The sequence below is a fragment of the Urocampus carinirostris genome, chromosome 15 (genome assembly GCF_059441175.1).
Source record: "Urocampus carinirostris isolate Australia breed hairy pipefish chromosome 15, RoL_Ucar_1.0, whole genome shotgun sequence".
Classification (NCBI taxonomy): Eukaryota; Metazoa; Chordata; class Actinopteri; order Syngnathiformes; family Syngnathidae; genus Urocampus; species Urocampus carinirostris.
The window spans coordinates 26359531-26487692 of NC_142363.1; the positions used below are offsets into that span (position 1 = coordinate 26359531).

The 128162-nt window shown below is 40.0% G+C and overlaps 4 protein-coding genes, 1 non-coding gene and 1 pseudogene across 9 annotated transcripts; 3 read left to right on the top strand and 3 right to left on the bottom strand.

The window, feature by feature from the left end:
* Positions 1-21434: 21434 nt before the first annotated feature.
* Positions 21435-37494, top strand: cdc25b (cell division cycle 25B). Of its 2 annotated transcripts, none has more exons than XM_088354515.1 (15): positions 21435-21980; positions 22064-22149; positions 22322-22373; positions 24559-24597; positions 24710-24743; positions 24935-25075; positions 25163-25282; positions 28473-28607; positions 28684-28761; positions 29946-30137; positions 30203-30307; positions 30386-30448; positions 30964-31062; positions 35105-35350; positions 36893-37494. In XM_088354515.1, exons 1-15 carry the CDS (start codon positions 21772-21774, stop codon positions 37031-37033), a joined length of 1740 nt encoding a protein of 579 aa, XP_088210641.1. In that variant the 5' UTR covers positions 21435-21771; the 3' UTR covers positions 37034-37494. The 2 variants fall into 2 exon arrangements, with proteins under 2 accessions (XP_088210641.1, XP_088210642.1); XM_088354516.1 differs by having other exon boundaries at positions 22067-22149.
* On the top strand, positions 34420-34539 carry LOC148352002 (U2 spliceosomal RNA; annotated as a pseudogene).
* An 11952-nt stretch (positions 37495-49446) lies between the features above and the next one.
* Positions 49447-57389, bottom strand: LOC148352003 (uncharacterized). 3 transcript variants are annotated; one of them, XM_088354650.1, is made up of 2 exons: positions 57088-57389; positions 49447-51853 (listed from the first exon to the last, which is right to left on the bottom strand). In XM_088354650.1, exons 1-2 carry the CDS (start codon positions 57191-57193, stop codon positions 50646-50648), a joined length of 1314 nt encoding a protein of 437 aa, XP_088210776.1. In that variant the 5' UTR covers positions 57194-57389; the 3' UTR covers positions 49447-50645. The 3 variants fall into 3 exon arrangements, with proteins under 3 accessions (XP_088210776.1, XP_088210779.1, XP_088210778.1); XM_088354653.1 differs by lacking the exon at positions 57088-57389 and adding an exon at positions 56725-56806; XM_088354652.1 differs by lacking the exon at positions 57088-57389 and adding an exon at positions 53412-53508.
* Positions 57390-58564: 1175 nt separating this feature from the next.
* rcan3 (regulator of calcineurin 3) lies at positions 58565-104710 on the bottom strand. Of its 2 annotated transcripts, XM_088354537.1 has the most exons (5): positions 104557-104710; positions 101972-102213; positions 65833-66006; positions 63674-63845; positions 58565-61944 (listed from the first exon to the last, which is right to left on the bottom strand). In XM_088354537.1, the coding sequence occupies exons 2-5, from the start codon at positions 102176-102178 to the stop codon at positions 61790-61792; spliced, it is 708 nt and encodes a 235-aa protein (XP_088210663.1). In that variant the 5' UTR covers positions 102179-102213; positions 104557-104710; the 3' UTR covers positions 58565-61789. The 2 variants fall into 2 exon arrangements, with proteins under 2 accessions (XP_088210663.1, XP_088210664.1); XM_088354538.1 differs by lacking the exons at positions 101972-102213; positions 104557-104710 and adding an exon at positions 91131-91371.
* Positions 91545-91616, top strand: trnad-guc (transfer RNA aspartic acid (anticodon GUC)). Its single transcript has one exon. It is a non-coding gene; the product is annotated as a tRNA-Asp (tRNA).
* A 1427-nt stretch (positions 104711-106137) lies between the features above and the next one.
* nipal3 (NIPA like domain containing 3) lies at positions 106138-115825 on the bottom strand. The gene is made up of 11 exons (XM_088354173.1): positions 115638-115825; positions 115402-115470; positions 113581-113752; positions 113032-113091; positions 111719-111864; positions 111524-111620; positions 109997-110132; positions 108783-108871; positions 108599-108662; positions 107782-107876; positions 106138-107712 (listed from the first exon to the last, which is right to left on the bottom strand). Exons 1-11 carry the CDS (start codon positions 115668-115670, stop codon positions 107525-107527), a joined length of 1149 nt encoding a protein of 382 aa, XP_088210299.1. The 5' UTR covers positions 115671-115825; the 3' UTR covers positions 106138-107524.
* Positions 115826-128162: the final 12337 nt, after the last annotated feature.

Here is a 128162-nt window from a genome sequence, read left to right on the forward strand (position 1 = left end):
AAACTTAGGTGCCCTTTACACATGTCTGTTAATTCGGACTTTAAAAATATATATGAATAAAATCCATATGTACATAAAATCTCCCAAATTTCGAGTTTCAGGCCAAGTTACACTCCGTCTGAGCCGGAATACACTATTCAACCCGGACACAACATTCGGCACGGCAGCTCAATTTTCTTACGAAATAATCACGCTAACAGCCGTCATTTTGATTATTATTTCTAATTTGTTAATTGAAAAAAAACTACAGGAATTGTAATCAATGTGAAATATTCTCATGCAGAGTAGCAACTAAATGGTGCGTTTAAGTGCATCCGTTTCGTGTCAGCTATGCAGATTTTGTGCGCTTTACATTTGCACGCGTGGCGGCCGTTAGCCGATCGCTATTAGCATCGACGCCGGCTACTGTACAAGTGTTTCCGGGGGGATCCTCAGGGGCCACCTAAGTAGCCCTCATTATGCACTTAATGAGGGATTCAAGTTTTGTGGAAACGATGGAGGAAATCCTTGTGTGTATTCCGTACGTCTGAGGAAGTGTTTTTCATTTGAAACAAGTATTTAGCATGCTAGCTGCAAGTGATACTTGGCTTTTCACTGTGAGTGGTGATTACAACAAGTCAAGCGCATATTTTCTGTATGTTTTTTCCGTATTGAGGTTGTAAGATTATTTAAATGCGTCACGGAGTATGTTGTCATTATCGCATGAGTTTTCCAGCTATATTAGTTTTATTGTTTAATCATCATCTTTCAACATTAAAAATCCCATTTTCCATTTGTTATAAATGCACTTGTATTTTTCCACATATTTGAATAAAGTATTTACTCTTTGTCAGTACTCTCCCAGGGATTAAGTCTGTCTTTGTATCTGCCATACTCTTATCATAGTTAAGTGTAATTTTGTAAAGGTAACGCCCCTTTCCTATAAGACAGGGGAGAGCTATTTTTCGATCCCTTTTGGAGGAATGACTGTATCCCGTTTACTGGTCAAGAGAAAACTTTGTTTACTTCATTTTCTAACTCTGTAATAAAAGTCCTCAACTGAAATGCTCCCTTCAGCTTTTTCCTTTTCCAAATACTCGGTCCAAATCCCAGATGTTGCGAGACAGGGATTGTCTACACCAACAATGTGTATTTCTTATTTGAGCTTTGGATGGCATATCATTTATTTTATTTTGTATCTTCAACTCTCTTATTTCCCTTCAGCGACTTAACTTCATTCAATGAGAGTATACTTCTTGGATGGAGAGTAAACTCCATCCACGTGTGGCAACGGACCAATCACAGGCAAGAAATGACCCGGACATAATAAGTATTGCATTTTGTAAAGCATTTTTGTTATTTGTAACTAATAATAAACGTTTGAATCCTTTGAACATAACTTTATTAGTTTTGATTGTCAACGAGGCAAATAATTGGGGTACTGGTATACTGGTACATGTATTCTTCTATTCTTCTATTGTATTATTTTCTTATCAAACTCACCAATCTATTAATAATTGGCATTGTATTTAATTAAATATATGAGGCGTTCTTTTTGAAGTAATATTTTCAAAAGTGCATCAAAATGCTCGCTGGTATTGTTCAGGAGGTTGGACCACATGTGGAGGCAGGCCGTATCTAGCCCGCGAGCTGTAGTTTGCGGACCAACGGTCCAAAGCAACAACAAAGGGGATTTGCGATAAGTTGTTGAAGTTCTGTGCTTCTCTTTTGTTTCCTTTTAGCAACAAACAATTTACATGTTGACCACAAATGAGCACTCAAAGACCACTTTATATGTTTCTCAAAGGCAGAACAGTTACCGTACGTAGAATAATTGAGTTAGTACGATGCATTTTCAATTCGATCCACCGTATTTTCCGGAATGTACGGCGCACCGGATTATAAAGCGCATTTTGACGTTTCCGGCCATTTTGGGGGTTTTAGGTGCGCCTAACAGTCCGGAAAATCTGTTACTCTTTGATGAGCATCTTGATTTGTGAGCCTTGGGTTGCAGGTGGCATGTGCGGAGGTTTTGCGGAGGTTTTGCGGGTGTCCGCGAAGTGGCGGTGATAGCGGGGGTGCTGAAGCAGACACCCCCCTCTAATGGAGGTGAGAATTGGCGGGTTGGACTTTAACACTTGACCTGTGTTTACACTTCCTGTGAGTGTCATTGTCCCTCAAGTGCCCGTTCGCTCGCGTGAGGCATTCAGGGGCCTCTGACCGATTCGAGTCCCTGGCCTTGATATCGCCGCACACCGCCGCTTCGTCGTTTCCGCTCGTTTCTTTTTGCAAGACTTCCTCTTTGTAGGCGCTTAATGGAAATGTAATTACATAGTTATTACCGTATTTTCCAGACTACAAGTCTCTCTGGAGTGTAAGCCGCACCAGCCAAAGAACACATATTTAAGAAGGAAAAAACATGAATAAGTCGCACTTTTGGGGAAACTTTTTTAATAAAATCCAACACCAGAAACATACGCGCCATCTTGGACGGCAATTTAAAATAGAAATAAAACAGGGGAACTTGGTATACTACGGTTACATGTACGTGCATATCTAATACGTCAGTAATGACATAATATATTAAGAGTTATTCAACTCTAGCATTAAGATCATGTTTACCTAACTATCAGCCTCTCAATCGAAGGAAATATTCATCTTCGGTGTCACTTTTACCGGTTAACAACTCCCCCCCAAACTCGAGAAGTAGACGAAAAACTGTGCACTCCTTCCAATTCTACGCCAAGGTTGAAATAACCAACACGGTTCTAGAGCACCCTCTTGCCGTTTAGTGTGAAAATAACATTTAGGGGCACCATTTCCTGTGGTGTGTCTTGGGCAAGTACAGCCTGGTGGCCCCAGGAATCAAATTTAAAACTTGATGATAATACCATATAAGTCACACCAGAGCATTAGTCGCACTCCTGACCTAACTATGAAAAAACTGCGGAAAATACAGTACTCACATTTAGTTGTGGCAGCCTTTTTTTTAAATGGGCAATTTTCAATACTACAATATTAGATATTGATACTGGTGATGTCTTACAACGAGGAACTAAAAATAACTGCTATATGTTTGAAACTGAAATAACACTTAAAAACATTGCGTTTGGGAAATAACAATACCAGAAATCGATACTGGGGCTGATACCATTTGTGACTGTTTTGTATTTAGGAACTAAAAAATGCATATATGTAAAGTATTTTAAAATACTTTATTTAGATATCTTTCCATTTTGGGGGGCTAAGCTTATACGACTGAAATGAAATACTTTTTCTGCAAACACAAATACAAAAAATCGATACTGGGACTAATACCACTTGTGACTGTTTTTAAAAATGGGAACTAAAGTAAGCCATGTATTTAAAGTATGTATTTTAAAATACTTTATCTAGATATATTTTCCTGTTTGGGGGATAAGCTTATACAACTGACAAGAAATACATTTTCTGCAAATACTAATACCAAAAATCGATACTGGTGCCGATACCATCTTGGAACTGTTTTACAATTTGGAACTTAAAAAAAAGCCATATACTGTATTCAAGTATTTGTTCGTTTTACAGTTACAAATTCTAAACATGTCATATATTCAAAGTGTTTTTTTTAAATACTTTATTTGAATATTTTAAAAAGTGACCATGAAAAACATTATGTCTGGTGAAATACCAATAGATAGATAGATAGATAGATAGAAATCGATACTGGTGCTGATACCATCCTGTGACTGTTTTACAGTTACGAACTTTAAACATGCGATATATTTAAAGTATCTTTTAAAATACTTTATTGGAATATTTTAAAACGTGACCGTGAAAAACATTAAATTTGGAGAAATACCGATACCAGACATCGATACTGGTGCTCATAACTTTAGGTGACTGTTTTACAGTTACGAACTCTAAACATGCGATATGTTCAAAGTTTTTTTATTAAATACTTTATTTGAATATTTTAAAAAGTGACCCAGAAAAACATGAAGTTTGGGAAATACCCGCACCAGACATCGATACTGACGGTGATACCAACCTTTAACTGTTTTACAGTTAGGAAATATTAAAGGCCATATAAGTAAGATATGTGTTAAATACTTGACTTGGATATCTTTGTCTCTTTCTTATGAAGTAGTTGATTAATCAAAAATAGCACTGGTGTTTGTATCATCACTCATGAGGGAATGTATTACTTTTAAATACATTTTAAACTAATTACTAATAACGATTAAATTAGATTATATTTTGTTCCCTACAATTTTAGTTTTAAAAAGCTATATTTTCGTGTACTTACTTCTCTATTTTGTACCTATTATTATGTGTCAAATTAGTACTACAGTATTTTTTGTGTAATTTACTAGAAAAAAACACATTTTCTGAATTAACTGACTAACTTTTATCAATGTAATCCAATTCTCCTTTTTTCCGCACGAATGGAATACTAATGGCAACATAGAAAGCCATTTTATTGCACAACAGTCAAAATAGCGTCCAAGAGAAAAAAAAGGAACGACTTTTGTTTGGCATTGTCATCCCCTGGCAACAGTGGTTTACAGTGTCGCGCATTGTATGCATCCATGTCAATGTGAAGAGGACATCAAAGAGGCAAATCAAAGACTGAAGGACACTTTGCGCCTCATAATGGACTCCATCAGGAGAGCACACTCACAAATAGGCAATTTCCCCTCAAACAAACTGCACTTGATTGCATTGCAATAGAGTGAGAACTTCAAACAAAGACCACACACGGACAAGAGGGACGGGCTGCAGCTTGGTGGCGTTTGCTGACATCTACCGGACAAAATGAGAACCGCGACCATGAGATTTGGCGTCGTAGCTAAAAAAAATTGTGTCGGATTCACTAGTCGCACAGACAAAGCATGGTAAACCAGACATGAGTTTTCTCTCTCACTCTCGCTCTCTCTCGCTCTCTCTATCCCTCTCTCTCTCTCGCTCTCTTTCTCGCTCTCTCTCTGTTTACTGTATGTATGTACTGTATGTATATATCTACATGATGTATGCACATTATGTATGTATGTATGTATGTATGTATGTATGTATGTATGTATGTATGTATGTATGTATGTATGTATGTATGTATGTATGTACATTATGCATGTATGTACAGTATGTATGTGTGTATGTATGTACAGTATGTATGTACATTATGCATGTACGTACAGTATGCATGTACAGTATGTATGTATGTACAGTATGCATGAACTGCATGTATGTAGGTATGTATGTATGTATGTATGTACTGTATGCACTGTATGTATGTATGTTTGTATGTATGTATGTCTGTACGCATGTACAGTATGCATGTACATTATGTATGTGTGTGTGTGTATGTACAGTATGTATGTACATTGTGCATGGATGTACAGAATGTATGTACAGTATGCATGTACAGTATGCATGTATGTATGTATGTATGTATGTATGTACAGTATGCATGTACATCATGTATGTGTGTATGTATGTACAGTATGTATGTACATTATGCATGTATGTACAGTATGCATGTACAGTATGTATGTATGTACAGTATGCATGTACATTATGTATGTGTGTATGTATGTACAGTATGTATGTACATTATGCATGTATGTACAGTATGCATGTACAGTATGTATGTATGTATGTATGTACAGTGTGTATGTATGTATGTATGTATGTATGTATGTATGTATGTATGTATGCACTGTATGTATGTATGTATGTACATTGTTCATGTATGTACAGTATGTATGTATAGTATGCATGTACAGTATGCATGTATGTATTTATGTATGTACAGTATGCATGTACATTATGTATGTGTGTATGTATGTACAGTATGTCTGTACATTATGTATGTATGTACAGTATGCATGTACATTATGTATGTGTGTATGTATGTACAGTATGTACGTACATTATGCATGCATGTAAAGTATGCATGTACAGTATGTATGTATGTACAGTATGCATGTACATTATGTATGTGTGTATGTATGTACAGTATGTATGTACATTATGTATGTATGTATGTACAGTATGCATGTACTGTATGTATGTATGTATGTATGTACGTACTGTATGCACTGTAAGTATGTATGTATGTGTGTATGTATGTATGTATGCATGTACAGTATGCATGTACATTATGTATGCATGTATGTATGTATGTATGTACCCTCACATATAAGCTTACATCGTAAATAAAAAATCGAATTATCAATTAAACATGTGTCCAAACATCGATAATGATTTACTTATGGCGTTAATAAAGTTTAATATACTGGTAAAAACGCTACATTGGCAGACACTCGTACACCAGTTTTGAATTTCGCAATAGTTGCTTTCTTCGATTCTGATTGTTTTGTCACTGTTTTCCACTTTTCCTTCCCCTTTTCACTAACTTTCTTAGGAGTCATTATTATGGGCAGAAAAAGGAAATAAAACCAACAAAATCACAATAAAATGAGATGTGGTCCATCTCAAACGAGCCGATCGACTATACGGGTAGAAGATTTCTAGCAGGGCAAAATCGCGATTTACTGTTAAGGAGTGTAATTGACCTTCCGTGTTTTTCTTCTTTTTAGCATTATTTTGCCAATTGAAAGGCCCGCGACCCACTATACACTCCAGACTATTATTTTAGTCTACGGCTGCTTTATTTTGAAGGGGGACCAAGTCTTTTTGTGTGAATAAACCGCTCCAATGATCGCATTAGATTTTGGTTTTACCAAAAGTTTGTAATTTCCGGTTTTAAATGAGTACAGTTTTTTTTCATATTCTGGAGATGGTTTGAGTTTCTCGCGAAAAAACGTAGTACCCCTTTTTAATGCCAAGAGGTTGGCATGTATGATCATTTCAAATTGAGAGTATAACAAATAAGCTTAATTGTACTTTTTATTGGCAAATTATGTCGCTGATTAATAAACATACACGTTTATATGTGTGTATTTTTAAAACTGAAACAAACAAACATTGGTGGAAAATTTTGTAAGACATAAAGTAAATAAAAAAGCAATACTCAGAATTAGAAACAATTATCTCCCAATAAAACAAGAAAAAAGGGTTTAGAAATGCATTAGGCTTTATTTTACTGTATTATTCCAGGCACAAGAGGAAGCCCAAAAACCTTTATTTCAAACCAGCGCAATCGTTAGAGTCCCATGTTTCCACCATCTTTGTAGTTCTTGACCAACAGCTCAATGAATGACCGTATTAAGTACCGGTAGTTAGCTTACATACTAACGCTACTGCTTTTCTCGTTATAACTGATTGAGATAAACACATATTTATCTGTATATTTTTTAAACTAGGCTATTTGAAGCTACAAGTGTTAGCGAGGAATGTTGTGAAACAAGAACAACAACATGTTAATGAAATAATACTTTGAATTAGAAACTTATCTCCAGATACAACAAGAAAAAAGTACTTTGAAACATGGTATGCTTTTTTTTATTTCACTCTATTTTTCCGTACACCAGAGAGCGCCCAAGCACCAGCATTTCAACCCAAAGCAACCAAAGAGACCGGTGTTTCCACCATTTTTGTAGTTCTTGTCCAATAAAAGGCGCAAAGTGTAGTTCGGGATCTTACCTGCAGATAACGATAAAGTATTCTTCAGTTGGTTTGAACAATTTTATTTACACTATTAACAGCAAATAAAAAATGTGAGGTTTGAACAATTTTTCTCGATAATTTTAGCAGCAATTAAGCATATTCACAATTTCGTTACCCGCGACCCTAATGAGGATAAGCGGTACGGCTGATGAGATGAGATGAGACAATTTCGTTATATCTGACAATATGACATTTTAACAATTTTTTCAACATTTTTAACAGCAATTAATGGTTTGAACAAATTCATTGACACTAATAACAGAAAACAATCTTGTCAATCTCAACAGCAATCAAGCACATTCACAATATTATATTTCAATATGACGTTTAACTGCAAACACAATGTGAGGTTTGAACAACCCTTCTCTAAAATCTTAATAGCAATCAAGCGTATTCACAATTTCATTATATAACATCTTTGTTAGTGTCGATAGATCCGTCCAGGCCAAAGTCGATTGTTTTTGTTCTGAACAAATCCACCGAACGCTTGCGCCATTGTTGTAGTTTTTCTCGTGACTGGGCTGTTTCCTCAAGTAGAGCTGGCAACTGGCCGTCAGATGACGTCATATTCAAAAAGTATCTTAATAAAACTATGTTACGTTCCAATTATATAAAATCATCAATAAATAGATGGCATGGTAGCAATCATGCTAGGAATAATTCCTGATATTTTTTGGTAAGTAACAATTATTAGTAACAAGTAACTAGTATTTTGGTAGAATTCTGAGTGTCACCAAGCTGTACTTGCCCAGGACACACCACAGAAAATGGTGCCCCTACAATCCTAGTGGTTAAGGGATCCAATCTAGCTAATGTATAAGTATAAGTGAGCTAGCACTGCCAAATTTGTAGTTATGGTCACATCGTAAATGGTCTGCATTTATATAGCTCTTTTTAAGTCACTTAAAACCTCCCAAAACGCTGTACAATGTGCTTCACACCCATTCACACACACACACACTCACACGCCGATAGTTCTATTTTTTCCCCTAAAAACAAAGAATTGCATGCAAGTGGCATGACTCGTCACTTTTCTGATTTCAGCTTTGTGTTTTTTATTAAAGCCCGAGGGTGTAATATTTGACCACTAGATGGCACTGCTGTCTAATGCAAATGAAACCCAGTGTCACAGCAAGAAACAAGACGGCAGAAAAACATGGCGCAACCCTGGGTATGGATTCCACAATGTAAAATAAATGCGAATTTCTCTACCTATGATTTTCAAATACAATTAACATTGGTATTGTAATTCATGTATTTTTGCCTAGTATGTTGGCCACCAGGCTGTACTTGCCCAAAACACACAACAGGAAATAGTGCCCCTACGACTCTAGTGCTTAAGGGAACCTTCAAATGTCACAACCAGCACACAGGGTAGACCCAATCGCGTAACGTTTGTTTTCACAATTTTATTGAAAGAAAGAGGAGGGGCAGCGCCCGCGATCCGATGCTCGTTGGACGCGATCGCAATTGGATTGTGATCCAGATACGGAAGTGAATCTTTCGTAGCGGGCGATGGCACTGTCAGGGACAGAAAAACTGGTCGGTAGCCGGGACTGGAAGAGCAAAGCGTGGTCCGTGTCGGAAACGAGTCGTAAGCCAGGATGGTAGAGTAGACGTAGTCGGGATCAAAAATAGGTCGTAACCCGGGACGGGAGAGCAGACGTGGTTTAGATCAAAACTGTGTCGTAAGCCGGGACGGGAGAGCAGACGTGGTCGGGATCAAAACAGGTCGTAGCCGGAGACAAAGGGAGCAAAAACGGGAAAGGCGGGAGTCAGGGTCGAAAAAGGCTTGCCTTGAATAAACAGGGGTTTGTAGACGGACTGACAACAGGGGACTGACATGACTGGGTTTACATATGTACAGGGAGCCAATCAGAGCCCGCAGCGGTTGGCGCCAAATGAGTGGGCACAGGTGATTCCAATCGGTAATAATGACAACAAATCAATATTTTGTATTGTTTTTTTGACTGAATGAAAGTTTTTTGTACCACTAGGAGACGCCAAATATCACACACTGTCCTTTCAAAGTAGCAAATTCCAAGAAAAACTCACTGTAGCTGTTAGAGACAACAAATGCCATTTTTGTAGTTGTCTTTGTAGTTTTTGATGAACACTTACTAGCCTAGTAAGAGGCAGTGACTATTTTAATCATTTTTTTTTTATTATTGCTATAGAAAGTCCTGCAAACCTAAAGACAAAGTATCTATTATTGTTGTAGAACAAAATGGAGGTTGATATATTATTCTGATGGTTTTTACATGATATGGTAACACTTTTGAGAATTGGTAAGCTGAAAATCTTTGAGGGCTGACTATACAGCATGTCATTCTTAAAACAGTTTTTAATAAATTCACCCTTCGTGTAAGGCTTTCAGTGCTCGGTGATCAGCGTCGCGACCTCGTAGCTCGCTTTTGTAGCATTTTCATTTGACTCGCTGGGTTTCGTGAAAAGCACTGTTGTGCCGTTAAAACAGCTTCCTGTTGCTACACCTTTTCACAGCGGTCGTTTCCAGTTAACTTTTTGTAATCAGCATGTTTCATCTGGCAGTGCCTCTTGATAATAAATTCTATGAAAACCGCTACGGTCTCTTGGCAAATTAGGCAGTCACAATGGTGAAAAAAATGCTCCAGTTTACACTTGTCTTGGAAGCAGTGGCCCTCACAGTCAACTTTCCTTTTTCTAGTTACAGTCGCCATCTGGTAAAGGGGGTGGGCTAAAATGATCAAAGAAAGCCAAGGGCAATTTGTGTACAAATTTAGTTCATACTGCGGTCAACCACCTAGAATTTATTAAATGACAGAAGCCGCGGGCCAAGAAAATTCAATCCCGGGCCGGAACTGCTCCCCGGACCGGATTTTGGACATGGGTATTTTAACATGTATGACATCCTTTTGACATTAAAAAGCGTTAGATTTGATCATGCTATGCTATTTTTACGCTCAACATACTACCTGTCTTTAGAAAGTTAAAAAAAAACCACGTGCTTGTTTAGAACCTTAAGTGGCAAACTTTTACCAATCGAATGTGATCAAGTTTTATGCTGCATTCAAGAAAAGTGAGGATGTTCGAGTTTTTCAACCTCCGACCAGGAGAAAAGATGTGTACCCCGACTTCACGATAGGATCTCCGACCTGGAGTGTCATTCCAAAGACATTTTCCTGGTCGAGGTTGGAAAACTCCGATTTACCACCATCCTTGAAACGCTTCGAGGTTGTATCTGGTACAATGTGAGTAGGATAGTCTGACTTTTCAATTTTATTGAATGCAGCATTAGTCCCACTTCACAATAAGAAAGCCATGGACTAAAATATTAGTCTCGAATCACGCTTTTTTAATGTTTGTAATTAGCTAAAAATGGATTAACTAAATATGTAAATTATTCTATTTTAATTGGTATGCGTTCTTAAGGGGAGAAACACGGTAGTCTAATGCATAAAAGTTGTTGTGTATGTGGGTATACAAATGACTCAGCCGAATGTGACTACACTTGCAAATCAGTCCACCATTTTTGTAGTTCTTTCAGCAGTTCCTCTTTATGCTATCGTTAGGTAGCAAAATAAGCTCTAAACGTTCCACCATTCTGGTTGTTTCACTCCAGTCTCACTTTTGGGATTTGAAAGGTCGACCTGACGCCCAATTAATCATCGTAAATTAAAAAAGAATCCATCAAGGTGTTTGTGATCTGCTGGAGTTCATTTTAATAAGGTTACTTTTTAATAACTGTTGAATATATTAAGGTTTAATCCCTGACCTCATTTATGATTGATAACTCTGTGGAAATCCCCGCAGGCAAGGCCGACAGATGGTTGGCCAACCGCTTCTCATGGCATATTCAACGTACACATCCACGCGCACCTATAGATAAACGTTAACAGTCAATTTGCAAATATAGTGAGCGAAGCCGTTTTGGAGAGGTTGGGCGAAAGGTGGCCAAATTCTCCCATAATGAACCTAAAAGAAAGAATTTAGTCTATAAATTTAAAAGGCGAGGTTACTTGTGACGTCACGTTGGTCGGTTGGAGCTTAATGTCATGCATGCATGCTTGGAGTGAGCAGGGTTGTGGTGCAGTTACAAACAGATAGAGATCTCCCATTCACACACAAAATACGACTCCACCTCATGTTTGTTAATGTGCTGCACGTTTGCTAAATCAGCGTTTTCGCAGCTTGGAGAAGGCAATGGTTTGGGGTGAATTGCTCAAGAGGAGAAATGGCGCAAGCTTCAAATTTAACTTGTTTTCGTAATATTATTTGATATTTTTCTTAAAGTTAGCGTGCACATGTTTACCTCTCCCTGGGGTAAATTGAATGTATTCGTGCCATTCATTGAATTGGCTTTGTATGAAAAAAAACGAAAATATTCATCTTAAACAACAACTTTTTTCCGATTGTAGTACAGTATCCGTTATTTATCACAGTTAATGGGGACCACAACCCCCCACTAAATGTGAAAATCCACAAAATAGCCCCCAGCTCTTTCCTCCCCCCATTTTAAAGGGCAATCTACAGGCCCCCTGCTCTCAGCGAGAGTCGATTGGGGATAATGGATCACGCTCGCACTTGTGTCAAGTCATGTTTATTTATGTTTATATGTACAGCCCTTAGTCACAAAAAAAGTCTCAAAGGGCTGCATAGACTACATACTATTACATACTACAGGCTATTAAAACCATCCCCTGATCTAAAACCTACATGAGAGCAAGGAAAAACTCATCAAAAGTGGAACTACTTTCAAACGTTTTAACTAAAGCTTTGGTAAAGCCATCAAGTATAGTTTGTGCTTTTAGTTTAGACCAGAGGGGTGTACAAACTTTTCAGACAGCGGGCCAGAGTTGCTAAAATGAAAATGTGTGGGGGCCAGCTATTCAGCCTGGCATTCTTTAAACAGTCAGTCCTGAGCCTTTGCTCTGAAAATACTGGTCTACTAGTTATTCCAAGAGCCAAGAAGAGATCCGCAGGTTCAAGAGCGTTCTCCATTCAGGCAACGGTGCTGTGGAATGCTCTTCCCCATGTTGAGGTGTTTAGTTTTTCCTTGCCCTCATGTAGGTTTTAGATCAGGAGATGGTGTAATAATAGTCTTAAGTCTGTGCAGCCGTTTGAGACTCCTTGTGATTAAGGGCTATGCAAATAAACATGACTTGACTTGACTTAAATTCACTCTCAGTGAAAGGTTTGAGATCAACGTCGCGAACTTATAGATCGCCTTTTTAGTCTTTTCATTTGACTCGCAGGCTCTTGTGAAAAAGCACTTCATGTTTAATTCGGCAGTGCCTCTGGATATTATTTTCTTTGAAAACAGCCACAGTTTATTGGCAAATTAAGCAGACACTGTTGTTATGGATTTCAGTGAAAAAAACCTCCAAGTTTCACTTGTCCTGGAAGCGGCGAGCTTCACAGTTAACTTCCCTATTGTTATTTACAGTCGCCATGTCGGAAAAGGGGGTGGGCTAAAATTCTCACGGAAAACCAAGGGCAAGCTGACCAAAGGTCTATTGCCATCATATGGTAAAATAGGGATTTTTTTTCGGTGCAAATTTGCGTTTATATTACAGTCAACCTTTCGGGCAGGCCACATATTATTAATTTTATGATAGAGGCCGTGGGCCAGTAAAAATATGATCACGAGCTTAAGTGCCCCTCCGGGGCGGGACTTTGGATATGTCTGATTTAGCAAAAAACAACAAAAACAGCTGCCACGCATGACACAAATTTGCTCTCGGTCCCCGATTTCAGCAATAGTCGAGTGAGGATAATGAGTTGCGGCCAAAATAGTGACACACTCCAGCAACTCGAACCGGAAAAAAAAGCACTCTGCTAGCCCTTGCTCTCAGCATTAGTCGACCAGGGATAATGGATCGCGGCCACAACCATGTATTTCTATTTATGCGTCAAAACGGCATGTTTCCCAACAAAATTGCCTTCTACTGGTCCCCACTTGAAGCAATTTGGGACTGGGTATAATGGATCACAGCCGCCTGAGTGCAGTTCATTCCAGGTGGGAACAAACTAAAAAAGGAGCCGCCAGACCTGACAAAAGTGTACTGTGCCTGTCTCAGGTGGCAGCAATATGAGATCAGGGTTAAAGGATCGGGTCATTTGCGGCCCCTGGGATGACAGTTTGAGGCCCCTGCTCTAATATGAAAGATTGGTTTATTTTCAAATATATCCCTAATTATGTTTATGTTTTTTTTACTTTTGTGAAGAAAATTGATTTTTTGCTGGATTATTGTTGTATTTATTTATTAAAGTGGAATGTTTTTGATTTTTAGGACTTAGAAAACGATATCAAAGGAAACAATATATTTCATGTCCGGAGGTTTCACTTCCTTGATCTTTTGTATTCTCCCTCATGTCTTCATCCCGCCCAGGTTGCTGTCCCCCACATTTCACTCCTCTTGACCCCCCCACCCTCTACCCAGCCCGTGTCCATCTGCCGTCCTGCTCCCCCATCTCTCCTTGGAGCAGATGTTTGCGTCTTCCTCGCCCTCTGCCTGGAGGTTCATTGGTGGGGGGGATAATGGGTTGAATCTTGGGCCGGTTAGAAGTTTGACTGGAGAGTCCGCATTGACACTTTAGTGGCACTAGTTGGGGAAGGGGAACAAAGCCGAGTAACAATAGCCCGTGTGGACACCAGGGAGGAGGACCCTTGTGACCGACTGTCTCCATGCATGGGCTGCTGAGGAGGGGGTTTCACCACGCATTCCTCACCTCGGTGCATCGGGTGTTGTCATGGCAACATTTTTCCAAGGTGTCTTTGGTGGAATTTGGCATAAATAAACATCCGGTTGTCACCTGTAAGAATGTTGCAGACTAGTCGGGCTGCTTCTACCACTTTTTAAAATCTTCTATGTTGGTTTAAGATCAGGTAATTGTGTCATTGTAATCCTGTGCAGTCCTTTGAGACATTTTTGTGATTAAGGGCTATATAAATAAATTCGACTTGACTTGATTTTTGACTTCTAGTAATTATTGTAAATTCTGGACTACATGTCGCGACTTTTTTCTACATTTAAAACACTGCTGCTCAGAACTGGCATGTACCAGGGAATGCAACCGTTAAATTTAAACAAAGCATCACGGGATCATGCGCAAAATGATTTCTGCCAAGTGCTCTGAATGTCAAAGTAAAGAAATTCAACAAAGCACGGGTAAACACTGAGTAACTCTGACTCCTTTCGGTAGCCAAATGCCTTGTCATCAATTAGTGACGTGCATGAATGGATTATCAAGATTCCTACTGTCCCTGTAGAGCAAGATCGTGATCTTGGCAGAATCATCGGGGAAATGTATAGTACAGAAAAGTAACACTTTATGCCATGATTAAGATATTAGTCTGCAGACTCTGTCCGCAGCTGTCTATTTCAGTAGTCAATATAAATCAACATGGCATTAACATATACGCAGAAGTGTGACAAAAACATTCTCAAAACAAAACTCAATGTACTGTACTGACTAAAATTCTGAATCCTGTAGAATCACAGGAACCTTTAGATGTACAGAGCCATGCGACTGATCTTAAGCTCTCCCATCCCTTGCGCACATGACAAACCGATAGAGAGAAGACCAAGTATTGCTACTACTACATAAAAAAATCTTTATACAGGCTGACACTATTTACTAAGGAGGGCATCCTGATAATTATCGGAGTGATCACATCCTAATATGACCTCACAATTTCTGGCCCGATAGGAAAAATATTCCTGATAGACATCGCAAGCACAGTAAAATATTCAATCAGCTAACACTACTTGTTAGAAAGATCCCAAGCATTTATGTATAATTATTTCTGTCGCAGTCCTGCGAATATGTAAATGGAAATCTAATTAATATTGACTGCTGCACTAGTAGATCGAGATTGACAGCAGCGGACACAGTCCAAAAACAAGTGTCTTAATTGCTGCACCATGTGCTACTTTTCTGTACTAAACATTTCCCCGCAGATTTTTTTTTTAATCAAAAAAATGAATGAGTTATTTGTAATGGCTGTTTAAACCTGTGGCTTAAATCTGGTGCGGCTTTTACAAATATAAATTGAGTTTCTTCCTTAATTTTGCGCATCTGGCTTTAAAACGGGTGCGCTCTGTAGTCAGGATTATACAGCACTCTTTCACGTTTCATCAAATGATTTTTTTACCTGCTTTCTGTTCACCATTGATTTCGAACATTTGCGAATGTATGCGCATCTAAGCGGAAAGGAAAGGGTGATAAGTGACGGGCGTGTCGTTTAGTAGTAAAGCTCACACTCAGCCAGGCGCTTTGTATTCGCCTTATCTTATCTTACCACTCTGTACCCACAACTCACGTTACTAAAACTATATCATTTTAGTGCACTTTTACTAGCACAAGTATTACAAAACTACAGGTCGAGGTTCACGTCAAGGCTAACGCATTGTTAGCCTTAGCCTGGCGAACAAAGAGAAAACTCAGCTGGATAAAATTTGTTTGAAATAATTGTTTTAGTGCTGTTGGTACTTTACTCCTTTATTTGAACGATGAAATAAAAGCTTTACTCGTATAATTTAATAAGCACCTAATGTCACATAGAGTAAAAGTGAGTTTTAAGCTTAGATTTAAACATTTCCACTGAGGTTGCAAATCGGATCTCAGGGGGAAGGGCATTCCACAGCACCGGTGCCCGGATGGAGAACGCTCTCGAACCAGCGGAACACTTCTTGGCTCTTGGGATCACCAGAAGACCGGCACTCTCAGAACGAAGGCTTCGGACCGGAACATAGGAAGAAATCAGATCTGAAAGATATGAGGGGGCAAGTCCATGTATGATTTTGTATAATACTAAGAGAACCTTGAAATCACATCTTAGGCTAACAGGGAGCCAATGCAGGTTAGCCAAAATCGGGGTGAGCTGCCAAATGTTTGTCTTTTTGGAGTAAAAAAATGTAGTATTCTTGACATTTTACATTTTTAGCATTAGCCTAGCGAACAAAACAGGTGAGGGATGTTTCCAGCTGCATCAGATGGGTTTGTAAGAATTGATTTTCTGCTCCCAGCATTTTACACCTTTAGTTTAGGGGTACAATAAAGGATAAATTGAATAATTTTATGAGCACTTAATGGTATTAAAAGTGGCATTGGACAAAAGGTGCTTAATGCTAATTATATTAGCATTTAGCTCTAAAGATCTTCCACTTGTTTTTCTTTATGGAGTAAAAAACATATTCTTATTATGTTACATTTTAGCATTAGCTTAGAAAACAAAATAGGTGATGGATGTTATCAGCTGGGTAAAATGTGTTCCGAAGACTTCTTTTATTGTTTCAAGCACTGTATTTCTTCATTTATCCGGTAAAATAAATATTTAAATTGAATACTTTAATAAGCACTTAATGACAGAGTTACATTGGACATGAGGTGCGCAATGCTAATTATATTAGCATTTTGCTCTAAAATGTCGCTGCATGTTTGTCCTTGTGGAGTTAAAAATGTACTCTTGACGTGTTACATTTTAGAATCAGCAAAATAAGTAATGGATATATAGTGCTCAGAAGGGTTTGTAAGAATTTTTTCTGGGCTTTAAGCATTTACTCCTTTATTTCATAAGCACTTAATGATAGTAAAAGTGACATTGGACATAAGGTGCTTAATGCTAATTATATTAGCATTTATCTCTCAAGAGCTGTCCCATTTGTCCTTATGGAGTTAAAAATACCTACATGTATCACATTTTTAAGCTTGAATTCATTTAGAAAATCAAATGTAAACTTGTACTGAGTTGAATTTTTCAGAATGACAAGCTAGGCTAGCCAATTACACCATGTTTAAAATCAATATAACAGGAAAATAATTTGAGGTTCTGCTGTTTCCATGGAGATTATTAAGTTTCCCTGATAATGTAATCTGTTTTCCTGAATATTCACTCTTCACAGATAAGCTGTGTCAACAGAGCTAGTGCATGTTGTTGCCAAAACACGATCCTGCGTGCGTTGACTGAAATCAGACCAAGGGCCAGTTGCTTTTTTTGCAACGTTTGGTGACCGTCCCATGCTTAAATGTATTTATGTGGTAAAAGGGCGGTGGGAAATAGGACGCCTCAAGAGTGGCTTGCATTCGAAAGGGGGGTTGCTTTGCACGCCAGTCTCCTTTTGTCCCTTCCTTTTAAAGGTCGGGGTGTGGAGCTTTGGGACTTTGCACATGTCCTAAATGGAAGTTCACTGACGCTCACATGCAGAAAACTGGTTTCATTTTTGGATTTGGAATTGTGGCTTCTGTTAGCGTCTGGTATAGTTGAAAATCTGCTTATCTGCTGTGAGGTTTCACATCTTTTCTCAGTGGAGTTTTTTTCCCCAGATAAATAATCTCCAAGCTTCTTAAAAACGAGTATTTAGGTTTTAGTTTTAATGCAAATTAAGAGGTTAGTTTTTGTGTTGTTTGCTTGTGTGGCACTTGGATCTAAAATTATATCCTTGTGTTAGCGTGCAGCATGTTTGAAAATGTGCTTGCGTGTATCTTTCCTCAGTGTTGTTTTCTTTTTTAAATAAATGATTTCATAAAACCTTTCAGTTAGGGTATAGTTTTAATACTATTTAGCTTTTGTCTTGTTTTTGAGGCACTCTGATCTAAAATGACGGCACTGTGTTAGCATTTAGCATGTTTGAAAATCTGCTTGTGCGTCATGAAGTTTGGTATTTTCTTATCAGTGGTGTACTTAGGTTACAGTTTCAATGCTAATTAACAAGACAAGTTTTGTCTTTTTTGTTTGGGTGGCCCTTGGATTTAAAATGATGGCCTTGTATTAGCATCTAGCATGTTTAAAGATGTGCTCGTGTCTATCTTTTCTCAGTGGCGATTTTTTTTTCCAGATAAACAATTTCAAAGATTCCGAAAAACAAAACATAAGATTTATTTAGATTATAAAAGGTGAGCTTTTGTCTTGTTTGTTTGTGTGCCACTTGAATATAAAATAATAGCTTGTGTTAGCTTCTAGCATGTTTAACAATGTGATTGAGTGCATCTTTTCTCAGTGGTGTTTTTCTTTCTCAAATAAATGATGTCAAAGATTTCCTAAAAACATGTATTTAAATAATAGTTTTAAGCTTAATTAATAGGTTAGCTTTTGTCTTTTTCATTTGTGCGGCACGTGGATCTAAAATGATGGCCTTGTGTTAGCATCTAGCATGTTTGAAAATCTGCTAGGAAAGTGAAGTTTGCCATTTTTTCTTCAGTATTTTTTTATTAATAAATAATGTTGAAGCTTCTAAAAAAACATGTATTAAAGCCCCAGTGTGTCATATTTTACCACAAGATACAGTGTTGTCTCCTGCGAGCAAGGGCCAGTGCCACAGAGCACAGCGCAGCGACTGGATGCGAGACAAACATGGCCGCGAACTAAGTGTGGATTACACTGTGCAGAAGGAGTACAAATTTCTCGACCTATGGCCATTTACAAAAATTACCAATAGTATGATAGTATTTTGGCAGCACGGCGACGCAGTGGTTAGCACGTGTGCGTCACAGTTCTAAGGTCTTGGGAACCTCCTGTGTGGGTCCAAATCCAGCTACCGGACTTCCTGTGCGGAGTTTGTATGTTCTCCCCGTGCCTGCTTGAGTTTTCTCCAGGCACTCCGGTTTCCTCCCACATTTCCAAAGACATGCATTTCAGGTGGATTGGCCGGTCCAAATTGTCCCTAGGTGTGAATGAGCGAGCGAGTTGTCTGTCCCTGTGTGCCCTGCGATTGGCTGGCAACCAGTGCAGGGTGTCCACTGCTCACTGCCCGATGATTGCTGGGATGGGCTCCAGCACCCCCGTGACCCTACTGAGGATAAGCGGTGCAGCTAATGAGATGAGTTGAGATGATAGTATTTTTTTACTGAATGAACGTTTTTATGTACACACTGTCCCTTAAAAGTTATAGTTTTAATGCAAATTAAAAGATTGGTTTTGGCTTATTTGGGGATGGGATGACACTGCGATCGTGGGATGTATCAGAAACGGGCAGGAGGAGGAGTACAGGAAATTGATTCAGGACTTTGTCCGATGGAGCGACGCAAACCACCTGCACCTAAACACCACCAAGACCAGAGAGATGGTGGTGGACTTCAGGAGAACCAGAACTCATCCGGTTCCTGTAACCATCAAGGGAGAATGTGTAGAATTTGTCCAGACCTACAAATACCTGGGTGTGCAGCTGGACAACAAACTGGACTGGACTGCCAACACAGAAGCTCTATGTAGGAAAGGGCAAAGCCGACTTTACTTCCTCAGAAGGCTGGCCTCCTTCAACATCTGCAAAAAGCTCCTGAAAATATTCTATGAGACAGTAGTGGCAAGCGCCCTCTTCTATGCGGCAGCGTGTTGGGGAGGCAGCGTCAAGAAGAAGGATGCCTCTCGTCTCAATAAACTGGCTAGGAAAGCGAGCTCTGTTGTGGGCAAAGAGCTGGACAGCCTAACAACAGTAGCTGAGAGACAGGCACTGAAAAAGCTGAGGTCAATCATGGACAATCCATCGCATCCGCTTCACAGCATTATCTCCGGACAGAAGAGCAGTTTCAGTGACAGACTGCTGTCACTGTCTTGTACTACGGACAGACTGAAGAGATCTTTTCTTCCTCATGCCATGAGGCTCTTTAACTCCACCCGGCAGAGTAAAGGCCCACATTAAACCACACCACCTACATTGGATATTACTGAATCTTACTGCATTATGTGTTCTGTGTAGCACTATTTGGTTACTCTATATAACATGCTAAAGTGGGCATTTGCACGTCACACTGGGTATTTGTATATTGTATTCTTTTGGCTTTATTATTGTACTGTTCTCAGCTCAGGGATGCTGCTGGAAATGTGAATTTCCCTTAGGGGATGAATAAAGTATCTATCTATCTATCTATCTCTATCTATCTTATTTGTTTGCGTGGCACTTGGATCTAAAATGATGACCTTAGCATTTTTGAAAATCTGCTTACATATTGTGAAGTAACGCATCTTTTCTCATTGGTGTTTTTCCTACAAATAATGTCAAAGCTTTTTAAAAAACTATATATTTATAGTTTAAATGCTAATGGACAACTTAGATTTTGTCTTTTTTGTGTTGCACTTGGATCTAAAATAATGACCTTATGTTAGCATTGTAGCATGTTTGAAAATGTGCTTATGTGTGGTTCATTTTGGCATGTATAGAAAAACAAGCAATTATATTTTATTTCTCGTCTTATTTTGGAAATCTGTTCCTGCAAATGTCTTTGTACTTTTTGTCATCGCACTACTGTCCTGATACACTTTAACCGATCTACAAGCACAACCTTGTAAATATTTGCCCATTCATCCCAACATACTTCTTTATTTTATTTTTTTAAAGTCTTTTATTACGGTACATGTATTTCCTGGAGTGCCACGTCTAATCTCGTTGTGAACAATGGACACTACTTTTTTATCAATGACGAAAAAAAACAACATATAATAGATTTCTGTAATAGTTAGAACTTAAAGTTTAACATTTTAATGTAGTAGAGTAAATTATCTAAAAAAAAACTAATAGGCTTAATATGTTAAGGAAACATTTTGTTGTCACGGATTTTTCTCCATACACTGAATAAGAATTCGACAGCCTATTATAAATAAACAGATTTCCCTCCCTTTATAAGTCAAAAACTAGTTTTTTAATTGAATACATGAGTAACAACAAAAACTGCTTAAGAATTACAGTAAATTGAAAACAAAAGACAATAGCAGAGGAAAAAAAGGAAGTTAAAAAAAAAAGTTACCGTTTTAGAGACCTTCGTCACGGCGGCGTTTCCCGCTTCGATTGGTGGCACGGATGAAACAGCGACGCTGATTGGCTACAGGAATGCCGCGCCTCAGACGCTATTTTGAACGTAAATACGGATGATACGGCTTTCTTCCCGCAGAAAGCGGAGGCTGTCAGACGGGAGACACTCAGTCCCTCTGCACCCTGACACGCAATAAATATGCCTCTCTAGCACTGCAGAAGGGCTGAATTCATCATTTATTCGCCCACTAACCAACCAATGGACACTTTTACACATTTGGATATGTTTTCGTAACTTTTCGCAGGAGGCTAAATGATTAGCTTGAGGGTTAGCTTACTACCTGAGCTATGCTAATTGGCGAAAAAACAAAATTCCTCACGCCAAAAAACACCCCGACTAAAAAACAGAACGGGCATTTTGAAGATTCGACCTAATTGGAGAAAACAAAAAAACATGGAGAATTGTTTCGGCAGCGTTCGTCCTGTTGGCGGTAGTGCGAGGAGCAGGCCCGATAGCATCCTCGGCCTTTCCTCGTTGCCCCAGCCGGAGTTGAACCACAAGATGGCCCATTGCCGGACTCTTTTCTCCTCGCCACCGAACGCCGCTCATTCGCCTGTCACCAACCTAGCGCTGGATATGAATAAACTGGTGGGACTCGGGAGGTATTTGAGAGTTTTATTACGTTTGAAAATGGAGAGGGAGTTTTTTTTTTACCGTGTTGCTAAATGTGTTTCCTTATCTGCAGCAGCCAGTGTGATACGCCGAAAAGGAGTAAGCATGCGCGCATGGAGAAGGTGTGCTCCACCGCTTCGGATGCTTCCTCTGATGCTGGTGAGATAAAAAAAAACTGATCTATGTTTAACGCACATCTCATCTATTGATTCCATATTTTCTGTTTTGGAAGTATTATGTTAAATCAAAGCTTATAGTTACTTCCTTTTTCATGTGGACAAATGATGTAAAGGTTGCTCATAATAGGGTTTTTCTTTGCTCTGACCTGTAGGTCTCGGCATGGATTCCCCCAGTCCCATCGAGACTCTGGAAATGGAGGACTCGTACGTATAAAAACATCTTTTCCACTACATTCTTCGCTCCAGTATTTAACCCTGTGACCGCTCATCCAACCCTTTGGCCCCCCTACCCTAGAACTGCAAAAGCTGAACCCGAAAGCTTCTAGTACGCTAGATAAGCTTCTGCCGTTAGGATTTGGTGGAGTCTGTTCAAATCTTACAATACTGCGAAAATATTACTGTATATCAGAAGCTCCTACCCTTATGTTATCAATGAAAAGTGATCCCTGCAAAAAAAAAGATGAAATTAGCCAATACCATTATTTTTGGTTAGGTCTTGGGAAAAAATGGGTATTGAATACATTTGGTTTAAAATGGATAATCTACATTTCTTCGTTCTATTGGTCAAAATTAGTTTCCCTTTTGTAGGATTTTGGAAACTAACATTACAATTTTGTGGGTTTAAAATACTTTAAAAAACAAATGAAAAAGTATTTACACTTTGAAACGTAATAAAACCTTTCTACAGGGCTGTCTTAAGCACCTTGTAAGATGGGGTTCAAAACAATGATTTTTTTTTTTTAATGTGGAACAAAGTTACCACTTTCATTGAAGGTTTTTTCTTTTCGTTAGAAAATTACCCAATTATTTTACCAATTGACCCAAAAAGTGGATATGTCAACACTTGACAACAATTGGGTTATTTCATGACCCAATGGTTTTTATAATAGAATAGAATTGTCTTGGCATTGATGGCAACATGATGGACATTGTTTACAAAAAGATTAAGAAATGGATATCCTTTTTTATTATAAGTTTTACTTTATTTCGCTAAAATTATATTTATGATACTTTCCAATAACTGCTTGGGTCACTCACTTATCCCAGTGTCTCCCTTCTAGTCAAGTCATGTTTCTTTGTATAGCCCTTAATCACAAGGAGTCTCAAAGGGCTGCACAGACCAAAGATTTGCAATCTAAAGACTATTATTACACCATCCCCTGATCTAAAACTTACACGAGGGCAAGGAAAAACTCAAAAACCTTCTAGAAACATTAGTGTTGTTGTTTTTTTAAAGATGATAATAAGTCCATGCATTGTCTAAAATGGAACATTGCCCATCCACAGTGTGCTCAATTTAGGTTTTGGCTCCAAGAAAGTGGTGCAGAGGCCCGTTTAGATTGATTTTGTCAGACTATTCACTTTTTTGGGCATCTGTCCTAAAAGCTGGCAGTTCCTTTACTGGACAGTAGCATTTGGTCTTCAAAATACCTTACAGCTGTTGGGTTGCTAGGAGTTGGAAGGGGTTTAATGATACCCCACCACACACTTGCGTCAATGGCATACATGCTACTTCTTCAATGAGAGATTGTGGAGTAGCACAAACGGGAGTTTATAGAAATGAGGCCAGACACCCCCACCTTCACTCCACCCCCAAACCACCCAGTAGCTTGTGCAATGAATGGGCACGCTCCCCCATCCTTGTCAAACAAAAGGGGCCCTCGTTCCAGGGCCGTGGCAGGCATCTGGTGGATTATTCCACGTCTACTGAGGCCCTTCCGCCATCCTTGTTTTGCATACAGGTGCTGCCCGGACTTCCCCTCAACTCATTGCCCTTCTCCTGTTTCTCGATAGCCTATCCCCTCCCCCCAATCCCAAATGTGTTTTTATTATAATTATTCAGTTGGTCGAAATTGGTTGAAAAACGTTTTTTTCTATCAATCAACTGAAATAAATCATTTTCAAGAACTAATAAACATTTGCATTCTACTATTCCTGCCCTAACTGCCCACTAATTGCCAGGAAGTTCACTGGTGCATTATACATTTAGTGAGATTTTTTTAACATTTTGAATTGTTTTAAAACACAAATGGTTAAAAAAAAAACATAGATTACGGTTTCTAAACTTGATAATGGACTGTGGCACAGTTTGTTGTTGCAAATGTATGAAAATTAAATTTATATCAAATTTGTATTCAAAAATATTAAAGATCATTGTTTTCTCATTTTTGCAGTTTTCTAAAGTGATGACAGTCTAAGAACTACTTTCAGCCTAAAACTGCTCTTATGACATTAGGGGGAAAACATTCTAAATCTGGTGTGTGCTATCGCTTCTGAAATATGATTTTCGACATTATATTTGGAATTTCCGTAGAAGGAAACCAAATTGGCTGGAGTGAGGAAACTTTCATCATGGCAGTGTTTAATCCTTTTTTTTGTGTGTTCCCAGGTTTGAAAAAGCTATTCAACAATCCAGTAGAGTCCATGAGTAAGTTTATTACACATTTTTTTTACTCGTGAACCATTGTCATAAAATGTTTGCGCCTCTTAAATTGAAACTACGATCCTAATGTCTTCATCTGCTTCCTTTCTCTGCACAGAAAAATGCCCGTCAGGCGAAACAACTCCTTACCAGTAAGTAGTTGCATAGATTAAAAAAAAAAACAATTGAGGAGCAGCGAATACTACATAAGTTAGCAGTTCCATGGTTTTTCAGTACTTAATGAGTCCGGTAGATCACCTAGCTCACATTCTGTTTTCACATATCCTGCAAGAGTTTTAGTCAGTACTCATGACTGGTATCTCTATCAACCTGTATCTTTCAGCTTCAGCTCCTTTGCTTCAGTCCACCCTTAAGAGGATCCGAACCGGATGCCAATCGCTATGGTGTCTTTGGCCAGCATCCAAGCAGTGTTGAATCTTCCTCTTCCCCGTTTTCGTGGGACAATAAGGAAAATATCCCCAAGGTCCGTTATTACCCATCGATGTTGATTGTTTGAAAACAAGATGACATTGCCATGTTTAGGAGGGACTGATTTGATGTTTGTCCTCAGGAATGCTTTGAATTCAAGAAACCTTCCCAACCAGTGTCCAGGACCCGACTTCGCTCTGTCAATACGGCCCCCATGAAAGACGCTTTCGCCCACCGCCCTAACTCTGCGCCTGCCCTCATGGTGTGTACGCGCAAACCACAACTTGTTGTGCCTGACACTCTTTAAATGGCAATAAACGGGTAGGTTGACTTGTTAGCTCAAGAGCCTGAAGTCACCCGCATGGGTTTATGGTCCCATCTCGACAGAAAAGTAAAAAATTTTAAATAGCTGCCTGTAGCATGTTTTTTGGGTTTGTTGTAAGTCTTTCAGACAGGAATCTATTATTTGCTGTCTTCATCGGTACTTATGTACTTTACATTTATTAGGCAGCCCGTTAAATTAGGACGCTATTTACAGTAACACTTATATTTATTATGGCAGCTCGATGAGTCCTACAAAAATGACAGCTTGTTTGTTTATTTCATCACGTTTATTTTTTGTGACTGCTGTTTAGATCTGAATTCAATTTATTTGGCAGCCTCTTTCAACATAATTCATTTTACTGTAGGCCTCAACAGTTTACCTGACTCCCATTAAGGCAGAGAATGATTAGTTTCTGTAGAGCTCCGATTAGGCAGAAAATTACCATGCTCACTTTCATTACTGTGGCAGCACAAACCGGCCAAATCCTTCACACGGGTGTTTAAAATCCTTGAAAATGCCTAATTTTTAATGTTGTGTTTTCAAGGTTAGGATAAAGCCTAAAGTTTGAGTAAAGTGCTCGAAATATTAGCCATTGTTATGTTTCCATGCAGTTTGACTGGATAGACCACGCATTAAATAAGAACAAAAGAAAGGTGTGTGTGAAAATGGCACAGATGGTGACTCCTCATTATCAAGTTTTCTTGGAAAGTGTCGCTGCCCCTACAGGTTGCATGCAATAGGACAGGTGCATCAGACTAGTTGAAGGAATTCCAGCTCTGCTCAATGCTACCAAAGGGAACCTTTTTAAAATTGATATATAATCAATAATAAATCTATTTTTCTATATTATAATGGAAATCCACAGTGAACTTTTAGCCTACTTGATTCTAAATTACTTTAAAGTGATGCTACAGAGAATCTGGAAAACACAACACCACAAAATATAAAGTGAAAATATTTACCTTTCAGCTCAACCAAAAATAAAGTAGGCTATGGATCCTTGCTTTAACATTTTTGATTGAAAAACAAACTCCATGGCGACAGCGTTCTGTCCTTTGCTTTTGTGACATATTAAAAGCTCTTTATGTCCATGTAAAGGATTCTTGTATCTATAGTCAAATCATTTAAGTATTTATTTTGATTAATTTCAAAGTGAAAAACACCATCCGTAAAAAGCACATGAACTATAAATTCAAATATTTACAGATCTACAAAAAAGGTAAAATTCAAAACAATTTTAGCTTTTGACACTTTGAAAGTCAAACAGTCCATGGAAATGCAAAACATCCATCTATTATCTGCACCGCTTATCTTTAGTAAAGTCGCGGGGGTGCTGTAGCCCATCCCAGCTATCCTCGGGCAGTAGGCAGGGGACACCCTGAACTGGTTGCCAGCCAGTCACAGGGAACAGAGAGACAGACAACACACTCGCTCATTCACACCTAGGGACAATTTGGACCGGCTAATTCACCTGAAATGCATGTTTTTGGAATGTGGGAGGAAACCCACGCAAGCACGGGGAGAACATGCAAACTCCACACAGGAAGGTTCGATCTCATGAACTCAGAACTGTGCCACTGCGCCGCCATGCTGCCCGAAATGCAAAACAATAAAATATAAATTAAATGTGAACTCTTTAGTGCTATAAATGATAAAATAGGTACCATTCTATTTCAACCAATTTAGACACAGTTGCTCTGAAAATCACAAATATAAATTAAACCAAGCAAAGGATCCACAGTGTCTTAGATTGGGAGATCAAATGCACTCTGCTTCAGAGCCATCAATAGCATGGAAATGAGTCTAATTTTTTTCTGGTTTTTATACATGCAGCACTTTCTTTTTCTTCTTTCTATATTACTCTGATTACCCGACACCTACAGAGTTCTTTCCATGTTTGTAAACAAGTGTGACATAGCCACGCTGCGCTCGCATTGTCGAAGCAGAATAGCAGAATTCATGTCAGTTTAAACCCACCCATTGACACAAAAGGTTCATCGATCATAGATGGAATATCTGCAAATGGCTCGAAGAATGTGCTAGCAGCAAGAAAGCGACTTTATTTTAGTCAACAAAGTGGGGAAAAAAGTGTTAAAGCACATGGGATAATGCAAACTACGGAGATCTATCCGCACTTTTTTTTTTTTTTTTTCTTGTTCTCTGCTAAAACTTTCAACAGTTTATTTTTTCCAGGCACTCTGAAACAATATGGGTGAGAATTATGTTAGCTCACTTCAGGTGTAAAATAAATGCAAATTTGTCAAACCGTGCAAGTATTTTCAGAAATGCCAGTTTATATGATAGTTCATGTATTTTTCTTATTAAAGTTGGTATTGTTATTTATTTATTTTATTTTTTAAAAGAATTAATTTTTTACCATTAGGAGCGGCTTAATAATACACATTGTCCCTTTAAAAAGCGCACGATGTTCCTTTGTTATTCACCGTTCCCGTGGATCTGTGAAAAGAATGAAAGACATTGAATTCATCATTCTAAACATAAGGCCTTAATTTTCGCAAGTCTTAAACATGTGAACACAATAATAAGATTTCTATTTGCTTGAACTAAATATTAAGTACATTCATCAATTGTCTTTTTTTAAATAATTAACCTATTTACTTTGCTGTCAACATGGCGTGAACACAATAATGGAACTATCAAAACGGCGATTTGGTTTCAGTTGGGCCTTTTAGAGCAGACTCGTGTCTTAGGTCTACCCACAATACACATAGCAACTTCAGACAGAAACATTTACTTTGAAAGTGTACATTTAATGAAAAGTGGCTGTCTAAAGAACTTTTTTTACCATGGCTAGAAGTTGTGCCAGGTAATGTGTACGAAGCAATGTATTGTGTGCAAGAAATATTTGCGTGTTTTTGTTTTGGGGGTTTCAATTGTTGTCGACTTGGTCTTAAATTTGATTTCTAAAGGCATTTAAAAAGGCTTTAGTCTTGAATTGAACTTACCTTAAGATGTAGGAACCCTGTTTCTTAATTTTGATTTATGTAATGTCACAATTTACAGTAACATTTTTTTTGAATACAAAATTAGGGTTTCATTCTATTTCCTGTCTGAGGGCAGCAAACTACATAATTTGGTGCTAACTTTAGAACGATTCTTCTTGCAGGTATCACCTCCTTCTTTGCAACAGGGGCCATTCGGCGACGACAGTCCGTTGTTCCTTCGATGCCCCTCCCTAGCTTCACTCAATGACGACGACGACGACGATGGATTCCTAGAAGTGATGGACGACAACATGGAGGTAGAGCTACGTTTCAGTTTTAAAACTCGACGGCACCTGGCCACATTTGTGCGAATACTGACTTTTTTTCTTTCAGAACACAGATGACCTACCCCAGGGGATGGCCAGTTTGCTCACGGCGCCCCTAGTTGCTGACAGTTTGAGGGAAGACTCTGTAAGTTCCCTGCTGGAAGATTTTGGGTGCACTACTTGAAAAAAGTTATTGGTTACAGTTACAAGTTAGTTCGATTAAAAACAATAATTCAGTTTCCGTCCAGATTGACACCAAAAAGTAGCACATTCTTTTATAAATGACTTTACAAATTACCATTTAAAAATATATAACTACTCTCATAGAAGCCGATAACCTAAAACTGCTTTCAAATAACAACATAATAGAGATTCAAAATAACTGGTACAGAAAACTGGAAGCTCATATTCCTTGGCTTTTGCAATCTTGAGGCACTTCCTGTCCAATTTGTCTCTTGGCTTCAAACCACAGTCTCCATTTCTAGATCTCCATTTCTGGAGTACTGTCCAAGACATTTTCCTTTTTTTCAGAAATAATGTATTGCATAAATAACAAGTACAAAGACCAAAGTTCAGCACACTCTTACTGTCATTTTTGTTCGTTTACCCATTGATTTCCCATTGGTTTGTTCTTTTATAAGCCACGTCCTCCTCACGCGCTGCATACCATTTGCTACTTGTGACACAACCAAAAATGCACGTAGAAACTGAAGCCCTAATTTCATTATTGTATTTCATAATTGTAAATACGGTTTGGATGTTCATGTATATATGATAGGGAGAATATCTCCATGGGGGAAAATTCAGTGTACTCGCTCTAGACGGCACCACAGACGATTAAGGTTTGTATGTGACAAAGTTAACGAAGCGGGGGTATTCAGCAATCAGAGGACATTGTAATTCAGGATTTGCATTTGATAAGTATCGGAACAACACGGTAAATTTTATTAATTCGTTATGGGAAAAAAATGACTATTTTCCGAGACTATAAGGCACACCTCAAAATCTAAACTTAGTCAGGATACAATGAAAAAATGCACTTAGTTTGCCGTATTTGTGCATTGAAAAACATCACTGATAAAAAATTGTGTGCATTAGGAATAGAATCTGGGTCGCGTGGTGAGAGTGCCCTAACCACACCACCAGTGGTACAAATGACATATGAAAGTTCTTAATACTAGTGTGATTCATCAACACAATTATAGTTTTAATCCTTTGCACCTCACGAATCAGTTGCCTTTTATCGTGTGCAAGCTTGATCGAAACTTTTTTGGTGTTTGATTAAAAAATGGCGCACATCTCAAGGGACGCAACTTTTGTCATCCTCAGCCTGCGCTCCGCTGGCGTCCCCGAAGCCTTTTCCGCTCCCCGTCCATGCCAAGCCCCTCCGTGTCGCGCCCCTGCGCCAAGCGCCCCGACTACCCCAGAGACGATAACACGCCCGTACAAGTTAAGCGGCGCCGTAGCTTGGCGACGCCCGATGCTGCCAAAGAAGAACCCAACACCCACTCCCCCAATACAGTGAGTTATGATGGAAACGGCTCCACATCTTCTTTTATTCACTATTGTTTGGGTGCTGTTTTTAGGCTCATATGCAACTACACAGATCTAAGTCGTTTTGTCAGACTGAGATCGACAAAGTCCTGGATAGGCACGACGGCAACGCTGATCTTATTGGAGACTTTACAAAAGTGAGCTGCAGTCAACATAAAGAACCCCTCCACAAATCAATGGTTTGGGAAATTAAACTTTTTCTTCATGCTTTTTAGCCCTATGCCCTTCCAACAGTGGACGGAAAACATCAGGACCTCAAATATGTCACAGGAGAAACGGTAAGATATCATTTACTGTTTGGGTGCCTGATTTTAAAGGGGGTTAGCAAATTTGCAAACTCATACTGTCAAATTGCATTCCAATTGAGCTAATTCGTTGTATGTGTTGGCCTATTTAATAGTTAGTTACTTTTACATAAATGTTTTGAGCAGTTGGAGATTAAGTAGAAGAAAATGCGCAATATAACAAGGCTGTATTACAGGGGTCTCCAATATGGTGTCCCCGAAGGACAGCTGAGGTGCCCGAGGACCTGTTCTGGAGATAGCTCACCAGTGCTTGGTCATTAGGATTTTTTAGTAACATGTTTTTTTTTTTTAGGTGTTGACGTAGTCTATTTAATCTTACTTCCAATTATTAACGTGCTAATAACATGGTAATAACATGATATGTTATTTTAGAAAAGCATATCCAACTGGATGTCCTTTGTGCTAATTAGTAACAAAAAGTAGCTCTCTGCTTGAAAAAGGTTCGAGGCCCCTTCTCTCGTATTCAAGTTTTCTTGCACATTGGGCAGGTGGTGGCAGCATTGAAAGGCGATTTCAATGACCAAATCGATCGAGTCGTCATCATCGACTGCCGCTACCCATACGAGTATGACGGTGGACACATCAAGGTGAGCTCACAGCCTCTCGTACCGTGTTTTTATGGGTGTTGGGTGCACCGTGTAAAAAGGCGCCGTCTCTGTAGCTGGTTCTATTTCTTTAACACTACACAGGGCGCACCGCCCAATAGCACCTGGGAGCCCTCTCTTTGCGGCCGCGGTACAACAACACAGACGAGCATACAAGTGTGCGTGTTTAAAAATACAATGGAAGTAAAACTCAGGGATGTGATTTTTCCGCTAATTCGCAGAATTCCGCTTTTTTTATCTCCAAAAATAAAATTTTAAGATTTCCGATTTTTTATTTGGTAAAAAAAAAACGATTTCGTCTCTACAGCATTCCATTTTAGTGTTTCCGTAACTGAAATGAAACGTACTTGCGATTGGTTGAAGTCTCCGTGTTGACCAATAAACGCGCTTGTTATAAAGGCGTAGGAGTATGCCATTGTTCATTTCTCACACGTTTTTGCCGAGTGTTTAAAGAAAGATGTCCGAGATCGAACGCAAAGATGCTCCGCGAGGTAAAGAAATTGATAAGATCGTAAAAAACAAGTTTCGATCGGACTGGTTGGAGAAGGAATTATCTACAAATGTTGGAAAGAAGACTGTGACGAATTTGTTCAGTGACTTTATTCGGAAGATCGATCGTGCCGGGAAAGCGCTTTGCATTTGATGCCATGATACCATTGTCTATGGTGGGAGAGGTTTCAAAGCTCTTGAAAGTCACGCAAAGAGCGAAAAACACGTGAAAGAACTCCAGTCAAGAACAACAAATTATTCCATCGCTGGTAGTTTCGGTGCCCAAACGAAAACTCCAAAACTTTAAGGCCTCCATCCCTTATTGACACCACAAACGGAAGCGGTAATAGAGAGACGTGATCCACCCCAAAAACCTGTACCAGTTGCTGATAGAGTCGTGAATTTTGAGGTAGGTGGTAAACTTTTCAAATTTATTTGACAGTTTTCCCCTTTTTTTCGAAAATATTATAACGTAATAAAAATGGCCATAAATATTTAACAATTACAATAATAGATTTTCATGTGTACATTACACAAACACTTTACTGTAGGGCCTATACTTATTGTACTTTCATTTATAGATAACATCTTCTGCTATAACAAAGACATTTGTGGTATGTTCTAATATGAGTTACTTTTCATTTGGTCATGATACAATTATTTCTTCATGAAATTTGAACTCTTCAACATGATTTATGTGTTAACTTAGTAATCACATGAGTTAGATATGATGATATTCTCAGTGATAGTTTTTAAAAGCAAAGGCAGTCCAATGTTTTTTAATGTGACTGATTTTGAGTTGACTTAAACTGTAATTTTATATGGGATAGTTCAAAATACATTGAAAATTGATGCTGTTGTTTTGTCTATTTCTTTGTCATCTGAGTGCATTGAAAGTACTTAAAAAAACGTAAAACCCATGAGCTCCGGGGGGCTTCGCCCCACTTGTCCCCCCACCAGGGCACTGCCCTGGACCTAGCTGGGTGCCCGCGGCCCCCAGACCCCCGCCTAATTTTCAGATAATTTCACTTTGGTCAAATCACATCCCTGAAAACTGAGTTATGTTGTGGTTTATTATTTAAGTATTGATTGCAAAGTTAAAAACACAAAATTTTAAAAAAAGCTGGTGCAAAATGTTTGCTTACATTTTTTACTGGTAATCCATATAAAGCAAAGTTGTTGTTCTGTTTCTGACCAGAACAGCTTCACTTAAACTCCATTATATGGTTCACTTTCAGAGGCACTTTCCAAAAACTCGAATAACAGTCTCACACACACGTTAGCCCAAGCATAGTCAATCGATTATTTTCATTATAAATCGCTGGAAGTTTCTGCACCACCGTTGTTTTATTACACGAAAGCTCCAAGAACATAGCGATAACTTTTAAATTGCTAGATACGCAACAGCGTTAGCATCCACGAGTACTTCCGCCATCAATGCATTGCGTGTGACGTCACGTGTCCTCTTCTGCTTGTGGGAAACGTATAGCTTTCACAAGGGAGAAGACATAAAAGTCGCAGGGAATCGCATACAAGTCGCAACCATCAGATTTCACCTCAAAATTTTCTGCGTCTTGACTCGGCCAAAGCTTGAAACTGACCTCCCAGTTTCGGCGGCGGGCGCCTAACCCTAAGGCCACCGAGCTGGTCTCCGTCCACCGCTTTACAGGGCGCACCGCACTATAGGGCGTGCTGCACAATTTGAAGCAAATCTGAGTCTTATGGTCTGCACCTTATGGTTCTGATATTACATTACATAAGCTCTCCGATAATGAGAACATCGTGATAAATTTTTCCTTTTTGTAATGCTATTAAAACAACAAATGTCATCCATTCTGTATTCGTTACAAATAAAATAAAATATCGTGAGTCTTATATTGTTTTACTATGTTGATTAGGGTGACAACTCAAATATCCCTTTTCAAAATATTGGAGTATACGCGGAGACTGTAATCCATAATCGGCATTATTAAAATGATAAACGACTTGAAATATTTTAATAGATTTCTAATAAATCCAGATTGCATTCCATTTTTGCTTACATTTCATCACAGAATATATAGAACTCACAATATTCTAATTTTCTGAGACAGTCCTTTTTTAAAGATAGTAAATAAGTCAATATTTAAACATGTTTTTTCTTTGGTTAGGAATAATTTCTTTAAGAAAATATTCATAAAATGATCCAACTACTCTTATCATTTATCAAACTAACAATTAAATGCAAAATAGCTTTTACAAAAATATGTACATTTATATTTAATAATCAAATACAGCCAGCATTCTAAACATTTTTAACTTCTATACAATAAACCCTCGTTGATCATGTGTGTTACATATCAAAAAACCCTTTTTTGCAATTATACAATAAATACCCTAACAAATAATAACTCATTTTTACATGCTCAAACATTCGTTCAACAAATTAAAGTGCAGAATACTGTGCCAATAAACATGAATTCATTTTTTTATTTTACAAATACCTACATTCTTTAGGGACTGATTAGCCAATCAGAAGGCAGAGCACAATGCATGATGAAAATCAATTAAGAAAGACTGGGAATGGTGAACCATGTTCTAGTGAGGGATAACTATTTTTACTATATAGCGCACCTGCAAAAGATCCCCTAGGAGGTATTTTTTTCCTCCACACTTGAAGTGCCCTGGACTATAAGGCCCATGAAATTGAAACTAAGAAGAAAGGTAGCACTAACCCAAATGATTAAAAAAAGAATAATGACTTATACATGCCGGCTGTGATTCATGAACTGTGTTCATCAGTGAAGGGCTGACTGTAGTTTTAGGATTGTGTACTATCAGCCCGGTATTGCAGTACCGCAATTGCCAAATTTAGCTTCAATTAGCCATTGGCTATTGATTTTTGCAATTGGGAGATGGAATAAGAGCTTGCTCTGTCCACTCCACGCATCGGCCCGGTATTGCAGTACCTCCGGGAATGATGCATTCACACTGATCGCTGCTTGGCCCTGTGGCTAGGACCTTGACTCAGCCTCTTGGCTGGGAGCAAGTGTCTCGGCCTCTTGGCTTTGTAGTGCATTATGATTTGACCGATAACGGATAATTGATAAAGAATATAGAACAATAAACCTCTACAAAATCCCCCCAGTAACATCAAAATTAGGAAATGTGTTTTCACAAATTAAAGAAATCAGTCCATTAATAAATGGTTTGCTTATGTAGAAGCATTTCATTGTAATTATGCACTTCTGATTTTTACTGTAGTTTTGGTCTGTAAGGCGCACTCTTTGAGTTTCTGGCAAATTTGGGATTTTTCTATGTGTGCCTTTTTAGTCCGGAAAAATGCATTATAAATGATTGAAAATCATTTCAACTGATTTCTGGAACTTAAACCAATTCATTGCAACACATATGTAAATGGAAAATAGAAACATTGTACATATACTGTAGGAAATGGCAATATAAATGCAGTTTATTGAATATCCCCTTTTTCCCCCTATAATATTTATTTTATAAGAATGCATTGGTTTACACGTGAAATCCTTTTGATCCTCAGGGTGCCCTTAATCTCTACCTGGAAGACGAGGTCGAAGACTTCCTGCTGCAGAGGCCGTTGGTGGCATCGAGCCCGGAAAAACGCGTTATCATCATGTTCCACTGCGAGTTCTCGTCGGAACGCGGGCCGCGAATGTGCCGATACGTCCGCGAGCGCGACCGCTCCCTAAACGACTACCCCAAACTCCATTATCCTGAACTCTATGTGCTCAAGGGAGGCTACAAGGAGTTCTTCCCCCTCTTCCAGGTGAGTCCCGTTCAGCCTTTTCATTGGTTGATTTCACTAGATGACCCATCCTGCCATATATAGAAATGTACAAATTAATGCTTACAAATATGCATTATATAAATTATTGAAAACTTAAAACAAATCATGAAATATCCAGACATTTGACATGAATGCAGTCTATTCGTGTATGCATTTCGCCATTAATTTCTGTATTTTGTCACAACAAAATGTTATTCAAATGATGGGCGAGTCAAACTGGCTGAGCTATTACCTTTTGGTTAATCGCCGAGTGCACCGATCCCAGCTAGCAGGCAGCCATCATTGATCAACCAATAGGTGAAAAGCTCAGGAACCTGTCCACCTCATTTGAAATTTTTTTTGTGACAAAATACACAACAAAATAAATGCTGACTAATTAATACAGACATAAATAAATAACATAGATAAACATCAGTTGTTAAGGAGTAAATACACAACAATGTACTTGACAAGACTCACGCGGAAAAAAATTACAGCTACCGACAAACGATGAAATACAACAAGATAAATACATGACAAAACGTGTGCTGAAATAAATGATTAAATACACAACAGAAAAAATATCGACACAAATAAACGACGAAAAACACATCAAGGACACGAAACACCAGATGAAACATGCTGAAATAACGACATAATTACCGACAAACGATGAAATACACAACAAAATCAATACTCAATAAATACATGACAAAACGCATGCTGAAATAAATGACGAAATACATGACAGAATAAATATGGACATGAATAAGCGACGTAATACACATCGAAATACTCAACACCAGATGAAACATGCTGAAATAACAACGTAAACGATGAAATACACAACAAGATCAATACTCCACAAATGCATGGCAAACTCGTGCTGAAATAAATGACCAAGTATTGAGGCGGTAGTGGCTCAGGAGGTAGAGCGCTCGTCTTGGGATCAAGAGATCGCAGTTCGAATCCCGGCTCCTCTGTGTCACATGTCGAAGTGTCCTTGGGTAAGACACTGAACCCCTAATACCCCTCAATAAGCAGGTTAGCGCCTTACATGGCTGCACATATCACGGCCGCTATTGGGAAATGTGAAGCACAATGTAAAGCGCTTTGGGAAGTCTTGACCTGAAAAGCGCTATATAAATGCAGATCATTTCCTTTTCTTTTCTTTTCATTTCATATTGTCACCAATAAACAACAATGTACACATCAAATACTCGAATCACACGATGAATGACATCATTACCGACACAAACGATGAAATTCTCGACAAAACAAAACGATTCAATGCGCGAGAAAATAAAAACATAAAAAAATGACATGACAAAAAAATACCAAAATAAATGAATAACTTGTATTTATGTAAGAAAAGAAGTACTTCATTCATTTATATGGCATACATTTGTAGGTATTTATACATTTATTTTCTACGTACGATGGGATCAGTAATTCATTAATGTCTGCATCCGAAACGTGCAGGGTAGGAATTTGAAGAAACGAAGCGACTCCCTAAAAATGACCCGTTTCCCCCTTTCTCAGGTGCAATGCGAGCCGGAGTCCTACCGGACCATGATGGACGAAAATTTCCGCGACGACCTTCGGAGCTGTCGCCTGAAGAGTCGCTCGTGGGCGGGAGAGCGCAGCAAGCAGGGCATGTACAGTCGTCTCAAGAAGCTGTGAGCTCCCCCTACTGGCCATTTTTCCTTTTCATAAGGCGGCTATTTGTTTGAAGCAACCACTTTCGGTGCCTCCTTCCTGTCATGACTGCCGATGTTCACTTTAAAGATGTCTCAGTACTTAAATACCTTCTCATTGCGAGTAGGTGCGTCCTCCTCCTCCACACTGCCTATGCGTTTTTACACAATGACCCTCCTGGTTGACTGTGCAACTTTTGTCATTGTTCTTTTTTTAATTAGGAAAAATGTCCTGATCTCAAAGGTGCTGAAATCACCAAAGAACTCTTGCAGTGAGATTGTTGACGTCGTGCAGGACCGCAAAAACATTCGGGGTGTGATAGAAAGCGTGAACGGTTTGCATGCGTGTTGTCGCCCATACGTGCGGGGTTTTTTTTGCCCAGCGCTCCTCGCTTTCGCGCACAACTCTCAGGAGAGCCGGACAATAAAGATCAGTGTGAGTTTAAACTCTTGGGAGAAATGTTTTTCTTTTTCATTCGTGTCGCAACAATCCTTTAAAATCAACTGATAATGCAAACCTGACATATAAACATTTTCGTGTTTGTATGGGTGCTTGAAATCCTAAAATGCTTGTTTTTTTTTTTTAAGTGTTTTAAAGGTTTGGAAAGCATTTGAATCAAGGTTTGTCTGGTGCTTGAAGTCTTTGGAAAAGTTAGAATTTGAATGCGAATCCTTCATACAGGTGCTTGAAATTCTTAAATGCTTACATTTTAATGTTTTGGTTCTCAAGGTCAGGAAAAAGCTTACATTTTGGGTGAAATGCTTGAAATTATCGTGTGTATGACAAGCGTTCTCTGGTGGCTTGAAACTATGGCGTTGGCATGTAAAGCACCGTCCCAGCTAAGGGAACGGCTTTATTTAGAAAACTGGCTCTTTTGGCTCGACTCACTGAGAAGTGCCAGCTCTTCCGGCTCCCAGACGGCTTCTCAGATTTTGTTGTAGTATTAATGATATATTATCAATAATGAGACACGCACCTACATATTTAGTAAATAGTAATCACGTGTTTTTCAGGGGATCCCTAAAAAACACAAAAGATAAATTAAAATATTCACAGATCTACAATAAAAGATGAAATCATTTTAGATTTTCACACACTAAACGGATTTAAAGTCAAACAACACAAAATTCCTGACAATGCAAGTACAAATTTAAAGTATAACCTCTTCAGTGCTAAAAATTAATTAAAAAAAAAAAAAGAAACTATTTTTAACCTCTTTCGAAAGATGTCCTCTGAACACCACACAAAAATATAAATTAAAAGATGGCGGACATGTATGTCACCTACCTCTAGATCAGGTTCTCAAATAATTTACTTGGGGGCCAGGGCAAGGGTCTGTGAGATTGGGGACAAATCCTATTCTCAACAAGAAAGTGCTGATAAAAATATTCTACTGTTCTCTTTTTAAAACAAAGTACTTTTTTTGTGTTTTGTCTTCTCTATTGTTACCAAACACCTGTAGAGCCTCTCCGTGTTTGTAAACATGTATGACGTAGCCAAGCTGCGCGTGCATTGTTTAAGCAGAATGGCAGAATTCATATCAGTTTATAGCAGCCCATTGACACAAAAGGATCATTGATGGGAACAGCTCAAAATGGCGTAAAGCATGTGCTAGCAGCAAGCTGGCAACTTTATTTTAGTTATCTAAGTCAACAAGAAATGTTCTTTTGAGCGTGCTGGATTTCTTCCTCTGAGGGTACTGGGAACAAAAATCTAACTGGCCTTGAAAGTGCTTGAATATTTGATTAAGGGCTATACAAACAAAAATAACTTTACTTAATTGAATTTGGCCATGAAAAAGGTGTATAAACCGGTTGGGTGAAGTGTTTGTAAATGCTTGAAATTGTTGCCATGTTCTCGGCAGAGTGTTGATTAAATCTGGCATGAAAAATTTTCATTTTAAAGAAATTTGCCGTTTTGAAGTCAGGGTGATCTAGGTGAATTGTGTAGATTCAAGGATTTTTTTTAATTTTCCTTTTATGTACAAACTTGATTAATTTTTCACAAGACAAGTGCCAAATGTATCTCTGGGGACAAATGAAGAAAAAATCTGCTTTTATTATATTCTGGTGGCTTCACAATGACATTGCATTTCTTCTTCCTTCGTGAGTTACGGCAGCGGGCATAAGTTTGTATGGCATTGTCCTGTTAAGTGTCATTGCCCCCTTGCGTTGGGCCCAAGAGGACAGGTGAAAAGAGATGGCAGGAGGCTGCCATTTTAAATGAACGATGGCTCAAACGTGGAACAAAATGTGTATTTCTTTTAATGGTACTTGAGGACTTGGAAAGTCCTTAAAGTCCTTGAATTTGGCCATGAAAAAGCTAACAAACCCTGCATTTTGACCATTGTGACTTACTACAATTACTATTGACCCGATGCATGTCCTAACCATGTGACGACACCATGACGGATGGCGGTAAGTTATAGTGAACAGTACTCCCCTGGGTGAAGCCATTACACAGTAGACAAGAACAACAAAGAAAAAGCACAGTGACCGCTATTTAGAGAAACTGAGGAAACCATTTGCAGGGCTAGCTACTGACCCATACAGTCTTGCTCCCGACTATCCCACACCATCAGTGCCACTTTATTGTAAATGGAGTCTCCCCATACACCGGTGCTCATCTAAAAGCTTATAAAAGTGGATGCTTACTATTTCTTTGTAGCTGGTACTTGTTACTGTAACTGTTTTGCGGACAAATGCACGGCTTGAAATGTTCCCGTTTCGCCCAAACGTTACGAAGACAACCTTGTTGCTTATTTTTGGGGTAGTGTAATAGCACCGTAAAGTATGGGGCCTTTGCACCTTGAAAAAACTATTTTGAGCATCTTAAATATTCACTTACGTTTGTGTTCCCTATTCCCCACTATCCATTGATGATTTCACTGTTCATTTCAGCTTGTGTACGTAGTAAGAAATGGCATTAGTAAGCCACTAGCGTAAGCTAGTTAGCATTAGCTATCTTATAATAATGAGTATTCGACGTAACTTGTGCCTACTTGGTGTAATTACATTTCTCAGAAATACAGCAAACATACCTTGTAAAAATTGTACGCTGCAAATATATACTCATTTAAAGAGCTACAAATGGCTCGTGGGCCATGGGTTTCTGACCCAAGCATAAACATTCTTAGATGGGGGGCCTCAAACTGTTCTAACAGGCCACAAATGGCCCGAGGCTGTGATTTTGAGATCTTTGTTTTAGCGGTTGACTGAGCTAACCTACTTAAGTGTTACAACATGGTAATAACAAGTTATTTTAGAAATGCATATTAAATTGTTAGCACATTCACGCTAATCAGTCTCTAAATATAGCTCTTCAAAAACGTGGGTGACCCCTAGTGTAGAGTATTTCAATCATTTAGTTTGTAATAGTTAGCTACTTCTAACAGAATTTCAAAGTAACACTTTTTAAAGTTTATTTTGGCGGGAACTTGAACCTTACACACCCCTTTTCCTGTTGTGGTAGCGGCAACATTTCAAGCATTTTTCTCCCATGAGTGTTTGCAGTCCTTCCCCTTTGTTATTAGAGGCGGTTTGAGACGTGAATCATACTTGCTCTCACGTGTATCCTCATACTCTCACACATGCACAACTCTACTCTCGTACAGACAGTCATACCATCTACAAACACAGATATACTCTCTTAAACATGCTATTTAACTCTCATATGCACTTTTACATTCTCTCACACTATTCTCTATGCACTCTCACATATACCATTATGCTCTCATGCACACATTACTCACACTCACATTACTATACCCTCATTCAGACAGTTATGCACAAACTCCATTATATTCTCATACATACTACTACTCTCATTCTCACTACTACACTCTCACTTATTACTATACTCACATACAGACAGTCATACCCATGCACGAACTCTACTATACACTCATATAGTATACCCTCGCACACATATTACTATACTCTCACACAACTATTATACTCTCACACATACTGCTAAAATCTCATGCACACAGTACTATTTCACACATGATACTATACTCTCATACACACTACTATATTCTCTTACACCAACCACTATACTCTCATACAAACAGTATTATACCCTCGCACACGTTTTACTGTACTCTTAAACACACTAATATACTCTGTCACACATACTACTATAATCTCACGCACACACAAACTACCATCCCACACATTCCTTTCCTCTCAAACTCACACTACTATACGCTCACACATGCAACTTTACTGTCATGCAAACAGTACTATACCTTTGCACACATATTACTATACTACCTCACACACGCACTACTATCTCACATCTGTTACTCTTAAACTCACACTACTATACTCTTCATACAAACAGTACCGTACTGTCTCACACATCACTAACACACTATGCTCTCACACGCTATACTCTTAAAGTCACTATACTCTTAGTCACACTAAAGTCTCTCACAAATTCGACTATACGCTCTTCCACATACGACTATACTCTCATACAAACCGCACAAAACTCTCATACACATTACTATACTCCCTCACACATTACTATACTCTCAATCACACTACTATACTCTCTCACTCACACTCTCAGAAATGTTACTATACTCTCAAACTCACACTACTATACTCTCACACGTGCCACTGTACTCTCATGCAAACAGTATTATACATTCTCACACATATTACTATACTGCCTCACACATGCACTACTCTCATACACATCACTATACTCTCATACACACTACTATAATCTCATACATACCACTATACTCTCATATAAACAGTACTACACCCTCACACACATATTACTCTACTCTCAAACACACTATGCTCTCACACATTCTACTATATTCTTTGACACACTATCTCACACGTTACTATACTAAAGTCTCTCACAAATATGACTATACTCTCACACATATGACTATACTCTCATACATATTACTATACACACACATACCATCTCACAAACCCTGTCTAAGAGAGTACAGTATAGCAGTGTGTACATGAGTATATGTGAGTATAGTATAATACTCTTAATCATCTTACTATACTCTCGTACACCCACTACAATACTTTCACACACATACTACTATTCTCTCTATATGTGTGAGAAAATATAATAGTGTGTCTGACAGTACAGAAGCGTGTATAAAAAGGTATAGTAGTAGAGTTGTTCATGTTTGTGAGTAACGGGAGAGCAAGTACGATCTGCGCCACAAACGGCCTCTCCGAGTTTGTTGTCACGTTTTTGGCGCTCTGCAATCTGGTTCAAATTTTGGGAGCGGCCTCCGCCAAGGCACGTGCGCACAAACACATTCCACGCACGAGTGACCTCACTTCACTTGAACAGGAAGTCACGCGCGCGCCACATGTGGGAAAACATTCCGCCCGCCTTCGCTAACTCGGCTAACGGACTCTCTCACGCTCGGATTTCTGGCGGCAATTTCAAACTCTGGATCGTTGTTTTGCAAGCGTATACGCTTAGAGAGGGATGGGCGCCGCCAGTCTGTACTTGCCCAAGACACACCGCAGGAAACGGTGCCCATACGACTCTAGTGGTTGAGGGATCCATCCAGAGCCGTGGTTATGCCGGGAAATGCACCCCTGCCGAAATTTGCATCCCGGGACGTTGGATCATTTGTACTAGAAATAACCAGGGTTGGGTAGGGTTACTTTAACTAGATTACTTTCAATGACTTTTGGATTACTCCAATACCAAATATGGTAACAAAAGACAAAATAAACAAAATATGAATAAAATGACTACATTTTGTGCAGGCTTGGGGAGTAACGGAACACATGGAATGGCAAAAAATGATGTTGGCAAGCTGTTTGGATTTATTTTCATTTTGTTTCTGTCGCATTTGATGTTAGTTTTGCCGGAGATCAATTAAATCAAAGCCAGGAGAGAAAGCTTACCACGTGTTGTGACTCATAATTTTATTCATATTTAGTTTCTTTTGTCTTTTATTAGCATATTTGGTATTGGAGTAATCCAAAAGTCATTGAAAGTAATCCAGTTAAAGTAACCCTACCCAACCCAGGAAATAAATGACACCGTTGCTGTGACAATGTTAGGCACAGGATGATCTGTTTATTTTTTTTGCACTATGATGACTTTTGCACCAAATGCAATATTGCACAACCCTTACGATACCAACTGTATGTAACATTCTACATGCCGACATTTCTTGTGTAAATATCATGTAAATTATAACTATAGCCTTATCCTCCTTGTTTTATAACCTTATCTTCTCTGTTCCTTTATCTTCTTGGCTTTTTACCTCACTGTGAATGTGTGACACTGGAGTGTCATGCCCAATTTCGTTGTCACAATATGTTAACCCATTTTGTAACAATGACAATAAAGGTATATTCTATTCTATTATTCAAGTAAAATATAATTAATGACGATGAGAAGAAATCAAACACATTCGTCTCTTGTTTATCTGTTGATTTGACAGTTCATTTCAGCATAATAAGCTTTATTGTAGAGTGCATAACAGTTTCAATACGAGCAATTTGAGTAGAAAAGGGCAAAAAAAACACGTATTGCCTTTTAAACATTGGTTAGCTGCTGTTAAATGTGTCGATACAAATTGTTCAAACCTCATATTGTTAGAATTTATAATGAAATTGTAAATGTATTTAATTGCTGTTAAGTGTCGATAAAACCTCATATTGTTGTAATATGATACAGTGGAACCTCGGTTTTCTGAACGCCTCTCAGTTCGAACAAATCGGAGTCCGACCCAAAATTTCGAGAAATTCTTTCTTCGCTGTTTCTTCAAAACATCGGTGTTCGAATGCCGGTAATGCGTGAGTGCGTACGCTAGGGTGCGATGCTGAGCGGCGTACGGGTGTAGATCGCTCATTTCCTGACCAGACGTGCAGACGTGTTTCGTTTTGCTTTCGCTTTTAATATAGGTGTATGATGTGTTTTAGCCCCTTATTATGACTCCGAAGAAAGTCAGTGCAAGCAGCAAAGTTGCTAAAGGTGAAAAAAGAAAAGTAGTGCGTACAACTATTGCATTTAAGAAAGAAATAATAGCAAAATATGAAGGAGGTCGTCCACCTGCGCCTTCTGCTGACCACCACAAAGGTAAGAAATCCTATTCATAATTATTTTCTTTATCCTTTTTTTTTTTTACACGTTCATGTTAGCGTAATCTTTCGTACGAAAGATTACGATAACGCGACCGTACGATTAGCCTGGGTTAGCTTTGAGAGACTGGTTAAAGAGCACATCACCTCCAGTCTCCCCTCCTCATTCGACCCCTTTCAGTTTGCCTACAGGACAAACCGCTCCACCAGGGATGCCATCTCCTCTGCGCTTCACCTGAGCCTGACACATCTAGAGGAGAAGAACACCCATGTGCGGATGCTGTTCCTGGACTTCAGTTCAGCATTCAACACCATCATCCCACAACATCTGGTAGACAAAATGAGACTCCTGGGTTTCAACACCCCCCTGCGGAACTGGCTGCTGGACTTCCTCTGTGACAGACCCCAATCAGTGCGGATAGGTCAGAACAGTTCAGATGTCATCTACCTCAGCACGGGCTCCCCCCAAGGCTGCGTCCTAAGCCCCTTGCTGTTCACCTTGATGACACACGACTGCGTCCCTAGGTCCGCCACAAACCACATCGTGAAGTATGCTGACGACACAACAGTGGTGGGCCTCATCAGGGATGACAACGACCTGGCCTACAGAGAGGAGGTGGAGCAGTTGGTGGGCTGGTGCAGGGACAACAGCCTGGTCCTGAATGTCGACAAAACTAAAGAGATCATTGTCGACTTTAGGAAAAACCAGCCCAACCATGCCCCACTTTGCATCAACAACAAGGCTGTGGAGGTTGTCAGCAGTATCAAGTTCCTAGGGGTGCACATTACAAACAAACTCACCTGGTCCGTGAACACTGCATCACTGGTTAAGAGGGCACAGCAGCGCCTGTACTTCCTGCGGAGGATGAGGAGAGCCCACCTGCCCCCACCCTCCCTCATTACATTCTACAGGGGCACCATAGAGAGTATCCTGACCAGCTGTATCTCTGTGTGGTGTGGAGGCTGCAGCGCTACCGACTGGGGTAGTGTGAGGAGGATAACGAGGACAGCAGAGAAAATAATCGGGACTACACTTCCCTCCATTCAGGACATTGGCCAGAAGCACTGCCTATCCCATGCTAAAAACATTACCGGGGACCCCTCTCACCCCCATCATGGACTGTTCACTCTGCTAGCCTGGCCATCACCAGTTACAAGCCAACCACTGCCCCAGTGCAGAACACTAGCATGGACTTTCTGAATGACCTCAACAAATTCTTTGGAAGGTTCGAGGCACAAAACGGCACCCCTGCAGCGAAAGCGGTTCCAAATCAGGACGAAAGAGCACTCCACCTGGACTCATCTGACGTGAGGAAGACCCTGAGAAGGGTCAACACAAGGAAGGCTCCAGGCCCGGACAACATTCCGGGGCGGGTACTTAGGGAGTGCGCCGATCAGCTGGCTTGTGTACTAACAGACATTTTCAACACCTCGCTAGACCAAGCCAAAGTACCATCATGCTTCAAATTTGCCAACATCATCCCAGTGCCAAAGAAACCCCAGATCTTATCACTCAACGATTACCGGCCCGTTGCACTGACTCCTATCATAATGAAGTGCTTTGAGAGACTGGTTAAAGAGCACATCACCTCCAGTCTCCCCTCCTATAGCTTGCCACTCCTTGCACATTGCTCTCTGCACTATTGTAATTACAGCGTTATTGTTACAGTGTTAATGTTACTGTGTACCTGACTTGTTAACCTGACTGCCCATTTTGCACATCTGGTTAGCTACTCTTCTTGCACTATTGGCACTATGGTAAAATACTATACGTAGCCAAAATACAATACAACATTATTTATATCTGTACATTCAAGGAAACTGTGGGGGTCAGATGCATCGACATTTCGTTCTGTATACACGTGTACTAGAATGACAATAAAGTAGATCTGAATCTGAATGTTAAACATTCAAGGTAAACATTCAGAGTGTTGGAACGGAACGATTTGCATTATTTTTAATGGGAAAAATGATGTCGTGATCGAACAAATCGGTTTTCGAACAGGGTTCTGGAACGGATTATGGTCGAGAGCAGAGGTTCCACTGTATACAGTAATGAAATTGTGAATGTGTTTAACTGCTGTTAAAAATGTCGACAAAAATTGTTCGAACGTCATATTGTTAGAAAATGATAACGAAATTGTGAATATGCTTAATTGCTGTTAAGTGTCAATAAAATTGTTCAAACAAAAAAAAATACCTGCTCAAAAGTGATTTTTATACGGTGTGCATTACCGTTCGATTGCATTCGCAACAAATACAAAGACGAAGTGGTTTTGGTTATATGTTTGCCATTACATTCCCTAAAAAGTGAGATAAAACGAGGTAAAAGTGGTTATAGTAGCGGGAGTGACGTATGCGCGCTCCCGCGACAGGGGATGCAATTCTCGGCAGGGGTGCAAGTGGTTATAGTAGCGGGAGTGACGTGTGCGCGCTCCCGCGACAGGGGACGAAATTCTCGGCAGGGGTGCAAGTGGTTATGGTAGCGGGAGTGACGTGTGCGCACTCCCGCGACAGGGGACGCAATTCTCGGCAGGGGTGCATTTCTCGGCTTAACACCGGCCCGCACCTTCATTGGGCCCTAGGCAAAAGGAGATTTGGGGCCCCCTATTACTTGAACACTTCTATGCCTACTACTACTATTCGTGGGGTGGGCAACGATTTGGAGTCGGGGGTCGCATGCGACACGTTATAGGCTACTTCTTTTGTAATCGATTAGTTTCATCAAATTGCTTTTGAAACGACCACAATTACAGCAAAATATTATATTGTTGTTTACTTTTGAAGTATTACTATAGTTTTTTTTTAGTATTTAGTATTTTTAAGTCTGATTTTTATAGAAATTCAGATTTTTGTAGTGTTACTGTAGTTTTATTTTTGTAGTATGTATGAAGTCATTTTTACATGATCTTTCCATTGTAGTATTTTTTGGTAATAATGTATAATGTAGTACCTTTGTTGTATTACGAAAGTAGATTTTTGTTGTATATATGTAGTATTTACGTAGCATTTTTGTATTATTACAATAGTTTTATGATTATAGTATTTTTGGAGTGTTCTTATTTTAGTATTTTTGTACTATCTCTTGTGTATTGTAGTATGTCCATATAAGAATATTTTTTGTGTATCTGTAGTATTTTTGCAATACAGTGTTACTGTAGTTTTATTTTTGTAGTATTTTTGGGATATTTTCATCGGATAATTTTTGTAGTTTTGCTATAGGTGCAATTTGCAGTATTTCGGTTGTAAACCTCTTGTAGAATTTTTGCAGTACAGCGTTACTGTAGTTTTATTTTTGTAGTATTGCAAAAGGTGTAATTTTCAGTATTTCTGTTGTAAACATTTTGTAGTAGTATTTTTACAGAACAGTGTTACTGTAGTTTTATTTTTGTAGTATTTTTGTGATATTTCCATAGACGTTTTGTAGTATTGCTATTGGTGTAATTTGCAGTCTTTCTGTTGTAAACCTCTTTTAGTAGTATTTTTGCAGTAATATTCCTCTAGTAGTATTTTTGTATTATAGTATCATGTATTTATATTTTAGTATTTCAGTAGAAGTACAATTGGTGTATTTCCAAAGCAGTATTTCAGCATTTATTTGGTAGTATTTCCATAGTAGTATTTTTGTCAGTTCTTTAGTATTTTTGTAATATTACTGTAGCTGTCTTCTTGGTTGTATTTTTTTGGAGTGCATAATTATGTGGTAGTATTTTGTAAAATGGTATCACTGTAATAGTATTTTTGTAGTAATATTTCTCTAGTATTTTTTTATATTATAGTATTCTGTATTTATATGTTTTTACTATTTCATAAGAAGTATCATTGGTGTATTTTCAAAGTAGTATTTTAGTAGTATTTCCATAGTTTTATTTTTGTCAAAGTTCTTTAGTATTTTTGTAATATTACTGTAGCTGTCTTCTTGTAGTATTTTTTTAAAGTGCATAATTATGTAGTAGTTTGTAAAATAATATCACTGTAGTAGTAGTACTTTTGTCGGAATATTTCTCTAGTATTCTCTTTATATTATAGTATTACGTATTTTTTTTATTTTACCATTTCATAAGAAGTATAATTGGTGTATTTGTCATAGTTCTTTAGTATTTTTTGTAAGATTACTTTAAATTATTTTTGAGTAAATAATTCTGTCGAATTGTAATACTGTAGTAGTATTTTTTGTAGTAATTCATTACTATTTTTTGTAATACTTTCAGAAGGAGAGCAAAAAAAATAAGACCCCTGTTATTAAACATGATATTTAACTTTGTAGTTATTGTGTAGTATTTTTTTTTTGTATTTCTGTAAGTACTTTGAGTGGACACGCCAAATGACAATGGGGACCAAAAAAGTTAAGCACTCTTGGGGGCCCCCTAGTGGTTGCCAGGCCCTAAGCAACACAAATATCGTGGAGGTTTAAACCTCTCCAAAAAACAATTAAGGGATATTTATTTGGAAACAGTTTTTTTTTGTTTTAACTCTGTTGGATTAGGATCAAATTTAAAATATTTTAAAGGTGATATCCTTTATTCACAGCGTTTTAGTTGTTGACACCATCTTTTTGAAATCATCATTTATAGTTTAAAATCTTCTATTTAAACCATAAAATGACTGACTAAACCCGGTATGCGCGCTCAATTGTGGCCATTACTATAAATTACGTAGCAATTGAGTTGTTTAAATTTATACTGTAGTTTAGAATCAAGAATTCGCTCTCTAGTGGCCATAACTAACACAATGTAGCAAATGTTTTAAAATTTGGATTTACAGTTTACAATCTTCAATTCAAACCATAAAACGATTCCATCAATTAAACCTGATCTGCGCTCTCGCAAGTGGCCATTACAATTCAAAACGCAGCAAATTTCATTTTTTTAATTGTATACTGTAGTTTAAAGTCGATAATTTGATGGAATTGAAACCTTAAAAGGACAAAATCGAGTTAACTTGACTCGCAGACGGCATTTTTGTGACCACAACTACGTAACACAGCAAATTGAGTTTTTTTAAACAAAACATTTTATTTTAAAATCGATAATTTGGTTAAACTAAAAAGTCGATTTTACTCAATATGAGGGCACCCTCTAGGGGCAGTCACTAATAACGCAGAACATGCCGAGTTTAAAGACTATACTTTGATCACATTTGAACTATAAATGTTTACGTCGACTGAACGAAAAAAGTTCTGACCTAAGCATAGTGTCAAGATTACAAAATTCGTTGATTAAGGGGCAGTGAAGAAGGAATATTTTTTCCTCTCCTGCTGGCTCATTAAAAATCCCATTTGTGAAATCGATAAAAGAAACAATGGAGTTGAGCAGTTAAGAGTTTTTTTTAAATCTTGTCCAAAAAATATGTTCCAGGCATACAAGTCCAAAACAAGGCCATGTGGTTTCACAATGGCACAAACCAGGTGGCTGACAATCACTTTTATACCGAGAAGCTGGGCTATGACAAAAACGTAGACCCAAAAGTAGAGAAAAAATCCCAGCTTTCCAACAGTCTCAACTGGAAAAGCAAGTAGTAATAAAATTAAAAGACTTCAAACTCCGAAATAAAAACATAAGAAAGAGTGAATAATAACTGTAAGAACAAATATATAAATAAGTCAAGGGATTAGATAAAGTACAAAATTAATACACTCAAATACAATGGAACCTCGGTTCTCGACCATAATCCGTTCCAGAACCCTGTTCGAAAACCGATTTGTTTGATCACCGAAAATCGTTTTTCCCATTAAAAGTAAAGTAAAATCATTTTTATCCTTTCCCACACCCTGAATGCTTACCATGAACGTAAACATGAAGCTAACCCAGGCTAATCGTACGTTCGCGTTAGCGTAATCTTCCGTACGAAAGATTACGCTAACATGAATGTGTAAAAATAAAAAAAATCAGGTCGTTTACACGTCATTTAGCACCCGGGTCTTCACAAAAAGTGGTGAGCGGTTAAAGGATAAAGAAAAGAATTATGAATAGGATTTCTTACCTTTGTGAAGGTCTGCAGAAGCCATGCTCTATTCCCTCGAAAGAAGGGAAACTCGCACACCTTCATTCTGCTATAATTTCTTTCTTAAATGCAATAGTTGTACGCACTACACTTCTTTTTTTACTTGTAGCAACTTTGCTGCTTGCACCGACCTTCTTCGGAGGCATAATTAGGGGCTAAAACACTCCGTTCACCGATATTGAAAGCGAAAAGAAGTGCGCGCGCACGTCATAACAGTTCTTCACGAGGGGTGGGGGCAATCTACACCCGTACGCCGCTCAGCATCGCACCCTAGCGTACCGGCGTTCGAACTCCGATTTTTTTGAACGAAAAGCGAAGCAAGAATTTCTCAATTTTTGGTCGAGAACCGATTTGTTCGAACTGAGAGGCGTTCGAAAACCGAGGTTCCACTGTATATGAAAAATGCATTACTGAGTAAAAAAAAAAAAAAAAAAACTGCAAAAGGACTCAAACAATCATGACTACGAGTGACACATTTAAAGATTACATCAGTAAATGTCATCTTATGGAGCGGCGACATCGATACTATTCTCACCAGCACACGTGTGTCTTTGAGCTTTAGCGTGACTCGAGAATGTGTGGCTGCAAACTGAGCAAGCAAAAGGTTTTTTATCACTGTGGCTTCTTGAGTGACGATTTAAGATATTACGTTGGGCAAATTTCAGGCCACAGACAGAGCAGGCAAAAGGTTTCTCGCCGGTGTGGGTCTTTGTGTGTTGTTTTAGGTTTCCGCTCAGGGCAAATCTTTGACCGCAAACTGTGCAGGCAAAAGGCTTTTCACCGGTGTGAATTTTTGTGTGCGAGTTTAAGGTATCCATCCTTCTGAATCTTTGATCGCAGACTGGGCAGGAAAAAGGTTTCTCCCCGGTGTGGGTCCTTGCGTGTTGTTTTAGGTTACTGCTCACGGAAAATCTTTGACCGCAAATTGTGCAGGAAAAAGGTTTCTCGGCAGTGTGGTTGAGCATGTGTGTTTTTAAGGTATCCTTCCTTCTAAATTCTTTACCGCAAACTGCACAGGAAAAATGTTTCTCTCCAGTGTGGTTTTGCATGTGTGATTTAAAGTTCTCAGTCCGAGTGAATGTTTGACCACAATCTGTGCAGACAAAAGGCTTCTCACCGGTGTGAATTTTCATGTGCGATTTTAAGGAATCCTTCCTTCGGAATCGTTTACCGCAAAAGGCGCAGGGAAAAGGTTTCTCCCCGGTGTGGTTGCGTATGTGTGCTTCCAAGTTCCCAGGCCGAGTAAATATTTGACCGCAAACGGTGCAGGCGAAAGGCTTCTCTCCGGTGTGGATTCTCATGTGCAATTTGAAGATATTCTTCCACCTGAATCTCTGACCGCAAACTGCGCAGGCAAATGGTTTCTCGCCCGTGTGGCCAATCTCATGCAATTTTAAGTGACACTTGTACCGAAATGTTTTCCCGCAGTAGGAACATGCCATATCCCCTTCCGGGGTGGTAGGGTCCGACGTGTCACTAACATTGGCTCTCCCGTGGCGACGAGAGCTGCTTGGAGGTTTCTCCTCCTTGTTCTCTTGTCGATCTTGATCTTCGGTGGTTGTCACGGGCACATCTGTGAAACGTTCCTCTTCTTTAACACCAAAAGGCTCCGCATTATTTCCAATGTTATAAGGTTTCGAATCCTCCTCCTTTTTAACTTCGGGCAAGTCCGTTTCTTGCCGCCCAGAAGAAAGGTATTTTTCACTGACACCTGCGAGACACAAGACACACGCTTTATTAAAATCCGACTGTTTTGATGTTTTCTCCTGCTGTACCCGCGAGGTACAGTCAGTGCTGTTGCAGCAAAGCGTGCGCCAAATGACTGATTCACAACACCTGGTACCGCATGGTGGTCTCCCATCCAAGTACTAACCGGGCTGGAACTTGCTTAGCTTTCTGAGGTATATATCCAAAAACTTATTTTGTTTGAGGATGTTTTTTTAATTTTAATGTTTAATGAGAGCGAGATGAGTTTTCCGGCTATGTTTATTATTCAATCATCACATCATTTGAGTTGAGGTAAATGGACATATTTACTTGCTGAATGTATTCTTTCATATAGGCGTACTTTTTTTACATCGTAGGCACCGCCGCGAGCGGCAACCTTTCCAGCAGCTCCGTGTTATTTAGCTCTTTTTGTGATTTATTGTTTTTAAGTGTCTGCTTCTATCTTCTGTGTTTTTCGTCCCGTTTGACAACTAAACTTTGGATTATTTTCTATCCTATCGTTATGGGTTTTAACGCACAAAAATGCGTTTATTCAAGGAATCAACTCCTTGCCCTGAAAAATTCTCGTGCCGACGTGATGAGGGGGCCCTATCGTGGCTGAAGGTGAAGGCTAAGCGGCTAGCGGCGTTATAAGCCTTCGGTACCGTCCGTAGTCATGGTGAATGTGAACTCTCTACCGAATAAGACCGACCAACTGGCTGCGGTGGTGAAGAACATCAAAGCGTACAGGAAGTGCAGTTTGCAGTGTTTTACGGAAATGTGGCTCACGTCTAGCATCCCGGACGCTAACGTGGAGCTACCCGGCTTCAGCGCTGTTGGACACAAAAGCCTGCGGGAAGCGGAGAGGAGCTGTACTCGGTATCTACGAGAACACGAGGTGGTGTAACCCTGGGCAAAGATTTCCATCTGCTGCAGGGACGTCATCCACTCCACAACCATGTCTCAATAGGATGCTCAGATTCTGCTCTGATGAAGATGACGGCCCCGTCTTTCTGTCCTCACCTGTAGAGCAATGAGGAATCCTGGTAGGCTTGAGAACCGGTTGAGAAGAGGACCACAGGATGCAGGGTGTTGAAGCAGAGGTTAAGTGCTGGTGACTTGAGGCTTCTCCGAGTTCACTGACTTTGTCTCACCAGTTTGGCCGCTAGCTGGATCAAGCTTGGCTGCTGGCCTTACAAGGTTCTCTGGCTGCTTGTTTAGCCAAGACCTGGCCAGGACCGGCCAGGGTTTTGGTCCAATTCTTCTTGTTAGGATATGCCCTCTTGCCGGCCAAACTCAGACTGCCATTGCGAGATTCGAGGTGTACAAGATCTATGTTCCGGTCTCCTGGCAGGGGAGGACCCCTTGTGGTGGATGGCCACGGCAACCTTTGATACGTAATTGCAAGCTAATGCCCCCAACCTCACATTTCCACCAGTATCAGTCAGATGACTTCTATGTGGTTGACTTATAACACAGTATTCGCCTCTCATGTTTTGACATTCTTTGATCATTTTCTGACATTGTAAAACGGGATTCTGACCATATGTTGAATACTTTACTCCGCTCGGCAAATGCCGGTCTCCTTGTGACTCCAAGAGCCAAGAAGAAGTCTGCAGGCTCGAGAGCGTTCTCCATCTGGGCCCCGGTGCTGTGGAATGCTCTGCCGCCAAAGATAAAATCTAGACTTAAGACCCACTTCTATTCAGTAGCTTATGATTGATGCCCACCTTATACTTTTATTTTCCTGTCTTTTTCCGACTGCCTGGCTGGTGGTGATACGAGGGAGAAGGACAAAATTCTAAATTATTTACTGTAAACCAGGGGTGTCAAAGTCAAATGGACGGAGGGCCAAATAAAACATTTGGCTACAAGCCGAGGGCCGGACTGTCCAATCTTTACTGAAACCAAGATTTAACCTACTGAAAACACAACAAATATATTACAATATGATTGTATAAATAAAGCAATATTTTCTTATGACTCTGTCAGTCATTTTTAATTTCAGCAGGCACAAAATACAAATGTCCTTTATATAAAAAACTCATAACATATCTCATAACAACAACTCATAACCATTTTCTATCATTCAATCATCTGAAATTATTAAAAAGAAATATTGCCTCGAAATACAATAAAATAAAGTGCAAAAATCTCTTGTTACTTAAAACCAATAGCAATCAACACACTGGACCTCATCTGTCCTGCTCAAATGTACATTGACTTTCCTTTCTGGGCTTTCTCTGGGTTAGTGTGGAAAAAAAGGAATTACTGATTAACAAATAATAACAATCAAAAGTCATTTTCTCTGCTAAATAGGAGACAATTTTATCAAAAGACTGTTGTCCATATCAAGATCTATTTTCCATGAAAAGCCGAAAAACAAGAAACACTCCCAGGACAGAGTCGGCAAACAAAAACAACATAGTCAACATAGACAATAAAGCTTTAAAATTCCCGAGGGGAACAACAAAAAACAAGACCTTCTTTATGTGCATATTTAACTTTTAAACTTGAACGGAGTAAAAACTTCAAATGTGTAATTGCACAGGAAACATTACTGTATTATTACTGTATTTACATACATTTATATACAGTACTGTATTACTACAACTCTACATTACTTGTTTGAGGCTGACGCTGATACTTTTCCAGCTACCTCCGTGAACATGTACTCCAACTCCCACCTTGTTTGAAAGCCCCGGTTTTCAGTGTCCACCTTCCGTTTAGCCATTGTTGATGGGTATCTGTGGGCTAATTTTTGCTGTTATGCTAATGACTGCTGCTGATCGACTGCTGAATAAATCAAACCGCCTCCCGCTTTGCTCCCGCTCGGCGCGTCCCCGTTGCATTGTGGGAAATGTAGTATTCATGCGTACTGCGGGCTGCTGGCTTGCAGCGGCCTGCGGGCCGGATCTAATAATATATTGATATCGTCACGCGGGCCAGGTAAAACCCTCTCGCGGGCCTAATGTGGCCCGCGGGCCTTGACTCTGACATATGTGCTGTAAACGGTTAAGACAGTTATAAGGGTTCCATTTAAAATCACAGCAAATATTCTTTTTGCATTATTGAAAATTACGACAATTTTTAAAGCAAATGAATATCTGCTCCAAATATCAGTTATCAGCCACTATTAATCAGCATCAGCCCTACAGTCCTAATAGTAATAATACAGTATAGTTAACAATACACGTCAGGGTTTCCCACACCATACGAAGTATTTGTCAAGACGCTAGGTTATATTTTTCCCCCCACCACGCCATTCTTCATTTATTTTCCATTTTAGCACCGCTGTTCTGGGACTCACAACACATTAAGAATCTTAAAGGAGAGAAGGGGGAGGGATATCATGCTCATTCCTAGGTTATTTTTGTTAGTGTAGCCTGAAAAATCCCAAAGTAAATCAATTGCCGTTCATGACCCGTTTGGAGAATATAATAATAATAATAATAATTTCCTTTGTATTGTCATTCTTTGTAACAATGTACACAGATTCAGATTCAGATTCAGATTCAGATCTACTTTATTGTCATTCTAGTACACGTGTATACAGAACGAAATGTCGATGGATCTGACTCCCACAGTTTCCCTCAGTGTCCTATTTTTTTCAGTGTACAGATATAAATAAAGCTGTATTGTGTTATTTACCATAGTGCCGATAGTGCAAGAAGAGACGCTAACCAGATGTGCTAACGAAATGTGTGGACGGTTTTGGTCTCTTTTGAAAGGTAAGACACTTAAATTTTGTCCCAAACTGAAATAATAACTGATTAATCCAAGTTGGAACACTCAGAGATAGAAGAGTTTTATTCTCGCCGGAGTTTTTTTTTTTTACATATTTTTCAAGGGTATGTTTAAGAGTTTCCACAGGTGGCCATTTGGAGCTGATCAGTTTACAACACTAAAACCTTTGCAACTGTGTATTATACTTTGGCCATTTTTTTAAAAAAACATTTTGAAACGGGTTGTAAACATTTTACTTCTTTCCAGAAGAATGATTGTGCCCACTTGCGCCCAATAATTGTGCGTGAAAATGAATCACGAGTCGTGATACGCATGGTTATTTTAGGGTCTAATTTGAATACACAGTAAATATCTGTTCTGTTCAGAACTTCATTGGCTAACCAATGTGTCAATCATTTGAATCAGTAACTACTGGCTAAAGTTATCCAGAGCTAAAGAAGGCGGTCTTGGTTTTATCACAACAGGCCTTTGTAGACTAATGCAGGCTGTGGACTGTGAAATGAGGCCAAGAGTGGTGTCTATCAAAAGGTCAAAGCCTAACGGCCATATTGGGAATCGGCTCCCGAGTTTTACTTTTAAAAAGAAATTATGGGGCGAAAAAGACAGATTACAACAAGGAACGTCAAATGATGCAGAAATACTTGTAGGCGGATTTTTTTTAAATCTGTTGGCATTATCGTCAACCTTATAGTATTTAAAATAAAATTCACGATTAAAATATAGTTCATGTGTATTTGCTTATTATTAAGATATAATATATATATATTATATGTCTTTAAGAATGTTTTATTTACCACTAAGTGGAGCTAAATAATACACACTATCCCTTTAAAGCAAGGATGTCAAACTCATTGTAGCTCAGTGGGCACACAGTAGAAAAAACACTAGTAGATTAAAACAAAAAAGAGGGAGGAGAGAGAGAGAGGGACAGAAAGAAACAGAATTAAAAAGAAAAAAAGGAGAGAACAAGAGAGTAAAAAGAGCTCAATGAAGCAAGAGAAATAGCGAAGAGACACTGGGAAAGTGAGAAAATAAGATAAAGAGGGAGAAAAATACAGTAAGAGGGGGAGAAAATAGAGGGCGAAAGAAAAATGAGTGAAAGAGAAAAACAAATACAACTCCAGTTACTGGTGCTGTGCAAGTCGCGACATCCAGTGGACATATTTCAGAATGCAACTTAAAACCCTTGGCGAGCCTGACCCAGCCCGCAGGCCGCATGACTGACAACCCTACTTCAAAGGGACATTGTGTATCATTTACCACCTCCTAGTAATAAAGAAAAAACAACATTCATTCATAAATAATAATAAAAAATAAACGAACAATCATGCAAACCTGCATTTATACGAATATTTGTATTTTCTCTCGACGCCCAAGCGTCTGATTCCCCCACCTTCATTTGTAGCAACTGTATACAGAATTTAAAAAATATCGAACATCTATAGATATCAAAATAAAATGTCAAATATATACAACGACAAAATGACCAACCTTCTTTATTTAGCACAACTCGAAGCAGCCGTCGATGTTCTCGCTCGGGTTCTTCTTGCGTATCCCGATGTTCCTCTTTTAACTTTCCTTCCCCACTTGAGAACATTTTCTTCACGTTTGCTCGATCTTCAAGTTTTATGGAAATCCACGAGGTCTGGCCGACTCGAGTGGACAACAAAAGCCCAAGATCTGGTTTTCCTCCTGTCCAGTTTAAAGGGACGCTCTGTGGAACATGATCCCCAAATGTCGCTGTCTTGTATCGTGTAACCAAAAATGAGTTCGACGAGAAACAAGGGAGAATATATATAGATGACAAAGTAACCGGAAGTGATTCTTCTTCTTCTTTTTCAAGGGCGGTCAGCATCTATCTCTTTGGCGCGTTAGCGCCTCTTATCATTACGAATATTGCACTTACGTCATTGAAATCTCCCTGACTCTTCAAACGCTATTAAACAGTTAATCACGGGCGTAACCAACCTGTTTTGGGGGATGCCCAAGCCACCCCTCACCCATGTTTAACCTGAGCACCCCCCAAAATGATAGTGTTTTTAATACTCTCTTTTCCTTAATGAAAAGCGGGACAGGCTTGAATATTATGAAAAACCTAAACCAGTGAAACAAAAGAAAAATGTCAAAAATACTCCACCGCCTTCAAATGGTTCAGTCCATTTGATGCCTAGCACCGCTCCTCTCGTGTCGGAGTCTGTAGAGGCTCTGGTGTATTACAATGAGAGAACGTTATTATTAAAAAGCTGGCCTAGTATACACAGAGATTCGCAGACGGACTGACAACAGGGGATTGACAAAACTCGGTTTGAATAGAGACAGGGAGGCAATCACAGCCCGAGGCTGTTAGCGCCAAATGAGCGGGCACAGCTGAGTCGCATTGGTAATCATGACAGTTTATTATGTGTTATTTCAACATCCATTGCAGCCTGGTTATCCTGGAAGGGGGATTACTTCATGTGCGGTCCCTTCTCAAGGTTTCGTCATTTTCATCATGTTGTAGTTTTTGAGTTTTTCCTTGCCCTCATGTAGATTTTAGATCAGGGGACGGTATCAAAATAGTCTACAGTTTGCAATAATCTGTGGTCTGTGCAGCCCTTTGACACTCTTTGTGATCAAGAGCTATACAAATAAACATGACTTGACTAATTATGGTGAATCGCTGTCGCCCACTAGTGGCGAATTTTGCAACTGCTTTAACCAGAAAAAAATTCTAAACCTAAAAATCTAGAAATTAAAGCAAAATTCCTTACATCAATGCTGTCTACGTCAGGGTTTCCGCTATTTTTTTTTTAACTCGGAGCGAAAATCGGGTTTACGAGCTAAAAAAGGGAGTATTTTTTTCTCCAGTTTTTAACACAAATTTAATAACCAGACGAATAAAACTTTAATCAGTGATAGGACATCAACGAGCGGATTTATAGCCATAAACATGACTGGTCATAAACCTTATTATAAAGCACACCGAACATCGCTTTAAAGAAGAAGTATTTATGTATGTTCTCTATGTGAAACAATACAACACAAATCGAAGCAGATACCGTCAAGAGAGAAAGAACATGAAAACACACGTTATAACAACCGGAAATTATTGCTCATTTTGCTACGTTGTTTTCTGGATTCTCCTACCGGACGAGACATAATAATAGTCAAACCCAAATACTCACAGTGACAGACATTTTTTGTCGGAAACGATCGTCGCGCTTCGTCGTCGTTGGAGGAAAAAGCCGTGACAAAGCGCGCGATGCAAGGCCGGCGCCTCTGCAACATAAAAATTTGGCATATGTACAATAATATACACGTACACACACATCGGTGAGCACAGAGAGTACAAAAAAGTCAGCGCTGGCCCTTTAAGGACACCCCCCCATGTGAAGCTGCTTCCCATTTCTTGAATACAAATCTTGAGAAGATACTTTCTTTTTTTGGAAATGTGACCATAAAAAACACCCAAAAACATCAGCTGTGATGGAGCAAAAAAGAAAAAAAGGACACTCACAAAAAGCGGAGTTAAAGTGCTCACATGCGTTTTTTTGTTGCCTAAAAATCACTATGCCACCGTGTAAAACTTGCTTTTATGTTGGACTCATTAGTCGTTTTTAATGGAACAATTCCACCTGTCCTCCATAAAAATAAACACCATTTTATACAGCAATCCAATACGTTGCACTGCTCCTTTAAATCTACCTCATTTGTCCACCACGGGGCGGTATTAAACAACTCCTGCAGGTATAAGTGATAAAAACCATGCCAATTGGTGTCTAAAATATGGATACATTATCTTTTATATTTAGATTGTTTTTGCAAATATGTTAACTGTTTAAAATGAAAGATATTAAAACAATATATTAATAATATTTCGGTGAATTCAGATAAATGTTTTGTAATGAATGGTTATTTTATGAATTGATTGATGCTAAGCATAAGCATGTCAATACGTACATTTTTTTAGCATGAAGTTAAACTGACATTTTTAAAATGTAAAAATAATATAAATGAATCTGTTATAACAAAAGTTGGATATGTGTACTGTGAAGTGAACAAAAGGTAGCCAAAAATAAATTGAAAAGAGAAACTGAGAGTGAAGTCATGGTTCTTGTTACCCAAAGCTACGCTAATGCTAATGTCATAATGCCCTAAATAAATGAAAGCTCAATTAGGTTGTGGGTTACAGCTAGTTGGATTTCTTTTAATGTTTTTGAGCGGGTAAATGTTAAGAAAGTTAAGAGATTTAAAAAAAAAAAAGCTTCTTCGCCGTAAGCTGCTAGCTCTGTTAGCAAACTGCCTGATTAGCTTGTGTGTATGACCTTCACTTCAGCAACTTAGCTAGAGTCCCTTCCACCACCGCCCCAAGTAAATACAAGTATTTTGAATAATTACTCTGTGTTCATTTTCTTTTATATCTCTTGGCGTTAGCAAACACATTTAGCTCAGAAAAAAAACATGCGCTTTCTCTGTGAGCCAATTGCTTGATTAGCTTTGTGTAGGTAGCGTATTAGCCAGTACATTTCAATGATAACTGAGTACAGAAGTCAATTATTTATGTCTTCTAGTGTGAGCCGTCACCGAGCGCAGAAAAAAAGAGATGTGATTCAGCATAGCTGCGAGGTCGGGTTGCCAACTGCCTGATTAGCTGTGTGTGTAAGTACCCCACATTAGCATCTTAGCTAGTGTGCCAACTGGTACTGAGTAAGTAAATGTTTTGCAAATGATTAGAAAGCATTTCTATGTACTATGTTAGCCAACGCATATAGTGCATAAGAAAGAGATGTACTTTAAAATAGCTGCTAGCATTGTTAGCAAACTACTGAATTAGCTGTGTGTGTATACAGTATGTACCGTCTTTTAGCATAATAGCTAGTGTGCTTTCCGGCACTTCTCCAAGTAAATAAAATATTTCAAATGATTACGGTACAGTATACTTGTTTCTTTATGTATTATAGTGTTATCCAACATATAGAGCACACACAAAAAGAGATGTAATTCCGTACTTTTGCTAGCTCGGTTAGCAACTAACTGATTAGTTGATCGTGTACGTTGAGTGTTAGCATCTTAGCCGGTGTGTTTACTGGCACATTAAATAAAAATATTTCAAATTTTGTTATAGCTTTTAGCATCAGACAATACATAAAGCGCAGAACACATCCATTTGATCCAGTATAGCTGCTAGATTGGTTAGCAACAGACTGATAAGTGTGTGTATGCTGAGTGTTAGCATCTTAGCTGGTGTCATTCCTGCCACTTCTTTAAACAAATGATAATATTTCAAATGATAACTCTATATTAAATTCTGCTTTTAGCCAACACATGAAGCACAGAGAAGGAGTGATTTAGTATAGCTGCTAGCTGAGTTAGCAACTGCCTGATTAGTGAGTGCGTACATATATCTATGGTTAGAATCTTAGTGTATTTTCGACACTTCTTCAAATGAATAAAAACATTTCAATTGATAACTGAATCGTTGTTTTTAGCGTTAGCCAAAAGAAGAAGAAAGAGATACCAAAGATTGCGACTCAAATATGGACACTAAAGTCAGAAAACTGCACCTATTTACGGTCATTTTGCTCTTGCTGAAGGAAAAATGTGAGAATGCTTTTGTTGATATCTCATCAGGCAACTTTCCTCTTTTAGCCTGGGTTCAAATCTACAAAAAACTATAAAAAAATAAAATGTAGAAGAAGAAAATGAACATTACCCTTTGGAGAACTGCATGCAAAGAAAACCCCCAAACTTGCATATTGGGCATGCAAAAAATGTTTTAAGTACATCATTAAGACACAACTAGGATCGAAATGAAAAATACTAAATGGAAAAATGGTATTAGTCACGTATGGCCCTCCGTGCTTGGTTGAATATCTACTTATTTATATTGAAGTATTTTTTTCCAGCTGTTCAGTATTTACATGCATCCCGATATGAACATAAGTGAGGAAAATTGAGCTGGAAACAAATAAAAGTGCAATTCACCTCTAAACACACCCGTCATCGCTAAATGAAACAATGAAGTGTCCAGGGGAGCTAGCATGCTAACTGGACTAGCGACGATTCATCGTGTGTGTCCACGAGCCGTCTCGTTTCGAAAACCGGAAGGTTTTTTCTGTTTTTGAGTTGGAATGAAGACGGCGGCGAAGGCGATCTCCGTGAGTGCGAAGATGAAAAAAGAGAGGAGCTTTTCAAAGGTGGACCTCGAGGGGCCCTAGTTGTAGATCTTGGGGGCCCCGTCTGGACGCCTGGTTTGCACGATTTCCTGCTTGGGTCTTGCCGCGTCCTCGTCCTCCGTCTCGCTTTCGCATACGTGCACAACTACGCTCGGGGTGGACTCGGTGCCGGCGTGGAGCTCGTACTTCTCACCTGCGGGAGAAAAACAGGTGAGGCCAGGTTGCCAAGACGATGAGGATAATGAAAAACGACAACGTGTTGTCTCTGGTATGAGCCAATAGGGTGCGATAGTGAGCTGTAGGCGAGCTGTGGGCTAAAGGCCCACAACTTTTATCGAATTACTTTTTATTTTTGTCAGGTTGGTAGGTAGGTAAGTATGTACGGCATGTGACAAAAGTGAATACACCCCTCACATTTCTGCAGAGATTTTATCGTAATGTTTAATAGAATAACACTGAAGAAACATCGCTTTGACACAAAGGAAAGTAGTCTGTGGAAAGCTTATGTAGTGGTGTAAATGTATTTTTCCTGTCAAAAAACTCATTAGCCGTTGGTAGATAAACCCCTGGTAACAAAAGTGAGTATTCTCTGAAATAAAAGATCCTGAAGTTCAATATTTTGTGTGGTCAGTACGATTTTGCAAACCAACTCTAATCCTTTTGGCAATGGATTTCACCAAAGCTTGAAAGGTTGCTGTTGGAATGCCCTTCCATTCTTTCATGGTAACATGACAGAGCTAGGGGATATTCGAGATCTTGTGCTTCTCCACCTTGATGTTCTATTGGGTTTAGATTTTGAGACATGCTTGGCCAGTTCAACTCCCCTTACCCTTAGCCCCTTTAGAAAAGCCTTGGTCAACTTAGATGTGTATTTAGGGTCATTGTAAGGCTGGAACATTACCCTACAACCCAGTTCCAGAGGGAGGGGATCATTCCTTTCTCCAGTATTTCACAGTACACGCTTGAGTTCATGTTTTCCTTTAGGAAATGCAACTCCCCAATTCCAGCTGCACTCATGCAGCCCCAAACCATGACATACCCAACACCATGCTTAAATTTAGGCACGAGACAACTATGTTTGTACTCCTTACCTGGTTGCAGCCACACATGCTTCACACCGTCTGAGCCAAATAAACAAATCTTTGTCTCATAAGACCAGAAGATATCTTTCCAGTAAGCCATGGCCTTTGTTGACAGACTTCCTTTCATTGTGTAAAAGCATTTTTTCTTCAGTGATGTTCTATTAAACTTATACTTAAATTTATATAATGAAATTTCTCCAGAAATGTGACGGTTTACTCACTTTTGTGACATACTGAAGGTATGCTGGTAGGCAGATAAATACGCAGAAAAGTTGGTAGGTAGGTCGGTCAGATGTTCAGTTGGTAGTTTTTATTATTGATAGGTAGGTAGGGATAGAGATATAGAGAAAAATACAGGGGGTGGGAGAGTGGGAGAGAGTGAGGGAAGAAAATGGATAGATAAAGAGAAATGACAGAGAGAGAGAGAGAGGGAAACAGCAAAATAAATAGAAAGAGAGAGGAAGAGACCGACAAAAGAGAGAGAGGGACAAAGATAAAGACAGAGGAAGGCAGAGATAAAGAAAGATAGAAGGACACAGAGCATGGCCAGAGAGAGAGAGAGAGAGAAAGGGGAAGAGAAATGGAGAAAAAGAGAAAAGACAGAGACAGAGAGAAAAAGAGAGAAGGAGAATGCATTACAAGTGATTTTATATATATATATATATATATATATATATATATACAAAGAGAGAGATAGAGAGCAGACAGACCGACTCGCAAGAGAGAGAGAGAGAGAGAGAGAGAGAGAGAGAGAGAGAGAGAGAGAGAGAGAGAGAGAGAGAGAGAGAGAGAGAGAGAGAGAGAGATGAGATGACTGTTTAGCTTGCTATCAGTACAGACCTGGTCCGAGCTTCGCGACGGCGCAGAGCAGGTCATAGTTAATAACGGGCGTGGCGTCCTCGCTCTGACTCCAACCCACTGGCGGCGAGGCAGGAGGCGAGATCAGGAACTGCTTGACGGGCTGAGGAGGCGCCAAATAAGATTTGTCCATGTCCTCGTCCGCGTTTTGCACCTGACGAGAGACACCAAAAACAGCCTTTCCATTTGACGCCCTTAGTATTCCGCTCAGCGACCATTCCCACTCGAAGGGCTGCCTTGAAACAAACAGCTTTTGCTCCTTTGACCGAAAACAGGACATTCATTTTCCCAGATGTGCTGTCACCCTTTGCCGACGAGTGTTTGAGGTGATTTTATTTGCTGTGTTCACTCAAAGTATTGGTTTGTTTGAACAGAAAACACAACACTAAAATCTATTGCTGGGCACAACAAAAAACAAAAAAAAGATTTTGCCTGTTGGATGACTGTCATGTAAAAAAAGTACTGTAATCCCTCGTTTTTCACAGTTAATGGGGACCAGAAACCACCGGGATCTGCAAAAATTCGCGAAGTAGCCACTTCACCTGCATTTTTAACATGCACTTTGCCAAAAACCCCTTGCAGCAATAGCCAGCAGGAAATGATAGATCAGAGGCAAAACAGTGCAGTTCATTTAAGGTGGGCCAAAATAGCATGATTCAGCGGACCGAATAATAAAAAAAAGAGCTGTGCAGGCTCTTCCTCTGAGAAATAATCAACCAGGCATAATGGATCGTGGCCAATCAGGTGCTGTTCATTTTAGAAAGAAAGAATGGAAAAAAGAGCCGCCATACATGACACTAGTTTGCTCCGTCGACTCCCGCTATCAATAATAGTTGACCAGGGATAATGAATCATGCCCACGGAATCTAGTACATTTTAGGCAAGCCACAATGTAACACTTCAGCAGCCTGAAATAACAAAAAACATTCTGCAACCCCTGCTCGCAGCCATAATCCACTGGGATAATGGATCATGGGCTCAATGGTGCTGTTCATTTAAGGCAGAGAGAATGGAAAAAAGAGCAACCACGGATGACCCAGATTCGCTCTTTCGACCCTCACTCGAAGCAATAGTCAACTGGGGATAAAGGATCATGGCCTAAACAGTGTAGTTCATTTGAGGTAAGCCACAATGCCCCGCTTCAGCAGCCTGAACAGGGGAAAAATGTGCTTGCTGCGGCCTGCTTTCGGCAATAGTTGACCATAGATGATGGATCGCAGCCACAACGGAGCGTTTCATTTTATGCAAATCAGAACAGCACGCTTCCCGACAAATTTGCTCTCTGTTGTTGTTGTTTGCAGCAATTTGGGTTTGGAGAAAATGGATCACAGGCGCATAAGTGCAGTTCATTTTAGGCATAAATAATGCCAAAAAAGAGCTTCTAGACCCAACCAAAGTGTGCTCTGCTGGTCTGCGCATGCAACAATTTGCAATTGGGGATAATGTATCACGGCTGTTTGAGTGCATTTTATTTACCGCAGAAATAGAGTGAAAATAAAAAAGATATGCTTGTTGCAGCGATATGCAATTGAGGATAATGGGTCACAGCTGCACGAGTTCAGTTTGCATTTTTGGTGGACAGAAACACCAAAAAGAGCTGCAAGGCCCGACAAAAACGCACTGTCGGCCCCTGCTCGTAGAAATAGGCAATGGGGGATAATGGATCTGCCTGCACGAGTGCAGTTTACTTCCTTGGTGGACAGAACAGCAAGAAAGAGCCCCACTCGCTGCAATATGCAATTGGGTGTAAGTAGTTTTCAACCTGTGATGTTCTGAGGCTGCGAAATGGCAAAGGACTAAACAAGGGATTACAGTATATATTCTAATGAGCAGCATAAATGCTTGGAATCTTTTTAACAAGTCGTTTTGGCTAAATGATTTATATACCATGTCTTCAAGTGATTAATTATCGTCTTATTTTCTATCGGGCTGATAACGGTGACATCATATTTGTCCGTTATCGCCTCGATAGCTTAGAGCTTAATAATCATCAGGCATCCCTGGTAATGACAAAACCTTAATGAGGTCATTGTCCGTGCTCCAAAGTCTTTAATCCTCTTATAATCAAACACGGCCGCGGCCGCCTCAAGTCGTAAAAATGATCGGGGGATTATTCCATGCGGCTTACTACAAAAACTCACCTGGGCGAAGTAAAGTTTGAGCTTGCGGCCGTTGAACTCGGACTCGTGCAGCTCGATGCGAGCGCGGGCCGCCGCTTCGGGCGTGCCGAAGTTGATCCGGACTCTCCGGAAACTTTTGAACAACTGGAAAGTGGCCTGCTCATCGTAGATCCGGAATGCTGCTTCGAATCGCTCCTGTGAAGAAATAAAACATGAAAAGACAGTTGGGGAATGGGCTTCTTAGCTAGATATGATTCCTCGCTAAATCTTCTGAAACCTCAAACTTGCATCTGAACTGTAATGTCCATGAATTGCAAACTTTCTTTTCCTCAGTGTAAAAAAATTACAGCTCAAGAATCTCTTATGCTAACACGGCTAACACAGAAAACATATTAGTGACTAGCATTGCTAATGCTAGGAGTTAGCACCAGTCAGCAATTGAAATGAGTTTTGATTACTGATCACCTGACCAATATATGGATTATAGCTGTACAGGCATTTCTCGCTATATCCCGGCTTACGTTTTACGGTTTCGCTACTTAACGAATTTACCTATTGCATTGTGTTGCATTCTGATTGGCTAAACAGTCTACTTAAGTTACTTGTAATAAGTAGATAAAAAACGTTTATGCAGTACTTTTATTTGTTGAAAAAAATGCTTGAGGCTGTAGAAAGATTGTTTATTGGTTTCAGTGTATAATGGAGTATTTTATTGTATAAAAATGTTGAGTTTCAATTCACGTGGAATGTAACTCACATGATAAACGAGGGACTACTGTGTTGTATTATCATAAATCCTGGATTGGATATCATCGTCATGTGAAAAAGATTTATTTCCATTTTATGGCTTTTTCATTTTTGTTTTGTTGCATTGTAAACATTCCATAAATGACATAAAAACTGAGCCACATCTTTTACAGATAACAATGATGATATCTTATGATTTAACTGTTTGACCAAGTATCATACAGGCCACCTGCAGTTTTTTTGTTGTTATTTTGACCATGAAAGAGTCAGAAATCATGTTAAGAGTAATTACTCTTGGCCATTTTCCTCAGAACAACCCAAACTTAAATATCTGGCATCATCTACCATAAATACGTGTTGAGACAATGTAATAACAATTTGAAATAAAAAACAAAAAAAGGACATAGAAATTGGAACTGAACATGAACACATTGTAAGACAACATAAATAATATCAATATGAACCGTTATAAATATATACAAAATAGGTTTATAAGTCTTGCTCTCTCAGATGCCCATATATTGTCAGCTATGTGTCACCAAGACCAGGTGTTTTATTGGCATAGGTGGTAGATGGTGAAGCAATTCCTGGAGAAAGAGGCCCACATGACCCATCAGTTACCCTAATTCATATGCATATTTTTTTAATGTATGAGTATGGATGTTAAGAGGGGACTGTATGAGAGTGTGATTGTGCCGACTGTGTTGTATGGTGCAGAGACTTGGAGCCTGAACGCAGATTTAAGAAGGAAATTAAATGTTTTGGAGATGAAGTGTTTGAGGAGTATGTTCGGAAGTGACAAGATTGGATAGGTTGAGAAATTAAATTGTGAAAGACAGAACTGGAGCAAGCGTGTGGATAAGAAAGTACTCGGTTGGTTTGGACACATGGAGAGGATGGATGAGGAGCGAATGTTGAAGAGGATCTACAGAGCAGAAGTCAATGGAAGGAGACCAAGAGGAAGGCCGCGATTGACGTGGATGGATGGCGTTATGAGTGTACTGCAGGAGAAATGTCTAAATCTAGTGAAAGCTAGAGCTCTTGTTAGTGATAGGAATGAGTGGAGAGGTGTTGTAAAAGAATAGTGGGATGTTTGGGCGCGTTCTAAGGGATGGGCAGGGCACCTGTATGATGCGGCAGGGGTAAACCAGTGCAAGCTGTCGGGCCCTGCTGTTGAACAAAACAGTGTGTTGGGTCACCCTGACCAGAGTGACATGGCCGCTTTCTTGTGTCCTGTTTCATCTGGAGGGACGAAAGCATAACCAACTTCGCTGCCGATGTGCCTAACTTGCTTGGGTGTTTGGGCATTTGGGTTGGCCATGGTCCAAAAATGTTTGTGTGTGTTTTTTGCTATTTTTTTCCCCTAAAAACATACCGGCTATGACCATAGGGCCTATGGTCATAGCCGGTATGTTTTTTGTTTTTCATTTTGTTGGTCACAAGGATTTGCTAGTAAATATCATCCTTATTTGAACACAGTTTCTGTTTCCCTGCATTTGGCATAGGTTCATGAGGGCGCTAACTTGGGCAGGTTAAAAATGTGTTAATTAGTAGTGGGTGAGTACTGAATTCGGGTATCGGTGCCAATATTCACCTTAATCAGGGTACTGGTACTCATATTGCTGGGCATTACCAGATCTGTTTGCCCTATAGCTTCCATTTAACAATCAGGAATAATAAATGACAGGATTTTAAAAAGAAATAACTTTATTCATTGTAGTTCCAAATGGTATCATTGAAGGGTATTTGATGACTGCTCAAGAGTTCACAATCAGTATCACTATAAGACTGGACAAACATTAACAGAGACCATAAATGGATGAGTTTGAATGTTCACATGTTACGATATCACTTGAGCTATTTTGCAGAATAACCTTTCATTGTTTTTTTATGAGACGAGACGGAGCTAATATTGTAAGAGTGATTCATCGCCGCATGCGTCTGACACTTGGACGTGACTTCCGTTGCCCTGCTTCCATTTTCTTTCCAGATCATTTTCTAATATGATTTGCAACTTCCTGTTACTTGTCTGCGCTCTTTTTTCGGGAGGAGGGGCGACAGTCGAAATCCTGATTTAGTGAATTATGGAATCTTTTCAACTCGAACATTCATCAAATGCAAAAAAAAAACGACCAAATACAGTAGACCCTTGGGGGTGACTGGTGACATCGTACAGACACAAATTTGCTTCTCAACAGTTCGACGGCCCAATGGTGGGCCTTAGGAACATTAAGGGGTTAATATGTGTAAACAATTCTGTTTTTACCGGTTGTACTAGGGGTTTGGAATGCATTAGCTAATTACCAGAAGTTTCTATCGCCCTCTATACAGAAATGTCACCTTATGATCACCACCTCAAAATGCATTCACGTCGTATCCTTGGGTCTACCATCTATTTGGATTTTCTGTGAACATGCTTTCAGGTGGATCACGAATCTGAGGTCGTTGGTTGTTGCTTCCACTCGCCATCTCCGCGGGGCGACAAGGAAATCTCGACTGTGATCTTAATTAAATCTGCGTTATCGCAAAAAGTCAGACCATCGTCCCGGAAACTCAAAATAGTCTTTCTGTGTTGTGACGAAACGCACGATGACGACAGAAATCCAAAGTTAGACATTTGAGGGGGGGAACGAAATACGGCGTTACGTAATCACAATACAATGTTTTTAAATTGTATTCTGTTACAGTTACAGAAAAAAGAAGTCATCAAATTACAGGTACATTTAGTTAAAATAAGGGCAACTTTGCAGGAATACAATTTTATTTAAAAGTACTAAAACGTTTTTGATTTAATGCACCTCATCAATTCAAATCCAAATTCATTTCAGGCAATATGTTGCAACATTCAAAAAAATTCGAATTCACTATAAGAAAATAAATTCCCCTCCTTTTTCCCCAGCCGACACCATAGAACTCAGACACAGACAGTGATTAAAATAAATGGAATAGGTAATAATAAATAATGAAATAAATCAATACAATTATGGCTATACACAGACTAACCAAAGTCCTGTGTGTCCTATACATGAAAATACTCCAAAAAAGAGTATTTATGAAGGCCTACAACCCAGTGCACACTATAGTCCAAAAAATAGGGTAATTCCAATACAGACGCTCCCCTACCTTCAAACATTCGAGTTACGAACAATGTCAAAAATTATCCAGACATTGCTGTAAGTTAGATTTTGTATTGTGCGCCTTTTTCGGAGTACAGGACAGTACTGTAGTGCTTCTTTCTGCTGCTACCGGCGTGTGGCACTGTGAGAATTGACCCAGCATCCACCCCGAAGAAGAAATCCGCTTCCTCTTCCTAGTTTGTGTGAAAACATTCTCTACTGTATCTCCAGCGCGCTAAGAAAATGGACATTTTTACTAGTATCTTGTGCATCCATTCAATATGGTTGGTGTAAAGTGTAAAGATGAGGCGAGCCATTTCTTTTGAAATGAAAGTGGAATAAGAAAGCTTGATGCGGTTGAGAAAATGGTTGGATGGCTTTTTTTTTTTGCGACTTTCTACCATGGGGAGGAAGTAGCCTAACTCTTGAAGCTCATCTTCCAAAAGTAAGTTAAACTTAACTTTATTTATCTTTATAAAGCATATTATTTTATTCAATGTTTATTTTTCAGTACAAAAAAATACTGGTTACTTATACAAGCCCTAAACATACTTATATAAACTTTTAACATACTTATGTAAACCTTAAACATACTTATATAAATCTCAAACATACATTCGATGCAAAATATAGCACTGAAGCATTTAAGAACAATTTCAACTTACAAATGATCGTTTGAAACATGAAGCTTTCTATAACCAACAAAATGTATTTGTTAAAGTGACAGTATGTAGATAAGTGCCTCCTAGTGGTACAAAAAACTTTCATTCAGTAAAAAAATTAAAAAAAAAAACATAAGTAGAGAATTGTATTGAGATTTCTACGTCTTTTACATAGTGGAATACATACATACGGTAATGCAATGTTAGTCTGGCGTCTTGCTGCTTGCTGTGGCACTGGTTTTCCTTCGCATTAGACAACAATCCCATCTAGTGGTCAAATATTAAACACTGAGGCTTTAAAGCAATGCTTGAGCTTGTAACTTGGTTTTGTTCTTTGGTTTCAATAAACAAGAGAGTATTCTACAAATAAATAAACGAAAAAGTAAAGGTTTATATTTTGCGTGTTTTGACTATTGAGGGACCTTTTTGTAAAACAACCCCCGCGAAAAACCAGGGATTACTGTACATGGATATTTATGGATGCTTAATTTAGAATAGATCACGTTTATGGTTTCACAGGCCATCTGAAGTCAATCCTAAATCCAATTGATTGACAGGAGGTAAGAGACAAATCCAATGCAGCCCCGACAGAACGTAAACCCCGCCGGTCAAGTTGGCTTGCTAAAACAGTGACCTCGACTGGCGAATCGCCCCCATGAGTAACGATCCAGTTTTACCCCTGGCAGTAATGGAAAGGATTTCACAACGCACTCAATCATCTTCTAAGTCTGGAAGGCGTTTAATGGAGCATGGTTTCATATCTGACGCCGTCCTAATAGGAGCAAAGGGGATTAAGGTGAGGGTGAGATGCTGTAGAGTTGATGCCGTGCCTGTCAACCAGGGAAATCTAATTCCGTGGCGGACACTGACCCCCGAGTTCCGAACCAGAAAACGAGAGGTGGCTAGCAGGATAGCGTGCTTATGTAAAGTCGGCGTCAGGTTTCCTATTGTCTCGCGTTCGGGGGTAAATATTAGCTTCCATCCAGTTGCATTGACACCAACAAACACGAACAGGGACATTAACAAATTAATAATATTGGGAAAATGTAATTGAGATCAGTAACGTTTAGCCTATAATGTGTCAGAAATATAATAAATATAGACAATGACAATAATCATCTCAAAAATGAGAACACACATTGAGTGTGATTTCACTTTTAAAAAAACGACATCCATTTTGAAATGTTAAACGTTGTGAGTGACCTCATTACCTCACCTCCAATTATTATAGGGAGAGTCTGTACTATTTGGTGTCTCCTAGTGGTAAAAAACGTTATTTCAGTAAAAAAACATTTGAAAGCTAGGCAAAAATACAAGAACTATCATACAAATGTTCATTTTTATTAAACAAAATCATTCGTCGAGAATATTGTACCGGTATTTCTTTTACATAGCAGAAACCATACCTAAGGTGCCGCGATGTTTGTCAAGTCATGCTTATTTGTGACGCCCTTAATCACAAGGAGTCTCAAAGGGCTGCACAGACCACAGACTATTGCAAACTACAGACTATTATCACACCATCCCCTGATTTAAAACCTACATGAGGGCAAGGAAAAACTCAAAAACCTAAGCATGAGGAAAATGAAGAAACCTTAAGAAGGGACCGCACGTGAGGTAATCCCCCTTCCAGGATGACCAGGCTACAATGGATGTTGCATTATTAAACAATGAAATTAAAATAAAATACAAAAGAATTAAAGTGTAATACAAAATAAATTTAAAAAATGTTTGTCTTCCGTCTTTCTGCTTGCTATGACACTGATTTTCATTCGCATTAGACAACCGCGTCATTTTGTGGTGAAATATTACACACTGGGTCTCTAAGGTTTTAAAGGTAATTATGAAAGACATTCCACGAGATCCTGGAATTAATTTTTACGATTATTTCAGCGGCGCTATTTCCGACTCTCCTGTTGTCTCATCCTCGACTCACCCCGAGGCTCCGTGACCTAGTTTTTCGTTTTTTCACCCAGATCCAATCGAAAACGTGAGGCGTCGGATTAGGCAGCGCTAAATCCACGCACGTGTCACAGATGTCTGATTTGTCCAAGCAGGGTAAAAAAAATATAATACAACATGGGTAAACCCACTGTATGTCCCAATTAGGCTTTGTTAATCTTGTTGTACCAAATGCTACGTTTCAGATGAAAATATGGATTTGAGTCAAGGATTGAATGTAGACTATTGATACATAACTGAAAGGATCAAAATGCTCAAAGTGAATATTTTCAAATGTAGAGGATAGTAGTTTTTCTTCACCATATTGTGTGATGACTTTTGTTTCCCCAGTGCATTTGATTTCTATTGTCATGTTTTTCGCACTGTAAGGCGCACCGGTAACCAGGTACACCTCCCAAAAAAATTGCCTTTTGTCTTGCATTTATCATATAGAAAGCGCACTGGCTTATAAAGCGCATGGAGGTACAACTACAGTAGTAGAGGTGGTTATTCGTGTAGAACCGTTGCACATTTTATATCTATCTATCTACCATGGTCATATACATACTTATATAAACGTTCAACATACTTATATAAACAAAGAAAAGAAAAAAAGGAAAAAGGAGCAAAAACACAAAATCTTTGGACCATGGCCAACCCAAATGCCCAAACACCCAAACAAGTTAAGCACCTCGGCACCCAAGTTGGTCATGCTTTCGTCCCTCAAGATGAAACGGGACACAAGAAAGCGACCGTGTCACTCGTGTCAGGGTGACACAACACACTCTTCTGTTCAACAGCAGGGCCTGACAGCTTTCACTGGTTTACCCCTGCCGCATCATCCAGGTGCCCTGCCCATCCCTTAGAAAACATTTTATATACTTACGGTATATATTTATCCAATGATTGATCATTCGAAAAATGTCACTGACCAAGATCGCAAAACATTGCATGCAACGGGATACGAATCCAGGTTGCAGTGGTAAGAGCACCACAACCTAATAACTAGACCAGCAGTGGTACAGATATCACACTACAATGCATTAGATTTAATCTTAATATCACACCAGAAGAACGTTAGAGTAGTTTGAGTCACACAATCAGTTTCAGTGGATCGCTGGTAGGACTGCAACCAGTTTTCAGTAGGTCGCGGGTAGGTCTGCAACAACGAATCGATAAAATCGTTTAAAGATGATGATCAAAAGTGTTACCAGCTGGTATAGTTGTCAAGGAACAGAACAAGGACTCGGATCCAATAGCGTCAGTTAAAGGATTTATTGTGACAAGATTCGGTGGAGCAGGCTTGGGACGTCGAGCCTTGGCAGTGGAAAGCCTCTTGGGACGATATGGCAACTCCGTGGTGAAAACGCGTGGCGAAACGTAGCAGGTAAGTCGGTGGCCGGGACGGAAGAGTAGATCGAAAACTTTTAACAGACAAGGGTCAGGCAACGAGAATCAGACTTGGAATATACATGGCTTGTGGTACCTTGAATGTTGGAGGTTAACTCAGGAAATGAGGAAGACACTCGAACGTCCATCTCTGGACGCTGACAGCTTATGTAGTAGACTTCCACCAATCAAGAGATCGCGTTCCAGCACACCAGCTGATTACCTCAGGTGACTCCGGTTAGGTAATCACGACAGAACCCCCCCCTCAAGGGACGGCTCCAGAAGTCCCCCAGGGAAAAATAAAAATAAATCCAAACACGTCACATGGCAACACCGGTAATCCAAGGGAAGAGAAAAAAAAATTCACAGGCCAGCTACAAATAATCCCCCAAAACCCAAAATACATCACCAATAATCCAAAATTGGAGGGCCCAGAGGTCGTCCGATGAACCCTCAGAATTCTTCCGAGTGGATAGAGGCCCCTTCGTCCGCATCTGAAGGGGTGGTAGCGGGTGGGTCTGCCGGTGGAAGAGCAGCAGCGTCAGACCTACGACGACGACCACGGCGTGGTGCTGGTTGGTCAGGATGCAGTTGATGGAATTCTGCCACAAGAGATCGGTCCAGGATCTGCCTGCTGGGAATCCATGATCTCTCCTCCGGACCATATCCCTCCCAATCGACCAAGTACTGGAAGCCCCGACCCCTGCGTCGGGAGCGGAGCAGGCGGCGCACTGTATAGATAGGCTCCCCGTCCAAGGAGCGTGGAGCTGGGGGAGGAGGTGGAATGGGTGCCAACGGACTCTGGCTGACGGGCTTGATTCGGGAAACATGAAACGTGGGGTGCACTCTCATAGATCTTGGTAGACGGAGACGGACTGCTGAGGAGTTGATAATTTTTACTATAGGAAATGGGCCAAGATACCGAGGAGCCAGTTTCCTCGACTCAACCTTCAGTGGAAGATCAGCTGATGCTAGCCACACCTTCTGGCCCACCTGGTACTTCGGAGCAGGACTCCTCCGTCGATTAGCTCCAACGGCATGAGTCTTGCTAGCCCGAAGGAGTGTGGCCCGAGCACGAGCCCAAGTTCGCCGACAGCGACGTGCATTCGCCGTAGCTGACGGGCAGTTTACTTCCTCTTCTTGACTAGGGAACATAGGGGGTTGGTACCCATACACACACTGGAAGGGGGACATTCCAGTGGATGAGCTAACCAAGGAATTGTGAGCATATTCCACCCATGCCAATTGCCGAGCCCAGGACAACGGTTCGCTAGAGACCATGCAGCGAAGTGCCGTTTCCAAATCTTGGTTCACTCGTTCAGACTGCCCATTGGATTGAGGGTGGAACCCTGATGAGAGGCTGACAGAGGCACCCAACAGACGACAAAACTCCTTCCAAAACGCGGATGAGAACTGGGGACCACGGTCAGAAACAATGTCCAGAGGGATGCTATGGAGGCGGAACACATGCTGCTGGACTATCATTGCAGTTTCCTTGGCGGAGGGGAGCTTCGGTAGTGCCACGAAATGGACCATCTTACTGAATCGGTCCACGATAGTTAGTACAGTCGTCATCCCCTCGGATACTGGCAACCCCGTCACAAAGTCCAAGGAGATGTGGGACCATGGGCGGCGGGGAACCGGAAGTGGATGTAACAGACCGGCCGGACGTTGGTGGGATGTTTTGTTCTGGGCGCACACTTGACAGGCGGAGACATATTCCCTAACGTCCTTGGCCATGGTAGGCCACCAGAAGCGTCGGGACAAGAAACTGTGAGTCCGAGCCGACCCCGGATGGCAAGAAAAGTGAGAATTGTGCCCCCATTGGAGGACCTCGGACCGTAAGGGTTCGGAGACGAATAGTCGACCCTCGGGACAGGAGCTGGGGCCCGCCTGATCGGGTATCGCCTCTCTGACTCGGGACTCGATATCCCAGGAGACTGCTGCCACCATACAGGAAGCTGGAAGGACCGTTGCGGGACCCTGAGGTGTGTCATTGGAATTCTGGAATTGTCGGGAGAGCGCGTCGGGTTTCACATTTCGAGATCCGGGTCTGTAGGACAGAGTGAAGTTAAAGCGGGTGAAAAACAGGGCCCAACGTGACTGGCGAGGATTGAGCCGCTTGGCCGATCTAATATATTCTAAGTTCTTGTGGTCAGTCCAAACTATGAACGGCACCGTTACCCCCTCCAACCAATGCCGCCATTCCTCCAGGGCTAGCTTGACGGCCAACAACTCACGATCCCCCACGTCGTAGTTGCGTTCGGCCGGGGACAACCGCCGGGAAAAGAAGGCGCACGGGTGCATCTTCTGGTCCTTGTCCGACCGCTGGGACAGGACAGCACCCACTCCCACATCTGAGGCGTCCACCTCCACTACCAGTTGGCGTGCAGGGTCCGGTACCTGGAGTATGGGGGCCGTAGAGAAATGGGTTTTTAGACGGTTGAAAGCTGCATTAGCCTCGGAAGACCACCGAAATGGCTCTCTAGGACTGGTAAGAAGCGTGAGGGGAGCTGCCACCGAACTGTAGTTCCTGATGAACCTCCGGTAGAAATTGGCAAAACCAAGGAATTGTTGGAGCTTTTTCCGAGACTCAGGGACAGGCCAAGAGGTGACTGCTGATACCTTGGCAGGATCCATCTGAAGGGTCCCCTCCGCCACGATGTAGCCCAGGAACGAGACTGTCTTGGCGTGAAACTCGCACTTCTCTGCCTTAACAAATAAAGAGTTCTCTAGGAGACGACGGAGAACCAGCTGGACATGTTTTCGGTGTTCATCGAGGGACTTTGAGAAAATCAAGATATCGTCCAGATACACAAAAACAAAACGATTAAGCACATCTCGTAAAATGTCATTTACCAAAGATTGGAAAACAGCTGGAGCATTGGTTAATCCGAACGGCATTACCAGATACTCGTAGTGACCGTTGGGTGTGTTGAATGCCGTCTTCCACTCATCACCCTCCCGGATTCGGACTAAGTGGTAGGCGTTGCGCAGATCAAGTTTAGTGAAGACCGTGGCCCCCTGTAGAAGCTCAAAAGCAGAGGCAAGCAGCGGCAAGGGATAGCGATTTTTAACCGTGATTTCATTAAGGCCCCGATAATCTATACAGGGCCGGAGTGACCCGTCCTTTTTTCCCACAAAAAAGAACCCCGCCCCAGCAGGAGAAGAGGAGGGTCGAATGATACCAGCCGCCAAGGCATCGGAAATGTATTCCTCCATGGCCTTCCTCTCGGGAACGGACAAGGAGTAGAGGCGGCCCCGAGGAGGAGCAGACCCCGGCAGGAGATCAATTGCGCAGTCATAAGGCCTATGAGGGGGCAAGGAAGAGGCCTTAGCTTTACTGAAGACCTCCTGTAGGTGGTGGTAACAGGCTGGGACCTTGGACAGATTGGGTGGAGCCCTCGTGGAAACAGGATGATTTGGGTAAGGAGCGGCTTGCAGACAGGTTTGGTGACAGTCCATGCCCCATTCAAGTATCGACCCAGTGCGCCAGTCGAAATGGGGGTTGTGTTGCACCAACCAAGGATGACCCAGGACAAGGGGTTGGTTAGGGGAGTGGAGTAAGTGAAATCGGATCTTCTCTCTGTGATTTCCAGACAACTGTAGTTCAATGGGTTCCGTTATTTGAGATACGGTGCCTAATAGGCGGCCATCCAAAGCCCGAGCTGATACCGGGTTAGGAAGGGTTTCAACAGGTATCCCCATCTTGTGTGCGAGTGACAAATCCAGGATATTTGTTTCAGCACCAGAATCGATGAGGGCATGGAAGGGTTGAGATGTACCGGAAATAATGAGATTTGCCCGGAGAACAGGTCTATCAGTCTTGGGGGACGATACTAAAGCTGAGCTCAATCGGATGTCCCCTATATCCGACGAGCGTTGGCTTTTAACGGGCAATTGACCACCCTATGTCCCTGGCCGCCGCAGTAATAACATAGCCGTTCAGTACGCCTTCGCTGGCGTTCTTCGACGGAGAGAAAGGTGCGGTCCACCTCCATCATCTCATGAGGTGCGGTAGAATTGGTTGGGGGGTTCGGTATCTTACTAATGTCTTGACTTAGCCGGGTGATGGGTTGGCTGGGATCTTCTCTCTCTCTGCGTCTTGCCTGAACCCTACGGTCGATCCGGGCGGTCAGTTCGATAGCATTGTCAAGAGTTACCGGAGGAGCGTGGGAAACCAATTCGTCTTTGATATAACCGGACAAGCTATGGAGGTAGGCGTCGACCAGCGCCTCTTCGTTCCAGTGACTCTGGGCTGCTAGTGTGCGAAAGTCAATGGCATAGTCGGCAATGGAGCGTCTCCCCTGGCGAATGTTCAAGATTGAACGAGCAGCATCGACTGATGAGGCTCCAGAATCAAAAACTTTAATCATCTCCTGGCTTAGCAAATTAAAAGAGGTGCATGCTGTCGCCCCCCGTTCGTATTCTGCCGTTCCCCAAAGGCGGGCTCTGCCAGTCAGATGATTTATCACAAAAGCCACCTTCGCCTTTTCGTTCACAAAGGCTCGCGGTTGTAGATCAAAAATTAGTCGGCAATTTATAAGAAAGGGGCGGACCTGGGCGGGCTCTCCACTGAATCTCTCTGGCGAACCTACTCGTGGTTCAACACTGCCGACCTGATCAGAAAGGGGCGGAACTGGATCTTGTGCTCGTGTTGCCGGGGGAGCTTCGCACTGTTCAAAAAATTCTTGGTGACGTCGTACTTGCCGGACTAGTGTGGATACGTCGTGGACGATCTGTTGTATTGCGCCTTCGGTGTGTTGTAGGCGCTGTAGCGCGGATTCCTGTTCGGCATTTCCGCATCTCTCAGAGGTGGGACGAACTGTCGCTGGATCCATGCTTTGGTTCGAGTGTTCTGTCAAGGAACAGAACAAGGACTCGGATCCAATAGCGTCAGTTAAAGGATTTATTGTGACAAGATTCGGTGGAGCAGGCTTGGGACGTCGAGCCTTGGCAGTGGAAAGCCTCTTGGGACGATATGGCAACTCCGTGGTGAAAACGCGTGGCGAAACGTAGCAGGTAAGTCGGTGGCCGGGACGGAAGAGTAGATCGAAAACTTTTAACAGACAAGGGTCAGGCAACGAGAATCAGACTTGGAATATACATGGCTTGTGGTACCTTGAATGTTGGAGGTTAACTCAGGAAATGAGGAAGACACTCGAACGTCCATCTCTGGACGCTGACAGCTTATGTAGTAGACTTCCACCAATCAAGAGATCGCGTTCCAGCACACCAGCTGATTACCTCAGGTGACTCCGGTTAGGTAATCACGACAATAGTGCTTAGGTCTGGGAACTTTGACCACTGCTGTCTGGGTTTGATTCCTGTTGCATAAAATGTTTTGCGATCTTGTTCAACGATGTTTTTCTATTGAAAAATGATTGCTTAAATACAGTGATATACCGTAAAACCTCGTGTAGTATTGCACACAAACAACTACTGTAAGCATTTCCAATTTTATCTACTAATAAGGCGCACCGGATTATAACGTGCACTTTCACATTTCTGGCCAATTTCAGAAAATATGGTAATTAGTTCTGTGGATTCTTGCCTACAACGCAGACATTTGGTGTGACTTAAGAATACTAGTAGACTTAAACTAGTCAGAAAACTGCTTTCTGTTTTCTGGGCACCAACTGGAACAATCCAAATTAATCGTTTTTGTGTCCAGTGAAAAAAAACAAACAACCATGTATACGTGCTACATTGCTGTGTCCTGCCTATTAAGTTGGGCTTGCTAGAAGCATGGACTTACAACTACATTGAAATTTTCCAAAAGAAATCAATCAATACACGTAATGCTTTTTTGGTGAGTAAGCTTGACTTTAAGTGGATCATTTGTCAATGTACTGCAAGTCCTTCGTTGCTTCGGGGCATAAAAAATATCCCAGATGGAGAAACAAGCAATTATATTACAAAGAAGGGTATATAGGTGCAAAAAGTTAGAAAATAAAAGAGCTAACCCAACCATGATGATGGAATACTCACAGCCAGACTAAAATCGGATAATTGCCTGCCAGAAAACGCACCCATTGTTGACACGCACGCCCCGTTGAACGTCAATTGTGATGCTACAAACGCAGAGATGAATGGGCTGAGTGTTTTATTGTGGCGGGGTCGATCACCCGAGCGTCGAGCCGTATCGACATAGGCCGACGCTAACGCTCTCCTGGGGACTATCAGTCCAAAACGGGAAAATTGAAATCACATAACAGTGCACAGGGACACATTACTCCTATTCCCGACAATCTGGTCGTTGTGGGGTTTTTTTTTTGGTATCGTGAAAAATTTATTTTAGTGCCACAGCAGATACGTATTAAGTCAAGACTTCACACGTTCAGTGCCAGTGACGGCAGAACACGTCAACCCTCTATTTTTCATTTTGGTAGGCTTGCGATATATTTTACAACTAGCATTGGGAGAGCATCAGCGTCATTTTCTGGTATTCTCTGCCAATAAAATGCATAAGAATGAACACGCGTTATTGTTGTAGTTGTCATCGAATTTCCTTCACTTTTTGACAAGTTATGAAAATGACAAAACAACCCACAGGGTTCATGAACCTTAAAGGCCAGATTCGAACATTTTTTTCAGGACTTTCTAAGACAATTTTCCGATTTTCTCTGGTACCATAAAAAGACAAAAATCGGTTTGAATCATGTATTTTGCAGAGCCACAAATAAATCTTTGATTTACATATGCGATTCTTAATCTTGTATGTGCATTTATCATGAGTAAATCGTGAATATATTTGTTTTTGAGATAAATTCCCTCACCGTACAGGCCTTGCGTAAAACGTAATATGTAGCTTACATTTTCAGTTGCAGGAAGTTCTTACCATTACTATTTACCACCAGAAAAGGCTACCTTAATTTTTTGCATGGCCCAAAATAAATGTATAACTGATGCATAATCCTCGCACTAATACAGATTATATACAGTATAGGATTAGCATGTACCAGTCCTTTTGGGCAAGACCCAAAGGGGGCGATGACGCTTCATAGGGCAGTGCCAGACAAACTGATAGCAGCTGTTGTTGACCACACGGAAAGAACAAATTCAGTGGTAAAGCAAAGTCACCAGAGAGAAGTGTTGGTGCCATTTTTAGGTAAGCTTGTTGAGAAACATGACAACAATTTCAAGCATTTACAAGCACTTCACCCAAGATTCAAGCACCTTTGAATCCTTGAAAACACAGCATTAAAATCTTTTTCAAGGATTTCCCTGAAAAATAGCATCCATCCATCCATTATCTACACCGCGTATCCTCAGTAGTGTTGCGGGAGTGATGGAGCCCATCCCATCTATCTTTGGGCAGTGGGCAGGGGACACCCTGAACTGGTTGACAGCCAGTCTCAGGGCACACAGGGATAGGCAACTAACTCGCTCATTCACACCTAGGGACAATTTGGACCAGCCAATTAACCTGACATGCATGTTTTTGGATTGTGGGAGGAAACCGGAGTGCCTGGAGGAAACCCACGCAAGCACGGGGAGAACATGCAAACTCCACATAGAAAGGTTTGATCCCATGACCACAGAACTGTGCCGCACACGGGCTAACCACTGCGCTGCCGTGCTGCCAACCCCCCCTGAAAAATACATTGGGCTTTCTTGGTGGGGCCAAAGCAATTCTCCATCTCAAGAGACATACAGACATGGAATACGCACATTCTTATTGAAACACACTCTTAACCTATCGATCAATATATCAACTTAATCAACATTTTGTCATTCTGAGAGCGGCGTAATCCGATCCACCCACCTCAAACGTCGTCCTTTGTTTAGGGCGCTAACATTCATCCGACACCTGAGCCTCAAAATGTTTCTAAAGTTTCAACCGCTCCTGGCAAACCTGAGCTTTGACCGTCGGACCCCACCACGCGAGTTTCGTTTTCCTTAAAGCGCAGAACATGATCCGCTCGGACTTTCTGTCCGTCCCCCGGTCGGGATGTCTCCTGACGGGGGTGTTCACCTGCTGTTACCCTGGTATATTAACATTCTGCCTTAACTCATTTTTTTAATCAGTGGCCCGTCAATGTCCTTTGACTCAATGATATCGAAGGATGGAGGCTATTTAAGGACAGCAATCAATGGCTGCCGACATTGACGGTGACTTTGCGTCAACACCCCTGCTAGGGAACACGTCTTTAAAGAATATCCTCTAAGGGTGACACATCCAGAGGCCTCGTTGACTGTTTTTCCCCAGAAAGGTTGAACTAGCGTACAATATTGCTCCAATTTTCCTTCACCTGTAATGGCAAGCAATTACCTTCCATTCTATATTCTGTTTTTGCTGTTTGAGTGTCAGTGCAATCCAATTTTACCCTACATGCCTGCATGACAAAAATGAAAATTTTCCGTTACCAATGAAGAAAACAAGATCATTATTAAAGTGACAGTGTGTGTAATAATTCCCCATTCAAGGTTGTTGTAGCTTAGAATGGAGCTTAAACACTTCGCAAAATTCGGTAAAAAAAAGCCTCCAAGCATATTTTCATGCGTTTGCAATGGTGAATTTTAGCCAGTGTGACAACAAAAAAACAGAGCAAGCTAGATACACCCGGAGCGACTGAGAAAACCAACTAGCTGGTCGGAATTGGTGTAAGTGGACAACTTTAGTGGCTAGCAGGAGAAGCTACTAAGAAAACACAGTAAGAGATTGCAAGTGCAACATTTATTTACACAGAGAATCCAACAATAGTGGCTAGTGGCGAACAAAGGGACTAACATAAGTGGCTAAAGAAGGAAAAAGTTAAAAAAAAAGTGCCTGAATCAGGGTACCGGGCTGAAAAGAGCAAGTAGCTGGAGTTGGTCAGAGGTGGTGAGAGTGGCTACCTTAGCAGCTAACCGGGGAAGCTACAAAAATATCTAGTGGAAGTAAAAGTTGCCTGAATCAAGGTACTCGGCTGAATAGAGTCAAAAACTGTTTGTTCAGAACTGGTGAAAGTGGCTTACTTTAGTGACTAGCAGGAGAAGAAACAAAAAAGTAGGTATAAGATTGCAAAAGCCAAGCAGGATTTCTCAAGCGTTTGGACCCTGAGCCATAGCTTGCAGCCAAGTGGCCAACATGAGTGACTGGAAAAGAAAACAGTAGGAAAAAAAGTTGAAGATACTTTTCTCGCTCTCTTGCATGACCAGTTTTGTAAGGTTAGTGACACTGGAAGATGAAGCTGGAACAGCTAACAATATCAATAGCGGCGAGCCAAGTGGAAAACATGAGTGGCCGGAAAAGGAAAAATTATTAAAATAAGTCAAAGATGCCTTTGTCTTGGAACTCAGCAACGTTCTCTTGCATGACCAGCTTTGGATGCTGAGTGATATTGAAAGACCGATCAGGAGCACCCAACAAAAACAAAGAACCGCTGGAGTTGGTCAGAGATGAGGTATCTGGCTAAATTTAGCAGCAAGCTACTAAAATATTCCAAGAGTGAACCAGAATTTGTTACAGCAGGAAACAAAATAGTGGCTAGCCATAGCCTACAGGCAAGTGGTTAAAATGTATGGCTAGAGAACAAAACAGTGGGAAGTATTTTGGCAAAGGCTACATGATGGAACTTGGCATTCGTTGAGCGTTGGGCCCCTGAATCACATAACTCATAGAGCATTGAATAACAGAATTCGTACACCTTTTTAATGGCCAAATTCAAGCATTTTCTATAGGACTCTTAAATCCAATTTCCAATTTCTCCAGCACCATTAAAAGAAGAAATCCAGTGGTAATCATCCATTTTGCAGAGCCACAAATACATCTGTGATTGACACATGTCATTTTTAATTTTGTGTGCGCATTTATCAAGAGATAAGATTGTTAGATCTTAAGTAAATCACTTATATATTTGTTTTTTGAGGGAAATGGCTCTTCATTGGGTAAAAATTACATTGCAGCTCACATTTTCAGTTACAGGAAGTTCTACCTATTACAATTTACAACTGGTAAATGATAACGTTATTTTTTTCATGGCCTGTACTAAATGTCCATAATTTATACGTAATCCTTGCACTACTAACATTTCGTAGAATCATGTTTAGATGTACCATGCACCTGTCCAGTAGGGGGCGATGACGCTTAATAGAAAAATAAAAACGTGCCAGCTGCCAGTAATCATAAGGGAAGAACCGCAATGGCAAAGCAAACCCACCAAAGCACAGTGCCTGCATCATTTTCAAGCAGACTTGTTCAGAAACAGGGCAACAATTTCAAGCATTACACTTCACCCAAAACTCGAGCACTTTTCATTTCTTAAAAATACTACCTTAAAATTCAAGCATTTTCAAGGATTTTAAGACACTGTACGAACCCTGGAATAATAGGGGCTAGCGGCTTGCCATAGCTTGCAGCCAAGTGGATAACATGAGTGGCTGGAGAAGGAAACGAGCGTTGCACATAATTAAATTTCTGAACCCACAAGTTTTAAAAATGTTTTTTATGATATAGTACATGAGTTTTTGCTTATTTGATATCGATGACAATTCAATTCTATTTAAATCTCTAACGTTTTTATTTAAACAGATAAGGCTCACTATATAACACACTCTATGGCTTTTAAGTAGTTCACCAGCATCGCAATGGAATGATGTAACGCTTGACATTTTGTTTCTGACGTGGTCACAAATGAGACAGAGTGACACACGTAACATGCTTTAACATAAATAGAGCGTTTGTCCCCAAATGGATTATCACCTCGTCAAAATATTTGACTCCCCTACATCTAAAGACGGATAAAGAAAAAAAAGGAACACGTAGTTCTTCTCGCAAAAAAAAAAGCATTGAATCAGCGAGCATGTTAACGTCACGGTGTGGGTTATTCTTTTCAGTGTAACAGCTTATTATGGCGCATTCTCTGTAATCGCTTTAATTTAAAGCACTCAACAGATTGCCAAGGGCTCATAAAACGATTGTTGTGATGGAGCTCGCTTAATTGAAAGGAACACATTTGCGTGACAGGCCAGTGGCAAAGACGGCAATTAACAAGAGAAACAAGCATTTGGCACAGGATTTAATGACTTCATGGGAGAATAAGAGGGCAGGCGGTCCAATAAAGCAGCATTGGGAAAACTTACAAAGGCAAAAATGTTGAGGGTTTTATATGGTTGAAATACATTTATAAGTAATCAATTAGAGTAATCCCCTGTTTTCGTAGCTGTTACGTTTGCGAGAAGCTCCTGGCATAGTCAAAATTTTCGAAGTAGTAACATTTGACATCACTAACATATAATACATACGACCGTAACGAGATAATAACTATAGTTCTACAGATAAAAACCCGGACAACAGAATTGCAGTTGAATGAAAGTCAGACTGACAGACTGAATTGTCTTAATTGTCATTAAACAATAGTAAAAATGACAGGAGAGCTTCTCCTTTTGGTTTAAAAAAGCGATAGAGCAGCCAGCTAGCTGCACGCTAGCATCGGGGATACTTGGATTGAGCCAGGCTTCCGTGATATTTTAAATACAACGAATGTAGCGGTTTCCCACAAGAAGAGCTCCAGGTAATCTGTTACATGGGTAATGGATCTGGCATTACTGAGGTACAGACTTGGCAGGTGTGGCTTGTTAAATAGCCGCAGCAGTAGGTCTAGTTCCTTGCTTTTGCTTTAACTCCCGCCGCCGCCTTAGTCTCTTCCCGGACCCAATAACAATCGACGAGGCACCTGGTGGCGATCAGAATTTCTTTGCATTTTTAGATGAGGGGGTAGTGTAATGGAAGTCTGTCTTTACAGCCCATGATTTGACTTGATGAAATTCTTTTCTATGGCTGCTAAAAAAATAGTTGTTGCCATGCTTCGTAGTTTGTTTTTGGTGGAAACGTTGACCTGTGCGCTCACCCAGCTTTTTGAATAAGAGCATAGACTAGCCTATCACAGTAGTACACATAGACAGTCACACCTACACACACAACCCTCCGCGACCAGCCCCCATGATAGCATTTGCAGCGTGTTGTCTGCTGCAGAACACAATGAAAAAGCGAAGTATTTAAACCGTGATACAGCGAGGAATTACTGTATATCCAAATAACACAAAAGAGTTTAGGGCTAGGTCCACCACTGGTTACGTAATAACGAGCCAATCAAAAAGGCTACAGTTCGAACAGATAGGTCGGACCATCAAGGCAGAATTGACAAACTGGTTCAAAGTTTTGTTCCCATGATGGGCAAAAACAAAAGGTGCGTTTCTGCTACAGGGGTCAATGAGAGCGAGCATTGTCGTTTTTGTTTGAAACGAGGGAAAGTAGCTTCACAATGCGACATGTGGGAATGCCATCACGAAAACGGGAAACAACTTTTGATTGACAGTATCAATGGTTTTTCAATGAGCAAGCCGGGAATTGTTCTTTACAATCGAGGAACTTTAAATAAGGCACTAGTAAGAATAGTGAACGAGAGAATCTTATTTGGAACTTGTGTTTTATATTTTTCTTGTACTGCATGTTTGACTCCAGGTAGCGAGAGAGTTAAGTTTTCAAAAATTGGTTTTAAAAGAATGAGCAGTTTATTTTTATTTACAGAATATTCTGGGCACAAATGAGCTTCAGACAATGGCTGAAGAAATTCACAAAGGATCATTCTTTTACAAAAAGGGTAGGCTATTAGCTGATTGTAAATCTATTACAAAGTTAAGGATTATGGACTATTGTTTTAAATTGGGCCAGTCTCTAAGCACTACGTTGTAAATATTTTTGTCTATTTATTTGGATAATATCGTATCTTATTTTTCTTTTTAATGTCTTTATTACATGCTTACCCTGGTGTGCCACGTCCAATATCGTTGCCTATAATGTTTCACGATGACAATAAAGACAATTCTATTCTATTCTAAAAACCATAGCGATCCCATAGGTAAATAAAGCAATCGTCCTACAGACCACAGCTTGTTACCCTTTGGGGAAGTCTTGCTCACCACTAAGGGTCGCTAAATAAAACACACTGGGGCTTCAAATGGCCTAGATGACCACTCAACACATTAAACCACCTCAGTCCAGCTATTTATTTTAATAGATATTAATACAATAGAATAAAACAGAACAGAACTTATAGTCATTGCAACAAGCGGATTGCACGAAGTAAAAATTGCCATCCTGATGGTTCAAAAACACTTACAAGATACAATACCCCAGTTAAAATAATAAATTAAGGATAGTACTATAAAAATAAGTGATATTAAATAAAAATCTACACATAGAAAATTAAAAATTGTGTCATCCCTTGTCATTATTTTACATTTTGATCCAAGCATTTTACAGAATTGAGGGTGATAATTTCCTCATGTCAAGGTTTTGAGTTTTTCCTTGCCCTCATGTTTTAGATCGGGGAATGGTATAATAACAGTCTGTACAGCCCTTTGAGACTTCTTGTGATTAAGGGCTATACAAATAAACATGACTTGACTTGACTTGATTATTGGTCTAGGGTAGAAGCTGTTTTTCAATCTATTAGTTTTAGACTTGATCCCCCTGAATCGGGTTTCTAGAATGTTTGGTTATTTTTTTCCTATATTGTAGGATCAAGCACATCCCAGAATTCTCGTCAGTGTGTAATATCGAACAAAAAAATCAACATGATCAGACTGAATGTAATCTACCATTCAGCTGTGGCCTTCACCCAGAAACAGAAAACCGGGATTAACCGTGTTGAGGAAGTCAGCCCTTCTCCGTCTGCGCCTATCTGTCTCTCTTTCAGGGTCACAATGGCAAAGGGTGACCGATAAGAACAGGTTGACAGGACGCTTTGGAAAAAGAAGTCGCTGTCCACCCTGTCGGGTCAAGATCGATGAGATGAGATTGAAAACATTGAAGCCATGTAGAATCTTAAAGCTTGGTCAATGAAAACCTGGACAGAACATTTTTGGGTCATTAGAGTTCTTGGGGAACATTCCTTTCACGGTTGCAAGTTCTGAAAGCTGTTTCAAAAATAGTCTTCATTTTTTCTCTGAGATAATTGCATTTATTTGTCGCTCAGGTTTTGGAGACTACGGCTTTTGACAGGAGAGACAATTTAGGGAAAGTCTCTAAGCGCTACTTTGAAAATATTTTTGCCTTTTTATTCTTATATTCTTCTTTCTCTATTTGCTCTTTTTTGTTTATCCTGGAATTCAATGTCTAATCTTGTTGCAAACAATGTTCACTATGTGGTTAACAATGAGAATAAAGACGTTTCTATTCTATTCTATTCTAAAGTCCACTTACATCAGGATCAAGTAAAAGTCAACTTAATGTTTGTATAAGAACAAAGTTTATGTTAATTTAATCTTCACGTTACAAAGATTCTGTCCGACAATAATACACTTGCAGGTCCAATAAAAATGTTATCAATAATAGAATAAAATAGAATTGTCTTTATTGTCATTGATTACAACGTTGTTAAACATTGTGTGCAGCGATTAGGCATGGCACTTCAGGGATTAACATGTAATATAGACTGCTTCCTGGTAGCATAGAAATCATCACATCTTTGCGGACGAAAATACGGAGAGCATGCGATGAAAAGAAAGTGAGGTTTAGGATTTAATTCATATTTAGAGGGACAGCTTTCAAATTGCTAAATATGCTACGGTGTTTGTGTCCTTGAGCACTTCCGCGCAAGCGAGATGTGATGACAATCAAACAAGAGACCCTTAAAAGTCAGGAGAGTCATAAAAGTCGCATTTAGTTTGAAATGTAAACGATCTCACAAAAACATCGAATTTCTCCTAAAAAACGAAATTGAGCATTAAGCTCCGCAGTGTGAACGGCAGCCTCATCATGTCCTCAGCTACGCCTGCCACTTTACATGAGACACAGTGCGCACTGCACGATAGAATTTGAAGAAAATTAGAGTTTTATCTTCACCTTATGGTCGTGAAAATAAGGTATATATTTTCTCACACTTTCATTTAGAAATAGCAGCAAGCAATACATTAGAGATACACAATAGCTCATTTTTTCTAACCAATACTCCCCTTTGAGACCAATCCCTGTTCTTAAACTGCATGTACACTCCCATTAAAAAAGAAATTAAAATATATTGCTAATGCTGTTATCTACTGATTAAAAATTCAGTGACGCATTATTTTAGCGTGGCAAAAAAAAAAAAGAAAATTAGCTTGTCACTAATCTTGTTGAAGGCCTGATAAATGCTCCTTATTACATTTTTTTGAATTGTAATTTAATAGATTTATAAACTAGGGATTCCAGATAACTGTTATTTCATATCGATACCATAAACTGATGAAATCTTGCTTCTGGAGAATAAGACTTTTTTTTAAAACTGCATACTGTATTTACACACACACAGACAAAAACAGAGGAGACTAAGCTGGACTTTACCAATCAATAGACCAATACTTATTTTGTATGTCAGTAATAACTATGACAAGATATTGTTATGAGCACCATAACATGAACATATAGATAACATGGAAATTGCATATGGGTGTGTCCATTATGTGAAACTCGTCACTTCTAATCATTATACAAGTGCTCTATTAGTTAAAATTATACATACTTTGGCTAAGAAAAATATATTACTCATTCTTATCAAGTGGCATTCTGTTAGTTATATGCATTAGTAGCTATAATTAATCAAAATAAATTCACAAATGATAATCTATAGAGGTGAAACGATATTGAGTTAATATATCGTTTTGCCAATTACGGCCGTGGAGGTCACTTATAAATGTTGCACAGTAAATGACCCAAAAAATGAATAAAAATTTAAAGCTCTATCACTTTTTAAATTTTCCGATCCAGTAGGTATCTAAAAATCAATTTGAAATAAATAACTATTGGTGATCATTGCGTTTTCTTTCAAAATTCTAAGGTGATGAGGATGGAGTCAGGTATCACACTCAGTTATCTACTATTCACCTATGCGGTTTCCCTGATTAGTTGAGTCAGCTAGATCGAAAATAAATACATATATACAATAGCCAAAGTCTTATAAAGACTCACACTGAAGAGCAAAACTGCATAGAAAAAACAAAAAAGGTGCAATGCTATGATAAATGGATTAGGATCAGATACGCTAAGCTCCTTGGAAAAAAAGAAAAACTTTTTTTTTTAATTAAACAAAACAAAAAAAAACATTGGTGATTGTTATGATAAATGTACTGATATGTTGGACCTCAATTTAAGGAGTTGTATGGGATTTACACATTGCCGCCATCTCCTGGCTAGTGTCATCATTGCAGCCTCTGTCAAGCTCCTAATGTTGCACGTGTGAGTATGTGTCAAGTTATGTTTATTTGTATAGCCCTTTATCACAAAAAGTCTGAAAGGGTTACATAGACAACCATTACTGCATCCTCTTATCTGTAACCTACATCGGGGCAAGGCAAAACTCAAAAACCTCAGCTTGAAGGAATTAAAATAGACTTGAAAAGGGGTTGGAAAAATGGATTGGTCTCTCATTGCTTAGATCCTACCTCTCAGATAGGACACATTGTGCTAGATATAAGGCAAAATGACCTCTGCGCCTTTTAGTTTTACCTGTGGCGTTCAACAAGGCTCAGTACTTGGTCCCCTCCTTTTCAGTATCGACATACTTCTGCTACATTCTGTCTCACATGGTTAAGGTTCTTACTCTTCTTTTTTCATCTTTCTTTGGGTTTGGGTTGACGTTTGAACTCGACTTGAAGCAGGCCTTTTTTTACTTTTGGCGTGTTAATGCTACACTAACAAATAGAAACAAATAAAACCCTGAAGGGATGAGCATGGCGTCACTCTCCAGCACTCTCCCTATTCCTTCTACCTTTTGTGTTCTGCCTTGAACAGCGTTGCGTAAGTAAGATAAAAACATTTAGGTGCAGTGGAAAATACAGTATAACAGCTCTTAGAACTAAATTGGACATTGTTAACATATACTTAATAGAGAACATTTAACTTTTTTTAGGAAAACGCCTCAAATGAAGGAATTCCACCTTTAGGGCTGGTATTAGTATTTACCCATTCAAAACTGAAGATCTAATAGAACATTTGCAAAAATGATACTCAAAAGTAACCCAAACAAAATAGAATAATAAAAACGGTCCATACAACCTATACAATGACGGTGTACTGCACTGCATCACACCGTGTTTTATTACCTAACTAGCAGCGATAAAATTTTGGTGTATTTCTAAATATGTACAACCACACACAAGAAACGATAGATCTATGTCGTCATTATTTTCACATAGATTGTACAGGTGTACTGTACTTTATGTTGTAAGCGACTATTGGCTCAACTGCAATGCTGAGAGGTTCAAATAAGGGGGGAGAGACAATGAAAATTCATTTAAAAGCCCCCTCCTTTAACGCATGCATGCTTCACGCATGGTCCCCCTCATCTCATTCATGCAGGTTGCGCAATCCCTTGCCTGCTGCAACGTTAATTAGCGCCTCGTTAACGCCATCTAACCACGCGTTAGCGCATGCTTGCGCCCATTGATAAAAAAAAGCGCGCTCTGCATTGCGCGCACGCGCACCTACTCGCTCGCGTACCTGCATTTTCTGTGACGTAAACACCTCGACGTCCACTTCGCAGGCGATAATGGTGACCATCTCCAGTTTCATATTTATCGACGGCATTTTGGTTTTCCCGCAAGAAGTCGCTCGACGCGCGCTCCTCGGTCGTCTGATGAAAAGTCCGCGAGGTCGACTGAGAGCGCGTGCACGTGTGCGTGCGTGAACGTGGAGAAGAGGTGCTGAGTGATGCTGCAGCGCAGGCCCCGCCCCCTACATTGATGTCATCAGCGCGCACACGTTTACGCTTCCAATCAAGCGAGACGCGCGAGGGGGACGATGCGCAAGGAACACTTTTTTCTTCGTCCATTCCGCCTAAAACTAAGAACACACATGCAGCCGCGATCCATCACGCCTAGCCCGGTAGGCAGAGCGATTATTAGGAAACATCAGTCCTCGTTAGTATAGTGGACAGTATCTCCGCCTGTCACGCGGAAGACCGGGGTTCGATTCCCCGACGGGGAGTTCTTTTGAGAAGGAAATTAAATGTTTTTGAGATGAAGTGTTTGAGGAGTATGTTGGAGGTGACAAGATTGGATAGATTGAGAAATTAAATTGTGAGAGACAGTACTGGAGTAGTAGTGGAACTGAGCAAGTGTGTGGATAAGAGAGTTTGGAGAGGATGGATGAGGAGCGAATGTTGAAGAGGATCTACAAAGCAGAAGTAAATGGAAAGAGACCAAGAGGAAGGTCGCGATTTAAGTGGATGGATGGTGTTATGAGCGCACTGCAGGAAAGAGGCCTAAATATAGTGGCAGCTAGAGCTCTTGTTGGTGATAGGAATGAGTGGAGAGGTGTTGTAAAAGGATAGTGGGATATTTGGCCGCGTTCTAAGGGATGGGCAGGGCACCTGTATGATGCAGCAGGGGTAAATCAGTGAAAGCTGTCAGGCCCTGCTGTTGAACAGAAGAGTGTGTTGTGTCACCCTGACTCAAGTGACATGGCCGCTTTCTTGTGTCTCGTTTCACCTGGAGGGACGAAGGCATGACCAACTTAGGTGCCAAGGTGCCTAACCTTTTTGGGTGTTTGGGAATTTGGGTTCGTCACGGTCCAAAAATGTTTGTGTGTGTTATTTTGCTAATTTTTTCCTCTTTTATATTTTCTTTGTATTTGTATGTGTTCGTCTTGCTGTCGGTCACCCCTCTTGAGGGATATGACCAAGTTTGATAGATAGTTAGATGGTTTATTTTGTTTATTTTGGTTTTGACCTTTGCTTTTGGTTTGAATAAGCCAGTGAGGTGTCTTGGGGGCCTGCAATGCTTTCTCTGCTGGCCTGAGAAAATCTGAATCATGTGATTTTATTTATATTTTGTCCATGAATACTTATAAATAACCTCAAATTGTCGGTCAGCTTCCTGGTTGTGTTGCCTGCAGATGTGCGTTTTTTTATTCAAGCATTTAACCAATCACATTTCAGCCATTAGTTGTTGCTAGGCACAGAAATCTAACCTGACACTTTCAAAAAAAATCCTGAAAGCTCTGATGAATAATATTAGTCATTGAGAAGCAGTGGGTTCAGCCCAATCAGATTCCAAGTTGGTGTCTGAATGCCTGCTAGCTGGTGGTGAGGAACATCACCGGTTTCAAAAACTATGATTGGCTTAGGGGCGCCAATAGTCAGTCAACAAGTAAACAATAAAGTTTTGTTGATTTAATGGCAAAAGGTTGTGCTACACAGAAGCGAGCAAGCCTTTCACAAATGGGAAAAGTTTTTGTCCGCCACCTTTAGCCTCGAGGTAAAATCTTAAGCTTCTGGACGCAACTGTACGCTGTAGTGCACATGTGTCAAATTCATGGCAGGTGGACAATATGTGGCCCACCACATCATTTTTATGTGGCCCGTGACAGCTTAAAATGTCTAAAAACAAATCTTTTACATGTTTGCCACATGACCTGTTGAGTACGATACCTACAAGGTGATGCATCAGCGAAATTACGCCAGTCTTCCCAATATCAATTCCATAGAGAGGAATTGAGAAATATCCCAAAAATGTCCAAAAGGTTTTTGTTATTTTGTTATGCTACACTTTTTCAACCCAACTGTAAAGTTTGTGAAGTGAAAAAGTTATTTTACATCGAGGAGTAGTTAATTTATTTCAAATACTATTCAATTCGATTTAGTTAAATTTATAAGACATTACACTAATGTGGCCCTGAGGGAAATTGAGTTTGACACCTGTGGTATAGTACCGCCGCAAACAAATGTAACAAGCACAAGAAAGAAGAATACAAACTACTGAGACTCAAAGGGAACAAATCATTTTACCTCTCATTTTTTTGCCCATCCTTTTTAAAGTTTTTGGGTACCTGTAGCAGCAAGATGACGGACAATGATGTTGGTTTCCTTTAAAGAATGAGGGTTTTGTTGCCACTAGAAGGCTCTAAATAATACACACTGTCCCTTTAGAGTCCATAGTAAATGAAAAACTTTCTATTTTCGCATCCTTTCTCCGCTGGTCTCGGTCGCGTTATCCGCCCCCAGCTGCCTGCGCCTAAACGTGGCTGCTTGCTTTATAAATAGCTTGGCCTAGATTAGAGCAGCTGCATTGGCGTTGGCACCGGGAGCCGGTTCGAGGGCCCGCCCGGCATCGGGGGTGGGGAGTGTGTGTGTGGGGGGCTAACCAATGACTTGACATTGACGGCCGCTCTGCACTAATGCGGCATGTGAGGCGACTACGTGCAACGTCAGCTTTTTATTTGCACACGATCCTCGTGTGAAAATATTTATTATTGTTCGCTAGGGTGTCACCGTACACGTTAACCTTGGCTGGAAACACAAAATAGAAATGATGTGTTGATCCATTGCCCCCTATGGAGCACTCTAGTGCAGAATACAAAATATTTAATTTCACTACCCACTAAAAAAGCTCATAAATATACAGTAATCCCTTGCTACAGCGCGCGTTGAACTTTAAGTCGTACTTTAAGCCCTTAGTGTATTGCGGGAAGAAAACTATTCCGTAATCCTTCACCCCCAATTGCATAATGCTTTGAGGACGGACAGAAGGCACTTTTGTCAGGTGCGTACTGGTATGGCATGCACGATTGTGGCCGAGATCCATTATCCCCCAATCGTGACTGCTGAGAGCAGGGTCCGGCAGAGCACATTTTTATTCCAGTTCCACTGAAGCGTGCTATTGTGGCCTGCCTTAAATGAACTGCACTGTTTTTGCTGTGATCGGTTATACCCAGACAACTATTGCTGAAAGCGGGCAGCAGAGAGATAGAGAAGCGTGCGATTATGGCCCGCCTCAAATACAAATTCACAGTTGTAGCTGTGATCCATTATCACTATTCGACTATTGCTGAAAGTGGGGGGCGAGACGGCAAATCCCTGTCATGAGTGGGAGCTCTCCAGTTCTTTTTCCTAAAATCAACAGCACTTGTGCAGCCAAAATCTATTATACCCGATCGCAAATTGCTGCCAACGAAGACGGGTAGTGCGTCCCTTTGCTGTTTTGTTCACTGCAAAAAAAAGTCACATGTGTAGTCATGATCCATTATTCCCGATCCCACATTGCTGCGAGCAAGGACTGTCAGAAGGCACTCTTGTAAGGAGGCGTGCTGTTATGGCATGCGCGACTGTGGCTGAGATCCCCTGGTCAACCATTGCTGAGAGCAGGGACTGGCAGAGTGCATTTCTTTTTCCGGTTTGGGCCACTGAAGCGTGCCATTGTTGCCCGCTTATAAATAACTGCACTGTTTTGGCCGTGATCCGTCATCCCCAGACGACTATTGTTGAAAGCAGAGGCCGAGAAATAAATATTTTTTTCAGTTTGGGCTTGTAAAGCGTGCTATTGTGGCACGCCTGAAATAAAATTGACAGTTGTGGCTATGATCCATTATTCCCAGTCGACTATTGCTGAAAGGGGGTGACGAGAGGGCAAATTTGTGTCATGCGTGGTAGCTCTTCTGTTCTTTCTCCTAAAATCAACAGCACTGGTACAGCTACGATACATTATTCCCAATCGCGTATTGCTGAAAGCGAGGACGTGCAAGGTGCACTTTTGTCAGGTCTGGTGGCTCTTTTTTGCTGTTTTTTTCTACTGAAAAGTGAACTGCACTTGTGCAGTTGTGAGCCATTATCCCCTTATCCTAAATAGCTATTAGAGGGGACCGGCAAGAGGCACTTTTGTCAGGAGGCGTAATGTTTTGGCCCGCCAAAATCAATTTCACGGTGTTGGCCACAACTATTGCTGAGAGCAGGGGTCAACAGAGCTAGTTTGTGTCATCCATGGCGGCACTTTTTTTCAGTTCTGTCACTCGTGCAGCTGTGATTAATTTATCCCTGATTGCATATTGCTGAGAGCAAGGACCGGCAGAGCACACTTTTGTCAGCTCTTTTGCCATTACTGTTTTTCAGCCTAAAATAAACTATACTTTTTGGCTGCAGTCCATTATCCCCAGTCGACTATTGCTGCGAGTGGGGGTAGAGATAGCAAATTTTTGTCATACATGGTGGCTCTTTTTTCCATTCTATCCAACGAGAATGAACAGCACCCATACGCCCTCAATCCATAATCCCCGATCGACTATCCCTGCAAGCCGAGGCCGTACAGGGCGAATGCTAAAAATGGAGGCTTCTTCTGAGCATTTTGCTTATTGTGGGGGAGTTCTGGACCCCATTAAAGAGATAAAAAAGGGATTACAGTTATACGAAATTACTTCTTTCTAATGATCAAAGTGAGTGGGTTGCACATGAGCTTAGCGTTGGGGAACAAACAAAGAAATTAAGCGTTTTTAAATTTCCGAATGTGGAAGTACGGCATAAAATCCAATTAAAAAAACAAATTCATTATAACGTCCCCTGTAAGTGGTTTATTTTGGATAATGTCATGGTGGGTGGCATCAAACGCTCTCGGGGGCCCATATGTCGGTTCCCCGCCCCGGCTGTTACAGGACCAAATGCTGTCCTTGTTGTGTGTTACTCGCCTGTCGAATCAATTGGCACAAACGTCAGCCGAGGAGCCGCCTGACTGGCTTACGGCGTGATTTCTCTCCCGTTTTCAAACTCGTCCTCAATTGGGAAAGTTGAGACAAATGTCAAAACGGCTATTCATAGCGGCTTAATTGAACGGAGCGCAGGAGCGTAATCTATTGACTGAAGGGTGCGGGGGTGGCATTTCCACTTCTAAAAGAGGCAGTTGGAATTGAAACGAGAAAGGGAGAAGCAAAAACGGCATGGGAATAGAGTGATGGGCTTAGGGAGATTTTTTTAAATATGTGAAGAAGGGATAGAAAGAAAAGCGGTGCTTAAGTCCAATCAGAAATGCACTGGGGGCCTCTGAAATGGCGGCATAACTGGATTAAAGGGGCAGAAAATGAAAGACTATTTTTAAATTTACCTTTAAAGGGACAGTGTTATTTAGCGCCTGTCAGTTTTTAAAAATCTCATTCGTTACAAAAAAGAATATTGATTTAAATGGTACGCAACAGTGGATCAACTATCATTGAAACGTGATTTTTTTTGTGTGTATTTTAGCACTTATTTTAGGTTGTACTACAGTGTAGTAACTACACAATACAGTGACATCTAGTGGTCGAATAATACACACTGTCCCTTTAATCAGGTAGGGTGCATTGATTTTTCCTTTTTAGACAAAACTGGGGCAGAGAAAAGGCAAAGCTAATTCACGATTAGGGACAAAGGTAAATGTGCAGCATTTTTGGATTCTTAACTGTCAAACCTAAAGAGAATACAATCATTCTAAACCAAGTCCCCAACAGTGGATGAGTAGTTAAATTATTGCTTTGCTTTAACATAAAAAACAGAGATTAGATTACTAAATGGTACGGATGCCTGATAATGGTTGTGTTGATAGATATGTATACAGGATATTGTGATTTTATTGGCTTTTAAATTTTAAACTTGGTAAAAGGGAAAAAATGGTCTCATAATGAAATCTTATATCCCTTAATCATAATTTAATCATGAGCCTCTGAAAAGAACCCGAGCCCTCCAGCTAAGGCACAATTGTTTATGCCATTAATTCACTAGTCTGACCCCCGTGAGAATGTTTTTTTCACTATTTATCAGTTTATCAGAATTTGGAAAGGGTGGGCATTTGACCTACTCCCCTTTTATGCATGTATGGACGCTGCCCTACTTACAAACGAGGTTCCGGACGATCGTTCATCAGTTGAATTTGTTCGTAAGTTGCTTCAGTGCTATATTTTGTATGTTTAAGGTTTGTATAAGTATGTTTAAGGCTTGTATAAGTAACCTGTATTGTTTTTGTAATTAACTAATATGCTCTATAAAGATTAATAAAGTTTAACTTACTCTTGGAAGATGGGCTTCAAAAGGTCCTCCTCAATGTTAGAGAGTGGCCGAAAAAAAGCAATCCAACCATTTTCTCAAAAGCATCAGGCTTCCATATTCCACTTTCATTTAAAAAGAAACAGCTCACCTCTTCTTTCCACTTAACACCAACCATATTGAATCGATGCAGGAGATATTAAACAATAAAAACGTCAAAGTTCTTAGCGCGCTGGAGATAAAATATAGAATGTTTACACACAAACTAGGCAAAGGAAGCAGATTTTTTCTTCGGGGTGGATGCTGGGTGACCTCTCACAGAGACACACGCTGGTAGCGGCGGAAAGAAGCACGACCGTAATGTCCTGTACTCGGAAAAAGATGCACACGATACAAAATCTAACTTACAGCATTGTCCGGATATCTTTCAACATCCCGAAAAATATGTTCGTATCTACGGTTTTTCGTAAGTCCAATGGTCGTAAGTAGGGGAGCGTCTGTACTTTGGCTGAGGGCAGTCCAAAAGTTCTAGATAGGGGTAAAGTCGGGGCAGAATGGCAGAAAAAACATATTTTTCATGTGTATGATCTGAAATGCTTTGTATAGGGCATGAAACAACTGACTAGCAACCATTTGTGTGTAATCTGGGTACGCGTGGGTGTTGCATGCATCTGTCAGACTGCAGTCTATTTGTGTGCCGGCCTTGGGGAAGAAAGACGCTGGCGTTGGTGGGCGGTGTAGCGGGGGGCTTTTTACGTGAGGGAGTGCGTTGCTCAAGGGCTCAAGGTCAGACATGAGGTGATGCTGACTTAAAGAGAGAGTGCCCCTGGCCCCAAGCTGACCTACCTTAATATGCAAAAGAGGACGTTGAAAAAAATAGCGTTTCGTTAAACATGCATATGCAAACAATTTTTGAGGGAGGGAAAAGACCTTTCCATCGTGCCTCTTCAGAAATATGATAACTCGGTCTTACCCGCCCCTGCACACATTTACAGTTGGATGGAATGAAGAATGACAAAGAAAAGATGTCTGCGCTCTATAAATCGGTTGTCACCATAAAAATGACAGCTACCCCCGCCCCCCCTGCAGCCCCACAACACAGGGGGGTGCTTATTAAAACCGTACGATTTGGAAATGTCATGTAAGCCTCAGTGCGCAGTTCTATTTAAATCAAGATTGTTTCACGGCTGAATCGCCTCTAAAAAAAAAGATGGGGTCTGTGGGCGTGTGCAAGAATAGAACATTGTGATAAAGCAACTTACGTAAGGGAAGGAGACGATTTATAGGAAATTGGTTCTTGGGCATGGGGTTTCTAACCGGCGGACAGAGGGTCATTTGCGGACTGCGTGGTGATGGTTTGAGGCCCCAGCCTTAATAAGAAAGTTTAATGATAGTGTTTGACATGGATGCTAACTCTGTGCTTATTTGTTAGGATGTGGACTTCTTACTTTTTATACTCACGTACTGTATTTGGTCCTTTCCTCTTACTATTTTTATTTACTAATTACAGCTTTATTAATCTTCTTATTAATTCTTGATACCGTTATATGTTTTCTCTGTAGATCTTACTTATTGCATAGTGGAATGTTTTTATTTTGTGGGAAACTCAACTTTCGTCACCAGGACCCTAACCGCAGCAGCCCCCATGTATTTGAGTTTCAAACCCCTGTTCTAAAGAGACTCATTAGGTTTATCAGTTTAATTCGGATGGGATATAATTGAATAGAATATGATGCCTTCATTGTCATTTTGTAACAGACAAGCAAAATACCCCAACGTCTTCTGTAGAAGATTGGATTCGGCTGCTCGGAGTGTTCGGTGGGAGGTAGCTGCTACCCCAAAAAAACAGATGTTTATTGATTGCGTTGGTATTTGTTAGGGTGCCTTAACACGAAACTTAACTGAATACACTCGGGTGGCCTAATGTACAACTGTGCAATTTTTCTGGATCAGCCATTTCGGAGCCTATAAGTAAGTCACATAAAAACACAAATGCAAACACACACACACACACACATATTAGGATTTATGAAGACGTTTAGATAGATTTAAATATACAAAGAAAATTATGGTGAAACAACTTGATTCATGGAAAATTAAGCAATTATCAAATTAATCGGAATCTATTTTTATAATGGATTGTTTGGAGTGGATTAGAAACCATTCGAATTAGGGAGTACAACTTTTTAGGCACTTAGTTCCACATAGTGAAAACAAATCTTGTTTTTGGGGGGTCAAAAATGTATCTATCTCTAGATAGTTTGCCAGCTTGCTAGCTTGCTCTCTACTGTATGTATCTTGCATGCTTGCTAGCTGCATATAACTAGGTACCTTGCTAGTTAGGTAGCTTTCCATCTCATATGCTAACAAGGTTGTTTTTCATCTCGAAGGCTATTAATCTATTTATCTAATCGATGTAGCGAGATTTATATATACATCTATCCATCTTTATCTATCCTACTTTGGATGTTAATTATTGATCAACATTTCTTGACCATATTTCTAAAATGTAATGCACTAACCCAGTAACTAAATCATAACATATTCATGTATTAATAATATTATTGTAATGTTCTCTTTTATGGATGTGTTTTTGGGCAAACATAAAAATGTCCCGGTTACTTTAAATCACTAAAATAATCAGGTATTCTGGATGTGTTTTGATTATTTTTTCTTATTCACAGAAGGTTATTTATAAAATCCACAATTCGAAGACAGAACCATTTTTCATTGGTTGCTGAAATCTACCAACTCTAACCAAAAATCATTGGACATATTTTGCATTGTGTGCGATCCTTTTTTCTTGTGTCCTGAAATGACATCCATCTCTCAGAAAGTGGCCACCGAAGCGTCTCGGACAGCCCCGGGTCTTTTCCTGACCTGTTTTTTCCCCTTTGTTTGTTTCTTTTTGTTATTATGTCTGGCTTTCTGAGGCATGGCGTATTGTCCGGCTTGGTGAGTTGGCCTGAGCATTGCCTATGCACATATATATATATGTCCTTCCTTTTTCCTTTGAAAGTGATCACTAGATGGGAGTACATGTGTGAGTGCCGATTCCTCCCCCAATGTTCCGTCTGATTCACACAACGACGCCGGCTCATCCCGACGGCCACTAAGCTTTTGTACAGGGTTAAAACGCTCAACAGCTGCTGATGGCCGACCAGATGTGAGTTCTGGACCAAAATCTCTATCTCCTTCATTCTCGTGTGCAAAATGAAATACACACAGCCTTGGTTACATTGTTACAAAGAATGACAATACAAAGGAAATTATTATTATTATTATTATTTGAAGTTATTTTATGGTCATGCATACAAACTGCACATGTACCATATTTTATGCACTATAAGGCACACATGATTATAAAGCGCGTCCTCTAAGAATAAGGAAGGGAGAGAGACTACAACTTAAATACAATTTTCTTCAGATATAAGGCGCACCAGACTATAAGGCGCATGGAATTCAAACATATATATCACTGATCTCAATTGCATACAATTGCATGACTTTGAATGCAACGGGAATAGACCCCAGATTACCGTGTGGAGTGCCCATCCACTAGAACCCTAGGAATGCAGACGACACATGAAAAGGCATTAGGTCTTCTTTCAAGTCTTCTCCTTGGGCCAGGCCGCAAGAATATGTCAGATATTTAAACGGTCCGTGGTGTAGCCTACTTTACGAAGCGCACAAGATGAACTGAATGACTAAAAGGTAATTGTGGGAAGTAATTCGGTCGTTCTGAAAAATATTTAAAAAAACATGGCCATATGTAATCAAAACGTTTGTCACCCACGCTGCTTAGCTTGAGCTGCTAAAATATTCTCTCAACTAACATATCTGGTACCATGAAAATACTGAGATAAGAGCTACTGCCTTTTCATGCAATATTGTGGTCAGCAGTGAAATTTGTGGACTGGTCAATAATTGCACAAACACGGTAATGCATTTCTAATTCTGTCCGCATATACGGTGCACCGGTGTATAAGGCGGACATTTAAATTTCTTGCCAACTTGGGGTTTATGGGTACGCCCTATGCCCTGCGAATGGCTGGCAACCAGTTCAGGGTATCCCCTGCCCACTGCCCGGAGATGGCTGGGATGGGCTCCAGCACCCCTCGACCCTACTGAGGATAAGCGGTGCAGATAATGGATGGATGGATGGGTACGCACTAGTCCGTAAAATTCGATACATAGAACTGGTGTCCTTATTCTCTGCACCAATACTACCGAACAGCCACCAAACATGGTTTGACAGATGTGTTTTGAGCATAAAAAGAGGGACAAATTGGTGTTTTCAGAAAGAAAGGTCAGCTTGACCATTATCTTGTCACTTTGTCCCAGACTGTGGACCGTCAGGGCCAATCAGTCCAAGAAAAAACTGCTGCTGCTGATATCAATGGAAGGGCACTTCTATCTCCCTCAATGCAATCAAGCACAATTACTTTAAGAGTCTATGTCTTTGATCAAGATGTTCTGTTCGCTGGCATACAGATTCTGTATATGTATATATATATATATTTATATATATTCTGTATATACTTTGTTTCCATCTACTCACCCTGTCTATGCGGTCTTCGAACACGGCCTCGTGGACGCCACAGGCAAAAAGCGCCGTAGGTAAGTCGCTCAGGTCCATCATCTCTTCTCCGATGCCGTCGTGTTCGTTATCCCCGAAAACCATGTCCTCTTCGTCCTCCTCCTCGTCCGGATCGCTACTGTAGGCCTCGGAGCCGTTGCTCCACGCCTTGGAACTCTCTCGCAGCATGGCCGAGGTTGTGTCACGGGAAGGAAGATTCGGCACTATGAAAGATAATTATCCTTGAATTAATATCTCGGGGGAGACCTATACAGACCGTCCCAGCTCACTCTCGGGTCAGAGCAGGGTGCTAAAAGCTTTTGGGAGCTTGATAAGAAAATAATTTAATCTTTGTTAGGGTTAGATTTGTTTTTATTCTGCTTGCAAAGAAGAACGCTTATAACACCAAGGTTTGTTTATTTTGTCTATAAACACTTAACTAGTGGAGGGCATTCGGGCATACGGCGTCACAGTGTGGTATGCTGGGAGCACAGCAGTAAACGGGATAAACATACAGAGAGTAATCAACATAGCCCGAAAAATCATTGGCGGCTCTCTGTCCAGTCTGAGGGACATTTCCGGCTTGTGATACTGCAGCACAGCCATCAAAATTATAAAGGAGTCTACTTAACCTGGCCACCAACTCTTTGACCTCTGTCCTCTAATGCCACTACAGGTCCCTTAGAACAAGGACTAAGAGCTTTCATAGACAGTTTCTTCCCTCGGACCATCACCACCCTAAACAAGGACGCAAAACAGTGAAAAATATATATCTTATGATTTATTTGGAAACTTATTTTACTGCTGAATATTATTGCACGACTTTTCATTACTCCTGTTACGATGCACTATTTTGACAAGCTTGTTCTATTTGTGATCACTGTTTTCATCATGGTGAATGTTGGTCAATAGTTTTGTTGATCTTAGATTTCCACACCCTTTAGGGTTAATCTGTTTTTTGAAACCTAAGAGATTTTAATGTTGACTATAACCTTATCAGGGTTGGTGTGTACAATATGATTAGATTTGAAGGGCGGGGCTTGTTTAAAACTTACATCGTTTTTTTAATTATATTTTTTAAATCATATATTTATTTTTATTGATCAATATTCATTCGTCATTTTGTAATGTGTTCTCAACAAAACTAACAGGAAATTGAGTAAAATAAGTCTAAGAAGCTGATCGGTCCATTCTTGACTAAAAAGTATTTATCGACTTTCTGGAAATTGTTTTTTTTTTTTTGTTAAATCAAAATTTGCATGGTTTTATCATTATGCATTAATGCAAAGATGCTAGGCAGCACGGTAGTGCAGTGGTCAGCGCGTGTGCGACACAGTTCTGAGGTTATAAGATCGAAACTTCCTGTGTGGAGTTTGCATGTTTTCCCTGTGCTTGGGTGGGTTTTGTCCGGGCACTCCAGTTTCTTCCCACATCCCAAAAACATGTGTGTCAGGTTAATTGGCCGATCCAAATTGTCCCTCGGTGTGAATGAGCGAGCGAATTGTCTGTCTCTGTGTGCCCTGCGACTGGCCGGCAACCAGTTCAGGATGTCCCCTGCTCACTGCCCGAAGATAGCTAATAAAGTCTCCAGCACCCCCGCGACCCTACTGAGTATAAGCGGTGCAGATAATGGATGGAACTTTGGAAGTGACAGCTATTCCAATGTAATATTTTTTATTTTTTTATGTTACAAAAATAATACCAGGATTCATTTTTCAATCTTTCCAACCATTGACCTTCTACGGGATATGTTGGCATGAAATGAATGAGGAAAAAAGATGAAATTTTTATGAAAAGAAGTAATAATGGACTCTTGTGCCAATAATCTGTTGGCACAATGTGGAGTTGAGGCAGTGATCAAATGATTATCCACAAATCATATTCATCGGAGTACAGCAAGATGAATCACTATTAATTTTTTAGGTTAGCTAATTAATCTTGTAGGTCCTCGAATTAATTCTTAAACTCGTGCATCATTTTGTTCAAACTTCCAAACAAAGTAAATTGTGCTTACTGTTTTTTAACTCCTATGTTTGCTGCACAGAATGCAAAATTAATTGACAATTAAATCTTTATGGTTTGTTGGTTGGTTGGATCCCTTAACCACACGGGTCGTAGGGGGCACCAATTCCTACGGTGTGTCTTTGGCAAGTAAAGCCTGGTGGCGCCCATCCCTCTCCAGACCAACATCTGTTTCCACCCGTTCTCGAACCGGGGACCTTTTGCGTGTTAGGCTATATACTGTAAAATAAAAAAAAAACCTCTCTGGTGCACCAGAATAAAAAAACAGCAAGTTGGGAAAACAGCGACCTCTAGTGACACGTTAAATTAAACCAAGAACGTCATTCACCTGATGAGGCAGAACAGACTATTTTGTTTCATTTCGGAAGGAAATATAAAGCAATTGAACATTTTAAAATTGGACTATATAAATTGTGTTTGGAAAACCTCAAAGGGGGAGATTTCTTTTAAAATTCAAGGACATTGAAGGACACCGAAAAGGCTCAATATTACGCCGACAAACGATTCATTCGGCTCAAAACGCCGGTTTATTACTTGTAACTCACCCGGCTACCGTTTGTCAAGACAAATCATCTCAAAAGGAATTCCACGCTGAATGAGGTGATAAAGTCGCTTCTTTTCCTCAAAATGTTAAAAAAATAAAATCGACTTTGCTGTCAAAAATTCAAGGTTTGTTATGACGGGATTAGTGCGGCGCAGCCTAACTAGTCGGTGCGTTGAAAGAGACGCCTGGGCCAATGAGAGAGCGGTGGAGTTTGGAAAAGGCCAATCAGAAAGCACTGTTAGAAAGGAAATCTTAGACATAACGCGCAACCGGTGGGTTTTGTGTACGGGTAAATGAAGGATTTGAATCGTTTTATCATTAAATAATATTCTAATAATATTGATTTAATTTCTTGGAAGTAACTAAAATATTTTTAGAAAAACTAATATGTTTTTGTGGCCTTTTGTTATGCCTAATGACCTTTTTTATTTTGAAGGAAAACGCAGCTAATTTAAACATTTTTATAATACAATAAATTATTCGTTTCTTTGTTTGAATAAAATCATATTTACAGTCAATATCAAGGTTTGTTATGACGGAGTTTATGCAGAGCGGCCTAACGGGTCTAGACCAATGAAAGTGCGCTGGAGTTTGGAAAAGACCAATCAATAAGCAGTATTGGAATTAAATCCCGCCTCTTTGACAAGCCGGATTGTCTTAGTGCACTATTAAAACCATTTTGTCGTTTCTAATTATTCTTGTTTTTATGTTGTGGAATAAACCAATGCATTTTTAAATAAATAATGTAATTATTCTACGTCACTTAATGAATAATCATTTGAAAAAAGTAAAAGACTAACTTCCAACTTTTTCTGGGCTTTATTACATTTTATTATCTGCACAGCTTATCCTCAGTAGGGTCGCAGGGGTGCTGGAGCACTTCCCAGCTGTCTTCGGGCAGTGGGAAGGAGACACCCTGAACTAGTTATCAGCCAGTCGCAGAGCACACAGAGACAGACAACTCGAAGTGTCCTTGGGCAAGACACTGAATCCCTAATGCCCCCAATAAGCAGGTAGGCGCCTTGCATGGCTGACTCCCTATTGGTGTGTGAGTGGGTAAGTGTAAAGCACATTGTAAAGCGCTTTGGGAGGTCTTCATTGACTCGAAAAGTACTGTATAAATGCAGACCATTTACCATTTACTCGCTCATTCTCACCTAGGGACAATTTGAACTGGCCAATTAACTTGAAATGCATGGTCTTTTATTTTGGAATGTGGGAGAAAACCAGAGTGCCCAGAGGAAACCCACACAAGCATGGGGAGAACATGCAAACTCCACTAAGGAAGGTTCAATCTCATGACCTAAGAACTGTGACGCACACGCATTAACCACTGCGCTGCCATGCTGCCCGGCTCCAATTATTATTTTCAAATCAATGAGGGATTATTTTGTCCCAGTAAAGTAAGTATAGTATTCGTCCTTTACATCGAAATATTTTCAAAGTTGTTAAAATTTCAAAAAAAAAAAGAAAATACCCTCAACATGAAAAAACAGTTTGCATAAACCCAAGTAACAAAGGGAAAAATCACACATATAAAATACTTTCTGATCATCGACCTATAAAGAAAATAGTGCATCAATGCTGCTTTTGGCATTTATTTCAAAAAAAGAAGAGAATAAAATGAATCAAACAACCGTAAGGCTACAAACTTCAAAAACTAGGGTTGTCTATTCCTATCTAGTGAAGAGCTACTCCCTTTTAAGGCACAATAAATCAATAAATACAATAAATTAAAGCACCTTCATTGTACCCATTCACAAAAAAGGCCAGAATTGGAGTTGTTTAAAGACATAATAGTATGACATCAGCTTCAAGGCACAAATCCCATTTTACAAAGATAAAGTAACCCTCAAGGATAGTAACCTGACTTTTTTACTTTACGGTTTGAAATAAGGCGTTTTTCAGCCGCTATTGATGGCATTTTCCCCAGTGTACTCTGCCAAAAACAAAATGTTTCTAAAATTTAAAACTTGGAGGTGTTCCATCATACCTGTATGTGAAGTTACGTCTTTAGGATGCTTGTCTGCTGTTAGTAGACATCAAATGAAATGTTGCTCTGCAATATCAGATAGTTTGTGTCACGGCCTATATGCGATCGTCTGAACTACCTCCCACGATGCCTTTCTCTTTATTTACTTCAGAATCTTGTGTGCCTCATAACAACTTTACGAGTTGGCAATTAATACTGTATTTTTTCCACAGTGTTAATTCGCTAAGGGCTTGTAGTGATGCTAACTGAAGATGCAAACAGTAACCATGGAAACGGTGCATGAAATCTTCAAAAAACAGGTTTGAGACACAGACATTGCTCAAGAATATTGCCGTTATTTGTTGACAATCTCAACTATTGTTACAAATAAAGAGAAAATAAACACATGGCAATTTTCTAAGAGAATGACAATTAAATTATAAAACGGGTATAATTTTTTTATCCACCGTCGCCATCTAATCCGCTCTCCGCATCCACCCGCTACTCTACTCGACCAGCTCAAGTCATGTCACCTCAAAGGTTACATTTACATTTATATTTATTAATATGCACATTTATTATTCGAATAATTACTTACTTCAATACTATTTTATCATTATTATGTTTTTATCTGGGGAACCAGGGGTTTGGAACGCCTTAGCTAGCTACCATGTTTATGTATTATAGTATTGTATTTTACAGCTGTTGTTGTTGAAATATTTCACCATTTTCTTTTGCTTTTTTAAATTCACAAATGGACTAACAAACCATAGGTTACTATCCCCCAGCTCTTCAGGAATTTCACTTCACGTTCCCACCTCAAAACGGGGTCTATTTTACATTTGAAGCCAGTCCTGAGCATTATTGTACCCTAATTTGGTCAATCTTCATTTTAGGCCATCCTTGGAGTTATTTAGGCAGACAAATACAATGTAAGTAAATACAATAGAGGCACCGAATTTCAATTTCCTTCACCTAAAAGGTTCAAAGCTTGTTGCTAATCTTGCTTCCTATAAGAAGATCCATTAGATGCCTGTGTAGGTCTGAAGTCGGTGTTTGGCTGCTCGGTTTCGACGGGACGATTGGAGGAAGTGTTTCTGTCGCTGTTGACCAGAGCGCCGTATGAAAAGCTCCCGGTGAATTCAGGGGGAGCCTCCGGAACGTTACTGTGAATAGTGGGTTGGCCTGAATGGGCATAGGAAAAGGTTTCAGATGCAGCCGTCTAGAAATGTTTTACGCTGCGGTTTTACATACCGTTAGTCATATTCATGGTGACGTAAGGCTCGAAGTTCTTGTTCTTTTTTCTGCTTCGGGTGATGAGAAAAGCCCCCAGGAAACACGCTGCCGTGCTAGACGACAATTAAAAATAACAAAACGTTAAGTCGTATGCATTTGATTCTTATTCTCAAGTTATTTAATACAATTTCTACACATATGAGTCCTTAGAAATGTTTATGAGCTAGTACATGTGTTTTGCTTATTATTTGAATCAATAGTGTTTTATTTAAGTATTTTTAAACCACTAGAGGTCACTATATAACACACACTGGGGCTTAAATGTGTTGTGGCAAAGTAAACCTACTTAATTGGTCCTAAAAATGTTATTTTTTATTTCAAGTATAGTATCTTTGATTATATTCAATATCAATGCTTTGTGACATTAAGCGCAAATACATGCTCTTCCACTAAGTGGCAGAATTTACAAGCATTAGTAAAGCAAAAGAACGGCTTTGAGTTTAAACGCAAACAAATATTTTTCATTTTAGGTACAGTATATGGATCTGAACAAGATTATAAGCATTTTAAGCTGCATTTATTTTAATACCGTTACTATTTTTTTTTTTACGACATGTGTTTTTATTGTAAATTCAAATCAGTCAGAGTGAGTGGGTTTGATGAAGGTAGAAATCAGAAAAGTTAATTGAGAAATTCCAAAATTGCAGTTAAGAAAAAAAAAAAAACAATTAAAAAAAAAACAGAAAAAAACTGAAACGAGGTGAAGATGTTATATGTGCATGAAAAATATCAATGATGCATTTCTGGTGTTCTCATTATTTTGATTTTGACTCACCCCAATAAGAACATACTGATGTGAAGGATGTCTTCATTATTAAATTCCAGGTAAAACACAGAACCTAAAAACAAATAACATCACTTAGCCCTTTGACCCGGAATCCATTTCCAAGCACCAAGACCAAATTAAATTTGAGTTGACAAAACTTTTTGAAGAGTATAAAACAGGTCCTGTGACCTACCTGCCAAGATGGCCAAAGTGGTGGAGAGGATGTAGTTGACGCTAGCGATCTGGCAAGAGTCGTATAATTTTGAAGCTTGGGAGATAAAACTGAAACGAAACAGGAATTTAAGTTACTCAGTTATAGTTTTTTCAATGACTACGTTTACATTTCAGGCAATAATGGTAAATGGTACAGGATTCGTACACCTTTTTCTATTGCAAATTAAGGCCCTTTTAAGGACGTTCAAAGACAATTTTCCATTTGCTTTCAGGTACCTTTCAAAGGAGAAATCCAACTCAGATCCAAAGAATGGGGGCTTAAACCTTAGCTTCAAACCCCAAACTTATTTTTCAGAACCCTAAAATCTGTTTATAACCCTGGCTTACAGCCCAAAGCCTAGCTCCTAACCCTAGCCCTCCACCTAACCCTTGCTGTAACTCTACCCTGTTTCAAACCGTAACCTTAGCTCCAAATGTACTTTGGAACGTTACATTTAGTTTAGAATCTCAATATGGAGCTCAAACTCGAGTTTCGAACCCTAAACTTGCACGCAACTCTTGCTGTAACAACAGCCCCAACCCTACTTCTGACCCTAAATTCAGTTTAATATCATAATAAGGAAACTAATCCTTACTCTCTACTTTAAGCTTTAATCATTTTTGGAACCATAAAATAAGTTTAAAACCCTTATTTGAACACCTAACATAAGACAAATGGCAACAATTTCAAGCACTTACGTAGACTTAACCCAATTTTGAAACACTTTTCAAACATTGACAACACAAGAAAATTCAAGGATTTCAAACGCCTATCTGAACCCTGATGGTAAATGGAATTCATTTATATAGTGCTTTACCAGTCACTGAGGACCTTTACAAGCGCTTTACAATACACTTCACACCGTACCCATACACACACACACACCGATAGACAGCCATGCAAGGCAACTACCTGCATATCGGGTTCATTGGAGGTTCAGTGTCTTGCCCAAGGGCACTTTGACATTTAACGCAGAGGAGCCGGGAATCAAACCTGCGACCTCTTTGGTCCTAAGACCGCTTTAGCAAGTGCTCCAATAAAACGAAAATAAAATGGAATAATCCTGGAGAAATCTCCCCATACAAATGAGGCTTTCTTAGCGGGTAAATCAAAGTCAGCGTGTATCTTTTGTTTCCGTACTATATACTGAAAATGAAAGGATTTTTTTTTAAATCCTAAAAACTGTCCTTTACCTGGCTTGAAAAATGATAGTCGACACCATGCACACAAACATGACGGTGAAAATGGGGTAGTCGAGCTGCATGGAACCCTCCAGGGTCAATATCAACATGTGGGCCACGGCCTTCACAGAGATGACGGTCACTGAACCTGAGCAGATGGTAAAAACACAAAACAAATTCCATTAATGTACCCGCAGTGAAATATTCTTCAGGCCATTACTCTGCTTTATATAGGATTTTTGATATTAGCTTATCCCCCAGATAGGCAGGTATCGGTGTGTGCGAGTGTGTGTGAATGGGTGAGTGTGAAGCACATTGTTAAGCACGTTGGGAGGTCTTCAGTGACTTGAAAAGCGCTATGTAGACCATTTACCATTTTACAATGCACACTGCTTAAAATGATAAGAATGAGAAGGAAATTATTGGAAAAAGAAACTGTGCGTCATTAAAGATGTTTTATCATTTAAACAATGACTTTTCTTATTTGACTGTATATTTTAACTTGTTTTACATGCAAATTTCTTGGAGCGGAGTATTTCATATTTGTACATCAAGTAAAAAAAGAACAAATTGGAAGATCATTTTAAGTAGAAAATATTTTTTATTCTAATAAAACAACAATAATATAAAATAGCTTGCTTTATTTTAGTCTCTTTAACTTTTACATGTATAGTTATAGCACGTATTCTTTTTATTTTCATAAAAATTATTCTTAGAATGAGGGCATTATTGTGTTTGATGTGTAAAACTTGTTTTACATGAAACTACATTTGTATCTCTTTTTAAAATTAATCAAAAAAAGAATATTGACTATTTTAATAATTAGTATTACAGTAATCATTACTTTTGTAAAAATACTTCTTAAGACTATCCAAATGAACTGCTGTATTTCAAAGTGTATTTTAAATTGTTTAACATGCAGTAAAAATAAAATACATGAATAAACACACACATGTATTAAATATTATTGTGCTGGGCATTATTGTGAGTTTTGGAACAAATAATCTACACGCTTGGATTCTATGGATTGTCCTTGATGCAACGAAGCCATTTTAGCGGACATTCAAAGAAGTTGAAGACGGACAGGGGACGTAATGGTTGGTCACCTGTGCTTTATAGTTTCCAGGTATCTTGTTTCAGACCGATCGTGACAATTCTCTGATGAGTATATTCAAAAATGAATCATATCTTGAATCCCAAGAGTTTAAGCTTTCCAATGACATGCGGCATGACATATTTCAGTAATTGGTGACATAGTACAGACACGTACTAGTTTATCAAAAACGTTAAGGGGTTAAGGTACCGTATATTATTAAAACTCTTTCCGTGTACCGTCTTTCTTTGAAAACATCTCATGTTTCAATGTGGGCACATGCGGCTTATAGTCAGGTGCAGCTTATGTATGTACACAATGTTCTTTTCCTTTAAAAATGTACTGGGTGCGGCTTATAATCAGGTGCCCTCTATAGTCTGGAATTTACAGTGTGAATAACATATATATATATATATATATGTACATGATATTTATCTATTTTTTACCCAGCAAAGCAACCAGCAGTATCATGACAACGAGGTAGTCTGCATTTCTCTCTTTGTAGAAATACAAAAGGAGGCAGAAGGTGATGATCTCCAAAACCTGCCCAGGAATTGCAAAAAAAAAAAAAAGTCCCCACATAACATATAATGTATATAATGTTGAAAAAAGTGATGTGAAAACAGCAAGAGGGAACTTACCAGATACAAAAGCACGGGCCATCCGACCAAATGCTCCACCACTACGTCCGCTGTCAATTTTTGGTGCAAATTTGGCCCAAAAGCTACAAAAAGGTACGTCCCTCCCACAACGAGGAGGGCGCCCAGGAAGCAAAGGCTGTGGCGCTCTGAAAGAAAGACACCGCGCACAATTTGGTGTAAAACAACAAAGATAACCAATCTCAAAATCGGACATATTCTATTTAAAGCCTTGGTGTGTATTATAGAGCGACTGCTTGTGGTGTAAAAATACCTAATTCAAATAAAACGTAATTGTTTCGAAAAAAAATAATAAAAAAAACAACTATCTAATAAACATAATTTTCGGTTTTAAAATGTGTAATTAGATTACACAACTTGCACAAGCTGAAGTGTTTGGCCGCCATCTTACTACAACAGAAGCCCGAATTAATATTTTGTGAATGTGGCTTGTCTGGGTGGTGCCTTTGGCATTTAACAGCCACTTACCCTGCAGGTGATTGCCACATAGTCCTTTGATACAGGCATCTGTTTTTTTTTTCACCTTTTCCTTCTTTAGCCACTCCTACCAGTTGTGACCAAATCCAGCTTGTGACCAAATCCAGCTATTGGCTCTTTTCAGCAGAGTACCCTGATTCAGGCATCTTCCACTTCCACTAGCTTTTTTTGTAGCTTCTCCCATTATCCGCTAAAGTAGACACTTTCACCAGCTCTGACCAACTCCAGCGACTGGCTCGTTTCAGCCCAGTACTAAGGGTTGAGGCACTTTTTTCACTCTTTCCTCCTCTAGCCACTTATGTTAATCAGTTTGCTCGCCACTAGCGGCAATTATTAGCTGCTCCGTGACGATACATTTTGCTGTTGCTATTTTCTTACTGCCCTCCTTTAGTAGCTTCTCGCACTAGCCATTAAAGTTAGCCACTTATACCGGCTCTGACCAACTCCAGCTCTAGGCTCTATACAGCCGCTCCAGGTGTATCCAGCTTGCTCGGTCTTTCGTTGATGCAGGTAGGATTAAACACCCACATTTATGTCCTTTTGTGAGCTAAAATTGATCCAAGCTGACACAAGAAAATATGCAAATAGGCATCAGAGTTTTACAAACTAATATCATTCGGGCTTCCGTAGCATGTCTTTTTTGAATACATGTGCTTTAGCTCTATTATAAGCTACAAGGGCCTATAATGGTGAATTATTAAAAACTGCAACTTCAAAATGTAAAGTAACAACATAAGCTCTGTAATTCAACTGTATATTTTAAAGCTATATAAATAAATAAGCAAATAAATACCAACCAACTTAAAAATCCCACTTACTTGCAAATTCCTTCGGCTTTGTTTTCTCATGCATGAAGATGAAACCCAAAATATAGCTTGCTGAAACACAAAAATCAACAACACATACTGTAACTAAAATCAACATAACCCTTTGCCCCCATTTGTTGTTTTTCCTGCAGAAGATTGTATAATACATCCATCCATTATCTGCACCGCTTATCCCCAGTAGGGTCACGGGGGTGCTGGAGCCCATCCCAGCTTCGGGCAGTGGGCAGGGGACACCCTCAACTGGTTGCCAGCCAGTCGCAGGGCACACAGAGACAGACAACTCACTCGCTCTTTCACACCTAGGGACAATTTGGACAGGCCAATTAAACTAACATGCATGTTTTTTTGGAATGTGGGAGGAAGCCCGAGGAAACCCACGCAAGCACGGGTAGAACATACAAACTCCGCCGCTGTGCCGCCCTTGTATAATACAGTTGGTAGAAAATGGTAAAAACCTTAGAGCAATGACTATCAACAGAAATGAGAGAATAATTCTCCACTCTCTTAGCCAATCTGCCCAAGAAAAAAGGGACAACTTACTGAGAATAGAGACGGCATTGAGTGGTGCCACCAGGCTGAGAGGGGCAAAAGCGTAGGACACAAAGTTGGCCGCCTCGCCTAGAATGGCCAGAAAGAAGCCAAACCACCAGGTCTTGGTGTGGTAAAATATGCGAGGGTCTTTGGCTCCCACAATGGTCACGTGGCCATATTTCTGGTGGGATAGACACACAAATTAGTTAGAATTTAGTTACTGGCTAAGCACGTTTAATTTATGAAATAGGGAAAAAAGGTGTATCACAATTACCAAAGAAAAATCCATACATGAACACAAAAAATGTAGAATTTAGCTTGATAGCTGGAAGAAAAAAAGAGATGGATAAGAGAGTGATAGAGAAATGGATCAAGAGAAGTTGAAAGACAAAGATAGGTTAAGAGAGAGATAGACGAGAAAGTGAGGGAAAGAAAAGAGGGAGAAAAAAGACAGACAGAGAGAGGTGGAGAGAAATGGAGAGGGAGAGGAACGAGAGAAAATGGCAGACCCAAACCATGATGCTGCCACCACCATGTTTGACTATGGGGATGGTGTGTTGAGGGTGAGGAGCTGTGCTACTTTTACGCCAAACAAAACGTCTCGCATTGTTACCAAAAAGTTCGATTTTGGTCTCATATGTCCAGAGATCCTTCTTCCACATGTTTCGTGTGTCTCCCAGGTGTCTTGTTGCAAACTTCAAACAACACTTTTTATGGAAATCTTTAAGAAATGGCTTCCTTCTTGCCACTCTTCCATAAAGGCCAGATTTGTGCAGTATACGACTGATTGTTGTCCTAAAGACAGATTCTCCAACCTCTGCAGTTCATCCAGAGTGATCATGGGCCTCTCGGCTGCATCTCTGATCAGTTTTCTCCTTGTGTGAGCTGAAAGTTTAGAGGGACGGCCCGATCTTGGTAGATTTGCAGTGGTCTGATACCCCTTCCATTTCAATATTGTTGCTTGCACAGTGCTCCTTGGAATGTTTAAAGCTTGGGAAATCTGTTTGTATCCAAATCCAGCTTTAAACTTCTCCACAACAGTATCTTGGACCTGCCTGGTGTGTTCCTCGTTCTTCATGATCCTCTCTGCGCTTTAAACACACCTCTGAGACTATCACACTGAAATTCTGGACAGAGTTTGCTGCACTAACAGTAAAAGGGCTGAATAATATTGCACACCCATTTTTTGGGTTTTTTTTGTTAAAAAGGTTTAAAATATTCAATAAAGTGTGTTCCACTCCATGATTGTGTCTGACTTAGTTGATGCTTCACAAGAAATTACAGTTTTATATCTTGATTTTTGAAGTCTGAAATGTGGCAAAAAGTCAAAGTTCAAGGAGGCCCAAAAAGTTTCGCAAGCCACTCCATATATTTAAGTGATAGGTAAGAGCGAGAGAAAGTGATAGAGAAAAGTACAGATAAATAGAGGAATAGACAGACAGAGAGAGTTAGAGAGGAATAGAGAGATAGGAAAAAGAGAGAAAGTGACAGAAAGGAATAAAGTAAGAGAGAGAGAAAAAGAAAAACAGAGAAAGTGATAGGAAAGGATAGAGACAGAGATAGAGAAAGAGAGACAGAAAGGTAAAAAGGAATAGCAGGGATAGAAAGTGTTACATAGACAGACAGCTAGATAGACAGATGAAGGGAAGATTAGAGAGAGATGGAAGAGAAGGAAAGTGATAGAAAGGGATGGAGCTTTAGAGACACAGCAACAAGATGTATACAAGATGAGACGAAATTATGAATATATTGTATTTGATGACAAAATATAAGAGAGTCAATAACAGCTTCTAGATAAAAACAATAATATAGAAACAATTCGCACGGTACCTGTATATTTACGGAGATGCTGACCAGCACGTTCCCAAATATAGCCAGCAAAGTCCCGATCAGATTGTTCTGGAAAGACAAATAAACACCGTAAATTATCATTCTGATCTTCGATTACTGAAAAAAAAAACATTCATAAAAGATTGACGAGTAAACAAAATAATTTATTTTCGGAGTTTTGCGCACGGTCTCAATAAAACAATGCATCTATTGAAGAAAAAATTAAACAAAAATACCGTATAGGAGTCTTCTACTGCCCTGACCTCCATCGTGTTGTTTTTCGATAGCGATTTAGCATTTAAGAAGTAGTTAAGGTATAAAATTGCGTCTCGCCATTTGAAAAATATAGAATTTATTTATTTCTCATTGTTTGTGAGAGCAGGTGACTTCCGGGTTCGCTCAACCCGTTCGACGAGCATTTGCGCCTACGTCATATGACGTGACCAGAAAAGCCTAACGGAAATTGAAAATAGGTACAAATTAAAAGATTGAAAACTCGACCTAATATTTTTATATGGATGTACAAACAATAATATGAATATAATAAATATATTTAACTGTAACAATATTATTATAATCACTTTTAATAACAGGTTATGCACGCTATCACTTAAAGCCAGACGGTGTCGCCAACACACCAAAATGAAGTAGTTTTTTTTGCTTGAAATTTGATAAATCCGTTGAAAAAGAAAATAAATACATAAGAATAGCATGTGCAGAAAAATGTAGCCATATATTTGATTCTAATATATTGAAACACATTTTTCAAGTTATTACTATATTTTTAGCGCGTTTTTTTCTAGAAAAATAAGTTATATACATTTAAAGTGAGCACAAATAATTTTTCTACAGAACAATTTTTTTGAATACGACTTAACTTTATTTGTCTTTTTGTGCGTTACAAATAATCTTTAGTTTGTATTTTGATGTGAGTTTAAAATGTTTTTAACCTTATACCAAATGTCTTATCTTGTTTAACTGGAAAAATAACATAAAAATACTTCCAATTATCAAAAAATATCTCCAAGTGGAACAAAATTATTTTTCATTGCGTTCTATAGTCATAATGTTTATTTATTTTTTTGTAAAATAAGATAATAATCCAATTGGGTTGTTTTCAATTTCACTGTATTTTGATTGTGTTTTTGTAGAAAAAAAAAATCAGAAAATAATACTCAAAGTAAGCAACTTTACATTCTATAGTTTTCGTTTGATACTTTGTGATTAAGGGCTATACAAATAAAAATGACTTGACTTGACTTGACTTTTTGGTTTTGTAAAAAAAATAATTAAATCAGATTTTATTTTGAAAAGAAAAAACATTAATCATACTGTACTAGCTCATGAGCATTTAATCAGTATATAAAAGAGAATACAATAGTATTCTTATGCCTTCTGATATGGTTGAATGTTATAGTTACTTGGCTGATCACCGGAAGAAAGAAAATATACTGAACAAAAATGGGCAATTTTGTTGAAAAACATCGCTTGACACTGTCACGATCCTGTCAGTTGCCCGCTGATTGCCCTCTTCTGCACTCACTCTTTCAGCCCCAGTTGCTACTTGTTTCCTAATTATCCCTCTCCCTGTTTAAGCGCTTCCTTTCAGGTCACTCTTTGTCAGTCTGTCAGCGAACCTCAGCACATGCAAGGCAAGCACTTTTGACTCTGTCTCCCGTTTTGATTCCCACCTTTTCCTTTATCCTGCGACCTGCCTGCCCACCTCGTCTTCCCGCCTGATTCCTTCCCCTGATTCCTCCTATCGATCCCCTGCCCCGATTGTCTCCGGTTCCCTGACTTGCTTCCGATCCCCGACCACGCTTCGTCCTCCTATCCCGGCAACCTGACTTGTTCCGATCCACGACCCCGCTTCATCTTCCTGTCCCGGCTATCCGACTTGCTCTGATCCACGATCACGCTCTGCTGTCCGCATCGCCACCTGTCACCGGGCACGAGGGCTTTCTGTTCCACCTGCCCAGCGAGCACCAGACTTCACTCTCCCGGATCCCCCTCGATTAACTTAATAAACTGTTATGTGAACTTTATGCATTTGGGTCCCCTGTTTGTTCTGGGCGTGACAGACACGTCCTTTTTAATAGTTGTACATATCGTTTACTACAGTTTTGGTGTAACTTCCTAACTGTTCCACAAAATGACCAAAGGATATTCATTCCAAACGGTGTCCTCCTATCCGAAATGCAAGTAAACAACAATTCTGATGATTAAATGTAATTACGAGAACAGTACAATCGGTGCTCGAAGGCGGCACACGCATGCCAAAGAGTTGAAGAATGTAAACTCCCTCCTGAAAAGAAAAGGACAAGAAAGAAAGATATGTATCATGTCAGGAGCTGATGAGTCATGGCATCTATTTGCCAATGCCAAGAAATAGGTCATAGGGCAGAAAAGGTGGAGAGGACATTTCTTTACCAGAATCAGAAGTAAAGAACTTCCCTGCAATAAAATACTTTTTCTGCATAACTGTTTTAGAATTAAGTCAGGAGCATCCAAAGCAGGAGTCTCAAACTCCTTATGAAAGTCTAAAGGGACAGTGTGTATAATGAAGCTCCTCCTGGTGGGAAAATTAAAATTCATTCAAAAAACATGAACTATGAAATAAACATCCACGTTTTAAAATACTCATTAGCATTTCTTTGTACATAACATTTGCCTTGCTTAGATGGAGCTGACATCATTGTCGGCCATCTTGCTGCTACAGGTCCCCCCCAAAACAAAAACAGTCTTTTATTTCCTTTTCTTTTTTCCTTGTTTTCGCCTAGCCTTTTCCTTTTTCTTTCTCTTTTTTCATCCTTTTCTTTTCTTTTTTTTCTATTTTCTTTGTCTTTTTTATTTCTCCCCTTTTCCTTTTCCCATTTTTCCATATGTTCCCTCTTTCATCGTCTTTTAATTTCCTTTTTTTTCTTTCGTTGCAAAAGGCTGGGCAAAAATTAAATAAGTTGGTGTTAGGGCACTTTAAATCTCTGTAGTTTGTCTTTCTTTTTAGCACTCGTTTTCGGTTGCACGGCCTAATAAAGCAACATCTAGTGGTCAAATAATACTCACTGTCCCTTTGATGTAAGTGCAGCCCACGCTAATTATTGATTCATTTAATACTGATTGATTTATTTTCAGATAAATTCTTGATATTTTTATTTTTAAAACTTGTCTGCATTAAGATTTAATAATAATATATATTGCTAAAAAATCAATAAAATAGATAAAAATTAGCCAATTCACAATGTATTATTTATCATATAAATATTGAATGTTTTAATATTAGAATTTCCGTCACCCAGCCCGTAGGATTTAATCTAAGACTTCCCATTACAAACCAGTAGAGGGCGATAGACAACTGTGAGTTAAAACTACCACGACGGAGGGTTTGCTTTTATATTTTTACATTCGTGAATTGTGAAAGCAGAAATGTTGACGTTTCAAAAGCAAAATACAGAAAGTGTCACTTTTATTTTCCCTCTTTCAGGAGTTTGATGACTTATTTTGTAACAGTGACATCAGCATTTGGCAAAATGGCTGGCCAGAGACGTTTTTGCTTAATCGACGTTACACAAATAATAATAATTATAACACCCGTTCTGCTGGCATAAACAAGCTATTATTTTTTTTTATAAAGAATCATTCTTGATTAAAAAAAAATAAAGTACAGGAAAAAAAATGAACAAAGAGCTGCGAGAAAAAAAACTGAAACATTAAAGGGACGATGTGTAATATTTAGTGCCTCCTAGTGGTACAATACTTTCCTTCATTAAGAAAAAATAACACTAAAATATACTTAAACATGATATGTTGTGGGCAGAACGGCGGATGAGTGGTTAGCATCCGCAGCACAGTTCTGAGGTCATGAGATCGAACCTTCCTGTGAGGAGTTTGCATGTTCTCCCCGAGCTTGCATGAGTTTCCTCCGTTTTCCTCCTCATTCCATGTCTCCCTAGGTGTGAATGAGCAAGTGAGTTGATTCTCTGTGTCCCCTGCCCACTGCCCGAAGATAGCTGGGATGGGCTCCAGCACCCCCGCAACCCTACTGAGGATAAGCGGTGCAGATAATGAATGGATGGATTGATAATAAGTTGAATAAAATGCATTATTTTATTGTAATTAGTATTATTGCTATTATTATTATTGTTTTATCATGGTTGTAGGTGGCCACGATCCATCACCCCGGTCAACTATCACTTTTAGTAGGGGACAGAGCACAATTTCTTCTTGGTTTGGACTGCTTAGGTGTGCCATTGTGGTCTGCCTAAAATAAACTGCACTTTATTGGCTGCAATGTATGATCCTGTGTCAAGTACTGCTGACAGAAGGGGCCCAGAGAGGAAATTTGTCTCACGCAAGGTGGCTCATTATTTCAGTTTTTTTCCACCTCAAATGAACAACATCTAGTGGTCAAATAATACTTTCCAAAGCCACATTTAAATCGAGACTAGTGTCTGCTTGGGCTAAAGCTATGCGGTTGTCCACAGCACCAACTCAGCGTGGATAAAGTTAATCAGGATGTCTACATCTGTATTAAGATAAGTCAACATACTATTTGAGGCAACATATTGTCACTTTGATAGAGAGAAATATAAAGATATTTACAGCTTTAACATCTTTAAGGTTCGGATGAGGTTAGCTTTTGTTAGCTCTCGGCTGCGTTCCACATACGTTACTTTGTTTACTGGGAGTTTAGTGTACTTTGGTAACCATACATAAGTGAAAAAAATCTAGCTAAGCTAGCATGGAGCTTTAAACTATCTATCCATCTATCTATCTATCTATCTATCTTGGTCATATCCCTCAAGAGGGGTTCGTCCCTCCAGATGAAACGGGACACCAGAAAGCGGCCATGTCACTCGGGTCAGGGTGACACAACACACTCTTTTGTTCAACAGCAGGGCCCGACAGATTTCACTGGTTTACCCCTGCCGCATCATACGGGTGCCCAGCCCATCCTTTAGAACGCGTCCACAATCCCACTATCCTTTCACAACACCTCTCCACTCCTTTCTATCACCAACAAGAGCTCCCCTCTCTATCTCTACTCCCTAAAAGACAGCAAGGCAAAGAAAGGGGGGCGGGAGACCGAAAGGTCTCGCAAACCCTAGTTATAGGGTCATTAAATGTGAGAGGATGTGGAAGTAAAGCTTTAAACTAGGTTGAGATTAAAAGCTAGCAGCAATAACAAAGCCTGATTTACACGTTAAGACAAGTTTGTTCAATTAGTTGAAGGTAATTCGCGTTGATGCCAATGAGATGAGGTTTATCGCGTTTGCATTGTCACCTGTATATTTTTGCCTGAAGCTGCCGGTTTTCAACAATGAAATCATAAATGAAACCCTCCGATGCATAGTTCAGGCCTTTTTGGTGGCTTTGAGATGACTGGACACAAAAAGCATCAATTGCCTCCTGTGAAATGTCCCCTACTGAGACACTTGCCGTAGGGCTCCTCAACGAATGTTGAATTATGGTCCGAGTGAGTAAGGGGGGCGGGGCTCAGCCGAAGGTCAATTGGAATACTGTCAATAGCCAATCGGATTATTTCTTGTATGCACACGTTGTTCCAGATATTTAACGCTCATTCCATGTACTGTAACTTCTTCGAAAGTCTTATAACCGTGCCCAACGACGATCTTCCTGGTTGTGCTGAACCGACGCCAGATTTCAATTACATCACGGATGAATCATAACGATGTGATTTTTTTTCCTTACGTGTCATTTAAATGTTCCTTTCAAACGATAAACGGCGTGACCACGCGTCTCTGAAATCAACCGCTTTTCTTCTGACAAAGGCGTGTTTGGCGTGGCCTCGCTGCAAAAAGTCAACAGACTGGTTTTCGTGCCACCTATGCACCAAATTCCCTTTTTACGAGATTCAGGGTTCATACACCTTTTATGTGGCCGAATTCAAGCACTTTTTCAGGACTTACAGTGGCTTGCGAACCTATTAAAAAATGACTTCCTTCTTGCCACTCTTCCATAAAGGCCAGATTTGTGCAGTATATGACTGATTGTTGTCCTATGGACAGATTCTCCTACCTCAGCTGTAGACCTCTGCAGTTCATCCAGAGTGATCATGGGCCTCTTGGCTGCATCTCTGATTAGTTTTCTCCTTGTATGAGCTGAAACTTTAGGGGGACGGCCCGATCTTGGTAGATTTGTAAAGGTCTGATTCTTCTTCCATTTCAATATTATTGCTTGCACAGTACTGATTGGGATGTTTAAAGCTTTGGAAATCTTTTTGCATCCAAATCCAGCTTTAAACTTCTCCACAACAGTATCTCGGACCTGCCAGGTGTGTTACTCGTTCTTCATGATGCTCTCTGCGCTCTAAACAGACCACTGAGACTATCGCAGTGCAGGTGCATTTATACAGAGACTGGTGGATTCATTTATCATCGTCATTTAGATCAACATTGAATCATTCAGAGATCCTCACTGAACTTCTGGACAGTGTTTGCTGCACTGAAAGTAAAGATGTTGAATAATTTTGCACACCCACTTTTTCGTTTTTTATTAGTTACAAAAGTTTTAAATATCCAATAAGGTGTGTTCCACTTCATAATTGTGTCCCACTTATTGTTGATGCTTCACAAGAAATTAGTTTTATATCTTGATGTTTGACGTCTGAAATATGGCAAACGTTCACAAAGTTCAAGGGGGCCAAATAGTTTCGCAAGCCATTGTACAAAGTCGATTTTTTTGTTTTCTCCAGTACCGTTGAAAAGATAAAATCAGGCTAACAAGACATCAACAATACGTGTGTAAATATTTTTGAGAAAAATCTCTCCCCATGACTGTAGCATTTTACCTATATGTAGCTTACATTTTCAGTTGCAGGCAGTTACAATTTAAGACTGGGAAATGCTACCCTAAGTTTTTGCATGGCCTGTATTACAATAAATATCCACAATTGCTACATAATCCTTGCACTAGTACACATTTCACAGTGCTCTGTTTAGGTGTAGGGAGCCATGATGCTTCATACAGGATTCGTACACCTTTTACATGGCTAAATTCAAGCACTTTTTCAAGCACTTTCAATCCCCTTTTTAAAAATGCATCTTGTACGATATGTAGGAAAGGCGGCACGGTGAATGAGTGGTTAGCGCGTCTGCAGCACAGTTCTGAGGTGATGGGATCAAATCCAGCTACCAGCTTTTATGTGTGGAGTTTGCATGTTCTCCCCGTGCTTGCGTGGGTTTCCTCCGGGCATTCTGGTTTCCTCCTGCATTCCAAAAACCTGCATGTCAGGTTAATTGGCCGGTCCAAATTGTCCCTATGTGTGAATGAAAGAGTGAGTTGTCTATCCCTGTGTGCCCTGCGACTGGCTGTCAACCGGTTCAGGGTGTCCCCTGCCCACTGCCCGAAGATGGCTTGGATGGGCTCCAGCACCCCAGCAACCCTACTGAGGATAAGCAGTGCAGATATTGGATGCATAGATATGCAAGGTATTACCCTGCTAAAAATATCTTTCCCCTAACTCTTTTCAACCACTGACTCTGCAAACACCTCGAAAGACCCACAATTTCTTCCTAAAAGAGCACACACAACAGGGTCCACGGACAGACATTGCATTCATTCAGAAATTCAGAAAAATGTATCGTCATTGTCAAAGAACAACAAAACTTCCTTTGGACCTTCCAGTCATCCATTCACAAATAAAAGAAAATACAACGATCCATAAATATTCAGAATAAATATAAATAAAAACCCAATACCCATAGATAACCCACAGAAAGTGACCAGAGTCTAATGCTGGATAATAAGGTTTGAAACCCCCATAGTTTTCATTTTTAATCAAAAGATGAATAATTTGCGTGTGTGTTATTCCAACGAGTGTCCAAATTTCAAGCATTCATCAGCACCTTATCCAAAATTCAAGCACTTTTCTTTGAAAAACACAACATCAAAATCCAAGCATTTTCAAGATTTCAAGCACCCATACAAACCCTGCAGATTTTTTTTTTCTATGCATGACTTTAGGGTAAGATATTGTAAAAATGTATTTTGCTGTCACAGTTGCCATGGCACCCAATCGGCCCTGCCCGTGTGTCACGGTTGCCATGGTGCCCAATTGGCCCCTCCCATGTGTCCCAGTTACCATGGCTCCCAATTGGCCCCGTCTGTGTGGCACCAGCTGCAGCTTATTGAAAGATTGGCTCCCTGTCAGTATTTAAACTCTGTCCTGTCAGTCCACTTTTGTCGGTCCGTCTGCAAATCTGTTTTTACACTGCAAACCCTTTTTCGCCTGTCTCGTTTTTTGCTCCTGTTTGTCTCTCTTTTTTGATCTCGACCACGTCTGCTCTCCCGTCCGGCATTACGATCTGTTTTGATCTCGACCACGTCTGTTCTCCCGTCCCGAATAACCATCTGTTATTGATCTCGACCACGTCTACTCTCCTCCCCTGGTTTTTCGACTTGTTTCCGTTCCCGACCACGTTTTTTGCTCTCCTGTCCCGGCTACCGACCTCTTTTTTTGACTCCCGACACCGCCATCGCTCGCCACGGAAGTGCCACGTTCAGAGCGACCTGCTCCCTCTGACCAGCGATCATCGGATCCTGTGTGCACTCCTTTCCCTTCTTCCCAATAAAACTGTGAGAAACTTTATGCGAGTGGGTCCTGTCTCCATTCTGGTCCTGACAGTTGCTGGATAGTACAGTAAGACCTCGGTTATCGCGGTTAATGGGGACCAAAACCACCCGCGATAAGTGAAAATCCGCGAAGTAGCGGCGCACCTTCAAAAAAAAAAATATATATATATATATAAAAATGTATATATTTTTTAAATTATAATTTTTTAGAGCCGGTTAATGGGGAACAAAACCACCCGCAAAAAGTGAAAATCTGCAAAGTAGCGACGACCCTTCAAAAAGAAAATAATAATAATAATTTAAAAATAAAAATAACAAAATTTTGAAGATTTTTTTTTAAGACCTCGGTTATCGCGGTTAATGGGGACCAAAACCACCCGCGATAAGTGAAAATCCGCGATATAGCGGCGCACCTTCAATTATATTTTTGTACACCCGGTTAATGGGGAGCAAAACCGCACGCTAAAAGTGAAAATCTGCGAAGTAGCGACGCCCCTTCAAAAATAAATAAATAAATAAATATTTTTTTTTTAAAAATCAACCATTACAGCCCGCAAACGTCGAACCGCGAAGTAGCGAGGTCCCACTGTACATTCAACTAAACACTTGTATTTACAACTTAGCTCAATCCATTTTTTTCAGGAATGTTTTGTCGATTTATTAAGTGTGCTTTTTAGGGTTTAGGGTTAAAAACAATTACAAGATAAATAATGGATAAAATGAGAGAAAATGGAAAAATAAATATGAAAACGATAAAATAAGGTGAATAATATGAGTGAATCTTAGTACAATATTTGTTTTGGTTAAAAAAAAATCCATATACTTTATAAATTAATCAATTCATTCATTTATTTACTGCATATTTTATGTTGCTAAACTGGTCCATATCAATCTGTAGATAATAAATAATAACAAATTACAACATAAGTCACAAATAAAATGAGAGAAAATAGAAATATAAAGCAAATGAATGTACCGACATATACGTAGTTTTCTGGTTGCTGATAGTTCAATTATATTTTTTTTACAACTGTGTTCATATTTCTTAAATAATCCAACTTTTTTCAATTAGAATTTCTATTATTACTCTTTTTCTTCAAATATTTAATATTATCATTATTATCATCATCATTATTATCAGTCAGTATTACTACAATTAAGTACGATGAGTGAGAACACGTTCGTATATGTGGGTGAAAAAATGTTAGCATTTCCATTACCCACCGCTTGTTAGCATTGAACAACAAAGTTCTGATGTTTTAATAGGCTTTACCTGACATGAGTCATGATCAATGTTCCCTCTAAGCTGCGCGCGTGCGCAATCGCACACTGCCCGCACATTCTCAGCGCACAAGAAAATCTATGCAGCGCAATGTTCCCTCTAAGCTGCGTGTGTGCGCAATTGCGCACTATACAGAACTTTTCCGCGCACCAGAAAATCTAGCCAGCTCACAAAAATCAGGGCTGGAAATTGCTAATTAAGTCAAAGTTACAGTGCATGAAGGTAAAAATTCACGGGTTGTGACGTTGTGTTCTAAATGCGGTATTTTGAAGTCAAGGTCGAAGTAGAACGAAGTTGAGTAAAGTCAGGAGAGTTTTTCGAGAACCGGCTTCTTCGGCTCGGCTCACTAAAAGGATCCGGCTCGTTCGGGTCCTAAACGGCTCTTCAGGTTGTTTTTGCTTCTTTCATCCCTATGTGACCAAATAATATGTAAAATTATGCACAAAATGACTTAAAGGAAGGGGGTAATAGGACAAAAAGAAAAAAATACCAAAATGAAAAAGTAGTGAAAAGCTGAGAAAAAAAGAAACAAAAGGAAGAGAAAAAAGAATATTCAGAAAAAAGCCAGAAAAAAAAGAAAATAAAGAAACAAAGGAAAAAGGTAAATAGAGAACAAAAAGAAAAAAGTAACAGTTAGGAAAAAATAAACACAATTATATTTTTAAAGGAATTAAAAAAAAAAATCTGGGAAAAAGAAGAAAACGTTTGTGTTGCATTCAAATAATTTCCAATCATACCAAGTCAATCTTGTTGCCAACATTGTACTTCCACTAAAAATGTGATTAAATACAGTTGTGTATCGTGCGACTAAATAAGCCCCCCAAAATGTTAATATTATGCGACAACAGATACCAGGAAAAAAAAGAAATGGAAATTTTGTGAAATAATTGTTGTAAAAACAAATGACGTTTGTAGGCCGTACAACCTTTGCAATAATACATTAGTCAATTCATTCAAAAATGAAAACAAAATTTGCATTGCCGGAAACTCAGCAAAATGTAAAAAAATTTTGGACATCTGTGATAATGACTTAGTAGCCACACTTGGGATTGCTGTTGCTCACTGTTGTTTCGAGCGTTGCTCGCCGACTTTGTGTGAACGCTCAGACCCCTGGAAAATTACAGGGAACATTGGTCATGATCCCTTTGCCGAGTTTTGGTCAATTATATCGATTATATCGTCTTTTTTGGGAACACGTTGTGACTCTCCAATCGGACTCACCGTCGTTCCTATGTTAGGAATGCGTGAACGTTAGCTAGGAGCGTGGCAGCCCTACTTCATAACCGCCAGGCCTGTTCTGCAAAAGTAAACGGACTTTAGTAATAAGTGAAGAATGCGACAGGGACTAAAGAGGGATCAGTCGCGCAAACGGGAAGTCACCCGCGAGTGTCGCCGGATAAGCCGGCTTTTCGGAAACCGGCGACGTGTGCCGACTTGCCGGGCGCGCGATTAGCGCTAGCTGCTAACGTTAATGACGACGAGCGAATCGGTTGAAGGGATGACTTTATTTTGTTAGTGCTGTGAAAAAGGTTTAAGATGATCAAACTAATTTTAATATCAAACAGAAACAACCCAAGGAAATACAAAATGCAGTCTTGAAATGTTGATTCTATTTATTAATGCACAAAAAAAAATTCAAAACCAATCTGACCGCCCTTGTAAAATCACAAAGTAACTGTGACCAACCTCAGTTTTTTAAAAGCTGAGTTTAAAACCACAGGCCACACCCAAAAAAGTGAAATCACTTCAATTGAATCTGTTAGACCAAGTGAAGTCGGCTTCAAAATCTCAACCACATAGTTGAAATGCCAAAATCGAAATTCCAGAAGAAGTAAGAAAAAAATGATTGAAATCTATCACTCTGTAAAAGGTCACCAAGACATTTCCAAGGGTGTAGGGCTCCAGCGAACCACTGTCAGAGCCATTATCCACAAATGGAAAGAACTGGAAACAGTGGCAAACCTTCCCAGGAGTGGTCGACCAACCAAAGATTACTCCAAGGGTGCGATAACAACTCATTAGGGGGTTACAAAAGAACTTCGAAAAACCTCCGAAGAACTGCAAGCCTCGCTTGTCATGATGACTGATTAATTTCACCTGTGCCCGCTCGTTTGGCGCCAGCTGCTGCTGGCTCGCTGATTGGTTCCCCGTCCTGCTTGAGCTCCGTCCCGTCACTCGCCTGTTGTCAGTCCGTCAGCGAACCTCTGTTCCTTCAAGGCAAGAATTTCGACTCTGACTCCCGTCGGTACCGCTTTTTCACCCGTTTTCTACCCGTCCGTTTCTGATTTCCCCGTTTGTCTCCACCTACGACCCGTTTTTTGACCCCGACCACGTTTTGATCTCCCGTCCCAGCTAACGACTCGTTTTTTGACCCCGATCACGTTCTGCTCTCCTGTCCCAGCTATCGACCTGTTTTTCCGTCTACTACACTACGACCCACTTCCGCATTCGGAACACGTTCCGATTCTGTGAGCGGCTTGCCTCCCGCATCCAGCGAGCACCAGTCTCAATAAACCTGTGGTTAACTTACGCATCTGGGTCCTAATTCCGTTCTGGCCGTGACATCGCCAGCCTAAATTAAGTTCAGTGTTCATGACTCCACTATAAGAAAGACTCTGGCAAAAAATGGCAATCAGTTCAGGGTGTCCGCTGCACACTGCCGAAAGATAGCTGAATGGTCTCCAGCAAAACCTACTGAGGATAAGCCGTGCAGATAATGGATGGATGGCCAAAAATGGCATCCATGGGAGAGTCCCCAGGTGAAAACCACTGCTGTCACAAAAGAACATAACAGTCATCTCACATTTGCCAAAAAGCATCTTGATTATCCTCAAGACACTCTGTGGACGTACGAGTCAAAATTTTAAATTTTTGGACGGTGTGAAGC

Bases quoted from the DNA above. Each gene is read 5' to 3' on its own strand.
- cdc25b (XM_088354515.1), top strand. From the start codon at position 21,772: ATGGAGAATTGTTTCGGCAGCGTTCGTCCTGTTGGCGGTAGTGCGAGG. The intron at 31,063-35,104 runs GTGAGCTCACAG...TTTGATCCTCAG, and splicing joins ATGACGGTGGACACATCAAG to GGTGCCCTTAATCTCTACCT. The intron at 35,351-36,892 runs GTGAGTCCCGTT...CCCCTTTCTCAG, and splicing joins AGTTCTTCCCCCTCTTCCAG to GTGCAATGCGAGCCGGAGTC.
- LOC148352003 (XM_088354650.1), bottom strand. From the start codon at position 57,193: ATGTTCTCAAGTGGGGAAGGAAAGTTAAAAGAGGAACATCGGGATACG. The intron at 51,854-57,087 runs GTTGGTCATTTT...TGTGTCTCGCAG, and splicing joins AGTTGTGCTAAATAAAGAAG to GTGTCAGTGAAAAATACCTT.
- rcan3 (XM_088354537.1), bottom strand. From the start codon at position 102,178: ATGCTGCGAGAGAGTTCCAAGGCGTGGAGCAACGGCTCCGAGGCCTAC. The intron at 63,846-65,832 runs GTGAGTTTTTGT...GTCTCTCGTCAG, and splicing joins TCAAACTTTACTTCGCCCAG to GTGCAAAACGCGGACGAGGA. The intron at 61,945-63,673 runs GTCTGTACTGAT...TTTCTCCCGCAG, and splicing joins CGTCGCGAAGCTCGGACCAG to GTGAGAAGTACGAGCTCCAC.
- nipal3 (XM_088354173.1), bottom strand. From the start codon at position 115,670: ATGGAGGTCAGGGCAGTAGAAGACTCCTATACG. The intron at 115,471-115,637 runs GTATTTTTGTTT...TTGTCTTTCCAG, and splicing joins CAGTAGAAGACTCCTATACG to AACAATCTGATCGGGACTTT. The intron at 108,872-109,996 runs GTAAAGGACAGT...GTTTCGTTTCAG, and splicing joins ACTATCATTTTTCAAGCCAG to TTTTATCTCCCAAGCTTCAA.